At 47.7% G+C, this 104,412-nt stretch overlaps 3 protein-coding genes and 1 non-coding gene across 5 annotated transcripts; 3 read left to right on the forward strand and 1 right to left on the reverse strand.

The window, feature by feature from the left end:
- Positions 1–16,765: 16,765 nt before the first annotated feature.
- On the forward strand, positions 16,766–43,601 carry LOC125642387 (uncharacterized). The gene is made up of 7 exons (XM_048863653.2): positions 16,766–17,130; positions 33,258–33,420; positions 35,241–35,384; positions 36,407–36,529; positions 38,394–38,633; positions 40,060–40,185; positions 42,578–43,601. The coding sequence occupies exons 1-7, from the start codon at positions 16,988–16,990 to the stop codon at positions 42,863–42,865; spliced, it is 1,227 nt and encodes a 408-aa protein (XP_048719610.1). The 5' UTR covers positions 16,766–16,987; the 3' UTR covers positions 42,866–43,601.
- Positions 43,602–48,562: 4,961 nt separating this feature from the next.
- On the reverse strand, positions 48,563–67,069 carry LOC125642388 (ras-related GTP-binding protein A). 2 transcript variants are annotated; one of them, XM_075132381.1, is made up of 10 exons: positions 66,722–67,069; positions 65,819–65,852; positions 63,160–63,259; positions 62,050–62,116; positions 60,946–61,168; positions 57,258–57,353; positions 55,335–55,457; positions 54,025–54,116; positions 52,717–52,832; positions 48,563–50,512 (listed from the first exon to the last, which is right to left on the reverse strand). In XM_075132381.1, the coding sequence occupies exons 2-10, from the start codon at positions 65,843–65,845 to the stop codon at positions 50,499–50,501; spliced, it is 858 nt and encodes a 285-aa protein (XP_074988482.1). In that variant the 5' UTR covers positions 65,846–65,852; positions 66,722–67,069; the 3' UTR covers positions 48,563–50,498. The 2 variants fall into 2 exon arrangements, with proteins under 2 accessions (XP_074988482.1, XP_048719614.1); XM_048863657.2 differs by lacking the exon at positions 48,563–50,512 and adding an exon at positions 50,755–51,305 and having other exon boundaries at positions 66,722–67,066.
- A 4,088-nt stretch (positions 67,070–71,157) lies between these two features.
- Positions 71,158–71,229, forward strand: TRNAE-UUC (transfer RNA glutamic acid (anticodon UUC)). The gene has a single exon. It is a non-coding gene; the product is annotated as a tRNA-Glu (tRNA).
- Positions 71,230–82,286: 11,057 nt separating this feature from the next.
- LOC125642987 (regulator of cell cycle RGCC) lies at positions 82,287–94,122 on the forward strand. The gene is made up of 5 exons (XM_048865020.2): positions 82,287–82,394; positions 87,880–88,035; positions 88,861–88,941; positions 90,657–90,719; positions 92,610–94,122. Exons 1-5 carry the CDS (start codon positions 82,361–82,363, stop codon positions 92,615–92,617), a joined length of 342 nt encoding a protein of 113 aa, XP_048720977.2. The 5' UTR covers positions 82,287–82,360; the 3' UTR covers positions 92,618–94,122.
- The last annotated feature ends 10,290 nt before the right edge of the window (positions 94,123–104,412 follow it).

Genomic DNA, 104,412 nt, shown 5'->3' on the forward strand with positions numbered 1-104,412 from the left:
CTGGATCCAGGTCTGGATTTCCCCAACATTCAGGGGAGGGGGATTGCAATCTGGTGTTTGGACCCTTCCCTACGCCAGGAATGGTGATGGGTCACAATGTGCAAGCTCTGGTGCTAGACATGGCAACGTCCTGTGCCTGCTGGGAATGGCTGACCAAGGCACATCGCGTCCTTAGCTTCTTTCCTTCTCCTTAACCAAACCATCTCCACACAGAGGAGGTCTCCTGCTGCTTTTAATGCTCACGGCCACTAGAGAGCAGCACAACTTCAAGAACAGAGCCAGCCTGGTGTAGCTTTTCAGCAATCTCCTACGCTAGAGCTGGAGTCTGGCCCAGGCATGGTAAGACCATGTGTTTGGGTTTCAGTTTACCTTTAGAAGTGCATGAAACTATATCCCAGACACTGTATCCCAGGAGAGTAACCTCAGGCCTAGCAGAGACCACGTGCAATGCAATGACATAGGGTATCCCAGTCCTCAGCTACTGACTTACCTCCTTGGCTTTAGCATCTGAACCACATAGATTTACCTAGGGTGGGCATAGGCACACAGCTGTTCTGGAGCAGGGCAGTGGTTCTTCTAGTCTGGTCTCCTGTCTCCAACAGTGGATGTTTCTGAGGCGATGCCAATGCCCATGATACACCTGGAACTGTGCTTGGAGATCCCAGCAGTCCACCCTTGCTGGAGGATATGTGCCATATGCTGGCCTGGAATCAGTGGTAACAGGGCATTCCACAAGGGCATCCCCCACCACCCTGACAATGCCCTCCCATTCTCAGGGGGGCACCAGAGTCGTTCAGAACATCAGGGAGTCCAGGATGCCACTGGGCTAGCGAGGAGATCCCACTGTCCATAAGGCTGAAAAGCAACTGTGGATGTTTAAATTCCCTCTGCAGTGTTAACATTACTGTATTGAGTGTGTCCAATTGCTACTCAGCCCCATCATCTTTAACCTTGCCATGGAGCCGTTGCTGCGAGCGATCTCCAATGGCACAGATGGCTTCAACCTCCACGGTGAGAGGTGAGCATCCTGGCTCATGCGGATGACCTGGTCCTGACCGCGGACGACCCAGAGAACCTCCAAGGTTTGCTAGATGCCACCAGTCGAGCTGCTGACTGGACGGGGCTCCGCTTCAATGCAAAGAAGTGCGCAACTTTTCACATCGACAGCAGCAAAAGGGACTCGGTGCAGACGACGGGGTTCCAGATCCAGGGCGAGCCCGTCATGCCCCTGGCAGAGGGGCAGGCGTACCAGCACCTTGGCACGCCGACGGGTTTCTGTGTCCGGCAGACACCCGAGGACACCATCCAGGAGATCTTGCAGTACGCCGCCAAGATCGACCCCTCCCTGCTAGCACCGTGGCAGAAGATAAACGCTCTGAACACCTTCCTGATCCCCCGCATCTCGTTCATCCGAAGGGGATCTGCCGTGGCGAAGGTACCCCTCAACAAGGCAGACAAGATCGTCCGGCAGCTGGTGAAGAAGTGGCTGTTCCTTCCCCAGACAGCCAGCAACGAGCTGGTCTACATCATCCACAGGCATGGCAGTGCCAATGTCTCCCGCATGGGCGACCTGTGTGACATCGCGGTGATCACCCACACCTTCCGCCTGCTGACACGTCCTGACGCCATGGTAAGGAAAATCGCGGCAAACGCCCTCCATAACGCGACAAAGAAGCAGATTGGCAGAGCCTTCTCCAACCAAGACATCGCCAGCTTCCTGAGCGGTTCCCTGGATGGCGAATTCAGACAGGACGGGCGCAACATCGCTTCACTGTGGTCCTGCGCTCGCAATGCCATGCGTTGCCTGGGGAAGCGCATCGGCTGCTGCTGGGAGTGGTGCGAGGAGTGCCAGGAGCTGGGAGTCCTGGTGCCACAGATCAGGTCCGACGACAACACCATCGTCACCCCAAGCGCCAGCGGCATGCTGGAGAGGACCCTGAAGGCAGCCATCCACTGACTGTACATGGAAACCCTGAAGCGTAAACCGGACCAGGGTAAAGCCTTCGAACTGACCAGCAAGTGGGACGCCAGCAGCCACTTCCTTGCCGGGGGCAGCTTCACCCGTTTCGCCAACTGGTGGTTCATCCACCGTGCCCGGCTCAACTGCGTCCCGCTCAACGGGGCCGTCCGCCACGGGAACCGAGACAAGCGTTGCAGGAAGTGCGGCTACTCCAACGAGACCCTGCCCCACGTCCTGTGCAGCTGCAAGCCCCGCTCCAGAGCCTGACAGCTGCGCCACAATGCCATCCAGAACCGCCTGGTGAAAGCCATCGCACCGCGCCTGGGGGAGGTCACTGTGAACTGCGCCATCCCCGGTACCGACAGCCAGTTGTGCCCTGACGTGGTAGTCACCGACGACGCCCAGAAAAAGATCATCCTCGTCGATGTCACGGTCTCCTTTGGGAACAGGACCCTGGCCTTCCGCGAAGCCCGAGCTCATAAGCTGGAAAAATACGCCACCATGGCCGATACCCTCAGAGCGAAGGGCTACGAGGTGCAGATGGATGCCCTGATTGTCGGAGCCCTGGGCGCTTGGGACCCCTGCAACGAGCGTGTGCTGCGGACCTGTGGGATCGGTCGACACTACGCATGGCTCATGCGGCGCCTCATGGTCTCGGCCACCATCCGATGGTCCAGGGACATCTACATCGAACACCTCACCGGCCACCGACAGTACCAGGAGGTGTGAGCCGGAACGACATCGTGCATCAACTATGGGAAAGGGACTGAGAGACTTTTTCCGTTGGACCATGTGAACTGGAACCATAAACTCACTGAACATTAAATCTCACCAAATGAGGGTAAATCCATCCTCATCATCGTATCCACTCATTATACTCCATACCTGAACATAGCGATTATATGAACAACATACCCCCATATCTCAATGTCTGTATTTTGACCCGTTAACCTTTTACCCCCAATCGGGGAGATTGCAGATTATGTATTCCTTACACCACCTGTTCCTAAACCGAATTTTGCACCCCTTGATAATCTGTACCTTATTCCCTGATAACCAGAAACTTCTATGCTTAAACTCTGTACCGTTTTCTTTTTGCTTCAAAATCATCTTAATAAAATTATTAATTCTGCCAATGAGCTCACTGAGGTACAGAGAGGTGGAGTGATTTGCCCAAAATCACCTGGTGAGTCAGTGGGAATGGAACCCAGGAGTCCTGACAGCTGGCCACCTGGCTGCCACCAGTAGACAACATGGCCTCCCAAACAGGGCAGGTACCAGAGGAATTCAGAATTGCACCCCTTCTCTAAGGGTCTGCATCTGAGCTGGAGCTGGGCAGATGCTATTTCTTTTCCTGAGGCCAATAATTAACCAGAGAGCTTGGCGGGGATATATTTCCTGAGAAAGGAGCACCCAGAGCAAGTTGTTTCCTTGGTAACGGATGTTTCAGCTGGAGCAGAAATAGTTTCCCCACAGACCTGCGATATGGATTGGCAGTAAGGGTGGCAACCGATACCTTGGGGAGAGGAGACAGTGCTAGAGCAAACGGGTAGGAAGGATGCAGCAACCACATCTGTACAGGCTTCATTGGCCAAAAGCAAAGGTGGAAGGGTGAGGAAAGCAGGGACCAGAGAAGAGCCCCAGGTCAGAACGTTGTTTCAACAACACAGGCAGAGCCAAATGTCACAGTCCCAGTGCCCAGAATATCCTGAATGTACCCACATGGACGCATACACCCTGTGACACTCTGTATTTCGGGGGAACACCCTGAACCCCCATGTTCATCCTTATAATATGATTGTGTGGTATCCAATGCAAAGTTTGTCATGTCGGGTGTCTTCGGAAGGCGCATGATGCACTGAGCATTGTTGTTATAGTAATGTTATAGGTTGTAATTTCATGTATATAGTCATGAGGCTGAAAATGTGTCCTCATGGCTTAAAACAAGCCCAGGCAAAACTCTCCAGGAACAGAGGGACAGTTTACACCTCATCAGGGCATGTATGGGACAAACCTAGCCCAGCCTCACAGGAACAAAGGACACTGGCCTTGACAGCAACAAAGGATCTGTTGGACTCTCGAGTGAGTCACCCCCCTTCCCTTGGTCAGACAGGGACTACGATGAGGTAATGCTCACCTGACCCTGAACGGGGGGGGGGGGGGGGGCAAAGCCAAGAGGGAAGAAAGAACATGATAAAAGGGAGACGTTTGCAATGCTGGCTCTCTCTCTCTTTCACCTCCATCTACAGACATCACCACCAAGCGACTGAAGTGCTGATTGAAGGAGAGAGCCTGTCTGAAGGGCAACCAGCCAGCCTGAGGTGAGAAGCATCTAAGTTTGTAAGGGCACTAAAAGCGTTAAGATCAGCTTAGAATGCATTTTGCTTTTACTTCATTTGATGAAATCCGACTTGTTGTGCTTTGACTTATAATCACTTAAAATCTATCTTTTGTAGTTAATAAATTTGTTTGTTTATTCTACCTGAAGCAGTGCGTTTGGTTTGAAGTGTTTCAGAGACTCCCCTTGGGATAACAAGCCTGGTGAATATCAATTTCTTTGTTAAATTGACGAACTCATATAAGCTTGCAGAGTCCAGCGGTCATAACTGGACACTGCAGGACGGAGGTTCCTAGGGTTGTGTCTGGGACCGGAGATATTGGCTAGTGTCATTCGGTTGCACAATCCAAGCAGCTTACATTCCAGCGGCTGTAAATGAACAGCCCAGGAGTGGGGGTTCTCACAGCAGAGCAGGGTAAGGCTGGCTCCCAGAGTCAAGGATTGGAGTGACCTAGCAGATCACTGCTCCAGATAACAGTCAGGGGAATGTCACACACCACCAGCTATGACAGGCATTTCCTCTGTTCTGTGAATTGTGATTTTAATTAGGATGGTGGAGGAAGGAGTGACATCATCCAACATGTGGTGTGAGCTGGACCTCCAATGGCGAGCCCAGAGACTGAGCGTTACTGGGAACATTCTGCTGAGCTCGGACAACACAGATTTGCAGTCATCACCGGCAACCACTCAGAATTAGAGATTTCAAAAAGAAAAAGCTGGTGTTTGAGATGGGGGTGGGGCTGGCCACAAAGGGCTACTTGGGTGGATGGATGGATCTGACACAGCTCATCTACACCCTGTTGGAGCATGCTGGACAAACAAGGGTACCTCTGATCATCTCAACAGGGTGTAAGTTACACCCAAAGTGCTGCTACTACATTGTCTCAGGGGAACAAAGAGGGAGACATTTGCTGGCTCACCTTTCAGGGGCACAATTCAAGAAGTGGGAGTGGGTTCCCAGGAAGGAGAAATGGTCAGAGCTAAACAACTTACTTGGTAGATCACTTCCAAGAGCTGTGTGAAAAGGGAATCAGCTAAAGCTGCTCATGGGAGCTTTGAGAGGCACACTTGCTCCTCCATGCATAGACGACAGCAGGTATGGGTGTTGGGGTGGGGTCCTTGGGAGACTCTGCATTCCAGCATCTGACCCCTGTTCACCAATGTGGGTCTTTGTCCCACTTTAGTGGCTGGACTTCATAAAGAGGTTTATAAACACTTGTCTACACAGAGATACTCAGGAAAATTAATCCAAATTAACTAAAGGTGTAAATTTAAGTGGATTTGTTAAATCACATTACACCTGTGTGGACACTCTTTTTCAGAATTAAAGTGGCCTTTTTTCATAGATTCATAGATATTAAGGTCAGAAGGGACCATTATGATCATCTAGTCTGACCTCCTGCACAATGCAGGCCACAGAATCTCACCTACCCTCTCCTGCGATAAACCTCGCACCTATGTCTGAGCTATTGAAGTCCTCAAATCATGGTTTAAAGACTTCAAGGAGCAGAGAATCCTCCAGCAAGTGACCCGTGCCCCATGCTACAAAGGAAGGCAAAAAACCCCCAGGGCCTCTTTCTATCTGCCCTGGAGGAAAATTCCTTCCTGAACCCAAATATGGCAATCAGCTGAACCCTGGGCATATGGGCAAGATTCACCAGCCAGATACCCAGGAAAGAATTCTCTGTAGTAACTCAGATTCCACCCCATCTAACATCCCATCACAGGCCATTGGGCTTATTTACCATGAATATTTAAAGATCAATTAATTGCCAAAATCGTATTATCCCATCATACCATCTTCTCCATAAACTTATCAAGTTAAGTTTATTTCAGTGAATACAGCTAAACTGAATCATGGCCATTTAAATTCTGAATAAAAGTGTCCACACAGTGGTTTAATACAATTTAACTAATCCACTTTAAAATTTAATCCAGATTAATTTTCCTGTCCCGTTTAGACAAGCCCCAAGTCTGTCTCCAAGCTAAGGGGTCTGAGTTTTCAGCACAAGAAATAGAGTCATGCTTTTAGATTCAGAGGTCCCTACTTCTATCCCTATAAGCAAACCCACTCATAGGTTGTCTTCTTTAAAGTGATTAATGCAAGACAAGACTTGTTTGCCTTCTAGATGACATGCTGATCTAGTGCCAATAGACATTCAGCCGTGCCCATCTGTACTGGGCTGTGCAGACTTCACTTGTACATCACCAAGGGTGGGGGGTACTGTCTCCGTAACAGACTCCTCAGTGAGTGTTATGGGCATTACTGTTTACTCAGTTTGGCATCAGAAGCATATACTGCCTCAGTTTACCTTCTGCCCCAGTCAAACATATGCCCCACAACTGGGGTTTTTGCTTTAACCCTCCCCTTGTGGAGTCTGGTTTTTTAACATCATGTAACCATTTAATTCAGAACTAATTTTCCAGCCTTTCCTTTGGCTTAATAATCTGTTCAGTCCTTACCAAGAACAAGCCATCCTCAGGACGCTCTCTCTGCTGCATCCTTGGCCAAGCTGCCTGGTGGGGAGGGAGAGGGTTTCCCATAATAAAATCCACCACCAGTAAGAAGAAATCCAAGGACATGCTCCTACAGGCAGAACGTACTCAGCAGGTGCCTTGTCTACACTGGGAACTTGCTCTGAGTCCAGCAATCAGTGACCGGCAACTGACATAGCTGCATCAGTGCATCCTCCTTTTATTAACTGACATTAGGGCTGCATTGCATGAGACTCTCTACAGACTCATAGTGAGAGACTGTTTCTGCTCCAAGCAGAAGGAAACTCCGCCAGTTCAAATAGCAGTTTTTTTTGTCTGTGCTTGGAGAGACACAGGTGTAGCTATATTAGCGCTGGCCATTGATTACTGGTAATTCCCAATACAGACAAGGCCAGAGGCAGTAAGAGCATCTGGCTCATTCGGAGGAAGTGATAGAGCCATATACTGTGTCTGGATTTTTTTAAAAAAAAAGAACATTGTAGATATTCATGTTAAGAACGGGATGAACGAGCCTGATGCTTCAGGGCATTATCAGCTGATCAACTCGAGGGTGGGGGTCAGGAAGGAATGTCCAACCCCCTTGCCAGTCCCCCCAGCAGAGCAGTGCACAGCACCCCAGAGGCCTGGTTGGGAACTTGGGCGGTTTTGTGCCAAAGGTATCAGCACCACTGTGAGATGTGGAATTCCAGATTGGATGGCCCCCTGGTCTGACTAGATACCAGACCGCATTGGCCTGATGAGGTTCCATCCCTATGATTTCTGTCTAATCTACTTCAGTATTTTTCATGCATCTGGAAGAGGCTTTAAAAATGATGCCATTGCTTGAGCCAATGCCGCTGGGATGGAAAGTCCCCTAGCTCAGGGGAATCCCCAGCAGAGATTGACTTGATCTCCCAAAAGTTACTTCTGTCTCCCAGTCCAGTTTAATCACAGCTGCACAGTGGAAGCCTGTTGTATAATTAGGGGTATTTTTAAATCCAATTATATTGATTCCATGTTCCATGACCAACTGCATTTGTCGTCTCCTCCTGCAGAAGATCCAGCGTGGTTTTACGTGCTGCATTGCTCCAGGGTCCTGTTGTCAGAGGGACTGGGAGTGCTGTTAGGTAGGGCTTGGAGTTAGTATAGCCTCTGTAACCAGTCCTACCCATTTGGGATGTGGTCACAGCTGGTCAGCATGGCAATATAGTCACAGCTGGTCAGCATGGCAATGGCTATCTCCCTAGGTACCTACTGTGACGTTGCACTCCATATGTTTTATGGAAATATGCTTATAAGTATGAATATGATGTAACTGGAATATACTTTATGCAAAAGGTCTCTTTTAAGGTATCATTCCAAAGCTTATAATCTACTGAATCTACTCCTCCTATTTGTATGTATGTATCATTCTTGTATCTGAAGCTAGAAATATGAAGTATAACTCTGAGGTCCTATTGTAATTATGCAAAGTGTGGGCCATTAATGGTGGTTTGGAAGCTTGATGGCGCCCATTGATTAGGACAACTGGTTGTAAATGGTCTGTTTACTTGCAAACCTTCCTGGGTGCGAGCCGGTCAGCCCTGGAAGAATGGAGGCTGTGGTCTCACAGGACATGTGATCATGTCATCTGATACTGGAATCCACTTAAACCTGGTGCTTTTCCATTTAGAAGGAGGGGTGGGGATCCAGAGAGACAAAAAATTCCTGCCTTGTGCCAAAGCTGTAAAAGGGGGTGGAACAGAACAAAGCGGCTCCCAGTCATGAGAAAACCCCTAGTTTCCACCTAAGATATCTGCTAACAAGGATTGTACAAGGGGAAAGGATTGGGCCCAGACTAGGAAGGAGTCTAGTCTGTGAAAGAAGCTTATTGGAAAATCTCTGAGGGTGAGATTTTACCTGTAAACAGTTTCTTAACGTATTAGGCTTAGACTTGCTTGTTTTTGTTTTATTTTGCTTGGTAACTTACTTTGTTCTATCTGTTATTACTTGAAACCACTTAAATCCTACTTTTTATACTTAATAAAATCACTTTTGTTTATTAACAAAACCAGAGTCAGTGATTAATACCTGGGGGAGCAAACAGTTGTGCATATATCTCTATCAGTGTTACAGAGGGCAGCCAATTTATGAGTTTACCCTGTATAAGCTTTATACAGAGTAAAACAGATTTATTTGGGGTTTGATCCCACTGGGAGCTGGGTGTCTGGGTGCTGGAGATAGGTGACCTGCTGAGCAGTTTTTGGTTAAAGTCTGCAGCTTTGGGGGCATGGACCAGACCTGGGTCTGTGTTGCAGCAGGCTAACGTGTCTGGCTTAACAAGACAGGGTTCTGGAGTCCCAAGCTGACAGGGAAAATGGGCTCAGAGGTAATCTCAGCATGTCAGGTGACAGTCCCAAGGGGGTCTCTGTGACCAAACCCATCACACATAGTCAGCCCCCATCACCAGCTGAGCACCGTATGGCTATCAGGGGAGTATAGCCTTTCAACAGCCCCATGAGGTAGGAAAGTATTATCCCCATATTACAGATGAGGAAACTAAGGCCACCATGTGGTTTAATTGACTTGTCCAAGGTCACACAGAGAACATGTGGCTAAGCTGGGAAAAAAACCCAGGTCTCTCGAGTCTTGGCTAAGTGCCCTACCTACTAGACCATGCTTCCTACCCAATAGCTGGTGAGCGTCCTTTCCAGAATCTTGATTGGGAGTTTACCAGCCCTCAAAGAATCTACCTCTAGGTTTATACTGAGCCTGCTGCTCACTGAGCCAGGATTTGGGGAGAGCAATCCATCCTGCATGGCTACCCCAGGCAGTGCATGTGATCAGTAAAGCTCCTAACAAATCAGCAGCTGATCAAAGGATGGATGTTTAAACACAGTGCATAATTAGCCAGTGGAGCTCATTGCCACAAGATCTCCTGGAGGCCAAAAGCTTAGCAGAATCCTCCCTAAAAATGAATGGGTTTTTATATGGCTAATAGGAACATCCAGAGTTATAACAGGAACGATTAACAAAGCAATTGTTTTGGAAGGGATATAAACTCTCCTGCTTCAAGGCATAAGCCCCAACTTCTGACTAAGAGGGGTTGGCAAGAAACTTTCCCTGGGACAGGTTATCCCATAACTCCCTTCTCACCTTCTGGGGTCTTTCTTGCACCTTCCTCTGATACAGCTGGGCCTGTCTGCTGTCAGACTCAGGCCCCTGGTCAAGATGAACTATTGGTCTAATCCAGGATGCTAATTCCAGGCAGGTCTCAGTGCCTTCACTTAAGGTTCTCCCTGTACGCAGCCAGGCCTTGGATGGGAATGGGAGACCTCCAGGGGAAATCCTGTGCCAGATGATGGCTGGCAGGTCATCCAGAAAATGGGGCTCTCTCTTCTGAGTTAGCACTGACTATACTCCAAAGTAATAAGCACTGAGGAATGCCCTCCCCCCCCGCAGAGCCAGGCTAAAGTGAATAGGAACAAAGCACCATTATTCTGGAATAAGAGTGTCCACACAGGGAGTTAATCAGGAGTGACTATTCTGGAATAATTCCATGCAGAGACAAGACTTAATGGCAGGGGGGAAGAGGAGGAATGCTGAGTCCTTGGCACAGGGAGGAAGGGGAAATGGGGGGCACACAGAATCCCTCACAGGGGAGGAGAATGGGGGAGGAGTACATGGGGAAAACAGAGTCCCTGGCATGTGGTGGAGGTGCACACAGAAGGGGAGATGGGAGGATGGGGGGGGGGGGATGGGACACAAAGTCCCAGGCATGGGGGATAGGGTAGGGAAGTTGCAGGAAGTCCCTGAAATAGAGGGGGACCGCAGGATCGCACACGGGGAGATTTTGCATATGGAACGGAGGGATGCAAAGAGTGTGCCACGATCTTGGCCTATACAGGCTATGAAGTGTGGGTCCCCCCATTAATTATTCATTAACATCTCGACACCAGCTAACAATCACCCTTCTGTGTCACTGCCTTTGGAAATACCTGCCTGGTTTCTGTTCAGACTGAGGCTGGATCACATGCCATGGGGGAAACTTGGCACTGGTTTGCTTTGGCAAAGCATGGCTTCTGTGAGCTCTGGCATGCAACAGACATTTCATGTCAGCTCCAAGGTGAGCTACCCACTTCCCTGTTTGGATCTGTGTGTGAGGAACTGTGGTTGGTCTTCAGCACAGAGCTAGATCTTCCTGGGAAATTCCTGATTCCAAGAGGTCTTCACCCCTCTTTGCTGCAGTCTGGGATCCCATCAGCTGGTGGTGTCACCTGTGATATCACAATGCTCTAGGACTCTGGGCATGGCATAGACTCATGCCATATTGTAGCCGAAAGCCCAGACCGTGATCCCAGCGATGACTGAACTTGGTGATTTTCAGAACAAAAAGAGCTCCCAGCCATGCTGCTAGCTGTTTCCATCAATTCACACTGACTCAACAGACATTCTAGGCTTCAGAGTGACACACACAGCAACACTCCTGGAATCTTATGATACAGACTATGCCTGGTCACCTATGGGCATGCCACCCTCATATGATCACTGTCACAACACAGCCTTGCAACACCCACTTGGGATTCTGGGAAGCTTGGATCCCAGCAGGTGGGACAGATCCATGGAAATTTGAACTGTGCTCTGAATAGCAGCTGAGATGGTCCTAGGGGCATCGTGCTAAGGAGCACAGCTCAGATACTCAGAGATATTTAGGCGCCTACCTCCCATTGAAATCAAAGGGTATTAGGTGCCTAAATACCTTTGCAGATCTGGGCCCACAAGCCTAGGGACTGATTCTCAGTTATACAAAGCACCTTTACGCCACTCCAGCAGTGTAAAGGGAATGTAAGGTAGGCAGAGATAGCTCCCTAAGGATCCCCTGGTGCAGGTCCCCAGCCAGCACAGAGTTGGCATGAAGGCTCTGCACCAGCCCCTGGTATGGTGGGGTGGGGGGATTGGGGACATGGCAGGATGCACTGCACTATGGCTTTTCCCAGCTCTCCAGGGCTTAGAGGGACCATGAAAAGGGAGTGTAAGTTAGTGCGGCCTTGAGGCTGCTCTAATTTGCACCAGGGCTGAGCAGGCTCCTGCACGGCCCAGAATACAGGGTGGCTTCCCTGTCCCAAGCAGGACTGGAGTAATTGAGAATCAGCCCTAGAGAATGCAGTGCCCTGAATGTCCATCCGGTCCCAAGAAGAAATAATGGCATTCCCCTTTAAGAGGCGGGGCCCAAACACAGCTGGAGGAACAGGACAGAAAGGGTTAAATGTGAATACAGAGTGTCTGTGTTTATATAGATCTATACATACTTAAAAAACAAGGCCAAGACTCTTCCAGCCCCTCCCTCCCTCCCCTTGCGGCATTGCTAGAAGACAGGAGAGGGGGGTGATTCCCCAGCTCAGCGGAAGAAGCCACACTGATCTGTTTATAAGTTGCACATGTGTGGGTGGATGGTGGGAATTGCCTCATTCACCTTGATACTCCCCCAAAGCCTGGAGGGTTTGTGGGTTGTGAAGACCTTGTTTCCCCTCCCTCCCCCATTGATTCCACAGCCGCTCCAGTGTGAAGAGTTATTTACCAATAAGGGCCATCACAGAGCGCAGGGCTCCAGGAAATGGTGCGGGTGCTTCTGCATTTCGGCTGTGCGCTCTCACCTCGGAGGCTGCTGAGTTGGAAATTCCCAGCCGCGGCCACTCATCAGATGCAAAACCCCTGAGTTGCTCCTGTGTGACTTGGACATGGGAGGAAAGCAGAACCCAAAAGCAGAAATTGGTAGCTGTCTGTCTGTCTGCATGGATATCATGTGCCAGGAGTGGAACAAAAGACAGCAAAGCCAACAACCACTGACCCACATCATGGATGGCCTGGCTAGTGGCTGCCTAGACAGTGCTGGTAGTATTCACGTTCCAGTAGCACCTCGAGGCCTGACCCGGATCAGGGTCCCATTGTGCCAGGCACTATACGGTGACACAGTGAGTGATTGGTAGCTCCTGTCCTGAAGTAGGATGATCCAGTGGTTAGGGTAGTAGGGTGGGAATTAGAGGACCTGGGTTCAGTTCTCTGCTCTACCACCAGCAAGTCCCTTCGCCACCCTGTGCCTTAGTTTCCCACCTGTACAATAGGGACCATGGAGCCTCAGGGAGCCCTACCTCACACAGCTGTTGGGGGCGGGGGCAGAGCTGTAAAGATGCGGGGGTGGGGGAAATCAGGTACTATGGTGAGGGGGCCAGCTGAGTCCTTGCGAAGAAGAATCTTACAATCTAATTCAGGAAAGAGTGAGAGGCAAGGATTATTAATTACCATCAGACCTGTTTTTCTGAAGACCAGACTCAGCCCTCCAGTGCTGTGGGGAGGTAACCTGCCTCTCTCCTATTAAAAGACTGCTAGGAGCCCCTATCAGCCACAGAATCACTGGAGATGGAGGCAGTGTCCCTGGGCAGGGTAAAGCCACCAGTCCCCTGAGCCATTCAGCCCCTGCAAGTGCCCCTTCTATAGGAAGATAGAGACAGGCCCCTCACTGTAACTCTTCTCTCTCTCAGTATGTCCACACTGCACTGAAAACCTGGGTCCGTGAGACCTGCACTTGCGGACTCAATGTTTCCAAGTCCGGGCTTGAGTGTCCACACTGCATTATAAACCTGGATTCCAATTGCTGGACCCACGTCTCACAACCGTGCTAACATGTCCATATTGTACCACGCAGATCTTCTTGGGTCTGCGGCTTGAGCTGTGTCCACACCAGGGGCGCCGGAACGGTGGGGCCAGCGGGCCATGGCCCCCATCACTTTTAAAAGTGGAGGGCACTGCCCCCCCTTTTTACCTGCTGTAAGGGTTAGCAATGGGAGGAAAGGGGGCAGAGAGGAGCAAGCAGGGGGTGGGGTCATGGATGGAAAAGGCAGCATGAGAGCAGGGTCTTGGGGGAAGAGGTGGTGTGGGGGCAGGGCCTCAGGGGAAGAGACAGCGTGGGGGCGGGGTCTCAGGGGAAGGGGCAGCAATGGGGGTGGGGCCACAGTTCGGGTCCTGGTGGATCCCACTTTTAGGGGGTTTCCACTGTTCCTGGTTCAGGCTGTAAATGACAGGGCTTGGACCCAAGTCACAGCAAGATTTATGCTCTGACCCCCCCACATCCCCTCCAGCAGGATTGTAGGGGTTTTGAGTGCTTGCTGAGCAGAGTCAGACTGATCTGTATGTGGACCAAAAAGGGACTTGAGCTGAAACCTGGGTCATAGCCTGGGCTTAGTGTACAGTGTGTACGTACCCTCAGTGTTTAAGCAGTTCCAGGTTTCTGTTAAAGGAAGCTTTATTGGTACCAGGTGCCCACGACATGGAAGACCCCTCACAGGCGAGCAATGTCTCTGCAAAAGCTATAAGCAGCAGCAGTTAAATTGTGTGGGAGGGAGGGGACAGAGGGGGCACTCTCTCAGCCTGCCCCACCTGGTGGGGTGAGCACAAGGATACCCCTCCACAGTGAGTGCAGGGAGAGCTCCCTCCCTCTAAACCCCCACTCCTTCCCTTAATCCCTTCCAGGCAGTGCTGGAAAATGCCCACACTGGAGGTGGGGGTGGGAAGTGCCTAGGGAGGGCCTGAGCCACAACCTCAGATCGTTCTGCCTGGCCCTTGAGCTCCAGGCCAGGGAGGCTAGTCCCTGGCCCCTCCCCTGCTGTCCCCCCTCTCCTGCAGCCTCAGCTTGCCACACCGCCAGCACTCTGGCCCACTGCTCCTGCCAGGCAGCGCCGAGCGGCGAGCTCTTGCTGCTCTGATCGGCATGGTAAGGGGGATGGGAGTGGGGGGGGGGGGTTGGATAAGGGGCAGGGGATTCTGGGGGGCAGTCAGGGGACAGGGAGCAGGGGGCAGTTAGATGGAGTGGAGGTTCTGGGGGGGATGGTCAGGGGATGGGGAACGGGGGTGTTGGATAGGCATGGGAGTCCTGGGGGACCTGTCAGGGGGTGGGGGTGTGGATAGGGGTCAGGGCAGTCAGGGGACAGGGAGCAGAGGGGGTTGGATGGTGGGTGGGATCCTGGGGGGTGGGATCCTGGGGGGCGGTTAGGGGTGGGGGTCCCGGGAGGGGATGATCAGGGGATAAGAAGCGGGGGGGGGGAGGGATTGGATGGGTCAGGGGCTCTGAGGGGGGCAGTCAGGGGATGGGAAGTAGGAGGGGGTGGATGGGGGCAGGGGCCAGCCTTCCCTACTCAGCCCTCCATACAGTTTCACAACCCTGATGTGGCCCTCGGGCCAAAAAATTTGCCCACCCCTGAGGCAGACAGACTTTGGACCCAGGATCAGCTGCTAGAACCCATCTCTAGATTTTACCAGCATACTTGACAGCTTCCAGCTGCCCTCGGACTGGACCACCCTGGTCTCAGCGTGTGCTCCTTCCGCTAAGTGGCCCCTGCTGTGGAGCAGGGAGAGTGCTATACAGATGGTACTGGGGGTGGCCTGGATCACACGGATTGCCGAGGGTGCGGAGCAGCCAAACCTACTGAAAATGCGTCATTTACTGGAGTTTCTTCTCATACCAAAATCCCGAGCAGTCGTATCGCTTGAGGTTGGTACGATTGTCCTTTGTGGCCACTGAACCTTTATGTCTTGTCAATATACACTCTTCGGCCACCCACTGACGCCCTTTGTTCTTTGTGGTTGATTTCACTCTTACCCACACTGAGATTATTATCACTGGGTAACTGGGCTGCTTTCTCCACTCAGAACTCTTTCAATCATCATTGGTTTCAGTTGTTTGCTTGCTTGTTACAGTATGCAGTGGATAAACTATGTGAGAAAAGCAGAGGGTCTAGCATACCTCAGCTGAAATCAATTTTCATGCGGTTCGTACGACAGGGCTTACAGTGCATCCTTCAGTGGCCCGGCTTGATTGGTGGTTTTTTCAGGCCTTGGACACCTTACAACTCTCTCCTCTTTAAGCACCGATTGTGTCCACATGTATGACAGGAATTGCATGTGCTCTTCTGTGTCTGTGACTGGAGCTGGGCAACTAACTGATTTTTCAAAATGTCAAAAAAAATTGTTTCAGGATTGAAAACAAATGTTTTTTTTTTTTAAAAAAAAGGTCATTGAATCAAAAAGGAAACAAAATAGTTTCAAGTTGAATGAAGCATTTCACCTCAATTGCGACCAATTTTCAACATTTTTTACTTTAAAAAAATAAAATTAAAGGAGAATTTGAAACTAAAATCAGTTCCAAACGAAAAATTGAAAAATGAAAGCTTTATTTTGAAGACGCCCGCATGAAACACTTCAATCATTTCAGATTTTGGGAAGCATTTATTTTCAGAAATCAACTATTTGGTGGAATCAACAAAAATTCACAACCTGTGTCACCAAATCTGCATTTTTTTGCAGATTGGCAAGTGTCAGCTAAAAACTGTTGCCCAGCTGTCATATGAAATGAGGATAAGTTGTGTGTCTGCATCTGGTGTATGAATTATGTGGGGTCTACAGTGTGCAAGTATAATTTGTGTAATCAACTGTGTGTGCACTTGTGCCATTGCACCTCTGCATGAATTGTGTCTGTGTGTGTGTTTGTGGGCACTGTGCGTCACTCTTTGGGTGTTGTAGGTACTACTGTATGTGTGTATGAATTGTGTCACTCTGTGTGTGGGTATGTGTTGTATGAACGCGTGTGTGCGACTTGTGTTTATGAACATGTGTGTTACCGCACATGTGTACGTCTGCATTGGGCGAATGTGTCTGCATCCTGTGTGAACTGTTGTGTCTGGAAATTCTCAATGAAAATATTCAGGGTACAAATATAGCCCAGAAGTGACGTCCCTGGAAACTGTAACAAGGGTCCCCCCTCGCAGACCCCTGGAAAGGCCAAAGGTGGGATGTGCGTGCCTCTCGGGGACCTTAAGTTTCTTTGCAAACTTCCCACTGTTGCGACACTGAGTGCGTGGGCAGGCACCCTCTGCCCTTTGTGTGTGCACGGGGGTGTGTGTGTGGGGGGGGGGGAAGGGAATGGAACAGGCCATTGAGAAATTCAGCGGCGCTGCGGGCGTGAGTAACTTTCTCTGCTCACCCAACAGCTGACGATGACGAGCAGCGCCGCTTCCTGGTTGCGATCCACAGCGGGACCCATGTGTGACACCACCGACACGGAGAGACCGGGGCGCTAGGGGCGTGACATCAGGGGCGTGCCCCGCGGCGGCGGCTCCTTGCCCGGCACTCGGCTTCGCCCCTCCAGCGTGCCGGACAGCCCAGCCCCAGCCCCAGCCCCGAGCATGGAGACGGGCCCCCTCCTCGCCCTGCCGCACGATAAAGCAGAGCTCCTGCCTGAGCTGCAGAGAGGGGCCCCCACGCTGGATTTCTGCCTAGAGCAGGGCCCCCGGCTGGCCAGAGCCCAGGATGATCTGTCTCTCAACAGGTAGGTAAAGCTCCGGCGGGGCCGGGGGCTATTGGGAGGGGGCGTGTGGCGAGCGGGGCGGGGGGTCTTAGGTCCCATCAGAGCTTTAGCTGGCAGGGAGCGAGAGGCATCAGCTGTGACCCCCCCCCCCCTCCAGGTGCTAGAGCGGGGAGCTGGGAGCGGGCAAGGGAGCTGGGAAGTGAAACAAGCCCCAGGAGCTACCTATACCACCTCTTAACGCCCTGCCCTGTTCTTCTGCGCGGGGGGCCAGAGAGCCCCTCCAGGAGGCTGTTTAAAGGAGTGCTTCGTGGTGCCTTGAGAGCAGCAGGAAGTTTGAGAGAAGGGCTGAAGCTGGTGGCTGTGTGTGAAGGGGAGACATAGGAGTTAGGCTGCCAGGACGTATATAAAGAGCAGAAGGGTGTGTGTGTGTGTACATAGATACACACTGGCATGTAACCAGGCCAACAGGCACCGGTTGGTGGTTGTGGCCGAAGCTGTGACATCAGTGCTGCTACGAAACAGGTGTGGACTGGGAGTTCTGTTCTGTGGGAGCCCGAATCCAATTCTGGATGGCTTGGCAGCTTCCTGACTCACTGCTGAACCCAGTGGTTCCTGTGCCCCCAACACACACACCTCTCCAAGAATCACAATATAAACCCACGTTGCTGGGGTAGGCTGGAGACCAGCAGTGTGAAGGAAAATCAGTCCTATGAATATATCAGGAAGACTGTGCTAGGTCACTGTTTCCAGCAACCATTTTTAAAGGGCAGCCCAACTCTGAACCAGTGACTGAACCAGTGGATCTGCATGCTTCCCTGTTTGTCTCAATAGGCTTGGTCTCCCAGTCAAGAGATGACTTTCTGTTTGTCAGTCTTACAAACCTGGGAATCACCCTGGGCTCTTTCTAAATTGTGCATCATCATAACCCGTAATAAGGATTCCTGGAGCGAAACTTAATTATTAATAACAATAGCGACAGATGAGCCAGACTAGAACCTAGCTCAGCTTCCCATCACTGTGGTGGCTTGGCTGAGCTGACAGGAGCAGAGGCTGTCAGTTGCAGGAAAGGCATCTATCTAGGTATTTATTACTGTACTCAGATCTGATTCTCAGTACACACAAGGGACAGTGCTGTGGGATCAGAGGGAAACTTTTCTATACAGTCATTTTCCTGCTCATAACTACCCATCAAACACTCTTCTACCTAGCATAGCTTCAAATGCAACATGGACAGGAGCTTGCTGGAAATTGGGATACAATTTCAGGGAAGTAAATTCTTTTTGATGAACAGCTTCACTCTGAGCACAATGACTCAGATCCCCAAAGGAATTTAGGTGCCCAGTGATTTACATGGGAATGAGGCACCTAAATACCTTTGAGAATCTAGGTCAAAACCACTATAGCTGGAATTTTAGGGCCACAGTTAGAGCCAGATTTTTCAAGAGCTCAGCATGTTGGGTGGACATTGAGTGCTGAAAATCTCAGTCTGAAAATCTGGACTTAGAGTCACACTGGGAGTTGCTGGCTCTGAACTGATCCTTATTTAGGAGCCAGAATGGGAACTGACAGCTTGAGAATCTGGCCCTATAACAAGCAGCGCATCACAATGCATTGGAATAACCTGGGATGGCCATTATACTGCACTAGATATACCAAGATTCACCTTTTAGTTTACTTTACAACAGGCACCACTAGATAGATTGATAGAGCCAGTTCCTAATTTGCTATATATCGGTGTCATTTCAATTACTCCAATGGAACTGTGTCAATTTACAGCAGCTAAGGATTTGGCCCATAAAATTTTACTCTTTCTCTCTCTCTCACACACACATGCTTTTGTTCAGATATTTGAAGGTAGTAAATAGCAGCTTTCTGCCACATGCAATGTTTGTTACTGACCTGAAACTCAAACAAAATTGACCAGCTACACGCCTCTGGGCAGATGGAGCCTGTACATTCTGCATATCAATGAGCAAGTAATTTGCATAAGCCCTCTGTGAAGTATACAGAGCCAATGATTGGTGAGTGTGGTCACCTCCAAGCATTGTTTAGGTGGCCCATTGTTCTCATAGACTCTGGCAGGCCCCGTATTCACACATTGCCCTGTTTTCTTTAATAGACAAGATACCACACAATCACCAGAGATTTACATTATCATTATTTTGATTGCAATAGCACTTAAGGCTCCCAGGCAGGGATCAGGACCCCAGTGGGCAGGGACCATCTTGTCTATGCAGGAGACTGGCTTTTCTCAGAGGCTGGTCTAACTAAGGACCATCACAAGCTACCTTCCACTCCAAGTGCCAGGCGGAGTCGGGACTTGGACTACTCCTGCCTGCCCTCTCTGACACCCACAGAGCAGCATCAGCATTTAAAAAAATAAAACCCAAATCAAACCCTCCCAAAACCAACCATTCCACTGCGCCCACAGTTCTCCCCCTGGGGAGAGGATGAGAGAGAGAATGAACCACATGCTTAATGCATGACTGGAAGGCAAGGCCAGCTCTAGGATTTTTGCCACCCCAAGCAAAAAAATTTTTGGTCGCCCCGCTTTTTTTTCGTGCCTTCCCAACCCCTTCCCTAAATCCCCGGCCCCGCCTCCTCCTCTGGGTGTGCCACATTTCCCACCCCCATTGCTTCCTGTGGCTCCCCCCCACACCCTCCTGCTCTAGCTCACCTCCGCTCCGCCTGCTCCCCTGAACACGCCACTCCGCTTCTTCCCCCTCCCTCTCAGGCGAGGGAGCAGCAGCGCATTCAGGGGAGCAGGCGGAGCGGAGGTGAGCATGGGGGGGAGAGCGCAGGAAGTAATAGGGGGCAGAGGAACCACTCCCCGCCCCAGCTAACCTCCGCTTCACCACCGCCACCTCCCCCAAGCGCACTGCCACTTGGCTTCTCCACCCTCCCTCCCAGGCTTGCCGCGCAAAACAGCTGTTTCGCACGTGGCAAGCCTAGGAGGGAGGGGGGAGAAGCCGAGCGGCGGCGGCGCGCTCAGGGGAGCAGGCGGAGGGGGCACATTTCTAGGGGCAGCATGGCAGGCACCGGAATGCCACCCCTAGAAATGTGCCGCCCCAAGCACCTGCTTGTTTTGTTGGTGCCTAGAGCCAGCCCTGCTGGAAGGGCAGATACTGCGGTGATGAAAGCAGGACAAGGGCCTCAATAGAACTCTGTGTGTGTACAGCACCTGACACGATGGGGTCCTGGGCCATGCTTGGGATTCCTTGGCGCTATCACAATACAAATCACAATTGCACCGGACAGACAAATAACACAAAAGCAGCCTCTGCCCCAGGCAGCTCACAATCTGGGATTTAGACAGAAGGTAACAGGTAAATGGACAGTCATGGAGGGCAGGTTGGGAGAATAAGATTCCACTAGAGACAGGTGAGTATGTATAAGCTAGTAGTCAGGGAGGTCTCAGTAATCACAAGTGACCACTAGCCTAAGCAGTGCCAGCTGCGCATGATTTGTAGGGATCAGCAAAGGCAGACATTAAGAAGAAATTTAGAAGAGGCTGAGGTCATGGGAGAACGAAAAAGAAAATATGGGGTGAAATCCTGGCTCCATTGACTTCTATGGGAAGTTTCCCATTGATTCCACTGCCAGGATTTCTCCCACAACCCCTCCAGTCTGGGATGCCAGTGGGAGCTGTTACTGAAGGTGAGAGGAAATGGAGTGGCTGGCTCCTCACCACTCTACAGTTTCAAGGAGGCCCTGGGAACTGGAAAGCAGCTTGGGTTGGGAAGGAAGGCTGGTTCTTGTCTCAGGCTGGCATGGTGACATGTTCCCAGTTCCAAGGTGCTCAGTCTCCAGCCAGCCTGCCTGCCAAGTTTTGTTCTGCTCCACCTGTGACATTTCATGCAAATGGTTTAACAAGATCATGCCACGTGTGTAGTTGAAAAGAATTTGAATATGTGTAAGCTTTTATGGTCAACACGCTCTGCCCTGAGCAGTGGCTGGGGTAGGGGCTTGCGTTTGTAGGGGAGTGGGAATCCGACTGAGGAGCTGGATGGGTTGCTACTGGGGTTGTGGGGGCTAGAGAGGTCTGGGGGGCAGCAAAGCTACCAGTGAAGGAGGAGGGATGGGCGGACTGCTTGGTGGGTGCTACAGCAGCCTATAGTGGCCAAAAGATGCAACTGCAGAAAAATACTCCCAGAAGAATGTGAGAGGTGTCAGCTGAGATGCAAGAATGTGTGACAGGGCTGCCTAACGCATGCCCTATTTGTATTTATTGTTACTGCTTGTGCCGCAGCCATGGCTGGAGGCTCCCGCCCCATTGTACTGGGTGCTGTGCAAACACATAACAAAAAATGGCCCCTTGTCTGGAAGAGATGACTGCAATGCTCGTAAAAGGTGCTGCACGATTGGACAGACCTGGAGACTGATGTCCTATTGATCCCAAGAACAGAGGCAACAAAGGCAGACCGGGTCTAAGATTCCCCACTAGTGTGCATCATTCCTGCCCTAATGGCACCATTAGGTATCTCCACACTAGGTGTGTTTGTCAAACCTGATAGCTAACACATCATAAAATCCTAGTGGGTAGTTGGTGCCCAGGCAAGGCAAAGGGATTTAGGGGACACCCAGATTGTGACCCTGCTAAACTGCTACGTCCCTAGTCTACACTGGGATTTGAACACAAGAGCTAGTATTAGTGTAAACCACTCCCACTCAAGGTGGCACTGTGTGTGTCACCCCCTAGTGGAGGCTGTGTCACATAGAGGGTGATCTCCTGCTACACCCTGACTTGCCCAGCAAGGCCTTTTAGCTCAGGCAAGTAGAGGCTCATGACTGTACATCCAGAGGTGCTAGGTTCTTTCCCTATTGCCAACAGCTTACTCATTTTAAAAACACCTTTTATCCTAATGTGGACAGACCCTTTGAGAATGACAGGGGAATTCTGTCTTCACAGACAGTTCGATCTTTGTTCTCCTTGCTGGGACTACTTATAAGGCATGTATGTGGTGTGTGTGTGAGAGGGTCAGTGCTAACTGTGGTGAGATCCCACCTTCTCCCCCCCCCAAAACAACCTACATCTAGGCCTCTCCTCTGACAGTGCATAATCATAGGGCTCACTGGACATGCACTCACTGATCTGTTTAATACGCATTGACATTTCTTACCTTCTAGCTTTTTGCTGAACCCTGTGGACATGGGAGTCATTGTCTAAGCCTCCTGCCCATAGCAGAGACTGAACCTCACAGCCCAATCCAAAAATCAAAGGCCCTCACGTGGGTCCTAGTTCTCAGATTGGACTGGTTTATGCCTGGGCAAATAACCCACAGTGATGCTGATCTAGTTAGAAATGTAGTCCATGCAGGGTATTCTGGGAGGAGCTAGCTAGCTGGAGCACCTCTGAGAATATGCAGAGTTACAAATAGACACCGTGGTGACATCATTGCAATTAAAGCTCTGGCACCTGTCAAGGGGGATTTCCCAGCTCTGGTCTCCAAGGCTATTTGCTCATGAACAACAACAGAGATTCATTTGCACAGGTGAAATCTTACCTGCAACCAGCAATTATTTAGTTCTTTCTGATCACAGGTTCCAGGGCTGATACTTGAAGGACTTGACTGTTCCTGAAATCATGGGTCGTATTAACACTGCTCAGCACTGACACCGTGCTTTACTGCACATTTTCAAAGCACCAAGGTGACTCTGATCCTAGTAGATCACAAGATGCCAGATGATAAAATCACATCATTCTGATTAGCATCCTGTTTCACTTACACAGAGAGAGAGAGAGAGAGACCGACAGACAGACAGACAAACATATCCTGCAAACTCTCATACATATGAGTTGGCATTATTTTAGTGGGTCTATTTGTGTGAGTGAGAGTTACTCACAAGAATCAGGGTGTGCAGGACTGGTCCCATTACATCATGCTAGTAGTAGCTGATATTTAAGGAACTGATGGGGCAAATGCTGTGTGCTATTTCCAAGCAGAGACCCAGGCTGCTTTTACAGGGCAGACAGAATTAAGTCCAAATTTTAAAAAATGGAGCCCATGATTTTGGGTGCTCAACATGAGACAGTGTGGCCTGATCCAAAGAAGAGCTGAGCACACATAACTCTACCTAATGTCAGTGGGGGCTGAAGATGCTCTGCACTGTTGAACATTAAGCCCAGGGTTTCTCAAACTACAAGCCTGAGTTGAAGCCCAATTTAAATACAGTTGTGGCTCAATGGGACTTGAACACAGGTTGGCGGAGTAGTGTGTGAAGGGCTAACCCTATGTGAATATCATTCAAGAATCCTAAACCCTCCCTCAGGTTGAAGCCTTGTGTGTCTAATACATATAAGAACCCCACCACTATGACAGGTTTCAGAGTAACAGCCGTGTTAGTCTGTATTCGCAAAAAGAAAAGGAGTACTTGTGGCACCTTAGAGACTAACCAATTTATTTGAGCATAAGCTTTCGTGAGCTACAGCTCACTTCATCGGCTGCAACTATGCTCCACCACTATGGATCATCCTCAGTGATCTTCATTGCCAAAAGCACAAGCTTCTAACACTTGCGCTAAAGGAATAACTCCACTAGTTAGTAATAGGAGTAGGCCACTATCCTCTATTAAGCCAGTCACTAGAAGGGGACATACAATCGGGTCAGACAGCATGGATACTGCTAAACTGTACCTACTCCTCATTTCCTCTGGTTATCTCATCCCAAGCCTACAGATGGTGCCTCTCTGTCTGTAATACACTAGCCAAATTGTCATTAGAGTGGGAGATGGGCCGAAGCTGCACCCAGATTCCATTATACCCCTATGTTTGGGCATATTTGGGTGTGGGTTTTGGCTCAGGCCCATCTCCATTTACAACCCCACTTGATGACATTGGAGTTTAAATCCTTTTAAAGTGTGGTTGCTTACAGTAGTGTTGATGGGGCCTAAGAGACAGATTTCCAAAGCGATTTAGGGGCCTCAAGGTGCAGATAACAGGTGCGGCACCTAACTCCCATTGAAAGTCACTAACTGACTAGGCCTCTATCTGCCCCTCAGTTCAGAGCCAGCACCTAGCTCGCCCTAGTCCTAGATTCATAGATTCATAGATATTAAGGTCAGAAGGGACCATAATGATCATCTAGTCTGACCTCCTGCACAATGCAGGCCACAGAATCTCACCTACCCTCTCCTGCGATAAACCTCTCACCTATGTCTGAGCTATTGAAGTCCTCAAATCATGGTTTAAAGACTTCAAGGAGCAGAGAATCCTCCAGCAAGTGACCTGTGCTCCATGCTACAGAGGAAGGCGAAAAACCTCCAGGCCCTCTTCCAATCTGCCCTGGAGGAAAATTCCTTCCTGACCCCATATGTGGCGATCAGCTGAACCCTGAGCATATGGGCAAGATTCACCAGCCAGATACCCAGGAAAGAATTTTCTGTAGTAACTCAGTTCCCGCCCCATCTAACATCCCATCACAGGCCATTGGGCCTATTTACCATGAATATTTAAAGATCAATTAATTGCCAAAATCATATTATCCCATTATACCCACCTTGAATGCTCATGTGCAACTCCTAGGAAAGGGAGATAGCTACACATGGTTACATCTCCTTATACACAGCAGTCTCATGACAGCTCCTGGCTAGAGATGGGCTAAATCTGCCAGTCCTCTAAACATCTGAACTAACAGGCCCAGAACACACATGCCAGGAGTGACAACAGTCAGCCTTGAGTGGAAACAAACCGGGCGGCCTTGTCTGTACTAGGACAGTGAGATATGTAGGATTTAAAATTCAATCTAGACAAACTAGGGCAGCCCCCTAATGTAGGTGCATAAATCAGTTTCACTCCTGCACCAGTAAATTACCTATTTAAGTTAAAATCGATATAAGCAAGGGTTAAACCAGTTTGTGTGTGTCTGTATTGGGGGTTTGTACACATTTAACTGGCTCAAATTTTAAATAGATTTTCTTAGGCAAGCACTCAACCTCATTGTATCTGGAGCGAGACAGCCAGGAACAATGCAGAGCTAATGAGAGAGTGAAATTCCCCTGGTCAATCAGGTTTGATAGTAGGATCACCAAGCTACATATATATATAGCCAGTTCCCTGTTAGTAACGCACCTCCTCCCACCAGGTATGCCACTGATTATTCCACTGACAGGGAACTGGCAGCAGGCTGCGTGAGAACAAGTCACACAATGAAGATCGAGCTCTAACTTATGTACATACTGGCTTCACAATGCCCTGGGTGCTGGAGATCAATATAGATGCACTTTGGAGCTCCCTCGCACAACAGGTTGTTGTAGCACAACACAGTCAGATACCCAGTCAAAGTATTGTCACTTACACTGTTACCATGATACTCTCCCCATGGACTCAAGTAGAGAGGCTATTAGTAGGGATGGGAGAGCTGGTTTGGACGACATGAGAACCAGGGCCGAGCCTTTGAGTTTTGGTAAAAAGGTGGAAATGGGGCCTGGATTTCACATTCCATGTTTCCGAAAACAAAGTGTCTTTTCTTGTATTACTGGCCCCCTTCCCCTGTCTCTGGAGTACCCCTGCTGGCCTTTCTTGCTGTATTCTCCTTGCCCGCCCCCCCCCATTTTCTGCTTCTTCCCTTGAACTGCCTCCCTCCAGCCAGCCATGCTGGCACAGCAGCTCACGCTGCATAAGTGACAAAGGAAGGACGGGGTTCAGCCACTGGGAATAAGGACTTGGAAAACCAGCACAGGATATCAGTGCCCAACTGCCTGGACTCTGCCTGCTACACCTGCTGGGAACCCAGACTCCCATGCTCTCCTATTGCCATGGTTTGAAAGCCTGAGTATGAGAACGTACCAGCTGATGACAGGGTCCTCACATCAGTGAGTGGGGTGAGAAAACAGACAGCGCCCACCAGCTCCAAAATAAACCAAAACACAGCTCTGTTCTTCTGCCTCCTGGAATGTCTCCATCCCTGCATGAGAACCGACTCTGCTGATGCTACTGTGGGCAGGGCAGAGGGCTGGGCATCACGGCTTCTATCCGCAGCTCCCTGCATGAGGTCAGGCCCTGCCACTCTCTGTGCCTTTCTGTTTCCCACTGAAGTCGCGATACCAAGCCTCCTCTGTAAAATGCTTTGAGATCCCCTGCTGGAAGATCTCCTCCGATCATTAATGCTAAGGACTCTCCCCATGCAGGACTCCACGCAGGCCACGGACTGGCCAAAGTTGGTGACACCAAGGGATAATCTGGCAAGTGATCCAAGCCCAGGGGCTGCCCTGTGTTTGCAGTCCCATGCTGTTAACAGCAAACAGGCTGCTTTTTCTTAACAGCACTGTTATTTCAGTATTGTCACACCAGGTGACAGCATCCCAGGGCGCAGGCGTCATGGCAGGGCAGCATGGGAGAAGGTTGCTGTGCAGATAAGGAGAGGTCTGCAGTCCCCATGGAGATAAAAGGATCTCTTCCTCCAGCACTAAGTTACCTTAGAAGCCAGAGGGTAAAGGCTGCATTGGCTAAGGTTGGCCCCTTACACAGGAACCTTTCCACCCCAGTGGACTTTTCCAGCCCATTTACTGGGCTCGTTGGCAAGATTTGTCGTGAGTGCGCCTTACTGGAAGTGTGATGGGTAGAGGGGCTTTCCACCCAGCAGGGGGAACCCCATCGTTGCTCAAGTAACTGGGAGCAGGGTGGGTTTTTCAAGTCCTGTCTCGTGTCAGAGTTTCCTGTCACCGGGGCCCGTGCATCCTGTATCAGCATCACCACTTCCTTCCGCCATGAGACTGGCCTGGTGAAGCTGCTGCCTCAGAAACAGATTCTTGCGCAGAGGAAGCTGTGCCACCCCAGTGGAACCTCTGAGTTTTAGGGGTGGCTGGAGGGACAGGGCATGCGGGGGAGTCCGAGAGGTATCCGAGTACCTGCTTGCAGAGGACCTGCTGATTTTGAGAACAGGGTGTGTGTGTGGGGGGGGGAACCTGCTTCAGTGCTACCCCTCAGCACACCTGCAGGACCACAGTTATGATCAGCTCCAGTTCCAAAACCCAGCTTCCCAGTCTTCTGGTAGATCTGGCCCAGGCTCTAATGACTGGCTGGTGTGTGGTCGTAAGGACCATCCTGGAAAGAAGTGAAAGGCCTGGCTCACTTCTAAGAGTTGCCAAGTGTATGAGACAAATGCTGCTTGCACTGAGCACCTCCTCGATGGAAAAGACAGTACCAGAAACGCTTGAGAAAGATCCGGCAAAGCATCCCCATGGTCGATCCAATGAAGAATTGGGTAGTGAGACTTTGGACCTGAGATTCAACATAAACAAGGTGGTAAAGATCCTGGAGTTGAGCCTGCACATCTGTGTTTAGGTGCAACACACACATAGCCCATCCTGTCCAGCCAAGTGGCCTCGTAGCACATGCAGAAACTCAGGGATGGGTAAGGTGGGTTTCATGCCCCGGAGCTTGGTTACGTGGACGGATCTGGCATCCAATACACAAGTGCATCTGGCACCTGGAGCGGGAGAGACTTCATCCATGCTCCTGATTTATTCCAGTGAGGATACCTGGGTAAGACTGGGCTGGTTTGAAGGGTAGTTGGGAATGGAACACAGACGTTTCAAGACATCCCCGTCCCAGGGGCATGAAGGGAAAGAGTCACAATGCTGTCCACTTGCAACACGCCTGGCCTGTTTGCATGGCAATGGTGCTTAGGTCAAGGAAGCAATAATGCTGTCCACTTGCAACACGCCTGGTCTGTTTGCATGGCAATGGTGCTTAGGTCAAGGAAGCAATGTCGGTTTCACTGGGCTGCAAGCAAAGGAGGGAGGATTTGTATCAGTACATGTGAGAAACAAGCCCAGAAACATTAGTAGAGTCATGGGCTCACTGCACCAATGGGCTATTGCCTTTGGCAAGCCCACAATGCACCTACCTCTGGAAGGCAAAAGCCTACAGTAGAGATTCCTGTCTGTAGCATGGGCATCAATGGTGGAAATACTGCTTTGGTGCTAGGACAGTTTTGCTAGGCACAACACATCTTAGAAATGCAAGAGCTGAGTTTTCTCCCTGGGAAGACACACAAGCTTGGCAGTGCCCCAAGGTCTGGGCATTCATCAGATCAGTTTGCACCCTTTGGGACCCAATGGGCAAATTGGGATGACACACTGTGCTGGATATTAGTAGTTGTGTTTCATTTGAGAGAGCATCCAACATTAGTGACCATCAGGGAAGCTGTGCCTAGTGAAAACACTGTTGCAATTTAAGGGATTCTTCCATCAACACCTGAATGAATCCCAAAAGGATTACACTGAAATATGGTCTAGCACTTGCTATATTTGGCCAGTAGTCCAAGGGACAAATAAAGGTCGCAAGGTCCCACAATACATACACCAGAAGGACTGGGGTGGAAAAATTGGTGAATCTGCCTGGCAAGCTGTTGGGATTTCCAGCTCCCTGCTGGTACAAAGCAATCCTTTCCAGACCTGGCAGACCAAGAGATAGAAGCCCATAAAATTCTTCTGATTCCCATCTCACTTTCCCCCTCAGACCTGGTTTTAGTGCCGTGATCTCAAGCCCGGGCCCATTACTGAAATTCAGACCTCTCGGTGTTTCCACAAAATGCAAATATATGTTAATATTTGTACTTCTGCTCCAATTCCCCCTTCCAGTGAACTGCAAGGGGCTGTTTGAGTCCCACGAGGCAGCTGCTGCTGCTGTCCTAAGCAGTTCCAGTTTCAATCATCAAGGGGATCTCAAATAACTCAATAAAGTGGAAAAAAGAGGTCACACTGTGATTTCCACCGGGCAGTTTTCTCCCATTGCCGATGGTCCCCAACTAGCTTAGCTCATGGTAAGGACTCCATGGGGCTGCCCTGCTGGCACTGAGAAGGGATTTGGCTTTGATTCATGACTTTGTGACCATTCCCCTCCCCACTGAGAGGTAAAATTGCAGACAGATCCGCTCTTAGTTCTGCTTTTGGAAGCACGTGGGGAAAGGAGACAGCTATTCTGGAGGCATTGGTCATGGATCCTTTGTTAAGGTTTGTGCTCAGTGACAGAGAGGTTTAAATCCCTTTGTTAGACATGACAACACTTCTTGGTCAGAACCACTTACTTACTCATAAGCAGATGGGTTTTTTTTTGGAAGGCTACAAGTAAAAGTGTTTAGGAGCCTTTGAAATGTTAAGGTGTGTGTGTGTGTGTGTGTGTTTCTGACCTTCTGGGCTTAGTTTTTAACACCATAGATCTGCTAATAAAGATTTGAACAATATCTCACTAAGACCCATTGACCCCCAGATGTAGCCTGACAAATAAACAAGGGTCACTTAATTTAACAGGTGCACCCTAGCTATGGTTGTTTACAGTGCCCCCATAGCATAACAGCAAAGGCACAGTAGTGCTGTCTAGGTTACAAAAATCACATGGATCAGTGAGAGGACATTTCAGTATAGCACTGTGCTGGGCCATGGGGCAGGTAGGCTGCGTGTAACCGTGCCTCAGTGGGTCACAACTAAGAATACCAAATTCAGGACAAACTGCCGAAAAAATAGGGCAGACACTCTCCAAAACTGGTCGTTATTCTTCCATGAGATATACCAAACCAGCAACTTTCTGTTTCACCACACTTGCTAACCAGAAGTCAGAAAAGCAGTTTCCTTCGGTAATCCAGTCTTTGTATCACCACCAAAAACACTAGACTTATAGATGAGTGGTTCCTTAAAACCAATTTAATCAGATAAAAAGTTCTTCTGATCCCAAAGAACCAGCCACACACCCAGGTCAATATATAAGTCAGATCTTACCCAAAAATGATGCCATTGCCAATCCTTTAGTATCTAAAATTGAAAGGTTTATTTATAAAAAGAAAGAAAGGTGAGAGTTAAAATTGGTTAAAGGAATCAAATACATACAATAAATGCAAAGTTCTTGGATCAAGCTTTTAGCAGTGATGGAATAAACTGCTGGCTTGACAAGTCTCTGGTTGCTTCCAACTCATTGGAAGGTCCTCAGTCCTTTGGTTATAATGCTCCCATTAATATAAGTCCAGAGGTTTGATGGAAATGTTTCCAGCGCCTTTTATAGCTTCTCTCAAGGGAAGGGAATCCTATTGTTCTTACTGTGGAAAATTACAGGTAAAAGAAAAAAGTAAAATTACAGGTCTTCTGCAGTTTCCACGGTATGCATCCGATGAAGTGAGCTGTAGCTCATGAAAGCTCATGCTCAAATAAATTGGTTAGTCTCTAAGGTGCCACAAGTACTCCTTTTCTTTTTGCGAATACAGACTAACACGGCTGGTTTCAGAGGAACAGCCGTGTTAGTCTGTATTCGCAAAAAGAAAAGGAGTACTTGTGGCACCTTAGAGACTAACCAATTTATTTGAGCATGAGCTTTCGTGAGCTACAGCTCACTTCATCAGATGTATACCGTGGAAACTGCAGCAGACTTTATATACACACAGAGAATATGAAACAATACCTCCTCCCACCCCACTGTCCTGCTGGTAATAGCTTATCTAAAGTGATCAACAGGTGGGCCATTTCCAGCACAAATCCAGGTTTTCTCACCCTCCACCCCCCCACACAAATTCACTCTCCTGCTGGTGCTAGCCCATCCAAAGTGACAACTCTTTACATAATCAAGTCGGGCTATTTCCTGCATAGATCCAGGTTTTCTCACATCCCCCCCACCCCGCTGATCTGAAGGTATACATTGTCCCCAAATGTGAAATAGTTATGGGTAAGGACAAAGTCACAAAGTTCAGCCACCAGGTTAGCCGTGACATTATCGGGGATAGTGTTCTTGACGGCTTGTAGTCCATCTTTGTGTGGAATGTTGGTGTAGAGGGCTTCTACATCCATAGTAGCCAGGATGGTGTTATCAGGAAGATCACCGATGGATTGAAGTTTCCTCAGGAAGTCAGTGGTGTCTCGAAGGTAGCTACTGACCGCTATTCCTACCTGCATGCCTCCAGCTTTCACCCTGACCATACCACACGATCCATCGTCTACAGCCAAGCTCTGCGATACAACCGCATTTGCTCCAACCCCTCAGACAGAGACAAACACCTACAAGATCTCTGTCAAGCTTTCTTACAACTACAATACCCACCTGCAGAAGTAAAGAAACAGATTGATAGAGCCAGAAGAGTTCCCAGAAGTTACCTACTACAGGACAGGCCTAACAAAGAAAATAACAGAACGCCACTAGCGGTCACCTTCAGCCCCCAACTAAAACCCCTCCAACGCATTATTAAGGATCTACAACCTATCCTAAAGGATGACCCAACACTCTCACAAGTCTTGGGAGACAGGCCAGTCCTTGCCTACAGACAGCCCCGCAACCTGAAGCAAATACTCACCAACAACCACATACCACACAACAGAACCACTAACCCAGGAACTTATCCTTGCAACAAAGCCCGTTGCCAATTGTGCCCACATATCTATTCAGGGGACACCATCACAGGGCCTAATAACATCAGCCACACTATCAGAGGCTCGTTCACCTGCACATCCACCAATGTGATATATGCCATCATGTGCCAGCAATGCCCCTCTGCCATGTACATTGGTCAAACTGGACAGTCTCTACGTAAAAGAATAAATGGACACAAATCAGATGTCAAGAATTATAACATTCATAAACCAGTCGGAGAACACTTCAATCTCTCTGGTCACGCAATCACAGACATGAAGGTCGCTATCTTAAAACAAAAAAACTTCAAATCCAGACTCCAGCGAGAAACTGCTGAATTGGAATTCATTTGCAAATTGGATACTATTAATTTAGGCTTAAATAGAGACTGGGAGTGGCTAAGTCATTATGCAAGGTAGCCTGTTTCCTCTTGTTTTTTCCTACCCCCCCCCCCCCCCCAGATGTTCTGGTTTAACTTGGATTTAAACTTGGAGAGTGGTCAGTTTAGATGAGCTATTACCAGCAGGAGAGTGAGTTTGTGTGCAGGTAAAAGATGGAGTTTGGAGTCACATAGGCAAGTCACATGTCCAAGCATAACTTAGCTTAGTCATAGCAGGAAAGTCCATTAAGAGTAGATAGGTATCTTCCATTGTAAGTTAAGTGTTCTTTAATGGGCCATTCTACTTGAATAGTTCCTTCATAATGTGCTGGCTAAACACCTTGTTGGCTAAACGCCCAGAAGCAAACACCTTAAAAATACAGGTACATAGTTAATATTCCTAACTTCAGCTACAAAACTGATACATGCATACAAATGGCACAATCATATTCAGCAATCTATAGCCTGTCCACAGACATCTTACATGCCACATTTTGTACAAGATGTGTTTCAATTAGATAACAGTGGTAGCAACAATGATCTACATAGTCATAGTTTAATCAGATAACGTCACGCTGGGTTTGCAGGTTAACACACTGAGAATTACTGTACGGGATGACAGTGGGCAGGGCATACTCATTAGAGGTGATCTGTTGGATCTTGCTCACGACTCCACTCGCAAACCTTCCAAGGGACAGTTTCTGGTGACACACTGTCCACTGTTGTGTGCGAGGGCCTGCCTGGGTGAGGCGCCGAGGGGCGGCCCTGGGAGATGTGAGGGCTCAGCAGTTTGAAGAATGAGGCCGGTAGGAACGAACCTAGGCTCACAGTGCCTCAGTGTCACACACACTTCTCTCTAGCTGAATTCCCCTTCAAAACCCCTTTTCAATGAAGCTGATTATGCAAATCTAGGGTATGCAAATACCACTTACCAAGAACTTCCCCAATTTCTGTGTGAGATCAGTGTAACTCTACTCCTCTGAGCCCTCCTCAGTATGTGACTGTGCTTGTAGTGGACACGGAATGCATCAGAGAGAACTTGTTCTCCAGCTGGAGGCTTTGAGGAGCCTGCTAAGCTAGGCTGGGTCACAGCCCCCTATGTTGACACCCGGGTAAGGGGAGAGCTTTCTGTGCACAGATCTAGCCCCGTTGTGTTTCTTGGGTACTGCTCCTGGGAAGCCAGGGTGGGGGAAGAGCAGGGCATAAGCTGGGGCCCTCATGTCACTCCCTGGAGAGGACGCTGATGTGAGCAACAGGGCAGTGCGCCTGCACAGGGAATGGGTGCAGAGGGGCACCCTGGGGTGAGGGCCCCAGAGAGGAGTGGGTGCTGATGCTGGGGCCCCTATCCTGGAGCCAGACACCTCAGTGAAGAATGGGAGTTATGCCCCTTCCTTCTTTTTCCCCTCGTTGACTTTCCTCCTCTCTTGGTGATGCTGGCAGGGAGGGCGCACCCCAAGTGCTCAGCGAGCCTGCCATCTCCAACCAGCACAACTCAGAGGAGATCGTCACCTACATCTCGGAGAGCATGACGGTGACCTCGGCTGACGAGGAGAAGCTGCTGCTGCTCAACAAGAACACAGAGCTGCGGCGCATCAACAAGGAGGTGAACAAAGCACAGGCGCCCCCGTCTCAGCTCCCTGGGCCATAGACCGCCTCACGCAAGCTACAGGCATGCCTTGAGCCGCCTCTCTGTGGCTGGTGCACCCGCACACCCCATCTGTCCCTGCAGTATGCTCAGCCCTCACACCCTCCTCTCCAAAAAGAAAAGGAGTACTTGTGGCACCTTAGAGACTAACCAATTTATTTGAGCATGAGCTTTCGTGAGCTACAGCTCACTTCATCAGATGCATACCGTGGAAACTGCAGCAGACTTTATATATACATAGAGAATATGAAACAATACCTCCTCCCACCCCACTATCCTGCTGGTAACAGCTTATCTAAAGTGATCAACAGGTGGGCCATTTCCAGCACAAATCCAGGTTTTCTCACCCTCCACCCCCCCACACAAATTCACTCTCCTGCTGGTGCTAGCCCATCCAAAGTGACAACTCTTTACATAATCAAGTCGGGCTATTTCCTGCATAAATCCAGGTTTTCTCACATCCCCCCCACCCCCATACACACACAAACTCACTCTCCTGCTGGTAATAGCTCATCTAAACTGACCACTCTCCAAGTTTAAATCCTCTCCAGCGCCCTGTACTGAGCTATGCTACGTCAATCAGGGCCAGCCAAGGGGAAACTGTTGGTCCTTCCAGGGTTTGCCCATGATAGCGAGGACCAGACTCGTTGACTCAAAAGGTCCCTTCCAGTCCAATGAACAGCTCCCTCATTATCTCCTTGGCTAGCAGGGGTGGGGGGGTGGGTAGGGGGCAGAATAGTTCCTGCATGCAGATGTACAGTCCTCCTCACGCACTAAGAGCCCTTCCAGATCTGCCCCTCTTCCCAATAGCACTGTGTGGGTCCGGCTGTGCTCTGTTCTCCAAGTCCTGCCCTACGCATATCACAGTAGTGAGTGCAGTTACATCCCCATAGAAGCCAGGTCTTCATCTTTAGTCTCTTCCCTCCCATGGGACCATGCAGCTGACTATGCAGCCGCATACTGGACTTAGGGTACAGAGTCCAAGGCAGCAGCACCAGCAGAGGGTGAGCTCCTGTGTATCAAATCAGGCTGTGATCCTGCTGGATCTTGTCTGCCAGCTGGGTCATTGTCGTCGTCGGCGGGCGGGATCCAACCTGGGACCTCTAGAGCTAAATGCATGAGCCTCTACTGCATGAATTAAAAGCAACATGGCTCTTAGCTAAGGCTGTAGCAGACTCATTAGTCTCTAAGTGGTCTCAGAGCCACTAGAGGGGACAGAGCACCACACCCAGGAGGTGTGTAGGTTACAATCACACGAGTTTAACCACAACCCCCAGAATTAATGCTGAGCACAGCTCGCCCTAGTCTACACTGGGTACCATTGTGTTTGCTACCATGACTCCCCAACGTCATGTACCAACAGGAGCCAATGTTCTAGTGAAGACAAGACCCTAGACTTACCCCCCCCCCCCGACTCAGTCCTGCTACCACAGAAGCCCCTTAGAGCCAGGACCTTCCATTGTTACGTGCCTAGGAAGTGCCCTGGGGCTAGAATCTATAATAATTAAATAGCCCATAGCCAGAGCAGAGTTGTTAAGACAAGTGTCCTGGGCAGGTCCTTTCCCCAATCCCTTCTGTCCCCATCATCTCCCTAGAAACTCCAACAGGAGAAGCTATTTCTCATTCGGCCCAGAATGGCTGAGTGACGTTCACCTGTGATGGGTGAATGGGCACATAACCTGTTGGGGGTTAGTCTGGTGTAGAGAACACTCACTCCCTGTGTGGAAAGAAGAAGGGCAATTAAACTCACCAGTGGCTTTTCTGCCCCACTCTTGCAGCTCATGAAGCTAAATCAGGAGTGGGACCAAATTTACCACACCACTACCCTGGGGCTGCAGCAGAAGATGGGGGCCCTGCAGGAGGAGGTGGTCATCCTCAAGCAGCAGACGGAGAGGCTCTCCATGAAGCTTGAGCATGAACAGGTGAGCAAAGGAGCCCCTGCTACTTTCTGGGCATGCAGCAGAGCGCCTAGGGCTAGGCTTGTGTTGAGATCACATGACAGCACAGGGGAGGGACTAAGGCAGCAAATCCTGAGACGGTGGTTCTGTGTAGAGTTCCAGGTCAGCCAATCTCCTCTCCTCGAGTCTTATTTGGCAGGTCAGTTTTTCAGTTGTGTAGCAACATTCTCTTGCCTCCCTCAGGGGCTCTTCCCTTCTCCCCCCAAAGGCAGAGCACTGCCATGCTGTGTTCATCCAGAGAGACTGCGTGGTGTAGAAATGAAGCACCAGGGGCAGAGGCACCAGCCTCCTCTGCAGTCAGAGCTACAGTGGTAGGTGAGCCCCTAGGTTACTTGCACTGGGAAAAGCTCTGATTCAAATCTGTCTTAGATGACAAGAGACGTGAATCTGATGGGCCTTTGCCTAGTCCTAAAAATACTGGTGGCAGGAGGAAGGGATACATAATACCCAGCTCGTTTTCCAAACCTACTCTCCTCATCTCTAATACCAAATTCATCAGGGAGTCATACCATCTAGAGGAACTGTACGGGGACAGAGCAAAGCCCAGCGAGCCTGATTCAGAGCTCACTGAAGACACTCTTTATTTAGCACTTTACAAAGGAAGTCAGTATAATTATCTCCTTGTTAGGGAAACTGAGGCACAGAGAAGCCGAGCAACTTGCCTAAGGTCACCAAGCTGGCCACTGCTAGAGCCTCATTAAGTGTACTATCCCTGCGGTGACACTGAAGACACCAATGGTTTAGCTGACTGTGAGGGAGCTGGGGAGGTAAAGGACATAGGTTTGCTGCTTGCAAAAGACACACTGCAGCTCCCTTCTTTGCATAGATTTCCAGGAAGTGGCACAATAAGGCTGGGTGGAGAAAGGTCAGAACAGAAACCCCTCTCCTACCACATGTGAGTTTAGGATGCTGCAAGTAGCATCCAGGGCCTATTTGCTTCCTTTGACTGTTAGATGCTGTTCTGACTGTGTCCATCCCCATTGCAGAACAAGAGGGAGTACTACGAACAAACCCTCATCCAGGAGCTCAAGAAGAACCAGCATTTACAGGAGTACGTGAGGCAGCTAGAAGGCAGACAGCACCACGGCAGGGAGAAGAGGACCTCGGCTGTAAGTTCATTGTAAACCCTCCTCCTCCTCCCATAAAGAAATCTAAGAACGGGTTCTGTACCAAAGCTGCAGTATTACAAACACAACTGACAGTGACTCATTGGGTTGGGAGAGCCCAGCTTTGTTATTGCACTGAAAACAGCCACCACCTCCATTTTCACTCAGGGAGGGCAAGGAACCCCACAGTCTTTAGACCAGCTCCTAGCTGTGGACTCAAAGGCCCCCTGTGCTTGGCATTTGTCATACTGCTAGGAGTGAAAGACACTAGGTCAGTGCTGATGTACAGCCATGGCTTTGACAATGTCCCAGGGCCGTGCAAGTTGCCAGAGCATGTAGCCAACTCTATTAACAAAAATGCATTAAGCAAGTTTGACTCAGCTATAATTACTGAGGTTCAGGATGCAAAAATCAGAATGAAAGAAGCAAAGAAATATTCTCAGCAGCACAAAGAGTCCATCTCCCACCACAACCCTGTCCTCTAACAGCTGGGGATGGCCTGGTGCTCGGAACAGGTTTAGAGGACAGGGAGATCAGCACACCCAGTCGACACCAGCATTCTCTGGGTGGGGCTAGAACAAGAGTGGGAGAATTATTGACAATGTATATGCCTCATTATGTGAGCCCACCAGCCAGTCAGCACCTATAATTTCTCTTTCTTCCCTTGACTTTCCAAAGGACTCCAGTTCCATCTATCCTGGCTTTGAAGTACAATTGCACCCAAATGTGCTCCAGAATTTGGCTGGCGAGCATGGATGGGGATCCAACTGTGTTAAAACAACAAACCTGGCTCAAACCTGGCTAGGAATCAAGGCTAGATCAAGGCTCCCCTATAGCTTGGCCCCATACACACTGGCCAGCCAAACTGTACTAGATTATTTCAGCTACAGCCATGCTGAAGCTTTCCAACACCGCTTGAAAGCCAGTGCAGACATCTTATTTTGTTATTTGTATTAGAGTAATGTCTACAGGCCCCATGTTGTGTCCCTGTTCTGCTAAGCCCTGGCCATACACAACAGATTTTACATTCTGAACAGGAGGGGAAACTGAGGCACAGTGAGGAAGTGACTTGCCCATGGTCACACAGCAGGTCAGTGGCAGAACCGAGATTAGAATCTACTTCTCCCAACTTCCAGGCCACACCTATCCACTGGACCACCTGTTTCCCTATATCATACAATAGTCTTATTTTGCTAAGCCCATTGTTTCAGGTGGCTCTTCGATGGAGTTGCTGGTAGCAGAGAGATGTGGTCTTGAACAGTTTAGTTGCTCTCTTGTTGGAACGGCTCATGATCCAAAATTATATCTGAAACAAACCAAAAAATGCAGAGGAGATTCAAATCTCCCCGGAGAGACTGACAGTAAATGCACGTCTTCAGGAGCAAGCTTCTCTGGTAGCACAGAACCCCTTTGTTAGGCTGGGCACCAGGAGACCTTAGCTTTACCTTCATGCTTTTCTGACTCATGCATGGTTCCTTCTCCTACCATGGACATGACCTGATTTAGGGCTTCTCAGCTGTTTCCATATCGCGATGCCACATGCAGCCACTCTGAACTGGCCTGTCTTGCTGGCTCCCTGAAGGCTGTAGGCTGGCTCAATGGGAGGGTGGCTTGCGAGGGTCTGCTACCCCAAGAATGACTTTGCAAGAAGCAACAAATTCAGTGTCAAACACAGCCCCACCCAGCCCCTCCCCCTATTGTCACCTAGAGACCAAACTGCTGTCCCTTATCCTAATGTATTGTGACCAGGAAGAGAATGAAACACCCAGGGCTCAACGTACATGTGATCATTTAGCATTTCTAAGAAGCTGGTCACCAATGCGCTGGATGATGCCAACAACTGACCTTTAAGCCTTTCCTTCCTTAGGGCTCCGAGGTATTGGCATCTGTGCCCTGGGAGGAATTTGTAGATGCTCAGTTCCTGCTTCCCAGGAAGAGCTTGAAGGAGAATTCATCCAAAAAGCATGAAGAGGCCAGTCAGAAAGTGCAAGGGGGTGAGACCTACAAGCCCAGGAAGTGCAAGCACTTGGTCCACGTGAATAATAGCTCGGATCCTGTGAAAGAGGTGACTGACTTGAAGGACCAGCTGGAGGCCTTGAAATGCCAGGTAACCAGGGCTCAGCAACATGTTTGTGGTAAAAATGTTGAGGTCTGTGGTAATTTTTCAAATGACTGAATGACCTAACTCCCCCACCCCCAACATCCGTCACTAAGTATGATAATTTTGTCAAGTGTCCGTCACGCAACATGGTGGTGCCGACCCCTGCAGGTAACTCAGCATCAGTCATGAAGGATGGGTGCTCATGGGGAAAGGGACTGCTGCGGGGGGAAGAAAAGAGAACCTCACTGAAATGTTTGGTAAGGCAGGTGGGAGAGGGAGCTAATCTCAGGCGAACGTCCAAGAGCGGGGCAGTACTCCTCTCCAACCTTTCGCAGGAAGGACTGAGTATTGGCTCTGTGCTTTGCTCCTTCACCAGTTCACACCACCCCTCTGTATCAATTTAATCCCCCATCCTCCCAGCTTGGAGCGACCCTGGAAGCATTCTTCCAGCACCACCTTGTTAGAGTTCAAACAGTGTTGCTTAGTTGCTAGCATACTGGACCAGGACTTGTGAGATCTGGGTTTTAGTCCCAGTTCTGCCACTGGGCTTCTGGGTAACCTCGGGCATGTCACTGTGTCTCTCTGCCTCACTTTCCGCATTTGTAAATTGGGGATAATGATCCCTAAGTGCTTTGAGATGACTATATAAGAACTAGGTAGTATTATTGGAGTAGCAAGGGGAAGACATTGGCATAACCAGTCCCCAAAAGGTGGCAGTGACCTTTGCATGACAATGGGCATAAGACTGTAGAACAGAGGTGGGCAAACTATGGCCCGTGGGCCACATCCGGCCGGTGGGACTGTCCTGCCTAGCCCCTGAGCTCCCAGATGGGGAGGCTAGCCCCCAGCCCCTCCCCCGCAGCACCGCTGCCTGGCCCACTGCTCCTACTGGGCAGTGCGGGTGGCATGGCTGGCTCCGGTGGGGCTGCGAGCCCCTGCTGCTCTGAGCAGCATGGTAAGGGGGTGGGCAGGGGAGAGGGTTGGATAAGGAGTAGGGGGTCCCAGGAGGCAGTCAGGGGATAGGGAGCAGGGGGGGGGTTGGATGGGCGTGGGAGTGCTGGGGGGGGAGGGGCTGTCAGGGGGCACGGGTGTGGATAGGGGTCGGGGCACTCAGGGGACAGGGAGCAGGGTCCCGAGGGGTGGTTAGGGGCGGGGGGTCCCAGGAGGGGGCAGTCAAGGGACAAGGAGCAGGGGGGGGATGGGAAGTGGGAGGGGGCAGATAGGGTGCAGGGGGGCCAGGCTGTTTGGGAAGGCACAGCCTTCCCTACCTGGCTCTCCATACAGTTTCACAACCCCCATCTGGCCCTCAGGCCAAAAAGCTTGCTCACCCCTGCTGTAGAATGATCATCCCTCCCTAGTGTACTGGCCGGTTACCCGGCAGTGACAGGGCTTCCAAGCCCCTACTGACAGGCATCTCTTCCTGCTTTCACAGACAGAAATTTATGAGGCGGATTACAGGACAGAACACAAAGACCGGGAGCGAATCAAAGCAGAGAACGAGAAGCTACGGAAGAAGGAGGAGGAGATGAGGCAGCAGATGGTACTTCTGAGAGAGCAGGTGAGTTCCCCCCAAGTGCACTGGTCAGCCTGTTAATGCAACTCAGCTGCAGGGAAGGAACAGCAACAGCCAGCAACTAGGCTGTATTTGAGGCTTTCCCAATGAGGGCAGAATGGATTTAGGAACATGGGGCTTGCCATACTGAATCAGATCACTGATCCTGCTGATTTAGCCCCCTGGCTCTGGCATTGACCAGTGCCTGAAGCGTGAGAAAATGTGAAAGACCCTTCCTGATCTACCTTGCAAGTTTTTCTGCCTCCAGTTAATGTAGCTGTATGTGCAGGGGAATCCTTTCTGAACCCTGAAGGGCCCACCCTAAGCATGAGATGTGATTCGCCGTATTGTCTCTTGGTCTGCAAGTTACAACTGTTAGCAGGTCCCATTTTCTTATAATGCGGTGAAGATCGAAGAGCACCTTACCATTCAACAGATCTGTTCCTGATGGGCATTTAGAGCCAGCACTGAGATATTATGGTGATTGATGCTGTAGAAATGCTGAGAGATTAGATCTGCTGCTTTTAATAACAAAACTTGACTGCTGGCTCTGTGGAGCCAACACAGCTACTGGGGAACGAGCTGGGGTCGGGTCTGGCTTATGGATCACCAACTTTGTTAGCGAAGGTCCCTCTAAAGTGACATGCTCTGCCCTCAGTTTAGAGCTGAATATTCCCAGTAAACACAACAGGTGCAGAGGAAAACGCTGCTTGACTTTCCAATCCCAGCAGGAGGCTGAACTGGCAGTTAGAAAGACATCCCTTTCCTTGTGAGCAGTCAAATGGAGGAAGCAGCCACAGTCCCAGTGTCCTTTCAGCCATGGGCTACTTAAAAAATGAAGAGGGTTGATTTTTGAAAGCGACGTAAGAAACCCATTCCAGCCGGTCTCTCCTTACCATCTGCAACTTTCCCCGATCTTCAGGGCTTAGGGAGTCTGTACCAACCATCCATCGCTGCAGTGCACTGCCAGGCTCCATGCAGTTTAATGGCACAAGGCTGCTTGTCCCGAAACACTCTCTTGAAGCTGAAGGATTCTCACTAGTCAGGGATGCAGATGATACAAGGGGACTATTTCCTAATCCCGGATGGTCTAGATATCTAGTACATAAGAACGGCCATACTGGGTTAGACCAGTAGTCCATCTAGCCCAGTATCCTGTCTTTCGACAGCAGCCAATGCCAAATGCTTCAAAGGGAATAAACAGAACAGGGCAATTATCAAGTGACCCATTCCCTGTCGCCCAGTCCCAGCATCTGGTAGTCAGAGGTTTAGGGACACCCAGAGCATGGGGTTGCGTCCCTGATCATCTTGGCTAATAGCCATTGATGGACCTATTCTCCATGAACTGTAGTTCTTTTTCTAATCCAGTCATAGCTTCAGCCTTCATAACATCCCTGGCAATGAGTTCCACAGGCTGACTGGGTGTTGTGTGAAGTAGTACTTCCTTTTGTTTGTTTTAAACCTGCCGCCTATTAATTTCATTGGGTGACCCCTAGTTCTTGTGTTATGTGACAGAGTAAATAACACTTCCTTATTCCCCTTCTCCACACCATTCCTGATTTTATAGCCCTCAATCACATTCCCCCCTCAGTCGTCTCTTTTCCAAACTGAAAAGTCCCAGGCTTTTTAATCTCTCCTCGTGTGGAAGCTGTTCCATAGTCGGAGTCATTTTTGTTGCCTTGTCCTTCTCTGTGCCTTTTCCATTTCCAATATATCTTTTTTGAGATGGGGCGACCAGAACTGTACACAGTATTCCAGGCATTGGTGTACCACGGATTTACATAATGGAATTAGGATATTTTCTATCTTACTATTTATTCCTTTCTTAATGGTTCCTAACATTGTCAGCTTTTTTGACTTCCGCTGCATATCATTGATAGTTCTCTGAAAACATCCGCTCCACGACTCCAAGATCTTTCTTGAGTGGCAACAGCTAATTTAGACCCCATTATTTTGTATGTATAGTCTGGACTACGTTTTTCAATGTGCATTACTTTGCATTTATCAACACTGAATTTCATCTACAATTTGGGTGCCCAGTCACCCAGTTTTGTGGGCTAACACAACTACAGGGGAATGAGCTGGGGTCAGGTCTGGCCTATGTATTTATATAGTACCCAATCACCATGCCAAGTGCTAGGTAGCTGAATAGCTGGAATTGTTATTCTGATCTTTGGAAAGTGCTAGCCACTTGGGAAAAGCAGATCAGAAAATAGGAGATGGGAATTATTCCCTCCCCAAATCAGTGTGGACTGAATTTAAAGTGTCTTCAAAAGTGGTTCATGGTTTTAGCTGCACAATAGCTAGTGCCTCAAGTTGCACAGAGCTGGCCAGAGCCACCTCTGGGCTCACCTGCCTCTCCCTGCTCAGTTTTGTTTTTCCTTTGTCTTCCCTGCAGCTTAAGATCTTTGAGGATGACTTCAGGAAGGAGCGGTCGGACAAGCAGCTGCTTCAGCGCCTCCTGAAGAGCAAGGCCAGCCCCAAGGAGCCCATCCTGGTTCATCGCTGCAACAGCCAGGAGAGGCCAGTGGTACCCGCCTCGCCTGCGCACTCCACTGCCACCACATCCAAGAGAGGCAACTGCAGCAAGCACTGTGAGAAGCACAGCCCCAAGCAGGGGGAGTGTGCCAAACACCATTCGCGGGATGCTGAGGCACAGGCATCCCCATTTAGCAGAGACTACTAGGAAGGAGAGTCATGGATCTTCCAGGTAGCACTTCTTAAGCTAACACACACGGTCTCTCCAGCAGTCACCTGCTGCTGGGTGCATGTCTCCAGCCACAGGAACCAGCACTGCTCTCCTGCAGAGGCCATCAGGACATTCTTTCAACACCATAGATGCTTTCAGCAGCCACACCTTCCATTGGTTATAGCTCAGACCAATCAGGGCTTGAGGTTTTGGCAGCCCCGTAGAGCAGAAGCCCAAGTTAATTTACTTGCTTCCTCCCTATTTTTCTCCAAGCTACTGAAATAAGAATGGAAGGTTTGTGCCTGGATTGGAGCTCATCTCTTAGAGCCATCCAAGCACCTTCACCTTGTTCTGGGGCATCACCAGCTTAAATCCACCTTGCAAGTAATTCTGGGGCAGGGAACGCTTGATAAGAAGCACGTATGTTGCCCCCCACATCAAGAGTGTCGATAACAAAAGGCCCTTGGACATTGTGGGGTGATGCTAGTGTCTGGAAAGGGCTCATCTCCCCGCCCTTGAGTCCTTAGCTGTAAGTCATCCTATATTCTAGCAATGCCTCCCAGTGCAGCTGCTGCTCCAACAAAGGGATTTCAGCAGCTCCCCACTCCAGCCTCAAACTCAGCCAGCGAGGACTGGGGACAATTGTTACCTTTATTTATTTTAACCAATCTCCTAGATCCCACAGAGTTGGTACTTTATACAAGTGATTAAAAATAAAATAAATACAAATGCCCTTGTTTCTTCTGCTTTCTATGTACTTATAAGACTCAAGAGCAAAGACATGTTCTTCCCTTCATTAAAAGCTGACAGCTGTGGATTTAGGAACCAGCTCCACAGCACTGGAGATGGACGCTATTTACGTACAATGGAAGCAAAGCATGGTCAGCAGCAGGGCAAACTTCCCCAAGCCTGTCCTGAACAGTCCCCTGCTAGGGGAGAATTCTGTCTGGGTAGCCTCTCTCTGCCTCCTAAAGAAGTGGTCAGCAGCCAGCTGATTGTGGCCACACTAGGCTGTTTGTGAAGTAGACTGTTGTCCATTAGGAACTGGACTGAACAACTTACAGACTCTGGTTGGCTAGGTCCAGACCACTAACCTAAAGCTAAAAGCCCCAAATTCCACTAAGGGATTTAAAATCCTGTTTGAGGCAGATCAGGCTCTCATGATCCTAGGTACTGCTAACAGCTGAACCCGTTAACTTTGAATGGCAACCACTGACTGAGCCAGGTTAACCTGCTTTCCAAAGCAATACCAGGAGAATTTTATGCAATGTTATTTGTGACACACCAGATACGCATGTGCTTATGAGATGAACATAGATCTCTGCTCAGATACCTCAGTGATAAAGGTGGTATAACTACTTAGAGTGCAGATAGTAGGATCAGAGCCATTGTATCAGGGTGACAAGCACTTCAGAAAATCCAGCTTGTGCATCAAGAAGTTCTAGCTGTGTGGAAAACATCCAAATAGTGATGTATGTGTTATTCTGGTTCAGCAAACTAGGACCACGCTTGTTAAAAACTGTCTAAAGTTCTGTTTACAGACAGAGGGGGAAGGTCCTATGGGCAAACCTTTGGGCTTGTGTAGGGAAGTCACCAAATAAAGCATCATTGACCTTAGTGTCAAGTGTGAATCTCAACCCGGAGTTGCATCATAGCCTAGCACCTTCTGTTAACGGTTGGAAAGGTTCAGTTTTCCTGAATGCCATCTTCCTTTGCTAGTCAGCAACATAAGAACAGCCATACTGGGTCAGACCAATGGTCCATCTAGCCCAGTATCCTGTTTTCTGACTGTAGCCACTGCCAGGTGCCCCAGAGCAAATGAACAGAACAGGTAATCATCAAGCAATCCTTACCCTGTTGCCCATTCCCAGCTTCTGGCAACAGAGGCTAGGGACACTTCAGAGCATAGTTTTACATTCCTGCCAATCCTGACTAACAGCCATTGATGGAACTAGCAACACCAAACTGGGTTGAGCTTGATTTTTTTTTTTTTGGTCCCAGAGCAGAGCCATCTATTCTCCAATTCCCATCTCTGCAGAGCATATATCATTTTGCACTGACACCTCAATACTCCACTCTGCCCATCTGCCTTGGCAGTATAAAGGTGGTGTCAGCATGGTTGCTTCCTAATGTGGTTTTTTTTTATTAATAACTAGATGAGCCTTTCCTAAATCATTTTTTGCCCCCAAAATTGTATCTTGGCAATTGAATACCAGCATGACAAGTACCTCAGTATTGCTTATTAAGTAGAAAAGCTTTATTAAGTAGAAGAGCATATGTCCCCTCCTTCCCAGCCCACACCCGTACTACCACCCTGCCTCTTGGCAAAGTTCCTGTAGCCTTTTAGAAAGATGTATTTTCCCAAATAAGTTTGTTCAAATGCCACATATGGCGGCAACACAAACCCAAAAGAAAGATTCATAGTTACAGCTAAGCCTCTCCTTCAGGGGCCATCTCAACCCACTTCCCTCACTCTATTTTATGCCAAACCCAACAACACTTTGCGATCCTCCTGCAAAAGGACAGAGGAGGGCATAGTGGTTCACAGAAATTCATTCACACTCACAAAACTGCTGGGAGAGAGCTGTCCTTATTTGATGTTACAGATGGGGAAACTGAGGCATGAAGAGACAATGTGACCTGCCCAAGGTCACACAGAGAGGCAGTGTCAGAACTGGGAATGGAACTCAGGTCTCCCAATTCCTAAACCAAAATGTCCAACTTTTACAACTGTGCTCCACTGGACGACTCCTTTCCACAGCTCGGATCGCACACTACTGTTGGGGAAAAGAGTGCATTGTTATATGAGGTAGTAACACTGGGAGGGTATTAAACGAGCTCAATCTGAAAAGACCATGAAGGCATCACTGTGACCCTCTGCAATACACAGGCCAGAGAATTCCCCCTTATATTTGCTGCAGTGGAGAGAATTATTCCTCTTTGCTGTGTAAGTGAATACAATCAAGTCACCCCGCAATGGGAGCACCTGCTAATGGCCGCTCCTGTGGCATAGAGCTTCAGACTTAATAGGGCCAAACCTCCCTCATTACCTGCAGCCCTCACTGATCCAATCCCCCCAAGTCAAGTTAGTTCTAACCTCATGTCCATTTGCTATGCCTTCAGCTTCAACATCAACCACAGATCTGATCATCACTGAACATACAGCAAAGGACAACTCAGCAAGCCACCACACAGGATTGCAAAAGGAGACCAGGCAATGACCAGGATGGGGGGAGGATCGGCACATTAGCCATAAATTACTCTCCCCCACCCCCAAACCTGTGGATTGAAGTTGTGATTTGGCCATCACTTTTGGCCACTTGAATCTCAGTTTATAGTACAGCCACTCAGCCCCTCCAACTGGATCATTCTGCAGGTCAGAGACCCTTGTAGCCCAGCCAAATGCAGTACATTGCTAATAACTCTTGGTGTGCTGAGCAAGTACGCAAGTCATAAAATCAGCACAAATACAGCCTTCCTGATAACACTGCTTACATGCAACCCTTCAGTTCTGTTGGAGACAGCACCCCACTATTTGCATCACCATCCCAGGTACAAAAGTCACGGCCATACGTTCACTAGGATTCCCCACCTCCTGCCCCATTTTACTGAAAGCCTCTTAGTTTGCTATGGGGTTGTTCCCTACATGGAAATCCTGATTTGACTTTCAAGGAGGTTGTAAATTTCCTCCTTACACTAATTATACAAGATCTTTCAAACAAATGTGCTTCACAAACTTCATACACAGACAAATGCAGGCACCTCTGGGATAGAGCGCAGTAATCCATCAACACAGAGCACACTGTACAACAGAGGGACATGGGAGGAATTTGGGGCAAGGATACCGCAGGAAACTTCAGTTAAATAGATGAGTCCTCAGTTAAAGTCACAAACCACATACAACATGGAACTCCAGGAAGGACAAGGGCTGAATCAATGCTGCTGATAATGATAACATTGTTCTTTACATAGAGTACTTGCAGGTTCTTTGAGTCCTAAAACTTTTTACATCAAACATCTATTAGTTCATTTGCCCTTCTGTGGCACCACTGAATAGTAGCTTGTTCTTTTCTATACACCCAGAGTGTACTGCATGTAATGCCCTGCAGTAAGATGTCTAGCCAGGTACTAGTTTAGGCCTAACAGTTGCTAGTGAAAGTCTGAATGTGGTTTATTGCTACGATAGTGACCATTTGATAGTTCAGCAGAGAGCGTGTCCTGGGCCAGTAAGTCTTTGGATGGCCCACATCCACACATCCAGAATCATCAGCAAACTCGATGCCAGTTCTAATGGCACAGTGAGAGGCCAACCCATACAGGACTTGCCAATCTCCACGTACACTCAGTGGGGAAGAGGAGGAGATGACAACTTTTCAACAAGACTTTGGCAAGGGTGCCTTGAATCAGAAACAAGGCACTATCACCCAACCAGAGATGCTGCTTTCAGTGTTTTGTACTTCTGATCATCAGAGGAGGCAGGGAACAAAAACCAAGCGAGAATTTTAAGCACCTTACCCACGAATGGGAAAAAAAGTTGCAAACTGTGTTTGCCGCATTTCAAGGACAATGCCCAGCCTTTGACATCCATTAAATGCCCAGAGCCTCATGCCATACAAGGATAAGGGGCTGCAGGAACAGCTTTATAAAATAAAAGGGGTTCTCCGAGAATCACCATAGACACCTTCATGATCATCACATCAGTTGATCTTGCAAAATTCTGATAGGAAGTAAAGATTAATTTTTATAAGCCACATTTAAAGAAGGGTAAGAGTTCTACTTTGGATAATACGTCTTTTCCTCTATGCTGTAGCCTAATTCAGACAGCAGGGGGAAGCAAGTGGCTACAGTACAAACACAAAAAGAGTGGCAGCACTAAGAATTGTACCAAAAGACTATTATAACCTGTACTTTTAAATTTAGAAGGGAACAGCTGAGCCTACAACACCTGCCCCAGCCTCAGCCCTGGCAAAACTATGTAGATTAAAGACAGGTTGCACAGGAGCAAGAGAGATGAGATGAGACCGTGGGAAGAAAGGGTCAGGAGGAGGAGCAGCTTAGAAGGAAAAAGTTATTAGCTACCCAGGTACACTGGGGTTTTACAGTAAGGATTAAGAGTGTTTTTATATAGCCGGTATCTGAGTGGTTAACCCAATGTAGCATGGTATTCATCTTTAACCTGTTCCCTTAGCATGCAGGCAACACAGAGTAATGTTAAATCCTGCATCTACCTGAGACACACAAAAGGCAGCAGAGAGCCCTGTAAAATTTAGTTCCTGCAACATATGAGTTGCATTTACATCTTTCACCAAGACTTCTGTTCCACTCACGAGGTTGAGCCAGGCTAGCCAGAGGTACTGAAATGGTGATTTAAATGCTGTTAGAACAACTCTGTGTGAGGAGCCGATCCAGGTCTGTGAAACACTGCTTCTGTAATAGCTGCTGTTTCGGAATTTCAGCCATCGTGTTGCAGGGCCTCACAGATGGCAAAGCTAAACACTGCCCCCTGCCAGCAGCACTTCTACCTCTGACTATAAGGGTGCCAACAGATTTTAAACTAATGGTTGCTATTGGACTAAATGCAGAAATAAATACCATCCAATGTACTGACAGATAGGTAGAGTAATCCAGTAGCAATTCAGCCTTTGGAGCAGCTGGGGGATGACAACATTCAGAAAAGTAAGGAAAAACCACCAGTTTAGTCCACTTTCACCACAGTTTAGTGTGTAACTTGCACCTGTTAAACTGACATAAAAGCCCTTCCAGCTGAAGGATCCATGTCCAGATGCTGCTGCTTTGGCATACCAGTACGAAAAGTGCATGTGTCAGCCACAGGACAGCAGCCAGGGGCCTGCTTGAAAGGACCCTTACTAAGCACAAATACACCTCAGATGACTTACAGTGCCCCAGCTAACACCACTGTGGGTTTCTATCATAACACTTGCCCTGAGAAGTTTACAGAAGGCAAAGCTGAGCATTAGGCTTCACTTCAGGCTCACATTGATCTGTACAGTAAACAGGTATGTGGAATGAGGAAGAGGACCCTTCCAGGGCAGATAACATTTTCAATATTGTTCCGCTTTCGCATGCTAGCCACAGCCACATTAAACTTTCCTGCGAGGGAATCAGAGATAAACAGTTTTCAAACTCATCAGAGCTACTTTTCCATTTTTTTAGCATTCATTTTAGTAATCATGGGAAAGTAACTGTGGGGCTTTCTATTCCCGCAGCCAACTCATCATATTTCATCCTCAGAGGTCCAGCATTCAAACATTTCCCCAACACACAACTCCAACCTGCTCTAACCAGAAGAGAGTACTGTTTAGCTGCGTCAGGGGATGGTGAGATTAAATCTAAGGCAAAACGACAGAGGTCTCAGCCTTCAGAGGAGAATGTTCAGAATTTGTACCTACAGGCCATTTTCTGCTTCCTCAGCAATGTTTGAAGTTTGCAGGAGGAAGGCTCTCAAGTACAGGCTCAGAACCCTTCTTGCTAATTGTTTGGAGGTTTCATGAGTTGAAGTTCCCTGAACTCAGCCAGCATGTTAGCATAGCAGATAAGGACTGAGTCCACCTGCTTTGTCAGAAGAGCACTGAGGATAGTTCTTGGGTGGAAAAAAAGAAAAGCAGGAAGAACTCCACTGATTGAACTTAGAACAGAGATAGTAGTCAATAAAATGGAAAAAGGCGTGGCAATTTCACTGCTTGCTACTAAAAGTAGGGACCAGATTAAGCTGCTAGTGGCTGGTATATCCCACACCAACACTTCACATTCCACGTTCTGCCTCTGTCCTCCATATCCTTCTTCCTGGAAGCACTACATACAACTAAAGCTTCTTGTACTTTTAGAGTCCAGTCATAAGTCTCCCAGGTACTCAAATGTCTGACTCTTCAATATACACATGGACAATAGAGAATTCCACTCTTGCTGGGATGCTGGCTTGACAGCTATTTGATTGAAGATCGTGCTAGTCATACAGAATCTTTATGTAAACATGCCTGTTGAGTAGGCTGTTTGGGGCACTAGTATAAAATAATGCAAAGATTTAGAGATGATAAACATTTGGGGGCATCTTATTAGCTTGTGTCAAGCTAAGATATGCACTTCACATTTCAGTGCTCACATCATGAAAAACTTACCGTTTACTAGCTTGACTTTGAGGCAACATGATAGAGTGAGGGATTATATAAGACAAGTGCCACACCTGTTTTAGATTCAATATGTCCTCTTTTTCCTAGAGTAACATCACTGTGTATGCAGAAATAATTGCTCAAAGGAACATCAGCTCATTCAACAACTCTTAGAGGTTATAGGTTTTCCTAATTGACAGTGCTTTAGTTTTCCTGCGTTTAATGGAGAATCAAGCACAAGTCCAGTAAAACAAATTAGACCATAATGTAGAGTCACATTGGTGTCTAATATTGTCAGACTGCCTTTTTGAGATCACAGATGACCGACTGCAACATTTTCAGCAGGGCAATGAGATCTGTTATCTCATCTGACTTCTGTACACTTGTCCCTTGCCCTTCTCAGCATCTCTCTGCTCAGGAGGAAGAAAACCTGAATGCAAGGACTACTATCTTGTTAAGTGGGAGTATTACTTTCAGCTCCTTTCATATAACAAGGATGATCTTCATTCTGGCATGCCTAAAATCATAGCAAAACAAAACAAACAAAAAGATTAAGATGACGAATAAATGGTCATTCTGACTATGACTCTTCTGGATTAAATGAATTTTGACACAGTAGAAACTCTCTCTCAAATGAGGATCTGGTTAAAAAAGGCCCAGGTAATAAGAAAGGAGAAATGCAGCTATGTACCTGTTTGCCTGTCCAATGGCAAAGCTTCAAAACAACATTTTAAAAGGAAAAATAATCACTTCCAGAGCTCTGGGAATCAAAGTCCCTGGTAGCAAAAATTTATTTTCATGACTGAAGACAAGGAGAAATTTATAAATGTATCCTAGCAACTTGCTGATAAAATAGTAATATTCCATCCTTGTGATTTATATGATCACCTGGAATACAGGAAAACATCCATAAAGGCTTCAGTGTGCGTGACTATGGCAACTAGGCTTATCAGGCCAAGTGCAAATCACCTGCCCTTGCATCTTCCCCAACCCCTAGTGTGCCAGGAAGTCTCTCTTAAAGTTCCACTGTGTATCCAGACATCATCCAAATGACTAGTGTCCAATGTTAAAAGGAGAAAAAAATAAAGAAGATTGCGGTGGTAAGCAGCACACTCATTTCAAAGCCCACAAGACACCCACATTGTTAGATTCTCCTAAAAAAACTGCAGTTCCAACTTTTCTCCCCCAAAGACCATGTGGCTTGGCCAGTGTTCAGCGCATGAGCAGACTGTGCTTTGGTCCATCCACTCTCTCCAGCTTCTCAAAGTGTTTCCTAGCGTTGCGGATGTTGATCAGTGTAGCTGCAGAAGCTAGTGGGAAGAAGGGGCAAGAGAGGAAAAACCAGAAAGGATGTGAGTAATTAGCTCACCAGGAGTTAAAAGCTGCCTGGAAAAGTTAGCTAGGAAGGCTCCCTGTAGTGTAAAACGCAGGAGTTTTGGTTCACAGCAGCAGGACTGAAGCCACAAAGCTCTGTGTGGTTTTGGTTCATGTTTCCCCTAAAGCTCCATAGCTACAGGTTTCACCAGGAGTGAAACAAACAAGGCAAGTTGCCACCTTGTTTAGCACTGAAAAGGGAATATTTTACATTGACCAATGTCAGATTTCACTGATAAAACTCTCGAGAGGAAAACTAACATACGGAAACAGGACCTCTCTTCCTAAAGGGTCTAGTGCTTATGAAAAAGTACCACTACTCTAAAAAGTGAGTTCTACCAGGTCTGTTTTGCTACTCCCAGGCCACTGAGGATGTAATATAAGGGGCAGAGCAGGCAAGATTGGGTTGCTCTGCTGGATGATCCCTGAGTGGTGCTGTCTGAGACCCAAAGGGAGCACCTAGTGAAGGTATACTGTATTGATGCAAGGTTTGTTAACAGGAATTGTGATTATGGAAGGAAGGTCCTTTAGCTTTTTCTTAGCTTCCCATTTGTGAGCTTCCAAAGGATAATATCACAGCTGGTAGCAAGCCCCCAGTCTGGTAGGATTAAATGCATGGGGCTAACCAAATACAGTAAAGTAGTTTTTAAAAGGTATTTTCTGCTCTCAGGGAATCACAGCACTAGGCCCATGTGCCGTATGGCTATCTCACTTAAAATCCTCAAATAGCGTAATACAAAAAGCAGTTTCATAGTGCGCAATAGGAAAACATGTTACCAAAGAACATACAAGGGCCTGCACCCTTTGGCTGTAAGCAATGGTAATTTTATCTATCAATTTCTTCTTGAGTTAAAAAGGAAAATGCATCCATAATTGGATCTAACTAACAAAGCACAACAATTCACCTAGAAAATGCCCACATTCAAGTTTAGGCCTAAAACTCACAGCCCAGCTGCCAGATTAGATCTGGCAAAGAATATTTACTGTGCGCAGCTTTACTAGAATAGACATGTTAACCGACATTGCCTGAATAAACTCCCACCTGTATTAATCACCATGCTGAGAAACAGCAGAGAAGAACTTGATTTGCAAAGTCTGGTGCTGTTTGCACTGCATGATCAAGCCATCTTTTAACCAATGTTCCCAAACCATGGTGAAGCACACTTAACATGTGTAAGTCCTATCCACAATTCCAGAATTAAACTGTTTTAACTGTCTTAGGGGCTTCACTGATTGTACAGTGTAGGTGGGTACTCATTTATGGTATCAAGAGCCAAATGTAAGTTTAACTAGCTCTTGGTCCCTGTAAAAGCGACACAATAGATGCCTATGCTCTATTAAACTTACGTATGGAAGGATCAGACATGACCACCATCACATATGTATTCGATGTGAAGATGTCAATGAAAGCAGCAAAGTTAGAGTTCCTGACTTCCATGCTCTGGAAAGAAGCAGCCAGCTTACTGTGAGGAGGAAAGAAAAGAGAGTTAACTCCTGTTATGTGACCATTTCAAAAGCAATCACTGTATTTACAAAGCACCTCATACCTAGAGATCACTTTAGTCACATCATGTATTCATAACTGCACAGCTTTCTTTGTAAAATAAGAACTGAGCCAGTAGGTGACACTAGGTTTTTGTTTTTGACAGATACAAAATCTGTGGCTATATTTTTTATTTACTTCATGGTTACAAAACTTGAACACAATTTAAGCAAGGCTCTCTGTTCAGTACTGACTAGCCATGGTGGGTTAGTGTTCTCTTTTTACACTTAATAAAAAACAGCTTTTGCACTGCACAATAGTGACCGACACCTGTTTGAGTTTGCTACACCCCCAACAGTAAGTGTCTCCTGACCAGTGCATGCTGGAACCATTCAGCACAGACTCAAAGTCAACAATAGCAGAATGACTCTGTGGACCAGCAAGAGAAGAGAGTAGTAAACTGAAGACTCTGGAAACAGCCTACTAAAGCACGCATGTAGCTATTCAGCTGCTCCTACCCTATTAGTGTTCTAAATCTTTTCAAGTATTAGGGATGGAAGGGCAAAAGTGGATCAATTTTGGGAAAAAAAAAAACAAAAACCTATTTCAAAGTTTAACTTTGTCTTAAGTCTTCTGCTTTCCTTTTGTGACTGTTGCTAAATTTGTTTGAGCAAGTGCTTCCTCTCTCAAACCAGCTTTTTGGTTCTTGCGCCCATAACTAAGTGCTTTTCTTAGATTTGCAGTGCCTCTAAGTATCATCAGTAACTGTCATTAGGTCACAAGCTCAGTACTATAACTTCTCTGCAGAACCCAGAAGAAAAAAGGATGGGAGCAAAACTGTTTCAGAACCTCTTTCAATGAACACCCCACTCACCCCCGCCCCAAAAAGATGAAAGGCATGAAAAACTGAGTCACGATTAAACAGGATACATTCTAATACCTTTCTGAATAAGAACTTCTCTAGTGGCCTATTATCCATAGAACCATAACTCAATTCAAGGCCAGGATGTGCTACAGAGAATTTACAAGGTGTGTCTGGTTGACACAGTTATCATTTATGCCTAGCCAGGGTAGATGGACATCAACACAGCCAAGTCAGGCTGATGGCACTCAACCAGAGTCTAAAGATTTCCAGTTCTTAGTAACGCAAATACACAGATAATTCATCTCACCTGCAGCTCAGCTTGAACTGTTTAATAATATTGCTGATTTTCTCAAATCTGTGGATATCGCGCTGTTCTTTGCACTGATAATGGGAAATAACCTGCAAGGAAAAATCACTAACTCAGCAATCAAAGCAGAAGTTCCCATCCACCAGCACATCTCCTAATGAGTCCTGAGGATCTCCTCTTCCTTGCCCTGCAATTGCCCATGCTTCATCTTGCCCCCACACTGAGACAAGAACAAGCAGAATGTCTTTTAGAAAGCTGTCAAGAATGCACTAAATAGTTTTAAATTTAATTTTTAAAAAAATCTGATTGCATATTCAAACAAACGTGCAAGTATCTGGACCCAGCAAATCCTCACACTGCATGCATGTCCAGTACGATTACCAAATACGCATAATGATGTTTTTCAACAGAGTTTCTTCAACTGTGTCAAACAGATTTCTCCTCGAGGAGGACTAAGTCCATGGCGAAGTTACAAAGATATGAGAGTGCAGAAAAATCCAGAAATTTATATTTTTTGTAAAACAGTCACTTTTAAGCTGTGAGCATGAGAAGCTTCTGTCCCAAAAATAGCTGTTTTCAAGAGTTATGTGAAAATAGGGGTTTATTACAATGCTGTCAATCACGTTGATCATTAATGTCATACTAATTTACAAAACCCCTCAGAAACTAGTAGAGCATATTGGAAGATGGCAATTTCAAGAAAGATGTGGTTCCCTAAATTTTCCATTAAAAAAACAAAACCAAAAATTTTGTTTGTTTAAGTGGAAAGTTCCAAACAAAATAACTTTCTACAAAAGTTTTCATTTAGAAAGCACGACATTGTGTCAGGAAGAAAGTTTTGAGGAAAGTTTTCAACCAGCTCTCAGGATTAGGTTTATATTGGATCAGGTACTCAGCAACAGAGGGACCCTGAACGGTTAAAGTACCACCTGGGAGGAAGTGAAAATCTGCACCATAACTCTCCACGTGGACACATTTATTCCACACTGAGTGTGCCTTTGTTTAGTTTGGCTTAATCCACGTAAATAGCTCTTGTGCATTAAATTCACATCCTACCTTATTTCAGAATAGCTTCCCTGCCTAGGCAAGCCCTTACTCCCTCTGTCATAAAGGCACTGAATGAAAAGTTCTGCAACCTGGAACTTCCACCTAGCATGTGTTATGGTCATCAACCCCACCTGAGTCCTTTGCACTCTACAGTGCTTTTCATACAAGGACCCTATGCATTTTATAATCATGAATCTGCCTCCTTAAGGGACAGGGCCAAGGAGCAAATGGACACAGCAAAGAGCAGGGACGGCAGTTCTCACCAGGAAAGTGGCTCTCTCAAACAAAAGAACTTCATCTGCTTCTATAATCTGAGCAAAGTTCCTCAGGTTCATTTCTAGTTGCTGGACATTAGGAATCAGCTGATAGACTATACTGGACCAAGCCTGTCAGAAGACAAAAAGTACAGTGAGTGCTATGAGGATTGCATAAGGGTGTCCCCATCCTCCCTCTCTTGTTATGCAAAGTGCTTGTAAGAGTCAGCGAATTCAGGCTACAGTCAATGATAGCAGAGACAGGAGTTATGCAAGCTTCTCCCATCTCTCTGTGCCCACACACTTCAATTATGGTTATGGCCCCCACTGGTGTTCCAGTCCCACACTTTTTCTTGATCAATCTACCAGCCACGTCAAATTGTGATACATGCAAAAATCTTGCAGGGACTAGTCTGATACCATCTATTTGCCAGGTGATGTCTGGGCTGAATTTGAACCCATGTTTCCAGAGGAGAAGCATTTGTTTACTGCTCCCAGCTAATGCCTCACAGGTTTCTGTTTTCTTGCTTGGAAATAAGCAGATCTCTGCTGTGTACCCATAGAAGTAACAGCAGAAGGCTCTGAACCACTGCATTAACTCAGGGACCGATCCCCAGAGATGACAAGCGCTCAATTACAGTTGGCTCCAGTGGAGTTACAGGTGCTCAGCACATCTCAGGATCAGGCCCTCAGTCTGTAAGGGCTTCACCTCACTGCCTATGCCAAGCATAGTACACAGACAGTGATTTGCTTGTCTATTAGAATTCCAACATACAAGCAAATTGGGCAAAACCAAAGCTTTTTTATATTTAATTGGCATTTCTCTGGTGCTCAAGGGAACAGTTGAGGTTTCACCTTGTCTGAAGGCAGAAGGTCCAAAATATTCATTTTCAATACAGAGCTCTTATGGGACTGTACCTAGAATGATGCAGTTCAGCCTCTGGGCACTTCAATATGAAGCATAAACAAGAGCATCCACAATGACTGACCGGCTGGCTGCAGGGATCCATTTAAGAAGAAAGGTTAGCCAATCTGTATCTAGTTGGCTCTCAAAAGGGAAATGTGCTAAATGCCTACAGTATGGGACCAGTGTACACACTAAAGAGACAGAAAAACTAATTTCAGGAGGGTGCAGCCTGGATCAGCTTCATTCAGGCTGATCCCACATACTGTAGGCTGGGGCATTCTTTGTACTCATGGATAGATTTTAGAAGGTGCCCAGCTTCACCTCCCACTGAAGTCAAAGGGACTGCCAGAAGATCAACTCCTATGAACGTCAGTCTATCAAGAAGGCTAATGGGCTCTCACTACCTTTGCCCATTGAGATGGTTGTGGCACATTTGTAGAACCATAATTTTCTCTCAATCTGATCCATGTAACATCCATGACCCCAATATCTGGAGGGAGATCTTAATAGGTAACTGAGAAGCATGAAGGTAAGGAAAGTTTAGGCTAGATATCAAGATAAGCTTCCAGACTATGAAGTAGTCTCCCAGGCAGTTGTGTGGAAGCCCAAACACTTGAGTCATTGACTACTTGACAATGTCCTAGAAAATAGAACATGGAAACAATTCTGCACTGGCTGAACACATTATTGTGTTAAGTGGGGTGGAGGGTCCTTCTAAATGAATTGGGCAGAGAGTATGTGGGCTGTATTAACAGGAAGATACAGGACTATGAACCATAATACTGATGGGAGAAAGGAAAGGTGGATTTATTTTATGAAGCCAGCAATTTAACTGCGATCAGCCCTACCACTTGAACAGCCAGAATGGAACCACTTGTTTCAGAAAACATTTAGAAGTTAAAGGGTTAGGGGAGTCCAGTCAAGCTATGGAACTCTGCAGCAACTGACAATGCAGCTTACACAACAGTAGAGCAGGAGGAAGATGAAGGGAAATCCCACCCATGAAGAGAAGCAGCCATTCAAACCTTATAAAGTGTTTCATCCCAGATGGACGTTCTAAAGCATGCACACTCCAGGGGGCGGGACAGTCGCCTCAGGTCTTCCTCCCTCTCTTTAAAAATCTGGAAGACAGAAGTTTGATATTTTTAGATCAGTGATACTCAGACCTCAGTGGTTCAGGAGCCAAATCAGCAATTAACATTACCCAAAAGAGCAACAGTAGTGTTAATTCATGGTTTCATTTACTATTTTTATATACATAATTTTTTTCTTGATTATTTTGACTAAGTATTATTTTATCAACAATTGGTTAATAACATAGTGAAAGAATCCTGATTGGTTAATAGCTTACATTGGTTAATAATTAATATCACACTGTGTTTTAATATTATATGCTGCAAAGAGCCACAAAAGACACATTGAAGAGCCACTTGCAGCTCCCGAGCCTCAGTCTGAGCACCACTGTCCTAGATGAACACATACATTCCTGTTTTTTGGTGAATGCTTCTGCTGTGGTTATTTTACCACATTTATAGTAAGAACTTTGCATTTCAAAACAGAACTCAAGGGCGCACAATATTTTCCAGTGCCAGAGCAGCTGAGGATGCTGCAGGCCAGAATAGAGGTGCCCTAGCAGAGCTGTCTGAGGGATCCGTGACTGGAAGAACAGGGGGCTGCAGATCAAAACTGAGTTACATCAGCAGAGCTGGGTGGGACCTCAGGACTGGAAAATTGTGCGTGCTACAGGTTAGGAACCAGGTGAATTGGCAGAGCTGCGTAGGAGAAGTGTGCACAATTGCTGCTTGTACATGCCTGGCTCCGATAATAATCATTAGTCATGTTATATTTCATGAGTTCCAAGTTTACTCATAGATAGGGCCCTACCCTACTGTGAAAAACACTGTGAAATTTAAGGTTTAAATATCTGAAACTGTGAAATTCAAGGTTTTAAAAATGCTATGACTGTGAAATTTGTGAAAATGGACCGTGAATTTGATAGAGCCCTACTCATAGACTTACAAATGTGAACAAGGACTTAATAGGCATTCAGGTTAAAAGAGAATGGGAGAAAACCCTTACAATGAAGTGTGCTGCATTAACTAAGCTGCCATGGGTTAAGTAGTCACTGCATAACCCCACTGTCCCACACCTTACTCTGCTCTTACAGGTTATGGTTTAAAAATAGCTGAGATGGGTCAAAATAAGACTTTCCAAGATATCAGAACTTAAGAAATCATTACAAAAGCAAGGTAAACAGCTAGCAGTGAGCCCCCTGGTGTGGAAAAAGTAAATTATTCATAGTAAATTCACTGGCAAAATCCAGACTGTCTGTTCCACCCACATCTATGAGGCAGGAAGCCTCAGAAGTGGACATTAGGAATGAACAGGGATAGGGAAAAAATCATTTCTATCCCAGCCCAGTGTGTTAACAACATGCTGAAGATCAACAGCATTTTGATTTCTTTGAGGTTTCTCCTCTTTTTCTCTGATATTCCAATCCACAAGAGACCCCAACCTTAAGACATTTGAGATTCGTATGCTTAAGAAGGCCCCAACCTGAAAGCTGACCCACGTCACAGGGTTTATATTCCTGATTTCCACAAGCTATTTTTAATCTGTTTTCAGGAACGTGAAAGCAGGGAACATCCAGAAACCTCCTGATCGACTACGTAACCCAATACACACAAGACATCAAGGTCCACAATTTGGCACTACTTTCAAGTCAGGTCAACAGTTAGGCCCAAGCAAACAGACAGAATCCCTGACTCAAAGGAGACTAGTAGATACCTCAAAGCAGTTCCTACTAGAGGGGCTGCAATGCTTGCAAGTTGTGTCACTGCACTATTTCAGCCGCCATGCCTTTCCTTATTTCAGAGAATGGTTAGAATTCATATGCAGTTGGTTGGTGTGGATACCGATGTTAATAATTACTGGACAGCAAACTGAAATATCAAGCATCACAGCCCTATGGAACCAGCTTTCATTTAACTTATGCAGAGTCCAGGACATTCCTGACCCCTTGCTGGGGAGGATGGAAGGTAACATTCAAACAAGCTCCAGAAGGAAAATGGTTTAAGTTACAGCCAGGTCGAGCTAGAGTGACAAAATGAGGCTCAGAACACTAGCTAGTATCTGCTGATTTGTGAGCCAATTTGTTTCATTGAAGAAGTTTGTCTACCCAGGGAAGACCAGCCTGTGGCTTCACCCACGTGGCCAACTTGCTCTTCTCTGAGCCCTTCGTTGCACATCTGGACAGAGATGTATCAAGCTGGAAGTGACGAAGAGTTCAGTGCGTTGAGTACGCTAGACCAGCGTTTCTCAAACTGGCGTCTGCCAGGGGGTCCACGGACCCTGCTGACCAACTCCTCCCCCTCCCATCCCAGTGCTTCCTGTACACCAGGGAACAACTGTTCCCGGCGTGCAGGAGGCATTGGGAGGGGAGTGGGAGGAATCATGTCCGGGGCTACTGACCCCACTGATCAACTCCTCCCCCTCCCTCCCTAAACTCCTCCTGCTCCTCCCCAGTGTGCAGGAGGTGCTGGGAGGGAGGGTGAGGAGGGGAATGGGGGCACTTGGGGGAGGTGGCAGAAAGAGGCATAGAAGAGGAGGGGCAAGGGTAGAGTGGGGGCAGGAAGAGGTGGGGTGGGGATGGGGATGGGGCCTGGGGCTGAGCTGCAGGCTTAGGGGTCAGTGGCAAAAATTTTAAACCAAAATGGGTGTCCTCAGGTTACTAAAGTTTGAGAACCGCTGCACTAGACCAAAGAAGTGATCTCCAGGTCTGAACCAGGTTGATGATCAACCGCAGAGCTAGGGGTGTGCATGTGTCATAAAGAAATGTATCTAACCCAAAAAGTTAAATTTCTCATCTAACACCAGGAGTTGGGTATAGCTTTCTCACTGAAAGATTACCATGGCCCAGATTAAAGACAGAGTGCAGCATGTAACAGCTGCCACTGAGAACAATGGGGAATCTCACTCCTGTCCTAGGAATAACAGGAGCTGCTGGGCACTTTGGAACTCCATCCTTAAGTGTCTCCGCAGGTTTTGCGCCAAGTGCTGGAAATACTTGGCTGTACTTCAGCCAGCCCATACATCTGAGCAAGAAGGCAGGTCAGACTCAATGCCAGTTCATAGTCCATGGCCCCTTTGCTTACAACTGTCAGTCTCTGTGTTGGCTAGTGCCAACTGTGATGTGGACATCTGTCCACTAGGATTGAGACTGAGACTTCCCCAATTTACAACACAGGCTAAACAGCTGACACGTGGTAACTATTTTTATTCAATACGCAGCTGAGCTGGATTTGAACCAGCAGCATAATGGTAATAGAGTTGATCACCTAAACCTTTGACGTACAACAGGGAGGTTACACCTTTTGAGTTTTTCTTTGTGCCACCTATCCCAAAAATTGGTAACGATGCTAAAACTGACACCATAAAGGAGAAGATTACAGGTAATTTGGCATGGAGAGTCTCTTCTCTGTGTAGGTCATTAGACAGGCATTATACAAAATGGGCCAGCAGTAGCATGGAGACTACAGGTTTGGAGGTTGGGAGCAACTCAACTTTTCAGAGATTTTCCCCACACACAAACCTGAAAAAAACTTTCTGGAGAAAGTGCGGGTGTGACTACATTTAAAGTGAAAGATGGAAACAACATTATGCATGCTCTCTGTTACAGAGTCCACACTGATAAGGCAATCCTTAGCTCCTTACCAGATCACGCTGGTCCTCCTGCACTAGATCCATCTTGTGCACTAGGCAGAAGATCTTGGCATCAGGAGAGTTCTGCAGGATAGCCTCCAGACACGACTGGTAGTAGTGCATGTCCTTCTCCAGCTCGCGACTCTCCACGTCGAAGACATAGATCAGGACTTCCACATTGCGGAAGATGTTGTCCCGCTGGCTGGTGAAGTAGTTCTCCATGAAGGTGTCTTGTCTGAGAAGGGGCATAGCAGCAAGGCAAAGGGACTCCAGTTAGATCAATCAGACCAGCTTCGTTTACCCATTTGTCTGCATTGCCAAGAAAGTCTATTATGTATGAGGACTGAGCTATCAATACAGCAACTGTAGAAACTGAAGTCCTCTACTTAGGCACAGAACAGGTACAGTATGGGCGGTGTAAGCTTACTCTTTCAAGTGAGCCCCATCCTTGCCCCACTTGAGTATATCAACTTTTTATAGGAAACCAAGTCCATTCAGAAGGCTGTTCAGAAGGCTCATCAGAAGGCTCATCAGAAGCCTCATCAGAAGGCTGTTCAGCCTTTATGCCTTTCCCATCTCTGCTGAGTGCCAACGAGAGGGCTTCTTCTATGGACAGCTACCCATCAGGAACCACAGTGCCACCCCCAATTCATTTAACAAAAGCTAGTGGGCCAACACTACCAGTCTGGTCCTATCTGAAGCAATGACCCCAAAACAAAAAGTACTAGAATCCATTTCCAACAACAATTCTGCAGCCCTAGAGGTAGCTCATCTATTTTGCAAGGCTCAGAGACATTGTTTTGACAGGATAAAGAAGCAGTGAGGGAAGGGAGAGGCAGTTTACTCCCCCTCCCATGGAGAGGTTACTTTGGGCTCCATGATCATCAAGTCAGCACCTTTCACCCCGCCCCCAAGTCTGAGTTTATGATGTGGTTTATTAATTATATGGTACCATCTACAGTTCTATAAGCCTTCATCAACAGTTCACTTAATACACAGAAAGCATTCCTATCCCACTTTAGCTAAAAGGACAGCCTCCTAATGTATCAGATCACCATCCTAGTTGCCACAGCCACCTCCATGGGTTTCACAAGCAAAAGAACAGACAACACCTACCCTCCACAGTCCCACAGGTTCAGCACCAGGTTTCCCAGAAATCGAACATGGGAGTGCTCCACGTCAACTGGAAAGAGACAAGAGAAGTCTAATAACTGTTCTTATGTTGTCCCTGTAAAATTGGGACATCTGGTAACCCCAGTGTGGGGCGAACACCTTAACACAGAGACCAGCACTCAGGCTCCGTAATCTGATACCACATGTACATGAAACACAGATCAACTGAAAAGGGGAACTACTGGAAAGTTACCATCCAACACAGTTGAAAACGTGATTTACGGTGACTCTTTGAAGCCCAGAGCTGTAAGTGTGGAATTCCAGCTACTCAGCTTTACTAGGTATATTCTGCCATGGATGAATATAGAATCATAGAAATGTAGGGCTGGAAGGGATCTCATGATGTCATTAAGTCCAGCCCGCTGTGCTGTGGCAGGACTAAGGAAACTTAGACCATCCCTGATAGACGTTTATCCAACATGTTTTTAAAAACTTCCAATTATGGGGTCTCCCTTGGAAACCTATTCCAGAGCTTAACTACCCTTATATTTAGAAACCTTTTCCTAATATCTGTCCTAAATCTCCCTTGCTGCAGATTAAGACCCCATGTCCTACCTTCAACGAATATGGAGTATTGCGTATTGCAGAATCATCTACGCAGAGGTCTTTCTGCTAAGACCACTGAGCCCCACTCTCTAGCAAGTTTATTACTGCCCAAAATCATTGTGTTGGCATAGAGAAGTCAGGTCTTCTCTGGAGGGTTCATCAGCAATTCTGAACACTTCTTCATGGGAAGGCAGGGTCAGTGGAAAAGCATTAGCTTCAGAACTCTATTTGCATCAACATTTAAAGTCACCTTCTGGCCCACAGCTTAAAGGAGAGGGATCAGTCCACCTCACCCACATCCAAGGTACTTTGGCTCAGATTTTCAGCCAGACCCCTCATGGAGGGGCCCAGCAGACAAAAGAGACACCCTATTACTCCATCCACAGAGGAAAGGGGAGAGTCTCAGTGGGTAACTGCCTTGCATCTCTGTGCAGATGGTCTTAAATGTTAACTCAAGTTCAAGAGCACAGGCATCAATAAGGAGTCAATAAGAGACCAAGATCTTACTTGTGGCACCAAGGCGCCGTGTGTCTCTGGCGATGTAGTTTGCAAAGATAATGGATCTCATGCTGGTCTTTCCAGACCCACTTTTACCCATCAACAGCACCTGGTAAGGAAAGAAAAGAGAGAAGAGTTCAACTACAGTGAACACTGGCTTCTCCATGGCTCTTTAATGCCTAAATACTAATGGTGTAAAGACAAAAGGTTTTAGTAGCCCCATGCACAGAGGACTTGACCTGTGCATATCGTGATTTGGACGCCTCAAAAAAGGCTAGCAAACAAAAGTCTTAAACCTGAATGACTGGAAGACGTGTTCTTAATTCCTTGATATTCATGGTCAATTAACAAGCATTACACACTATAAAACTCTCACTGTCACTTTACATGCCTTCCATTTATTCAACACACAGAAGGACCATTCCTCTTCTCCTTGGCTTTTGCTTTCTTCCTTCCCCATAGTCAGATCACTCTCAGGGAGCTGCATACCCTGTCCCTAGTATTGATTGTATAGTTTCCTAAAATCCAGAAGAAAAGTTACTGTGGTTCTTGAAGCTTATTCATTCTTCTCATCTTGACCCCCATGCCAATAAAAAACAATCACAATGCATGAATGTGTCACAGAGAAAGTCAACCTGAGATCATTTCTGCTACATACATTGAGAAGGCACTCTGCAGAGTTCACAGCTGGATTTCAGACATCCAGTGAAGAGCTACATTTATTTTTGAAGTAGTTTTTAATCTTTCACTTCCCCAGCCTCCACACATGTTCTCCAAACACACTGGCACTTAAGATGAAAGCTTGCTCTTCCTGATTCATCAGAGAACAAGGATTTGATGAGCCAAAAACATTTAATCCCAAACATTTTAAAAAAAGCACTTGACCATTCCATGTCCTCTGCCCTCCCCTCACCACTCTTCTTATGTTTTGTACAGTCCACCTCACAATACAAGAACCAGATTCTCCTCCCTGACTGTGAAATGAAATCCACATCTGGCTTTTAGATGTGAACATGCTGGAAAGCAGAAAGAAGTTTAAAAGCAGACGGACCAGTATAATTTGACTACCCAGTACTGCTACACAGGAGGCACAGATGCAATCCCAACCTCTTGCTTCCCAGGTCAGCAGGCCATGAAAGAGCAGGAGACATTGTGATTAGGTTTTTGGTTTTTTGTGGGAGAAATAATTTGAATGGCTCAGTAGCAACCCTAAATGATTTTATAGCAGCAGGGATTGGCTCACACTATCAAAAGAATCATTAGCCAAGTTCCAGTCCCAAAACAAAGTTCTGCCTTTGGAAACACCTCTGAAATCCTATTATAGACAGCAGGGTTTAAAAAAAAAAAAAGATGCAACGCTACGCTGAAGCTGTCCTACAGAACCTTTGACTGGCAATAGAGTATGAGTCAGGAAGATACCCGCTTGATTCTCAGATCCCAGAGTTCACAGATCTCAGAGCATGGTTTACAACTAGAAAACAAATTTCAGACTTAACCAATTGACATGGAATCCCACCTTGCTATTTTTAGTCACTTTTCTGAGAAGAATCACATTAATAGGCTAACTAGTTCCCTTCCAAAAGCAGCTCACCACATCATTAAGGTACAGACTAGTTGAAGTGCTCCCACAGCATAACAGAGTTCAGGATAACAGGTTTTGGTGGACTTTGCAGCAGAAGAATGGCAACATACTCTTCTTCAAAGACGCAGACAGGCCCTGTAATGTGTCTCAGACTCTTTGAAGCTAACCCCCAAGTATAGTGTTCTCTGGTGATTGCATATAAGAGGCCAAAAGAAGGAGAGATATCTGATCTTGCTTCACAACAAAATTGGTGAAGAAATGTCTGCATGAGCGTCAGCCTGTTGTAATAGTTAGACATAGCGCTATCCAATTTAAAATCAAATCTAAATTCAAAGGTGTGAGATTCCACCACCAATTCCTCTGGTGGCTTTTCAAAGGGACTAGACCCCAATATGGGGGAAGAGGAGAAATCTGATCCAAGTAAAACATACAAGAGTAGTCACATTCTTTAGTTAGCAATCTTAGGCATTTCTAATACAGTTATCACTGTAATATCTACACTCCTAATTCTGAGTAGAGGAGCTATATTTCCATCATTGGCTTCCAATCACTATTGAAGACAACCAAACTTCCCTCTCCAGATAAGATATCACTTGAACCCCTCAATGCAAATATAACCTTCCAAAGCACATTTCTCTGACAGAGATCAGGAGTGTTTCATTACATACATACATATAAACTAGAGCATAACACATTTTCTCCCCTTAACACTAAATTTTTACTTAAGTATTTGCCATGAGTGAGGTGTATTCAATTAGTGGTTACTATGGCAGGTTCCACTTTGCACAAGCCCAGCTGCTCTGATTATCAAAATATTTGAGAAATACTAATTTTCAAGTCCTATTACGTTAAGTGAAGGACACAGCAGCTATCACTACCGCAGGATGCGAAAGAGGTCTTTGAGTATTAATGGTCACTTGACAATCATGAAGATCATACCATGAGACTAGTGCAAGCTTCCACACCAGAAGGTATCTGATGAGCCCTTTGGGATCTCAAAGGTATTTTGCTAGGTTCAAAGGGAAACTTGATCAGCATTTGCCAATGTAGGTAGCAAAAACAGAGAGTGTGTAATCCAATTCTTACCTTTTTCTTCATGGCTGTGCTTGGCATCACCCACCTACAGATTTAAGACAAAGACAAGCATCCCTGTTACACTGCTGTACTTTCCTCTGCTCCAGTTAACAACTTCATCACAACCCAGATAACAGGGCGAGTTACAGAAGGCACTTTACAACTTTTGTCTCAGGCAAAAGAGCTGAAGGAATCTTTAGGAAAAACATCCTATCATAAAGAGATCCTTAAAACACCCATGCTTACACCTCTCTTAACTATGTAGTTAAATTAGACATAAGAGAAATTCAGTGTGTGGTGGAAAATGACAGGACACCCTCCACCAGCATGTCAAACTCCTAATACCCACACACTCTCTCTCTCCATTCCCCTGCAGCACTGTCAATTAGCAACACTTCTATTCCCACATTTAAATTAACCCCCACATTACTGTTCCACATAGTACCCATTCTGTAAACCCCAACAGTAAGTAGTTCCAACCAAACGCACAAATCCCCATGACCCTTCCCGTTCACCATTGGTCACTCATGTACACACTAACCACCCCAAGGCAAACTAGTCACATGCTCCCACATACCCTAATATCCCCCATTATCCTCTAACCACCCCACAAACTCTGACATTACACCCGAAACAAATTAATCTTTAGCCCTATACAAACCCCCTAGTTACACCCTACACAGTGTTCCCCGCACCCCAGGTTATTACACAGCCATTCACATACTGAGCCCTGCCCATCGCAACTCCCCCTTCATGTCAGTGATCCTGCTCTACCCCGTGCCTTTTAAACCCAGATACTCATACCCCCCTCACCCCAGCCAGCCACACTGACCCCCTCACAGTCACTGCATCCCCACAGCAACCCCAGACCCCCTCCCCCCAGACCCTGCTGCCCCGGCCCCTCGCCCCCGTTACCTCTGGCTCTGAGCGCGGCGCCGCCTGGGCCGACCCCGCGGTGGGGCGGGGGGTCCCTGCTCTGCGCCCCAGGCCGCCTCCCTGGCGAGCGGGGGCTGTGCGAACGCAGCGGGTCGGGGGGGTCTCTCCCGGCCCGCGCCCAGCGGGGGGTCCTGGGGGCAGGGCTCGGCGCGCAGAGAGAGACAATCCCCCCGCTAGGCCCCGAGGCCTCGGCCTTGCCTGAGCCAGCCGCCCGGCGGGGTCTCTCCTCCTTCGGATGCGGCCCCCGGGACACCCCCTGCGCCCCTGGCTCACGAGACTCGGGACTAGGCTGCCTCAGCCGGTCACGTGAACAGCCGCCCAGCCCTCTCCTCCCCCGCCCGTCAGGTGACTGAAGGCGGAAGGGCGAGAACTGCCGCAGGGCCGCGAAGGGTGGGTGAAGCCAGGGCGGCCATCTTGCGTAGGGGCAAATTGCCCATAAGTGAGGCACTGCTTCTGTAGCCGGCATGATCACTGGCAGCCTGGCCCGGGGGATTGGGGGGCACCACCAAGCCCGCTGTTGTCAATGGGGGTCATGGGTGCTCAGCACCTTGCAAGTCTGGGCTCAAGTGTATGACTGCAGAGAGCCTGGGGTGCATGTAGGATACAGACTTGGGCCCTGTCTGCCTGACTGGGGTACCTGTGGTGTTCTGTGTGTAGGATGCAGAGTCAAGCCCCATCTATATGACTGTGTATATGGTGCAGGATTGGGCCCCAATGTTTGATTGGGGATATCTGGGGTGTGGCATATGCAGTGGATATTGTGTCCTGAGGGATTCATGTATGGGGTGCAGCATCAGGTCACATGTATGATTAGCATGTATGGGTTGTAGCTGATGGGGTACAGGATTGGGCCCCGTGGGAATGATTGGAACATGCATGGAATAAATAGCGCATGGAGTGAAGGGTTGGGCACTGTGTGTATGATTGGTGCATGCACCTGGTGCTGTATGATCAGTTCCCAGGGGTATGATTGGTGCATTTGTGGGGGCATAGTGTGTTATGTGCAGGATCGAGTTCCATGTTCATGACTGACACCTGCTTAGGGCATAGAAGCAAGTCCCACACCTATGATTGGCACATGTACAAAGTGCAGAATTAGGCTCAGAGTGTAGGATTTGCACATATGGGACATCAGGCCTCAGGTGTAGGATCGTTGTGGGAGAGGGGAGCATTGCAGAATCAGGGCCCAAGTATACATATTAGAGATGGGCCTTAGCTGCAAAGTTTGGATCCAAATTTTCCCAAGATTTTGTTTGGATACAGGATTTGTCTCAGCCATTAAACAAACATTTCCAAACATTAGCACCATGTGGGGGTATTTGGCTCCAAGATTTTGATTTGTCCCATGATAGAGACTGGACCAGTCCGGTTGCAAAATTTGGATCCAAGTTTATGGGTGTCTCACTCCAGGACTTTAGTTCACACCCAACCTGGGAGCATACTGATTATTCCATCCAATACCACAGATAATGCAATGTAACCTATGGCTGGGGTGAATACAGGCCTATGTAGAACCATGCTTGTTATAATCCCATATGTGCATGTCTAGATGGTGTGCATTAGGGCAAGTCAAACTGGTTAGACATGGTTTGTGCATGCACACTGCAGGAATGTTGCAGGTTTGCATTTACCAAAAACTCAGTATTATTCAAGAGGCATCTATTTTCCCCATCTGATCACTTTTCCTCAGTTTAGATACAGAGGACAATTTTACCTGGGATGATATGATTAGTCCTAATGCCTATCGCCACTATAAGGGAGTGCTACAGTCATATCATAAAAAGAAAAGGATTACTTGTGGCACCTTAGAGACTAACCAATTTATTTGAGCATGAGCTTTCGTGAGCTACAGCTCACTTCATCAGATGCATACCGTGGAAACTGCAGCAGACTTTATATATACACAGAGAATATGAAACAATACCTCCTCCCACCCCACTGTCCTGCTGGTAATAGCTTATCTAAAGTGATCATCAGGTGGGCCATTTCCAGCACAAATCCAGGTTTTCTCACCCTCCACCCCCCCACACAAATTCACTCTCCTGCTGGTGCTAGCCCATCCAAAGTGACAACTCTTTACATAATCAAGTCGGGCTATTTCCTGCATAAATCCAGGTTTTCTCACATCCCCCCCACCCCCATACACACACAAACTCACTCTCCTGCTGGTAATAGCTCATCTAAACTGACCACTCTCCAAGTTTAAATCCAAGTTAAACCAGAACATCTGGGGGCGGGGGGGCGGGTAGGAAAAAACAAGAGGAAACAGGCTACCTTGCATAATGACTTAGCCACTCCCAGTCTCTATTTAAGCCTAAATTAATAGTATCCAATTTGCAAATGAATTCCAATTCAGCAGTTTCTCGCTGGAGTCTGGATTTGAAGTTTTTTTGTTGTAAGATAGCGACCTTCATGTCTGTGATTGCGTGACCAGAGAGATTGAAGTGTTCTCCGACTGGTTTATGAATGTTATAATTCTTGACATCTGATTTGTGTCCATTTATTCTTTTACGTAGAGACTGTCCAGTTTGACCAATGTACATGGCAGAGGGGCATTGCTGGCACATGATGGCATATATCACATTGGTGGATGTGCAGGTGAATGAGCCTCTGATAGTGTGGCTGATGTTATTAGGCCCTGTGATGGTGTCCCCTGAATAGATATGTGGGCACAATTGGCAACGGGCTTTGTTGCAAGGATAAGTTCCTGGGTTAGTGGTTCTGTTGTGTGGTGTGTGGTATGTGGTTGTTGGTGAGTATTTGCTTCAGGTTGCGGGGCTGTCTGTAGGCAAGGACTGGCCTGTCTCCCAAGACTTGTGAGAGTGTTGGGTCATCCTTTAGGATAGGTTGTAGATCCTTAATAATGCGTTGGAGGGGTTTTAGTTGGGGGCTGAAGGTGACCGCTAGTGGCGTTCTGTTATTTTCTTTGTTAGGCCTGTCCTGTAGTAGGTAACTTCTGGGAACTCTTCTGGCTCTATCAATCTGTTTCTTTACTTCTGCAGGTGGGTATTGTAGTTGTAAGAAAGCTTGACAGAGATCTTGTAGGTGTTTGTCTCTGTCTGAGGGGTTGGAGCAAATGCGGTTGTATCACAGAGCTTGGCTGTAGACGATGGATCGTGTGGTGTGGTCAGGGTGAAAGCTGGAGGCATGCAGGTAGGAATAGCGGTCAGTAGGTTTCCGGTATAGGGTGGTGTTTATGTGGCCATTGTTTATTAGCACTGTAGTGTCCAGGAAGTGGATCTCTTGTGTGGACTGGACCAGGCTGAGGTTGGTGGTGGGATGGAAATTGTTGAAATCATGGTGGAATTCCTCAAGGGCTTCTTTTCCCTGGGTCCAGATGATGAAGATGTCATCAATATAGCGCAAGTAGAGTAGGGGCTTTAGGGGACGAGAGCTGAGGAAGCGTTGTTCTAAATCAGCCATAAAAATGTTGGCATACTGTGGGGCCATGCGGGTACCCATAGCAGTGCCGCTGATCTGAAGGTATACATTGTCCCCAAATGTGAAATAGTTATGGGTAAGGACAAAGTCACAAAGTTCAGCCACCAGGTTAGCCGTGACATTATCGGGGATAGTGTTCTTGACGGCTTGTAGTCCATCTTTGTATAGTAGCCAGGATGGTGTTATCAGGAAGATCACCGATGGATTGAAGTTTCCTCAGGAAGTCAGTGGTGTCTCGAAGGTAGCTGGGAGTGCTGGTAGCGTAGGGCCTGAGGAGGGAGTCTACATAGCCAGACAATCCTGCTGTCAGGGTGCCAATGCCTGAGATGATGGGGCGCCCAGGATTTCCAGGTTTATGGATCTTGGGTAGTAGATAGAATATCCCAGGTCGGGGTTCCAGGGGTGTGTCTGTGCGGATTTGATCTTGTGCTTTTTCAGGAATTTTCTTGAGCAAATGCTGTAGTTGCTTTTGGTAACTCTCAGTGGGATCATAGGGTAATGGCTTGTAGAAACTCATGTTGGAGAGCTGCCGAGCAGCCTCTTGTTCATATTCCGACCTATTCATGATGACAACAGCACCTCCTTTGTCAGCCTTTTTGATTATGATGTCAGAGTTGTTTCTGAGGCTGTGGATGGCATTGCGTTCCGCATGGCTGAGGTTATGGGGCAAGTGATGCTGCTTTTGTTTCATATTCTCTGTGTATATATAAAGTCTGCTGCAGTTTCCACGGTATGCATCTGATGAAGTGAGCTGTGGCTCACGAAAGCTCATGCTCAAATAAATTGGTTAGTCTCTAAGGTGCCACAAGTACTCCTTTTCTTTTTGCGAATACAGACTAACACGGCTGTTACTCTGAAACCAGTCATATCATAGGCTTGTTTGCTAGAGCCAAAGGCAAGTAGAAAGGGACCGAACAAATGAAGCAGCAGAGAACAACTATGAGAGAGGCGGACAGAGAAGTTCATTCACCGCCTCCCATATGGTCTAGCGGTTAGGATTCCTGGTTTTCACCCAGGCGGCCCGGGTTCGACTCCCGGTATGGGAAGTTTCACTTTTTCCCCCTCATAATTACGTAGTTTACAAATTAAATTATGTTTAGTCGGGTACACTAAACCCCGCCAACAAATACTCCGCTTTTTAAAGGGCGAACCACGGTGCTTTAAACAGGTAAAACCCGCGCAACATGGGCTTGGAAACAAGGCGCATAGCTGAGACGCTGGCGGCACGTGGCCACTAGATGGCGCCTCGGTCCATGCCGGAGGCTAGCTGCGTAGCCCGAGCCTCGCCAGGGACCTTCCGGAGCGCAGCTGGGCACAGGCTGTGTTACCGCTCCCTGCTGTTTCTTATTTGCTGGAATAGGAAGGGACTCTTCAGCGCTCTGGCTTTGCAACCTGAGATGCAGGTAATACCAAGTACCTTCGCTGATTTCCTCTTAGTACCGGTGGATTTGGGATAAATTATTTTAGTTTGTTTGGCAAACCGCCCATACTGGATTTAAGGAAACCAGCTCGGGTAGATTTGGGGTGCTTTCCTCCTCCTTGGTACAGCTCCCCCAGGAGGGATATTGGCAGGGATCAGGAGACCAGTTCCCAACTTTTCCCCAGCTGCAGAAATCCATCCCAGGTCGAGGTGCTGCATCTGGAAATACTGGCTGCTTTCACCTGACCTCCGGCACAGATTGTGTTTGAAAGCAGAAACAGTTTATCATCCCTGTCTTCTTTGGATCCATGCAGAACCTCCACTATAGCTCCTTGCAGTAGTGCCCAGGAGGAGCCAAGGTCAAGGAAGAGAACCTCGGTGTGCTAGGCGCTGTACAGATACAGAACCAAAAGGTGGTTTCTCTCGCCCCCGCCAAGGGTTTAAAATCTACATACATAAAGAAGAATCCATAGTAAAATACATACATAAATAAAAAGGAAGAATCTTGGCCATCCACAGGGCAGATGTCCTTCCGAGCTGTGAACACTGCTCTACTGCCTGAGCTCCTGCATCACTGACAATGGAGAGAGAGCATTTCAGCCCTTTGTATTTCTTGACTTTTAAATGCAACAATACTTAGCACTTCTTTACATTTGTTGAGTGCTTCACAGACACTTAGGTCTGGTCTACACACAGGTTTTGTACTGATTTATTGGTGTAGGCTCGGGGTGTGATTTTATACCAGTAGAGTTATACTAGTACAACCCCTAGTGTGGATACAGTTAGACTGAGAGAAAGGTGTCTGATACTGTAAATTTATGGTAAGAAGGCCTGGTCCATACACAGTTTTTGTACCTACTTAATTATTTCAATTAAGGGTGTGATTTTCTACCAAAATAGTTAATCATTATAACCTGGAGACCTGGTCTACTCGAGGAGAGTTTTGCCAGCATAGCTATGCTGCTTTGCCACACCAGCAGAGGGCTCCTAGTGTGGACACAACTTGTACTGGCAAAACTGCACTTTTGGTCATATACAGCAGCTTATTCCAGACCCCGCTAGCAAAATGAACAATGCCAGGAAACGCGCCTGTATAACTGCGTCTCCACTAGGGCTGCTGCTGGCACAGCTACGGTGGGCACAAATCACACCTCTGACTGACAAAACTCTGCCAGCAAAGCTAGTAATGTAGGCCTGGCCCTAGTGTGGCTGCTGGTATACTGGTGTAAAGGTACCTAATAGAAATTTGTGGGAAAAAGCTAGACTGGCATTAGCATCTTTATACCGGTATAACTGTGTCTACACTACACGGTTGTACCACTTTAACTATACTGGTACCACTTTTGAGGGTAGCCATGTGTCACAGAACCACAGGATCGGTGCTCAGACTCAGAGGCTGTAAAGCCAGTAGGGACCATCGTGATCAGTCTGACCTCCTGCAATTGTAGGCCATTGAACTTCACCCACCCACTCCTGTAATAGACCCATAACCACTGGCTGAGTTACTGAAGTCTGCAAATCATGATTTAAAGACTTCAAGTTACAGAGAATCCACCATTTACATTAGTTTAAACTTGCAACTGACCCATGCTGAATGTTGCAGAGGAAGGCTAAAACCTCCTACGTTTCTCTGCCAATCTGACCTGGCGGAAAATTTCTTCTCAACCCCAAATATGGCAGTCAGTTAGCCCCTGAACATGTGGACAAGACCCCCCAGCCAGCACGACCAGGGCCGGCTCTACGTTTTTTGCCACCCCAAGCAGCAAAAACAAAAAACCTGCTGAATACGCCACCGCCGGAGAGAACAGGAACGTCAGAGGGAGCTGCCGCCGAATTGCCACAGACGGCGAGACCTGAGCCACAAGAGTTGCCGCTGAATTGCTGCCACGGGAAACAATGGAGAGGAGCTGCAGCCGAATTGCCACCGGGGCTGCTGCCAGAGTGCCACCCCAAGAACAGCCGGAGTGCCACCCCTTTAGCAGCGCCGCCCCAGGCACCAGCTTGCTTAGCTGCTGCCTAGAGCCGGCCCTGAGCAAGACACTAGGGAAAGAACTCTCTATAGTAACTCAGAGCCATCTCCATCTAGTGTCCCATCACCGAGGCCGTTGGTGCTATGGCCTCGGCTTTGGAACAGTCTCTAGGGGGAACCTCTTCCATGGGCCAGGTCCCCAATGGGGTCTCACTTTCTCCAAGGTAAGTCATGCATCTTCACTGCCTCCTTTGACTGGAGCTCTGGGCCTGCAGCACTCTTGCTTCACACTGCGAGTGCCAGTCAGGAAGTCCAGCTGAGACAGACCCCTGATAGAGACTTGTTCACTCTTCAGAGGCTAATGCACCTCGCCAAGCATTTGCAGTGACACTTACACAGCGTTGTCAAACCAGTGGGGTTTATTAGTCATCTGTAATAGAGCATAGGAAGTCTTTAGGTTAGCATAGAGGAATGTAGGTTAAAGCAAAGTCCAGTCTGGGGAGCCCAGCACCCAGCCAAGCTGTACCCCATTGTGCAAGCTCTGTGTGTCTGTCAGTTTGATCTCCTTGGGCTGAACCCCAGGTCAGAGCCTCCCAACTGCCTCCAGCAGCGAACACTTATCCTGCACCTCACCTCTCTCCAGTCCTTTGTTCCTGAGCTGGGGAGATGTGGCTCAGCCCCCCTACCCCAGGCAGGGAAGTCTATATCTCTCTGGGTCACTGGTTGCTAGGTATCAGTGTCTGGGCAATTGGATTTGCCATTGTCTTCTCAGATGCTCCAATGATATGGGGATTAAGGCCCAGATAGCTAGGTGACACCCATATCTATGTCTCTTAGCTGTGTCCTTTCCTATCTGCCAGGTAATAATGCAGCACACAGGGGAAACTGAGGCACACACAGGCTTCTTAAAAATATTACAAAAAATTTGCACTTTGTCTCACCATGACCGTAAAGTGCTATGCCAGTATAAGCACCTTATTATTTTGCAAATGCACAAGTGGTATAATAAAGATGGAGAAAAGTTCAAACAACAAAGTATAAAGTAGGAAACTAAAACAAGTGTATAAGTCAAAAAGAAAATATCAAAACTGTCAAAAGGACTTAAATAAGAATCACAGGCATTGTCACTGTTCAAAAGCATTGGGGTCAGCAGTGTGGCATCTAGGAAGTCCTCATGATAAACTAGCCTGACCACCACACCTCTGACATGGTTGAGCTTGCACCAGAGGTAGCGTGGCAGCTCAAAACCAGGCAGTTTCTCATCAGGCTGAGTGATGAGGAAGGAATTTCTTACAGAGGGAACTGCTGGTTCCCATTCTGCTTGCCACAGTGTGGCCGCATCCACTGTGGGGACGGTTGGTAACATAGTGCAGACTGGTCTTGTGCTGGTCAGTCAATGGTAAGTGCCTCCTGTATATCTTTGAAAAGTGACAGTTACGTCTTAATATCCGTATAGCTGTACCTACACTAGGGGGTTGTGCTCTGTGTCTTCAAGTCTTACAGCAGCACAAAGTATATGAGAAAGAGAGACATGGAAGAGGAGGTTGTTAATTTAACTAATTTCTGTCATTGTAAGTTATGGCTGAAGAGCCCCCATAAATTTCACCTTCTGGCTAGATCTGAATTAGAGGAGTGGCTGTTGTTATTTCCTTCTCTCCTCCCTGCTGCTGGACATGAGGTTGTCACAACTTCTTTCAAGCAGGGTGGTTAGCCTGGGGCCACACATCCAGGCAAAATCCCTCTGTTTACAACTCCCATTGTCAACAGGGGAGTTCCATGTCCGGAAAGTTTGCAGGACTGCGCCTGTAGGCCTAGTCTAGGCTAAGATTTAAAGGAGGGATGTCAGAACATGTTCTAACATTTGAAAAGTCTAGTGTAGACAAAGCAGTGTAGCCTTTAACACATGTTAAACTGATCCAGTGAAAGCCTAGGCTCCTTCCTTGGCTTCAGTTTGACCAGTTTAGCACATGGTAAAGGCAATCTACATCAGATCTTTCAAATGTGTTAGTTAGAATGTGTTAGCTAAGGTTCTACCATCATACCTTCAAACCCTAATCTAGACAAGTCCTTTCTAAAGACTACACTCTATTAGATTTGAAATATTTGAATGGTCTCTGCATCCATGTTCTCTTATATGCAACAATGTTTGTGTTTTGTTTGACTGATGTAGGGTTGTGTGAAATAGTCACCCCAAAATCTGAACCCCTCTGAATTGGAGGTGTTGGCATTTCATTGTGATTTCATCAAAATGATCTGATTTCATCTCCAGAAAGTCAGCGTTCGAGGGAGTGTAACAGGGCGGTCTGCCCTTTTAAGGGTCAGGGTGCTTGGGGCCAGCCAAACTTGTTCAATGATGAGACCCATCTGGGAAGGGATCAGGTGATGCCTTTAAAGCTGGAAGGGAGGCTGTGCCCTGTGCCTCATCCCTGGAGCAGAGAGCATTCCAAAGGGAAAGACCTCTGGGTCCTGGAGTCCAGTAAACTGTGCCCTGAGGGAAGGGCCTGAAAGAAACCTGAACATGGAGTTGATCCTTCCTGGGCTGGGGGAGACAAACCAACAACGTTAGATGGGAGTTTACTCAAAATTCAGGTTATTTGGGAGTGAAAAGCTCAGTGTTGTTAAAACATCAAAAATCTCCTCCTGACTAAGGTCAGTTTCTGCCTGAAGACATAGAAACACATTTGTGAGGAGAGTGTTAGCTGGAGGCTGGGCAGTTACATCTCCCATGAGGCACATCCAGTCTGGGCCAGTTCCTGTTCTGGCCTGCAGCTCGCAATCCACTAAAGTAAGCAGGTAGGAATAATGACGCTCCATTCACCTCTGCTCCTCATTGTCCCGGGGCTCTTCAAAACTTACCAGGATGTCCTGGGGAAACCCTCACCTCCCTCTACCTTCCAGCAACGTGATTTTTCAGACCCCTGGCTGGAGTCTAGATGCATGTTGATAGCTAGTATAGCAACCAGCCAACAAGCTAAGACTAAGGGTGTGCTTGGGGCAGAGAGGTTAGAGACCTTTGCTTGCAGTGGGAAATGTTAGGGTACAGTCTCATACAGTTTCATGTATAGACCCTGAAGCAGTCCACTAAAAATGAAACCATCCTATCCTAAGGCTGGATTGTGTGATGCTAAGCTCTCGAAGGCACTGGGAGCCTTTCTTTCATACACTGATTCTGGATTAAAGAACAAGTTAGGATATGGATCGGACCAAGCACGACCAATTATCTATGTGAAATTAACCAATCCCTTCCAAAGTGTCCTGTCCTAGCATGCACTGGGTCTGGTGTAAAACCCAGGCTGGATTCTTCATTCTTCTTTGGTTATTTTAAAGTCCTGGTCTGTGGCGTGGAAGGGAGATCATTGTGGTCCCATAATCCCCTGGGACAGCTGACACAAAAGCGGGTTAAGGGCATGTGCTTTGAGCATCTAGAACTGATTTCATGGTCCGCTTCTGAGCCTGTGCTAATCCCATTTCTTAATGGGAGTTCTGTGTTCGGCTCCTATAATAGGTTTTGCGTTTCATACCCATGGTCTCCCGAAAGCTCTTAATACAGTGATGAGCTAAATGCTGAGAGCGTAATCATAGTTCAGGAAAACATTGCCACCAGCCCAGGCTCAGCCACGGCTCTCACGTGGCCTTCGACCTTGAATCCTTGTTAGTGAGAGAATCCAGGACACTAAGGTTAACTCCTTTTCTCTTCTCAGAGCCCTGGGGACTTTAATTGACACCATAAAGGACCATGATGCAATGTCTGCTCTGAGAGATGGTGCCTCTAAAAGCCCACCACATGTACTCTTAGCAGTGATGAATGAACCCTTTTTGTCACTGAGGGACAAGACTAAAAATATCCCCCATACACTCCAGCCATGAGAAAACCAAATGATATGGACACCTTTTCCTCTCTTTCCCCCCTCATTTCTGTTTGTCTTTAGCCTTGGCCCATCCAGCCCATAGTTAAAGCCACCAGTCCAGCTGAAAATATGGATTGGAAATGAGATGAACAACTCTCCCCTAAATATAGGGGGCCAAATTCTCTGCTAAACTCCATTTGGATCAACGGTGCTGACTCCACTGCAACAGAGAATTTAGCTCAGTGGCTTCTGTTGTGGTGCTTTAATATCCCAATGCACAGAGGTGAAATGTGGATACTGCAGGCAACACTGGATGAGACAGGAGTTGTTTAGTGATACTTCACACGTTGAACTGGGAACTCTTGTGTTTGCGGCAGGATGGCACCTGCTCTCTTGATTTTTCTCAACCACAGGCTGCTTTAGAGCCTCAGAGAAAACTCAGTCGCAAAGAGGAGTCATACACTCCTCCTGCCACAGGGTGTCAGAGTTGGACAGAATTGGGCTAGGCAGCTCAGGAGTCAGGGAGTTGAGTTTCATTTCAAAGGAAAGGGATATTGTCACATTGTCACCTTGTGTTAGGGCCTCCGTGTTGTCAGGTCATGCTGCAGGTAGGGGGTTTTCCACAATCCAGGATGTTTTGTTTTTGCCTCTGGCACAGGAGAGAGCAGCGAACATCTGGAGCATTCAGCAATACTCAGGACGGGTGGGAACCAAAGGATTTAATGAAGCAATCTGTGTACATAGGCCTTGCTTCTGAGCATGCTAATGCTCTGGACAGCTTGTCCTGCCTTGAAGGAAAGGCTGCTTCCTTCAGAAATAACAGCTGAGCAGCTAGTATTCCAAGGCATAGATCCAATCTGGCAAAAGAGTGATAACTCACATCTGTCTCTCAGATGAGATATAAAACCAAGGCTCTGACATTGTGAAAGTTAAAAAGCCCAGGAACCATTTAATGGGGGCATCAACCCCAATTCTGTCTTGGGGAACATGTCCATGTGGACATCCCCATGTCATTTCAATCAGAGATCGAATCATAGAATCATAGAACTGGAAGGGACCTTGAGAGATCATCTAGTCCAGTCCCCTGCACTCAAGGCAGGACTAAGTATTATCTAGACCAGTGCTACTCAAAGTGGTGGTCCGCGGACCGGCCCTCGGCTGCCGGTCTGCGCGCATATTGGAAAAAAAATTGCCGGTCCCCCACATCAGATAGCTTGAGAAGCACTGATCTAGACCATCCCTGACAGGTGTTTGTCCAACCTGCTCTTAAAAATCCCCAGTGATGGAGATTCCACAGCCTCCCTCAGCAATGTATTCCAGTGCTTAACCACTCTGATGGCTAGGAAGTTTTTCCTAACGTCCAAATTCTTCACTCCCCCTCCTGAAACCTGTTGCATAGTGCTTCTGGCAAATCATCGCAGTTGGAAACACTGCCAGTGGCATTGCATTGAAAATAATGGAGTTAGTCAGCTGCTGCATTCCACCCCAGAGGGTCCTGCACTTAAGAGCTTAGTGAGTGATCCCTACATATGCAGCATGTACATTACTTTGGGATCCTTCCAAATGAAAGGTGCTCTATAAATATTGCAATTAATAGGCTTGCAAAGGGTGCAAACGACCCCTTTCACTTCTTTCCTGGGTCTTCATAAAACTCAGCCTCTACAGTCAGGATTTAATGTGCCAAGTATCCAGTGAGGGGGCACAGGCCCCAGACCCCTGTGCCAGTCACCATTGGTGTCATTCAGCTGGCCCCAGGCCCCCGTGCCAGCCACCACACATGTCACTCGGCTGGCCCCAGACCCCTGTGCCAGTCACCACTCATGCCAATTATCCCCATGAACCGCTGCTATATGTTGTATCTCATTCCCACCTCTTTTGTCTGTTCATGTGTCTCTTCCCACTGTAAGGTTGGTGGGCAAGGGCCTCAGCAGCAAATGTGGAAGTGGGCGGGACCTGCACACAAGCTGCAGGGGATTGAATTGCTACGACAGCTCTTCTGATTGAGCCTAGGACTAACTCGAGCTCATCTTCTCCCTCTCCTGGTGAGGTCAGCATGGCCTCGTCTCTCCGGATGGGAACCAAAGAGCTGTGTGAAGGCAGCTGTGAGGCTGCACAGCAGAATTACAGATAGCCAAGAACTACAAAAGCCCTAAGCCAGCAGCACCAGGAGCTCACCCATATTGCACATGTTCTGTGCATTCTGCAGCAGCAAGAGTAGTCAGCAGGAATAGAAAATAGCATATGTGAAACACCTGCATATTGGGAGCTTGCATTTTCCATCTCTGGCATCTCATCATGCTGCTCTACATTACACCAGAGCAGATGGCCAGTCCCAAATATTCAAAAAGTGAAGAGTCAGCCCCCCCCAAATCGTAAAACTGGCTTAAAAAATCACAAGATTTCTTAAATAAAAACTTAACTTTTTGGTTCTTTTTCTTTGCCTTCTGGCTTCTGAGTCTTCAGAGTGCATTCAGGTCACATTTTTAAACTTTTCTCCACAAGCAGAGCTTTTTAAATGGAAGCTGAGATTCTCCTACCATCACATGACTCCAGCTGCTGGGGTCTGAAGCAAAACACTAGGTATCACGAGACTTGAGATCAAATCATCACAGCTGGCAACATTGCCAGTGGTACTGCATTGAAAGTAATGGAGTTATGTCAGCATAAACCTGAAGCACTGGAGAATCAGATGCCTTCATTGTGTGTGATTTTAACTCTGTAACCTAATGCTGCATAAATGCTGGCTTGATTTATTAGGTTTTTTGTTTCTTTAAAGAAGAAAAATATGGAGCTCCCAGTCTTGCGGCACATATGGACTCCCATCTCTATAGCTGTTCAGCTCATGGAGCTAACAAATTCATTGGTTTTATTAGCAGAACTTGTAAATTCTTTAATTTAGAGCTCTACTTGACTTGCAGAACTTACAGGCTTTCTCCGCTTCGCCAACGGAGTTTTTAAATTCTTTGAACCAGCTGGTGTGTTCTTAGGACTCAGTTCTGCTTAGTGCTGAGCACCAGGGGTGTTGAGGTCACTCACTCAGCACCCATATGGTTAACACCTCAATCCTGAATTCAGATCTGGGTTGCAATCACTTGCGCATGCATAGAGCTCTGTGTGGGCACAAACATCTGCTCACTTGTAACTGATTGCAGGAGCAGGGTAGATTTCAGGACATGTTCCACCATTTATGTTAAGGGCTTGTCTACACAGGGAAATAGCTTGGAACAGCTAATGTGGAAAAGTTATCGCTCTTTAAATTCACACCCTTGCTTATTTCGCAATAGCTTCCCCATATAGAAAAGCCCATTGTGTGTGGCTTTCAGACTTTCTTGTCTTTGCTAAATACGAACCAGGGGTTATATTTTCAAAAATCACAAGTGATTTTTTGGGTGCCCAACTGGAGGGAGTTTAAAGAGCCTGATTTTCAGACAGAGCTGGGCACTCATCTTCTGAAAATCAGAATCATTTATAGTACGGAGACTGGACTCCGTAAAATCAAGGCACACCAAGCATGAGTCATTTTAAAATGCAGGCTCCTTTTTTTCCAGACCAAGCCAGACCCTTCGTCCTCAGTGACATTAATGGCAAGTTTCCACTTAGAAACTGAGTGAATTGTTTTTCTTTGCATCTTCCCCCAAGTCCTGAATTTTTGAGTTTGATTTAATTACAAGGAAATGCATAGCATTGTACCAGCAGTAGTTACAGCTCATGTAATCAGATTATGAATTTATCCTAAATACTCAGATCTGTGTCTTAATTGTGAACTAGCACCCTCAATGAACAGACACAGAAGGAAGCCAGTGTTTTCAAACAGAACAATTTGGGATTTACTGGTAGAAACAAGAACTACGGGAAACATGCAACCTACCAAAGTAAGCATGTTCAACTCAGCTCTTTGACAAGTGATTTTGCTTTTTAGTTTGTTTTTGACATTGTTAATTGGAGACTTGGGACCAAAGAAGGCACTGAGAAAAGGGTGATTTTACTGACTGGTGAAGTCCCCCACCCCCTCACCTGTCTGAATAGTGCTAAAGCATTTCTGCCCGGAACATTTGAAGCCCTCTTTACATGAGCTCTCAACTGTAGGAGGGTGTTATGGGGCCGTCCATAAATTATGTAACACATTTTGGGTACTTTACAAGACTCATCCACGCTGTGTAATGCTGAAAAGGGCCCGTCCCCCAGCTCCTGCTCTCAGATGCCTCCACATACCACTAAGGGATGTATCCATCCCCTCTGCTAGCACCCGGACTGAGCACTCTTCCTCGTGCATACACACGTTTTAGTCTACCATCCCTTGCAAACAGTCCTGGACACCTTTCTTTCCCTCCCTCCCGTATATGTTTCATCCTCGCTCTGTCTAGATACCCTGCGAATCACCGCCAACAGCGGCTCTGCCTTCTCCTAATACCCCCCAGACACATCCAAGGCACCTCCCACCCCCCCGATTTCAGTCCTCTCTGCAAACACCTCCACTATAGAGTCATCAAGGTTTTCATCCTTTCCGCCACGTCCTCCAGGACTTTATTCTCTCCTGCAAATTGCTCCACACACACGGGTTAAATACTCCTACGCCTCCGGTCTATAAGCCCCACGGTGCCCCGCACTGGCCCCGTCGGCAGGATCCTGAGCGATCGCTCGGTGCCGCGGCGTGTATCGTTTTTTTGGCCGGACATACGGCATTCTTTCCGGGACGCACGTTCCATTCCATTCACAGAAAACCCCCTTCTTTCAGCCGCCGCTCCTTGACAGGCTGCTGGGGTTTGCTAGGCGGAGCCCCGCGAGCGGCCCTCTGATTGGCTTAGCGCGAAGGAGGGGGCAGGGCCGAAAGCACAAAACTTGCCGCGCCTGGGTGAAAATAGCTCTTAGAATTTAGTCATTTTCACGTTGTGACCTATTGTCTTCCTGTGCAGAAGAGAAGAGCGTTTCCCCCGCTGATCATGGCCAGCCCCACAGAGAACATGAACAATGCAGGTTAGTGCTGCCTCCTTCTGTATTAACTTTCCCCCTTCTCCTGTGAGTTATTACAAGTATATTTGATCATTGAAATGCAAATGAGTTTCTATTCATTAATGTATTTGAAAACTCTTATTGACCTTTTCTGGCTGTTTTGTTAAAAACCTCGTAGCGCTTTATATGTTTAACCTTGCCTGTCATCCTTGGAAAATCCAATTTCTAAAAAGGGATAATATCGAAGAGGTTGGTGCATCGGTTTGAATGCTATAGTATGAATTAGCTGCATCACTACCTCTGATCTTCTTAGTGGGGAGAAGTAATTGTTCAGTGTGTTGGTATTTTTTAAAAATCTCTCTTCACCCTCGCTTATAGAACTTCTCTCTATTCAATATAATTTGTTGCTCTAGATTAAAATCACAATAAAGCATCATCATAAATGGTGTTAAATAACTGAAAAAAGGTTTTATTGAAAACAATTCATATCACAATAATTATTTCCACATGCTATTTTAAAGAATCCAATATGCGGTGTGTATTTTTGATTATTTGCCCTTAACCTAAAACCTGATCAGAGGAAAAATGCCAGACTTGTTCCTTTATTTTTAAACCAAGTACAGTGAGCTTGCTCTTTCATCTCTTCACTCATACTAAAGAGGGAAAGGTGTTCTCTTAGATATACATTTTGTATGTGTATTTACTTTGTTTGTGTACACCGTCCATGAAAAAGGACAGTATACATCCGATGAAGTGAGCTGTAGCTCACAAAAGCTTATGCTCAAATAAATTGGTTAGTCTCTAAGGTGCCACAAGTACTCCTTTCCCTTTGCCTTAAGTAATCCTTGACATATTTTAAAAATAAAGTTACACAAATAGACTCTTTCCCCAATAATTAACATAAATCATCACACAGCAACTAAAATATAGATCTCTGATCTTTATGATCTTGCAACAGTATCCTCCCAGCATCTCTCAGTCCCAGAAAACAAATGTACTTCAGACCAAATTTCAAAAGAAAAGAAGAAAGAAATAGATGTGTTCCTAAAAGTCCAGGTCACAGGTTTGTGTCATAAAGAGACATTCCTTTTATTGAAATAATAATAATGTGAACAAAAAACCAACTGGCATTAATAATAAAACTCTGCCTCGTTTCAAAAAGCCATCAGTAACCAGCCATCCAAAATGTCACGAATCCTATAGTGCTTTATTATGTTTACAGATAACTGCAACTTGGGTTCAATTAACATTTCTTTTTGTGGGATCATAATAAATAAATAAAACCAACAACCCCAAAGCCCGGCAAGCTTTCCTCCCTTTCTCCAACCCATTATGCTGTTCCACAAAGCTAGTGTGAGTTGTTTAACATTTCTAAAGAGTAAACTTCCATGTGGAACTGTTTTCACCCTTTGGATAGAATTTTGTGGTCTGATCCTCAGCTCATTGCACTGGCTTCAATGGATTAAGCGTTCCAGGATCGTACTGTTGTTATATTTCTTCCTTCTTCTCATGAATGTTAAAGGATGGGTAAAAACAATGGGGAGTCCTTGTGGCACCTTAGAGACTAACAAATTTATTTGGGCACAAGCTTTCGTGAGCTATAACCCACGCTCTTGTGGATTTGTGTCCCTGCATGCAGGGAGCAGTATCCGTACATAGCCACATTTTGATAAAAATCCCCCCTGCCCCAATTTTTTTTCTTGATCGTGTGCTGATAGGCACTGACCATGAGAGGCAGCTCCAGCTGCCAGACTTAAAGGGTACAGAGCAGCGGCTGCAGCATTGAACCTCAAAGCCTGTAGCGCCTCTCTCATGGGCAGGCAAGTCAGCTGTCTCCAGTGTTAACCCTGATTCCTTCCAACGCTGTGGGGGGAAAAAACCCCATCCTGGAATCACGCTCCTGTAAACTGTTTACTAGCCATTAATTATTCCAAGCAGCACCTTCTCTTCGGCAGCTTTCTCCCCATGAAGCCTATCTGCATTGCGTTTCTGCCCAAAAGAGCAAATGCATGTTGTACAATGGAAGGGAAAAAAGGTAGACTGCTTTACTGAAGATTAGGGAAATATTCTAAGGGTTTTCCCCTCTAAACTGTGGTAAGAACCACAAAACAAGTTATTTATTAGGGACTTTCAGAGAGCCAAGATATGTCGCTCAGAAGGCGCTCTTGCAGCACAATTCTACCTCCTCTTGCCATACTCTGTAACTAAAAACAGTTGCTGGTGGATAGAAGTTGCATTGTGTATGTTTCCTGCCATCTGCAGATACCCTGTGTACCGTTAGCCTCATTCTTGAAATGGCACAAGGATCGGGGCAGTAACCATTATCTCTCACTCATATGCACACACCCGCACATGCCCGGGCACACCCACACAGAAGTCGGGCTTCATCACATTCTCGATTATCTTGTCTGTGCTTGTGTTTGTAAGTGGTTTTAATTATAAGCTGTAAATGCAGCAGGAGAATTTTCTGATCTTTCTGAAAGCTGTTATGCATGGGTGACCGATGGGATCTTCCTCTGAGAGTGGTACTCTCAATAAATAGCCATGAATTTACAAAGATAGAGCTGGATCGCAGCTAAGCTAAATCCAGAGTAACTCAGTGGACTTAAACCTGATTTATACCAGCATAGATGAAATCAGAATCCAGCTTGTGGATCTCCCAGTAGCTCACCAGGATCCATTTCAGTTTTGAGTATATCAGTTCTCATACAGGTCAGAAGGGTTTTTTGATTGTGTGTTTTTTTGTTTTTTTTTAAAGTCTACTGTCAAGAAAACCTCAGTGGAAATGAGCACATAGACAATAGGCTCTTGTATGTGATTATGATTGAACTTGAAGCCAGCAAGGCAAGGAGGTTGATGGGTAAAGGAGCAGGATGGCTTTCCATTTTTAAACTTGCCTTAATCTTCATGAGTATTGCAGGGGGTCTCCAACTCACAGAGGAGAGTGTATTCCATACAAAATCTAATCATAACAAGCTTTTCCTTGCTCAAGTTGGCTTGCATCAAAACCTTTGGGTCTCATAAACACATTCTATTGTGAGTTGAGGAGGGAGTGCATGTGAACAGAAAAAGCTTTCAATAGTCTTTCAGAGATCAGAGCAAATGTTTATATTGTAAACTCTTTGAAGCTAAGATCTTATTTTAAGCTCTCTCTGCAAAGTGCCCAGTGTGTGCTGATGTGATCCCAAGAACATTACATGCTTTCTGGAGATAATTAGCCTCTTCTGGAGGGAAATGGTGAGGCAAGGTAGTTTTGGGGGTCAAGGCATGGAGCTGGGATTTGGGAGATCTGAGTCCTATTCCAGACTCTGCCACAAGCTTCCTGTGGGACCTATGAGAAGTCACTTGGTCTCTCCGTGCCTTAGTTCTCCATATGTAAAATGGGGGTGTCAGTGCTGTCATGGGGGTGCTGTGAGGACAAATCCATTGGGCAATTAGCTACACAGGTTTCCAGCAGTTGAGGATCTGGCCTCTTAATGTTTGTGAGCCAGCCATCTACTATGGTGATGGGCCTATATATAGGTGGCTAGAGAGACCCAGCTGACAGGCCTGTTTCTGCTCACACACCAGCTTCCCAGTGGAGGGACTCCTGACTTACCCAACTCTGAGGGAGAGCAGAATCTGGCTCTGTGTAGTGTAGAGTGGTGGTTTGTAAATGTGCTGAAGACTCTCTTGCGGTCCTGTGGTGCATCAGCTCAGCTCTTCTTTCTGCAAGTTTGTAATGTTTCTTTATTACACTCCTAGGCTACTCTGTAAGTTTCTCAAGGCCAGCTGTGTGGGGGGAAAATGGCAGTGGGTTAGTGTCTTCCCTGCTGTAATTCTCCTGAGGGCAATGGAGTTAAACCAGGGAAGACTTTGGCTCAATGGGTCAAAGTCGGTGATGTGACTGGTTGTGACAATTAGTTTGGCTACAAGCCACAAAGTGCTGATGCACCAGCTGGTGGGATGTCCATTGAAGTCAAAGGAAATAGCTTTTATTTGCTCCCAGCTGCATTTGGCACATTCTTGCTGGTGGAGCTGCAGAAGGGACATGCTCACTCCTCAGGGGGGAAGAAGAACCTTGCACCATCCATCAGCAACCCTGCTGCTCCTTAGCTGGCTAGAATTGCTGGCTCTCTTACAGCCCTTGTTAGCCAGAAAGCTGGTGCCCATAGCAGTTGGGTGGAGTGAGGCTGAAAAAGTTCTGAGGGGGGTGAGGAAGAGTTGTCTGTCCAGTTGCTGAAGCTGGTGGTCTGGGGTCGGCTCAGATGCATCCTGGAGTACATCTGCTGCTCTACCCCAGGCTGGAATGACTGCGCGGCTTTCCCAGCACTCCCTGCTGCATTTCAGATGTTTTTTTTTTCTCCTACAGAATTGCCAAAGCTTACAGTCCCAGCTCATAGCTTCGCAACAAGGAAGTCAAATTATAGAGGAGACTCTGCCAATTGTATTTATATTGCTTGATTTGCACGTAGCTGGAGGGCTGGTCCTGGAAACTCACTCAGCTCCCAAGGAGTAAATACAGGGCTCCTTTAAAATCCTGACAAAGTTTCCTCTACAAATTTACATCCCTTGGTTTTCCCCCTCCCATGCCCATTTAAAAACCACTGGGAGGAATCCAGTGAACTGGCATGATCTGATTCCGATCTCACGTTGGTGGAAACTGGGAGTAACTATTGAAACTGGTGACATTACTCTCAGGTAAGGCAGTAAGTGAGATCAGAATCGGGCCCAGCATCTGTCTCGGATTCTCTGCTGCACAACTGCATCCGTGCTGTTGCTGGCACAGTTTCAATCATTCTGTAGACAGAGCCCTGGTGTTCTCAGGTCACACTCATGAGCACCACTGCAAATGGGTGTCTGCACAGTCATTGGCTGATTAGGACATGTTGGCCAGTCAATCACATGGATAACTGAGAGCAAGGGGTTGATATTCATATCTGACCCACTAGTCCATAATGCTGAGAGCATAACTGGGATTGGCTGCTGGGGTGTACATGGCGGGGAATGCTGGGGGTGGATAAAGGCATGCCCAGGCAGCAGCTCCTCCTGTGTTCCATTTTGTACGTGGCTAAAGGTGACCATCCTACGGGAATGCTCTTCTGTTCTACAGATCACTTCAAAGTTGCTTTTCTAGTCCCTCCCCCTTACTCAGATCCAGGGTCTGACTCTGATCACTCTCACATGGGCTCGACACTGGGGTAACATCACTGACCTCTGGTTCCTAGTCTGTCTGCTCTACTCAGGGCACTGAATTCCCAGTTCTCCCCCAAAATCTGGCCACTGTTGATGCGAGAGCCTTCTCCCATGCAGCTCCCACCACCCAGGACAACTACTGTCTTTTCCCCATGTCATCTGATTTTCAAGCTTCACAGCAAACCTCTTTCCTCCTTTTCCCCATAATTTCCCTCTCCTTCTGATATCCTGATCCCCTTTCCCACCCTGCCCAGAAGTACTCCTGGGTTCTGTGTGTGTGTGTGTTTGCCTTTGCCTCCGAATGACTCACCGGGCTGATCTATTGACTCTTCAGTGCTGCCAGACGACCTCCATGACCTCCTGAGGGAGTTTGACGAGGTGATCGAAGACTTTGACAAGGGTGAAGTTTGTCAGTATGAGCAGCATCTGGAGGAGCTGAAGAGAAGGACCCTCCCCAGTGTCTATGACAGTGGCATCGATGAGCTAGAAAGTGAGTTTTGGGGGCTGTCGGTGCAGAATAAAAGGAGTCATGGTGTTCACCTGGGGCGGGGGTGTTTCATCACTGGGGAAAATCCCACTGGGAGGGACAAGGGGAACTTGTCTGCCTCTTCCATCCCCACCCAACTGCTTACTATCTTGCTGGAGAGCCCTTGAACGTGGCTGCAGGGCTCCTGCAATTTTACTTCCTCAACAGTCTGTAGCTGCACCTCTGGTTTGTTCAGTGATTAAACTTCCAGGTCATTCCGTCTTTGAGCATCCCCATGTTGGCCACACATTCATGGGTCTCTTCCCTCTAGGGCTTTGTTAAGTAGCATCTGTGCTTACTTTGAGGGGCTGTGGTATCTGTGTGCCTGACAGGTGCATCTTTAAAGTCAAGGGTTTGTCAGCCTCTACATTGTATCCCCCATGCGAGAAGGGATTTAATGGCTTCACTGCTGCATAACATGCCAGGGTCGTGGGCCAAAACCCACCTCTCTGATCTTTCACTGCCCTCATGTGCCTGTGATAATCCCACTGAAGTTCCAGATCACTCTGTTCCACCATCACACCCAGACCACAGAAGATGCCGTTAGATTGAATTTGGCCTCTGCTGGGCTGGTAAAAGAGCGTTGTTCTCTTTTGTAGCTGAGATTTGTAGCAAGAGTGATGCAGTTCAGCAACTCAGCTGGCAGAAAGTGGGACCCAGCAGCTAGATTTGGGAATCCATGTTGCACCATGTTGGCCCCTGTCCCCTGCTGGCATCTTTATAATGCCCCTGTGGTTCTTGGAGCTAGATGATGCCTCGGTGCAGTGACTGATCTTGTTCTGTATGCAGGTACCAGCACGTCTCCTGGGAGCAGTTTAAACTCCAGTGAAGAAGATCTCAACACGTCGGCCAGCACTGCTAACTCCAAAGGTAAGACCAGGACACCTCTCCATCAAAAAGTCCTCTTCAAGGGGTACCATGGGGAATCCTATTTAAAGTGTCCTCAGGGTAGAAGTATGCAGGATCTGAGCCCATTTCCTCAGCAATGGCCCTAGAGAAATTGAATGCATTAAAGGTAAGGTGCATTCAGTTCAGTAACTGCAGCGTATCCACGTTTTTATGTGGGAATCCTGGCTAGAGGGGTGTGTTCTGTGAGGAATGGAGAGGAGAGTCGACTCCCTCTGGATTGCAGAACATGCATGATGTTACCGAGCTATGTTTCTGATCCAGGCTGGAATCCAATCTGATGGGTCCATTCAGAGCTCATGGATCCCAGCCCAGAACCTTGTTACTGAAAGGGTCACCCAGCCCTGGCACTGACAGGGCCTAGCAGAGGGTGATCTCAGAAGCGGTGCCTTGCACAGGAACAAGAGCAATACTTGGGTCTGTAGCCCTGATTTTCCTTCTACATCAGAACGCCACTGATTTGCTTGGAGTCACTCTTGACTCACCCCAGTGAATGTGAGAGGAGAAGGGGGCCCTTGCCTCCAAGCTGTCAGTTCCTCCTAATATTCAACCCGAATTTTCCTTCGCTTAAGTTCAGCCCATCAGTCCAGGTGACACCCCTTTGGGCCACTCCAAACCCCAGAAGCATGTTGGCTGGGCTGAACTGGTTGTGCTAATGGGGATACAGGCTGGTGGTTGCACAAGGACCTCTAAGGAGGTTTGTTCTGGGGTGACATCCTGTGTCCCCTGTAGAAATGAGACTGGAATCTGTATGAGGATTCAGAGATTAGGGAGAGTCCCCTACACACACTTCCATGCCACAATAAAGGAACCATGGCTTACATGTCTGATGCTCTCCCAGGCGTCTCCTGGGGACACCACCATCATCCCTCAGGCTCTTCAATTCCAAGTCAGGACTTTGGAAAGGCTATCCCCAGGAAAATCCATCCCACATTTTGCCCTAAGACGAGAGTGTACAGTGCAGGGCCTTGAGAGATTAATAAGTGCTCATGCAGGGCTGATGCGATCAGTAAAGATCACAGTATATGCATCTTACTGTCAAGTCTCAGCGCATTGGTTTAAGGCATTCCCAAGGACCTGGGCCGTAATGCCAGGCAGAACAATCATTTTTACTCCAGACTGGCCATCAGAAATACCCCACAGCCCAGTTAGATTTCACATTAAGGCTACGAGCTAGGGATGCGATTCCCCGGCTCACGTACACGGGCTCACGCCGGCTCAGTGAGCACTCGTATGAGGATAAAGAGCGGTGTCGTTGTGACCGAGGAGGTGTCGTTGTGACCGAGGAGGCACGCCTGAGCTGTGCTGAGTGCAGACCGCCTTAAAACAGCGGGTACGTACTTGGCAGGGCTCAGCCACCTCTGCTGCAGCCACCCGTGAATACCGGGCCTCCGCTGTTGCAGCTGCATGGAATGAGCTCCAGTGTGTGTGCACAAGCCGGGGGATCCCACCCCTAGTTCACGGTGTAGACCTAGCCTGAGGCTAGTCTATAAACGACATCCCAGATGTTCCAAATCCTTGTGACAAGATGCCCCAGTGGGTGATGTTATGAAAGCAGTAATAGTAGCATGGCCTGAGCAGCCATGGGCAGAAGACGCCGAGGAGAATCCCTTTTGTGACCTGCACTGGGATGGGTGTGGCTTGCCGAGCATCTGACCATGGATCTTTCTCTCTGTTAGCTAAACTCGGGGACACACAGGAGCTGGAGGAGTTCATTGCGGATCTGGATAAAGTGCTAGAGGGTATGTATGGAGCCTTGATCTCTGCCATGTTTTGGTGACTGCTGAAAGCTAGATCCTCCACTGGTGGCCATCAGTGCAGCTCCCCTGAAGTCAATAGAACTACGGCAACGGACCCAGGCTGACGATTCGTCCCTAGGCATGACTGTGTCTGACCACGCCTCTCCCTGTTCTCCACCCGGTGCAGTCCCTTGCAGGAGCTCCGCCTGTCCTGTGGCGGCTGCATCCTGCTCTCCTTTAACGTTAGGAATTGTACCTTGACAGACAGCATGGGAATCTGGCAGGTGTGAATTCTGGCCTGCTGCCTCCAGGGCTGTACAGCCCCTGGGCTGGAAGGTGGTGTCTAGGCTACAGTGTGTCCTCCTGGGTTAGTCTGGCACAAGGCAGCCATGGCGGGGAATGTAATCTAGTGTTTAAGGGTGGGGTTTTCAATGGGAGTTAAGGGCCTGAATCCCCTAGAGCACCACTCAGCTCCCATGGAATCCATAAACCTGGGCTTCTAAGTCCCTCAGGCTTGTTAGAAACACCAGCATTAAACACTAGTGGAATCTGGAGATCTTGGGTGAAATCCTGGCCCCATTGAAGTCCATCGCAAAACTCCCCCTGACCTCAATGGAGCCAGGATTTCACCCTGGGATTCCAGTCTAGTCTTTTCCACCCAGTTGGAAAAGTGACCTTGGGTGAGTCTCTCCTTTCCCCTCTCGCACCACCCTTTCCCATCTGTCAAGGGGGGGGTGATGATACTGTCCAGCCCTGAGGGAGGTGGCTGGGGGGGCCTGACAGTTATTGATGAAGTGCGGGGCATGCCGCACTAAATTCTACAGTCTCCATCATTCAGGGCTACATTGGCCCAGAGTGTTCAGGGCAGCCCTAGCATGCTGCCGCCCGAGCTCTGCACCCCTGCTGCTTCCTTGCAGCCCCCCTCTAGTCTGAGAGGAGAGGGGAAATGACAGCACTTCCTGATTACATTTGTCTTGCGCTGTGCTGGTGCTGGCAGGAAACCCCCCAGAGAGAGCTGGCCCAGGTTGGATTTCCCCTCACTCAAGCAGCTGGCTGCAATGAAAAAAAATCAAACCAGTGTGGATGTCCAGCATATAGGATCATCTGTGGTGACAGCAGGAGCTCAGGATAGCGGGCTGGGGCTGGGTTGCTATTGGACGAACACTGACCAAGGCCTGTAACACTGGCCTTTACTGAGCAGGGCGAGAGATCTTTCCTGCAACTCTCTCTTTGCCTGCTGCATTGCTCCCTGCTAATGAAACCTAGGGGAGTTTTACATATGCAGGTGCGAGAGGGTTTCTAGCTTCAGTTTTGTCTAAGGGAAATCCTTGCTCTTTTCTGCCATCCATATGCAGGGATACTGACTGCAACCTCTGGCCCACTTCTCTAGAATGAGTAAAAAGCTGTAAATGGAATCCTCTCCCATTCATTATGGCTCACTTGGAAGAGAAGCGGTGATAACAAAACGCTGCTCCCCTCCAGCACCTGGCACCCAGGCATCTCCACGCTCTTTGCAGGATGGCTGGTCTCCATCTTTACAGATGGGGAAACTGAGACACAATTAAGGTCCAAACTTTCTAAAGTCATTTTTTGGTGCCCAGCTTAAGGCAGTTAGGGTCTGACTGTTTTCAGATGTGTTGAGCAGCTCCCCTGGAGTTCCTTTGTTACTCAGCACCCCTGAATGTCCCCCAACAGAAGTCAGAAGTTCAGCTGGTCATTGTTGAAATGTTGGGTGTTAACCCCAAGCAGAGCCAGGAGCCGGATCCAGGAGGCCTGATTCCCAATCTCCTGCTTTAACCACTACACACACAGCCGGGCAAAACAGGGTTTGGGTTTCCTTTGCATTGGCTGAGTTCAATGGCCTAACAATACATTTTCTTCTTCGCCCTGCAGAGATGTGAGATGCTGTCTCTGGCCAGGAGCTCTGAGAAGAGGTTATGGCAGAACTGAGATGTTCCACCCCATCCTTTCATGTTCTGCTCTGGAAGAACAGGGTCTAAAATTCATACCCCATGGGGCAAGGATAATACAGGCACGCTTTCCATCTGCAGAGCAACTGTCCAGCAACAACAGACCTGAAGTGCAAATCCATCATGCCTGAGAATCCTGGCAGGTCCCTCTTCAGACAATCAGCATAAATGGCAAATACTGATTCATCTCAGGGTGGGGGGACCTGCGAGTTGGGATTTATTTAGGTACTGGCCTTGGCATGTTTCCTTCTGCATTTGGTGAGCTACTAACCACAAACTTTCCACTTTCAAGGCAAAATTTCTCCAGTTGTTACCCATAGCACTCCTCCACCCTCCTCTTCCCAATGTATTGTCTCCCCATCTCTGAGGGTAGGGTAGAGTGTTCTGAGGAGACCTCTTTACTCTGAGCAGAATTGCAAGTGCTGGAATTGTAAGCCAAGGTAAGCTACCCCTGGAGTCCAGAGTCCCATCTGTAATGAGAAGGAAAGCAGGGTGAAGCCTCTTTATTTCCCAGCTCCATCAGGGTCCTCTCTATGAGACATTGTACAGTATTTCCTGGGCCTGTGGACAATGGTTTTGCTCTTAATGAACCTCCTGGCTCCTGCAGTACTTTAACACTGCAGGGCTCTTTGGCATCAGTGGTAGCTCTTCTGGCAAATACCACCTGCAGCAATTGAGGGGCATCTCCATTTTAAAGTTGGCTAAATGTCTGCTCATGCTCTAGGCACCTTCCATACGGGTTTCAGATGGGTTAGGCTAGCAATGGATTGCCATTTATCGTAGTTTGAGTAGAGAGAGACCCATACTAACCCTCTGGACCTCCATTAGAGGTATAATGGGACTGTGCAAACCACCAGAGCTGAACATCCCTCACCTTTGGATTTGGGTCACAGCTTTACAGCTGATAACACCAAATTTTGTGTTGATCCATATTGACCAAAGGAGGCTGTTGAATCCTAACAAATGGCCTTTAATAATGATTCCAAGCCAGATCTTCAGCTGCCATAAATTGACGTATCTCTGTTGACGTCCATGGAGCAATGCCAAAGTACCACCAGCTGAGGATCTGTACAATGAGGTGTCTCTCTTCAGGTTCAGGAAGATAGCTATTGCCTAAATTAGTGGCTTTCAACCTGTGGCCCGTGAACCCTTGGGGGTCCATGAACTATGATTTCCAAAGGGGTCCACATCTCTATTTGAAATTTTTTAGGGGTCTGCAAATGAAGAAAAAGTTGAAAACCACTGGCCTAAATAAACAGATAATGGTTCTTACTTTCTCATAAGTCCCCAGCTGTTTACTGGATGTCTTCAGACCAGACCCTAAGTGCCTCTGTCTTGAATGCTTGTATTCTGTTGTAAATATTGTAAAATAAGGTTGATTCTAAAATTTTTATACAGACATGCATGTATTTTATGAATAAAAGGATTTTGTGGAATTTTTGCTTTGCGTGGATTTGCTCTGTGAATGCTGTCTCCAAGGCTTTGCTTTGCATGGATTTGCTCTGTGAATGCTGTCTCCAAGGCTTTCCCATTCCTGGAGTTTCAGAGCTGTGCACTCAAGTAATCTTGTAGTTATAGGGTTGCACCGAACCCCATGGACAAAGGATCTGTGATGGGAGCTGGGGCTAAGTGATTCTCCCAAAAGGGGTATGTTTGACCCTTGGGTCACCCTGAGAAATATCACAGCATTCAGACAGAAGTAGCCAAGCAACGAGGATGCTTGAAAAAGGCTTCAATGGGCATGGTGGCTCATATGCAATGACTGCGTCCTCTGACCCCTGGAGCCCTTATTACAGCAGAGAGGTGACTCTGTGATAGTTGAGGCTGAGACTTGTTTTTTTATCTACAGTCTCCAAAAACAACATGCTGAGTCAGATGGTCTTGAACATGACTGTGCTTCAGGGGAGTGTCAGCAGTCCAAATCCGAGTCCATTTCACCAAAGGCTTCCTGAGATACAGCCCCCTAAATAATAAATCCAATGATATCCCAATGTTATGGTTCTGATAAAATTTTCTCACATGTGGGGTTCAAACTATGTCTCTGATCCTCCCCAAACTGCTGTTACCTGCTGGGGATTGTTCTCAGCTACTGTCTGGCAAACCACTGCCTCTTTGAGGAAACATTGTTTAAAGAGTTGTTTGTGTTGATGAGCCAGAGGAAGGCACTTGCATGGCCGCAGCAGGACAGGGCGTTGAAGGCAAGTCCAAGTGTTCATGAGCAGCCTGACCTTAGCATGCAATGGCCATTAAACCCAAATGGCACCTATGCTACTGCGAGTCTGAGCATTGCCCTTGTCAGCTTTGTAAAACATGTGTTTGTGCACCTGAGTTGCTCTCTGCATATGTTCTCTAGGACTACTTCAGGAACTTCACTGCTGGTTTACAAGCCAAGAAACTTTCCTAGGGAGACAGGCCACGTGGGGTGGGGTGGAGAATCAAACTGGAGAACAGGAGTGTAAGACTGCAAGGGACAGGATGAGGTGTGAGTGTGACAGGCTGTGCACAGATGAATGTCTGGATGTGTAGGTGAATGTCTGGGTGTATGTTTTTGAGTCAATGTGTCTGAGAAGGGGCGTGTGTGTGGGGGGAGGTGTGAACTCTGTGCCAGGGGACTGGCCAGCTTAAGTCAGGCCTCCTACAGCTGGTGCCTTGGAGTGGGTGGCTCTGATCTCACAACTGAGCTGGTGGGAGTTCTGCAGCTTGGACCAGCTGAGTTTCACAGAGAGCGGAAGCAGGCAGTGCTTGGGCTGAAGCTGTCTGGCTCTGTGTGTGTTTTAAACAAATGTTGTGTACAGAACAGGACACTAACCCTTGACATGATCAGAAGAGATCATCAGTGGAAGGGCAGAATGCCAGCACCAGTTTATAGGGCACCAAACTGATATTATTCATCAAATATTAGGAACATGGGGACTCTGAAGGGAGCTGAACTAGGATTGGGTACTAGAAGAAATGAGGACGAGTGCTGGTACTGAGGGTAGATGGGAAAAGCAAAGAGACTGGGTGTGGGAACAACAGCGTTTTCTCTCAGGGGCTGGGGAAGGTATCTGACCACTTCTCACATTTCAATTCTCTGTTTCAGTCTTTTTCTAGTTCTTCCCTTTTTAACCCCCCACAAATTTAAACCTCACTCAAGAGGATTGAGTCCCCTTCCTTCGCTTCTTGCCACCTTTGTCTTTGTTAAAAGGAGGATGAGCCCAAACCAAAACCTCAGACCCTGAGCTGCCCTAAAGGTGTACATTGGTGGCACTTGCTTCCCTGATGTCAGTGGAGTGTTACTGATTTACATCAGCTGTGGCTCTGGCCCTTGAGCTGGGTGGGAGGTTGAAACTGGATCCAAGCTTGGTATCCATTGGCTCACAGAACAGTGTGTCTCTTGGCAAATCATTATTTATTTGTACTACTGTAGCCTACAGGAGCCCCAGGCATGGCCCAGGGCCCCATGGCATTAGGTGCTGTACAAACACAGAACACACCGATGAGCTCTGCCCCCAAAGCTGACCACCTAAGAGCACAGCTACGCTCCCCCTCAGGCAGGCCAGTTCAGAGCCTGGCTCCACTGAATTGGGCTCACGCTGCAGGGCTAAAAATAGTTGTGTAGCTGCTCCTGCTAAGGGTGGAGCCCCCATTCTGAGACCCAGCCCCATCAGCCGACTTTCAGAGCCTGGGCTGTAGCCTGAGCAGGAATGGCCACACTGCCATTTTTAGACCTGAATCATGAGCCCCATGAGCCAGAGTCAACTGACCTGGGAGCTGCAACTCCCGGCCAGGGGCATTTTTGGGCAGTGTAGATGTACAGTGCCTATTGCCATAGCAACAGATGCCTGGGCAAAGGTGCATCCACCTGCATAAGTACCGTGCAGGGAAAGCTGCAAGGACCCCAGAGCGGTGGGCAGGTAGGGCACTGCTGGCATGGCTCAGTGAGGCTCCCTGGTGTTTGGGGTACTGCACTGGTGATGGGAGATATGGGGCTTTGCCCTGCGGGCCGCTCATTGAGATGTGGGGAGGAGGAGGAGACAGAGAAGCAAGCAGGCCCTGCCTGATCTCCAAGACATTCTGCAGGGCACTGAGGGCATCTCCAGTCCACTGAGGGATGCTCAGTGAGGCTGGGTGGGCAGCTATAGGCCATTTTGGTCACAGCATGGTTTTATAGAACAACTTGTTCAGACTTTGGGCGCTGAATACATCCATATCCACATGGCCAGGACACAGACTGACTCTGAATCATAGAATATCAGGATTGGAAAGGAACCTCAGGAGACTCATCTAGTCCAGCCCCATGCTCAAAGCAGGACCAATCCCCAATTTTTGCCCCAGGTCCCTAAATGGCCCCCTCAAGTATTGAACTCACAACCCTGGGTTTAGCAGGCCAATGCTCAAACCACTGAGCTATCCCTCCCTCTGTGAATAAACATGTTCAAATTAAACTCCTGCTTCTCTTTATTCCATTGCACAACAGCCTGAATGAAAGGGGCTTGTCTCTCATTTAAAATGGCCTACAGTGAGAATCCGGGGGCCTGATTCTTTTCTCACTGCTCCTCCCACTCAGAGTAACCCATTGACTTAAATGGAGATACTCCCAATTGGCAGTGGGATAAACTGGAGAAGAATCAGACCCCCAGCCCTGGAACCCATCTTTCTGCCTATGGATTTTAGTTTGACTGTGCTTGGAAATACAGGTGTATTGGAATCTCCTTCCTTAGATATTTTTAAGGTCAGGCTTAACAAAGCCCTGGCTGGGATGATTTAGTTGGGGATTAGTCCTGCTTTGAGCAGGGGATTAGACTAGATGACCTCCTGTGGTCCCTTTCAACCCTAATATTCTATGATTCTATGATTCAACAATTTCCATCCCACCATCTATTGGTCCCAGATTGCTTTTTTTCTGAATGAGTCCCATCGAGTTGTTTGTGCTTAAGAACGGACCTGGAATTTCCCTCCTTTCTTGCTTGCAGGGGTAGCCTGATTTGCCAGAAGATACCAGGACTTCTATAAACTTGCTGCCTCTGTGTTCTCACAGGGAGCACTGTGCCCTTGATTACGCCTGGGCAATCTCACTGCCTGCCAACGATAACCTCAGTGGCAGCTGGCAGCTCCCTTGCCCTCAGTGCATTTGCACACATGCAACTGATTGGCCCTGTAATGGGAATTTAATCAATGATCCCATTGAGGCTGTACAATGGAGATCAGAGCTCTGCTGAGCTGTACTGCTTCTTCAGGACTTTACAGGGATCAAAGCTATTAACAACAGCCCTTAGTTATTCGTCAGGAGCTAGTGCTCAGAATGCGCCCAGCAGGTCTAATGACCCCTGTGCAAGACTGTGCACCCCTCAAGCTCCAGTTTGAGGGTTTCCACTGCACTTCAGGGATGCGTAGGCTGGTGATGTCCTCTGCATGGAGCTGAGCCGACCCTGGGAGCAGATCTGGTGAGTAAGCAGTCTGACATAGTCACTTGTCAAAGTGTAACCACAAACTATAGCTAAGAGTTTCCCTTGTAAATAAATATCAGCATCACTTTCCCCTCAAACTATTTCTGTCCCCTTCTAGCTATATGTCATGATGCCCTGTTCCTCATGATTTCCTGCTGATAAAGTGGAAACGATGCACAATTATGTTTGATAAGGAGATGCTATCAGAACAGGAGAGCAAGGACATGTTTAGAGTGCATTTGCTATCAGCAGTTAATTGATGGCATTAATGTTATTTAAAGCCTCTAATTATGATGTCACATGATCTGATAGATCCATTTCTAACAACATCCCCAAAATCTACACTAAAAGAACCTTAAGGTTGCAAAGTCACGCACTCAGAAGTTAGGAAATGCCCCAATTAAGGTTGCCTGCTGAGGCCTTCCGCAGCTGGGGCGAGATTTATAAATATCCAGCAGTCAACTGCTCTTTTAGAAAAAAGGGATCTATGGTGTCTTTAAAAAGGGACTGACCAGCACTCAGCTGCAGATGGGAACGTGAGCTTTGTGATGCGCTGGTGGGGGAAGGAGACCTTTAGACTACCTAGTTCCTCCTCTGATTGCACAAGCCCTGCCTCTATAACATGGAAACACCTGTTTTTTCATGGCTTCCTGGGACATGAGGGGGCCGCAGCCAGCATGAGTGGTGTGTCCAGGTGCAGGGGCTAGGGCAGCTCAGCTGCAAGCACAGATGGTACTTCCTGTGCCAGGGACTCTAACCTGGAGTCATGCAGGCAGCCCAGCTACAAAGCAGTCTAGTTCTGAGCCCTGTAGCAAGCAGTGGGCCAAATGTATGCTGGGTGTTGCAGTGGATTTATACCAGTTTGCAGGCCTCCAAGTGACCCTTAGGCATCTGCCACCATCACTATTGCAAAGATGACCATCCATTACAGAAAACTCCCACAAAGTGAGATCATTGAACCTGAAAGAACAACAATTGCTATGGCCCTATCCTATTTCCCTGGAGGAAGTGTAGCCTAGTGGCCAGAGCACTGGTCTGGGACTCTTAAGACCTGGCTTCTACTCACTGATTTGCCATTGGTTGATCTTGGGCAAGTCATGTCACCTCTGTGTCTCAGTTTTCCCTCCTCTCCCCCAACTCTGAAATGGGTGTAACGATACTGACTTCTTTTATAAAGTGCTTTGAGATCTACCAATGAAAAGTGCTGTACAAGAAAAAGGTATTACATTATTATTTCAAATTCATCCTTTCACATATACCCATATGGGATGGAAGTCATTGCGCTTGATTCTCATTTCCAGAAAGGCCCATTTATACCATTCCAGTTGTGTAAAGGGGTCTTAAAGTGGGAGTGGAGGACCTACAAGACTGCCAGAGTGGTGTGGATGGGTCTGGATGTAGATGACAGTCAGGCCCATTCTGGCCAAGACTTTCCTGAAGTGGTGAGTTTCTGGGTGGTTCGTTAAAGGGGATGACCTTTCAGCGGGCGGGTGCTCGGTCTTCCTGGAGATCAGGCCCCTTTATGGTATCCCAGCTCAGGCACCCCATATCCCTAGCCACCCCTGAAATCTTGGCCTAGATCCATGTCAAAGATCACTACTGGCAAAGGGCCATGTGTACAGGGGAAGCTTGTGCTGCCCCTGGCCATGCTGTACCTGATTTGAGGATGAATCTGTCCCCACTGCTGCTGCTCTAGTGCCTTTCAGCAGCCACTTAAAGGACAAAAAGGCAACTTAGAGGTGGTCAGTGAGACACACTGAAAAGGCTGCAGCAGCTTCTATGAAAGGTCAGAAGCTGGGTCTAACTGTGGGAAGATGCCATATTCAGAGCTGCTCAGAAGTTTGCCATGCGGTGCCACGCAATTGGGAGAGCAAAGTGGATTGGGAACCACAGAGTGGTAAAAGACTCAACACTTAGGCTATATCAGCTGGGACAGGACAGAGCACTAGAGAGTGTGTTATAGGGACTCACCCTGAACTGGGGAGGGCTGGGTGGGATGGGCCAACTGTCACCTAGTAGGTTTCACCACTTCTATGAGTCATTCTATGTAGCAGCATCACCACCAACACTGTCTCTGCATACCCCACCCACATCCCCTGCCCCCTTAGTCCTGTGTCTGCAGTTAGCAGCATGTGGGAAAGTATTTAAAAATTAATCTCCAGCAAGGGTTGGAAACCAGACCTCTCCCTACTGGGCTTGCCTGGCTATGCATGCTATGCAGAGCCGGTGAGGTTAGCCACTTCCTCGCATCGGAGCCACGCATGATGTCAAGATTCCCAGAAGACATCTGCTAAACACACAGCGCAACGTGACTCGAGGAGTTGCCAAGCAACCGCTTCTATAAATATATGCAAGCCCCAAAGGTTCTTTCTAAGCAGCAAAATAGTAGGGGCAGCAAAATGTGTTAGTGATTGTTTAGTGGGTGAGTTGCTGGGAGGGGTGGCTGTTTTTGCGCAGGGCCTTTGGCAGCACAAACCCTTGAGTCAGTGCCGAAAGCCGTCCGTTAAAACATAAAAGCTGAGCAAACTCACCCTAGGACCTGTGGGCAATGCTGGCTCCCGCATGTTCTGTAGTGATAAAGACCCCGCAAGGAGGATCCAGTCACCATTCTGTTGCTGGTGCATGAGCCAGAAGAAATGGAGATCTTTTCTTCCCTGGCTGTGTTGGCTATCCCAGGCTAGCCAGGTGCAAGATGTAGGAAAACTGACATTTGCCATTAACACCAGCAGATCTAACCCTGAATCCACGCAGGCAGGAGGGACATTTTTACAGCCTCCTGTGATCACAATCTAGGGGTACAAATAGGTGTTTGCTCTTAAATGGGAAGTGCTCTTCACTGTCGTGCGTGGCTGTCCCGCGGGACATCCCACTTAGCAGGTGTTTGCTGTACCTTCCTTTAGAGCTGGTCGAAATTTCTCACATTTCAATAATTTGATGCAAAATATCCACAAAAAATTGGCAAAAAAAAAAAAGAAAAGAAAAAAAGATGGAACAAATTTTTTGGGAAAAGTCTTTTTTTTCCCATTTGTCCCAACCAACTGGTTGACGTTTTTCAAATTTGGATGAAAATTCTCCTTGAAATTTCAGAGAAAACAGCCAAAACTTCAAATAAAATAAAAGAAAAAGCCAATGAACCAGCTCTCCCTTCCTTTAGCATCTCTAACATAAGGTGTTAAAACCTGCGCTGTCCTTCCAATGTAGGGCACCAGCAGCAGGTGTGACATCCTCTTTGCTATTGGGTCTTTTGCACCCTCTTTCTTTAGGGCATGGTCCAATGTCTTGTCTACTGAAGTCAACAGAACGACTCTCATTTATTAACTTCAATAGGGTTTGGACAGGCGTTTATTGCCTACAATTTAGGCCCTGATCCAGCAAAGACCAGAAGCACATGCTTAACTTTCAGCTACCGAGCAGACCCATTGATCTCCGAGATATGCAACACCTGCTGTGTGGAAAGGATGCCCCTTATCCTGCAAGAATTCTTCACCCGTGGTAAGTGAAGAGCTGTGGAGGAGCAGGGTGTACCCAAGCATGATGATAGCTTCCATTTAATTTCACAGGCCAGAGAAAATGTGGTTTTGAATATGCAGAATGGAGAGTGAGAAAAGAGTATCCCTCTCACATGTCTGTGGTGGACGTAGTGCAAAGTTTATCAGCCCTGATTGCATCTGCTTGAAAGCAGCATGTGACAGGCTGGGTGTTTGCTACTCCCTGCAAGCAACATAGTTTCCCTCACCAACCTGGTTCTTTGCTGGAGGGTGGGGGACAGCTTGTGGGACACTCCCAACAACCAAACAGCTCTGCAGAGAGAACAGAGCTATTCAGACTTTGTTTAAAACTCCACAAGGCCTCTGAGATCTCAGTTTTGACCCCAACCTGCCCCTGGATCTCAATTCCTGAACCACCTTTGGCCAAGATCTAACCCTACACCTACCTGTGACCCACGCTCCAACCACTAGGCCTGATTATCAGAGGCAGTGCCAGACATCAACGGCTTCAAAAACTATAGATTAAAATGTTCTAGATGGGCTAGGTATTGTTACTAGCTGGCTGCTGTTGCCAATGGTGCACTAAGATCACTTTTAATTTCACTTCTTCTTTGGAATTAGGAGTCTTTCCTAACCGTCTCATGACCCTTGTGATCAAAATCCCCATTACCCCTTTGTGAACAAGCCAGGGAAGAAATCCCCACAGCTGTGGTTCTCTTTTTCCACATTAAGAAAAGGAGTACTTGTGGCACCTTAGAGACTAACCAATTTATTTAGTCTCTAAGGTGCCACAAGTACTCCTTTTCTTTTTGCGAATACAGACTAACATGGCTGTTCCTCTGAAACCTGTCTTTTTCCACATTGCGAGGTGGGAGGAGGTAGTTACCCACTGTCCTGCCCAGACATTTCACAAAGAGACAGAGCTGTTTCCTAGCACCTTGAAATGCAGCCGTGCAGCAGGGTGTGTTGTCTTGCACACCTTCCTGCAGAAGAGGGTGAAGCAAAGGTCGTCTTCTGTAAAGCACTAAAAGGGAAGGAGCTCCCTGCTCCCTTCCATTCCCTCAAAATATCCTTGGACCAGCTCATCGTGATGTAGGGGAGTTACACCAGGGATCAGCCTGGCCCCACAGATCAGCAGCCCTTGCTTGGTTCCACTCTTGTCTCTGAGCCTGAATGTTCCAGCTCCCAGGTCTACACAAGCACTCGTGCAGTGGGGTGGGGGTGCCATGCTGCAGGTGACATCACTTGGGTCTCTATATCTGTTCTTCCTGGGATGGCTGAATGGACATAAGTTGAAGCCTGGAAACCCCAATGACCTGAGCAACACCCGCTCTTGTTTAGGTCCAGGGCACAAGGGGCTAGGTGTGATCTGCTGTTCAGGGCAGGGCGATTGTTGATCCAGGGTGTTTCTATCTTGTCCTGAGATCTTCAGTCTGGAGGGTCTCTGGTCCCATCCTCGAGTATTCACAATATTAGAAACTTGTGTCATTTCATCACTAGGGGGCCAGGTCAAATCCAGCCCAGTATGGTGTCCCTTGGGATAGAGAAGAGTAAAGATGCAGTAAGATGCAGTAAACCCACCAGGTATCCTGTAGTTGGGGTGTTGCACCCACACACAGACCCCCTGGCTCCCTGCCTGTCCCCTTGCAGACTAGGGCACACAGCTTTGTTGGGCAGTGTCGCCCCCTGGGGCCTCATCTGGATCCTGCAGTCATGAGGATTGCTGACCACAGGCTGCAATGCCCCCATATCCCTATCACCCAAGTCAGTTTCCTAAGTGATAGGGATATGGGGGCATTGCAGCCTGTGGTCAGCAATCCTCTCCGTGACCGCAGGATCCGGTCAGTTTGCAGGAGCTCATTCCCTTCTCTGGACTCTAGCGAAGAACCACCACCTGTAGCAGTTCGTCGGCAGTCTCAGCAGAGAGGCTGAGGATTGAACAGGGCACAGAGACCTTCTGATGCCATGGAGGGCCCTCTGAGTGAGAACTGAGGGGCACAGACACATCCTTGGCAGGGCATGCTGAGTGGCAGTAGTATCACCCTGGACCCACCGGCTCTGCAGAGACCTTTACTCCCCAGGGCTGTCAGCCCAGCGCCTCCCACCAGTGCTGAATGGGCCGTTTGACGGTAACGGACAACAGGACAGGTTGCTTGTAGCCCCATGAACTCCTGCAGAGGAGACAGAAGTGATGGAAACCACCTGTCAGACCAGAGCAGGCACGTGGGACTCATGAGTAGGGTGACCAGATGTCCCATTTTTAAAGGGACAGTCCCGTTTTTGAGGACTTTTTCTTATATAGGCACCTATTACCCCCCACCCCTTGTCCCCTTTTTTCACAGTTGCTATCTGGTCACCCTACTCATGAGTCCCCTGGCACGCCTTTGAGGCTGCCTGTTTCTTTACACCACAGGGCAGGTTGCCTAGCAACTCTTGTTGTCTTGCTGCCATCTGCTTTTCTTATAAGCCATACGTCACACACGGGGCTGCCTTGAGGCAGGAAGTGGCTAACCAAGAGCCTGGCAGCAAATCACACCGACCCAGAACAACACCTGCCTTGGGAGCTCCGCTGTAAACCTGTGCTCATTACAGAGAGCTGCCCCATCTGCACCCTGCCGGGAGCCAGGGTCTGTAATATTATTTATGGCCATAGGGGATCTGCTCTGCCACTGCCCACGGGCCCTGGGGAACTGACACCATGCGCCAGATCCCCTGCTTGTCCAATAGACAAGTCTCCATGTTGGGAATTGGGTGAGGTTCAGCCCCAGTCCCCATTGGTAGCACAGTTCCAGCTGGCCAGATCTGCTGA

Source organism: Caretta caretta, chromosome 9 (genome assembly GCF_965140235.1).
Source record: "Caretta caretta isolate rCarCar2 chromosome 9, rCarCar1.hap1, whole genome shotgun sequence".
Classification (NCBI taxonomy): domain Eukaryota; kingdom Metazoa; phylum Chordata; order Testudines; family Cheloniidae; genus Caretta; species Caretta caretta.

Excerpts from the sequence above, each read along its gene's own strand:
- LOC125642388 (XM_048863657.2), bottom strand. The coding sequence starts at position 65,845 with ATGCCAAGCACAGCCATGAAGAAAAAG. Across the intron at positions 63,260-65,818 it reads GCACAGCCATGAAGAAAAAG|GTGCTGTTGATGGGTAAAAG; the intron begins GTAAGAATTGGA and ends TTTCCTTACCAG. Across the intron at positions 57,354-60,945 it reads AGGAGGACCAGCGTGATCTG|ATTTTTAAAGAGAGGGAGGA; the intron begins GTAAGGAGCTAA and ends TCTGTCTTCCAG.
- LOC125642387 (XM_048863653.2), top strand. The coding sequence starts at position 16,988 with ATGGAGACGGGCCCCCTCCTCGCCCTGCCGCACGATAAAGCAGAGCTC. Across the intron at positions 38,634-40,059 it reads TGGAGGCCTTGAAATGCCAG|ACAGAAATTTATGAGGCGGA; the intron begins GTAACCAGGGCT and ends CTGCTTTCACAG. Across the intron at positions 40,186-42,577 it reads TGGTACTTCTGAGAGAGCAG|CTTAAGATCTTTGAGGATGA; the intron begins GTGAGTTCCCCC and ends TCTTCCCTGCAG.
- LOC125642987 (XM_048865020.2), top strand. The coding sequence starts at position 82,361 with ATGGCCAGCCCCACAGAGAACATGAACAATGCAG. Across the intron at positions 82,395-87,879 it reads AGAGAACATGAACAATGCAG|TGCTGCCAGACGACCTCCAT; the intron begins GTTAGTGCTGCC and ends TTGACTCTTCAG. Across the intron at positions 88,942-90,656 it reads CAGCACTGCTAACTCCAAAG|CTAAACTCGGGGACACACAG; the intron begins GTAAGACCAGGA and ends TCTCTCTGTTAG.